Source organism: Oryx dammah, unplaced genomic scaffold (assembly GCF_014754425.2).
Source record: "Oryx dammah isolate SB20612 unplaced genomic scaffold, SCBI_Odam_1.1 HiC_scaffold_26, whole genome shotgun sequence".
NCBI lineage: Eukaryota > Metazoa > Chordata > Mammalia > Artiodactyla > Bovidae > Oryx > Oryx dammah.
The window spans coordinates 33,171,000-33,315,178 of record NW_024070210.1 but is presented as its reverse complement, the minus strand read 5'-3'; the positions used below and the strand labels follow the sequence as shown (position 1 = coordinate 33,315,178).

At 37.2% G+C, this 144,179-nt stretch overlaps 2 protein-coding genes and 1 non-coding gene across 6 annotated transcripts; 1 reads left to right on the top strand and 2 right to left on the bottom strand.

The window, feature by feature from the left end:
* Positions 1 to 41,869: 41,869 nt before the first annotated feature.
* On the bottom strand, positions 41,870 to 99,554 carry EXOC5 (exocyst complex component 5). Its single transcript, XM_040226375.1, has 18 exons — positions 99,266 to 99,554; positions 82,995 to 83,089; positions 82,217 to 82,364; positions 81,035 to 81,229; positions 76,547 to 76,611; positions 74,021 to 74,049; positions 72,882 to 72,991; positions 72,165 to 72,209; positions 71,921 to 72,061; positions 70,832 to 70,914; positions 69,660 to 69,869; positions 68,244 to 68,391; positions 60,529 to 60,637; positions 55,417 to 55,537; positions 52,862 to 52,948; positions 50,940 to 51,048; positions 50,529 to 50,744; positions 41,870 to 49,921 (listed from the first exon to the last, which is right to left on the bottom strand). The coding sequence occupies exons 1-18, from the start codon at positions 99,290 to 99,292 to the stop codon at positions 49,733 to 49,735; spliced, it is 2,127 nt and encodes a 708-aa protein (XP_040082309.1). The 5' UTR covers positions 99,293 to 99,554; the 3' UTR covers positions 41,870 to 49,732.
* Positions 99,555 to 99,572: 18 nt separating this feature from the next.
* On the top strand, positions 99,573 to 123,067 carry AP5M1 (adaptor related protein complex 5 subunit mu 1). Of its 4 annotated transcripts, XM_040226377.1 has the most exons (9): positions 99,593 to 100,011; positions 105,704 to 106,349; positions 109,667 to 109,894; positions 110,462 to 110,601; positions 111,313 to 111,398; positions 111,491 to 111,609; positions 114,587 to 114,683; positions 117,729 to 117,807; positions 119,820 to 123,067. In XM_040226377.1, exons 1-9 carry the CDS (start codon positions 99,938 to 99,940, stop codon positions 119,836 to 119,838), a joined length of 1,488 nt encoding a protein of 495 aa, XP_040082311.1. In that variant the 5' UTR covers positions 99,593 to 99,937; the 3' UTR covers positions 119,839 to 123,067. The 4 variants fall into 4 exon arrangements, 3 of the variants coding, with proteins under 3 accessions (XP_040082312.1, XP_040082311.1, XP_040082313.1); XM_040226378.1 differs by having other exon boundaries at positions 99,573 to 100,011; positions 117,729 to 123,067; XR_005718682.1 differs by lacking the exon at positions 114,587 to 114,683.
* A 456-nt stretch (positions 123,068 to 123,523) lies between these two features.
* On the bottom strand, positions 123,524 to 123,655 carry LOC120853778. Its single transcript, XR_005718835.1, has one exon. It is a non-coding gene; the product is annotated as a small nucleolar RNA SNORA72 (small nucleolar RNA).
* Between the last annotated feature and the right edge of the window lie 20,524 nt (positions 123,656 to 144,179).

Below are 144,179 nucleotides of genomic sequence, written 5' to 3'. Positions count from 1 at the left end.
TCTCCTTGTCCATTGCTAATGAACAGGGCAGTGAATATTTGGAAAGTTCTTAAAACCACTGACCCTTTGGCAAGAACAGAACTCTGTATCCTGTAAGTATGCAGTAAATACTTGTTGACTAAATTTTTAAAAGGAAGTTCTTATATAAATTCGTGATCAATTAGTGATTCATGATCAATGAATGGATTTATTTAGGTGCGTTTGGGGAAAGCTCTACTTGAGGCAGAGGGAAGGTAATGAGTGCTTAGGTTTCTCTGTAATATTCTCCTGTCTCTTCCTTCCTAAACTCCTTCCTCACTTTCAGTCAACCTCAGATATTGGCACATAGGTAGATGATGATTAATAATGGATGACCAAAGTGTGACCGAATGGTCCCTTTGTTCCAAGTTTCTAGAGCTTAAGTCTTAGCATCCCCATCAATAATTATTTATTCTCATATTAATATAGAAACTATAAATCCCAGAAATGTATATCTACTCCTTATCATATTGAGATGATAAAGTGGCAAAAGGAAAGATACAAAAGTACCATATCAGGCTGTCAAATTGAAGTTTAGGAGGCCTCTGATGGTTTCTAACCATGGGATTAGTGTAGGGAAGGTTTTTTAAAAATCTCATGATGCTGGGGGCTGTCCTCACCCCAAAATCTGATTAAGTGATCATGAGACCTGGGAATCTAAATTTTTTTTAACTTCCTTTCTTGGTTTCAGCCATGTCTACAATTTCTTCACATCACAACAGTACAGTCTCTAAGAAGTATTCAAGCACATGTAGCATTTAGATGACAAACAAGAATGCAGGAGATATGAGTGTATTTGGTTTCCTGTGAAGCAGAGACTTAGCTGACTAACACATTAATATTAGATTCTAGATTATATTCACTTGATGTTGATTGCTCTACAATGGCCTGGAAAACAACTGAGTTGTTTTGAAATAAGCACCTTTCTACTCCATCAAGGTCAAACCTTCTACTTGATGTACTTAACTAACCATGTAAAATATTACATCAGCAAGCCTACAAGGCACTTAGAGATATATTCACATTTGCATAATGTCCTCTGTAAGTTAGTCTTTGGTCCTTAAGGGTGTTTAGAATAACTGCATGCAAGAATATACTTAATCCAATCTCATTTTAGCTTTTGCTCTTTTAAGATTTCAAAATTAATAAATCCTCCTGATACTCCAAATTACCATGAGCTTTTATAAGCATAACTTTGTAACTTTAACCCATTTATGAACATACCCCACAGGCAAATGTACTAATGAATAAGAAATAACATTCGAAGTTTAAAAGATGGTCTCTTTGTGAAGTAATGTCAGAAAATCCTGTTAGCTGGATCAAGTACAAAAGTGTGATTTCTTAAAAAATAGAAAATCCGTCACAAAATTACATGTAATTACAATAACCAAAGGATAGAAAGTAAGAATAGTTGAAGTACCATGCATTATTTAACTTAGTACATGTTATCACTTGCTTGCATATGGATGAAAGCGGGAAGAAAGGAGCCGACACTCTCTGCCTGTGGCTAAAGAAATTGTGGTATTTTGTACCTGACTTCCTGGTATGTGAATTCTTGACCAAAGCTATCAACACACCTGACAGGTAGACTGTGCTTCAAGTTCCTTGTCATTACCTGCCCGTCCCCCGGCTTCTTTCACACTCTCTTCACTGCCTACCTTATTACATGGTTCACCACAGAGTAAAGGCAGTACCAGCAGCAGTCTCCTTCAGAGCCCTGAGAAATGCTAAAATCAGCTTCATTAACACATGGGACCCCTCCTTTGAAACGGCAACAAAATTACAAACTATCTATTGTCATTACAGACATGCATGCATGCATGTGAATTTCTACCTTCCTAACCATTTTGTAGTAATCTCATTCACTACAAAAAAAAATGCCATAAACACCAGATTGCAAAAAGACATTTTATACACACCTCCAATTCACTGATTGGGACACTGAGACACAGAGGGGATAAATCACTTCCCAATGTCACACAGCTAGTCCCTGGCCAAGCAGAAAATATAATTTAGATTTGCTGAGAATCTAATCTTCTATGGTTCACTGAAGTGATATCCAAAAAGAGGATGAAGTGTTCCATAAAGAATTTGAAAGGAAGATTATGAAGAGCAAGAAATGATGTTAGATAAGCCCTGAATACAGAGCAAGAGTCCAGCACAGGGACCGTCAGAGCCTTAATGACAAAATAGAATATCTAGTGTGCTATCTGTGGCTGAGATGGCCAGGCTCGGTCTGGCCCTGGGAGAGGTGAACCAGTGGATGCTTCCAGACTGGAAAAGTGGAGGCTGACTTCTGAAGGCCATTCCTGGAACAGGCACTCTCTGATGTTGCTAAGAACCTTCCTGGAAACACCTTGGCAATCAAAAGTTTGTACACTTCATGTTTTAAGTAAAACTGAAATGTGGGCAAAAACTTATCTTCAAAAGTTAACTATAGACTTATATGGTGAAAAATTAATATTAAGGAATAACTTAAATATCCAACAAATGGAGAACAATTAGGTAAATGATGATATAGTTATGAGACAAAATATTATGTCATGAGCAAGTGCATTCTCTATAATGTGTATTGAGTCAAAACAAAATACATAAACTTATCTGATAAAATGATTCCCAATAAAAGGACATTAAAATGTTAGTGACTTTATCTCTGATTGGAAGGGCTTTGACGTTTTTGATGGTTTCCAAATTCTCCTAAAAGATGATGCTGTTAAAGTGTTGCACTCAATATGCCAGCAAATTTGGAAAACTCAGCAGTGGCCGCAGGACTGGAAAGGGTCAGTATTCATTTCAATTCCAAAGAAGGGCAATGCCAAAGAATGTTCAAACTACCACACAATTGCACTCATTTCACATGCTAGTAAGGTCATGCTCAAAATCCTTCAAGCTAGGTTTCAACAGTATGTGAACTGAGAACTTCCAGATGTACAAGCTGGATTTAGAAGAGGCAGAGGAACCAGAGATCAAATTGCCAACATCCATTGGAGCATAGAAAAAGCAAGAGAATTCCAGAAAAACATCTACTTCTTCTTCATTGACTACACTAAAGCCTTTGACTGTGTGGATCACAACAAACTGTGGAAAATTCTTAAGAGATGGGAATACCAGGCCACGTTACCTGTCTCCTAAGAAATCTGTATGTAGGTCAAGAAGCAACAGTTAGAACCAGACATGAAACAACGGACTGATTAAAAATTGGGAAAGGAGTGCGTCAAAATTGGCAAAGTTCAAAATTGGGAATATTGGGAAAGGCTGTATATTGTCATCCTGATTATTTAACTTATATGCCAAATACATCATGCGAAATGCCAGGCTGGATGAAGTATAAGCTGGAATCAAGATTGCCAGGAAAAATATCAATAACCTCAGATACCCAGATGATACCACCCTTATGGCAGAAAGTGAAGAAGAACTGAAGAGCTTCTTGATGAATGTGAAAGAGGAGAGTGAAAAAGCTGACTTAAAACTCAACATTCAAAAAACTGAGATCATGGCATCCCTTCCCATCACTTCCTGGCGTATAATGGGGAAACAACGGAAACGGTGACAGACTTGATTTTCTTGCGCTCCAAAATCACTGCAGATGGTGACTGTAGCCATGAAATTATAAGACGCTTGCACCTTGGAAGAAAGGTTATGACAAACCTATACAATATGTTGAAAAGCAGACATTACTTTGCCTACAAAGGTCTATCTAGTCAAAGCTATGGCTTTTTCAGTAGACATGTATGTATGTGAGAGTTGGACCATAAAGAGGGCTGAGCACCAAAGAATTGATGCTTTTGAACTGTGTTGTTGGAGAAGACTCTTGAGTGTCCCTTGGACTGCAAGGAGATTAAACCGGTCAATCCTAAAGGAAATCAGTCCTGAATATTCGTTGGAAGGAGTGGTGCTGAAGCTGAAGCTCCAATACTTCGGCCCCCTGATGCAAAGAGCCGACTCATTGGAAAAGATCGCGATGCTGGGAAAGATAGAAGGCAGGAGGCGAAGGAGATGACAAAGGATGAGATGGTTGGATGGCATCACCGAGTCAATGGACATGAGTTTGAACAAGTTCTGGGAGACCGTGAAGGACAGGGAAGCCTGGCAAGCTGCAGTCCATGGGGTCACAGTGTTGAACAGGACTGAATGACTGAACAACAACAAAAAAAGTCTCTGCAAGGAGCATGTGTTTGTTACCTTTATAATCAGAAATAAAACAAACATTTAAAAATTGCCATACTGGATTCTTATCTTCTGTTGATGAAAAGATGAATTAGCAGTGTTTAGTGTGCAGGGGTATATGTAAGGATGTTCACTGAGAAATTATTTGCAAGAGTAAAAAAATCAGAAGAAACAAAAGTCTTTCAGCAGAAAATGGACAAATCATTATTACAATACAAATCAGTATTAAATTATTTAATATAAATTATTAAATTATTTAATACCAATCAGTATTAAATCATTTTTATTATTAAACAGGTAACATGTATTTACCCCTATCATGTGCTAGACACAGTTCAAAGTACTTCAAATGTCTTAACATTTTAAATCCCCACCACAACTCTTTGAAAGACATACTACTTTTATCCTTATTACAGCTGGGATTTTATATCCATATAATATTCATTATATGCAGCTTTTAAAGAATGAGATAGTCGATGTTCTGGCATGCAAAGTTATCCATGATACAGTGTTATGCAAATAAAGACATCATGAAAGAATATTTAAGATGATTGGGGCTTCCCTGGTGGCTCAGATGGTACAGAATCTGCCTGCAATGCAGGAGACCTAGGTTTGATCACTGGGGCAAGGAAGATCTCCTGCAGGAGGGAATGGCAACCCACTTCCATATTCTTGCCTGGAGAATTCCATGGACAAAGAGACCCAGCGGACTACAGTCCACGGGGTTGCAAAGAGTCGGACACAACTGAGTGACTAATACACACACATACCTTCTTTGCTTTGAAAAAAGTGAAAGTGAAGTTGCTCAATCGTGTCCAACTTTTTGCGACCCCATGGACTGAAGCCTACCAAGCTCCTCTGTCCATGGGATTCTCCAGGCAAGCATACTAGAGTGGGTTGCCATTTCCTTCTCCAGGGGATCTTCCCTACCCAGGGATCGAACCCAGGTCTCTGGCATTTTAGGCAGACACTTTACCGTCTGAGCCGCTGGGGAAGTCGCTTTTAAAATATTTATACACAAAAATGCATGTAAGCATTTGTACATGAAGCAGTCTGCAATAACAAACTAAACTATTGATAGGGCTTTCTTCTGGTGAATGAGAGTGGAATGCTGAAGAGTGACATTTTCTTTCACATACTCCTAAATTTGTATTTAAAACATAAATACTTACTTTTGTAATAGAAATATGATTACAGTCTTAAAAGAACAAAAAATAAAATAAAATTACCCTACTTTCATACAACAAATACTTAGGAAGACAAAATATAGTAAAGCTGGAAAAAATCCACAAATCACCTAACAGAAGCTGATGGATATAAGCCAAAAGATAGTTACTATTATCTTAGCCAAGAGGGAATGCTTATGAGCAAATTACTTAAAGAATGACAACTACAAGTTTAGTGTGAGTCAGGAGAGCAAAGGGTTAAGCAAAGGATATTTATCAGTAAACAGAGAAAATAAACTGATGAGGTGAGATAGTATTATTTAGCAGTGAATCCAGCAGGCATCAGGGTTTCCCTGGTGGCTCAGATACCATCCGGCAACTACTGTAACTTCTACAGCAAGAAATGACATGGCAGGTCACAGAATTTAAGAAAAATTCATCTTATAGATGATTCAGATGACTTGGCAGAAGAAAGATGCATAGGTGGCTAGAGCTATTTCAGTATCAGTATACAAGACAACTCGAAGCAGGACTAAGAAATGGAGAGGAAGAGACATATCAGGACAGTTCCGTCCTTACAGCCAGGCAAGAGAGTTGGGATCCCAAGCTTTAGAGGGCTCTGTGTACCGCAAAGTTCAAAAAAATTAAAGTTAGTAAAAAGCACATGAATGGGTTTCCCTGGTGGTCCAGTGGTTAAGAGTCTGCCCTGTAATGCAGGGGACATGGGTTCGATCACTGGTCCAAGAAGATCCCACATGCCTAAGGGCAACTAAGCCTGAGTATCACAACTACTGAGCCCATTGTCCCACATCTACTGAAGCCCAAAGGTCATAAAGCCCATGCTTCACAACAAGATAAGCCACTGCAATGAGAAGCCCATGCCCCACAACAAAGAGTAGCCCCCACTTGTCTCAACTAGAGGAGGCCCTTGCACAGCAACAAAGACCCAGCACATCAAAAACAACTAGATAAATAAATAAAAATTTTTAAAAAGCACATAGACAAGTCTTTCTGGACCCAATGTTCTGCACCAGCATGGCACAACCAATATCTCTAAACATTCACTCTGCCAACTAACACCTCTCAGTTCAGTTCAGTTCAGTTCAGTCACTCAGTTGTGTCTGACTCTGTGACCCCATGAATCGCAGCACGCCAGGCCTCCCTGTCCATCACCATCTCCCAGAGTTCACTCAAACTTACGTCCATCGAGTCGGTAATGCCATCCAGCCATCTCATCCTCTGTTGTCCCCTTCTACTCCTGCCCCCAATCCCTCCCAGCATCAGAGTCTTTTCCAATGAGTCAACTCTTCGCATGAGGTGGCCAAAGTACTGGAGTTTCAGCTTTAGCATCATTCTTTCCAAAGAACACCCAGGGGGGCTGATCTCCTTTAGAATGAACTGGTTGGATCTCCTTGCAGTCCAAGGGACTCTCCACAGTCTTCTCCAACACCACAGTTCAAAAGCATCAATTCTTCGGCGTTCAGCTTTCTTCACAGTCCAACTCTTGCATCCATACATGACCACTGGAAAAACCATAGCCTTGACTAGACGGACATTTGTTGGCAAAATAATGTCTCTGCTTTTGAATATGCTATCTAGGTTGGTCTTAACTTTTCTTCCAAGGAGTAAGCGGCTTTTAATTTCATGGCTGCAATCACCACCTGCAGTGATTTTGGAGCCCAAAAAACTGACCTAAATCAAATCCCTTATGATTATACAGTGGGAGTGAGAAATAGATTTAAGGGACTAGATCTGATAGATAGAGTGCCTGATGAACTATGGACTGAGGTTCGTGACATTGCACAGGAGACAGAGATCAAGACCATCCCCATGGAAAAGAAATGCAAAAAAGCAAAATGGCTGTCTGGGGAGGCCTTTCAAATAGCTGTGAAAAGAAGAGAAGTGAAAAGCAAAGGAGAAAAGGAAAGATATAAGCATCTGAATGCAGATTTCCAAAGAATAGCAAGAAGAGATAAGAAAGCCTTCCTCAGCCATCAATGCAAAGAAATAGAGGAAAACAACAGAATGGGAAAGACTAGAGATCTCTTCAAGAAAATTAGAGATACCAAGGGAACACTTCATGCAAAGATGGGCTCGATAAAGGACAGAGATGGTATGGACCTAACACCTCTCAGGCCTGAGGGAAATGCTTTTCCACCTTCCTTGCCCTATACCCTTAAAACAGAATGCAGTGCTGTTCAGGCACCTGTGTCCAGTACCATGAAGGTGTGGGCTGCACTGCTGCTTGCATTGGAGGCAGACACCGCATTGGAGTACAGGAGGGCTTCAGCCACAGCAGTGCTTAGATTCAAGAAAAGATAATACTTTATAAAGCCTTCCTCCCAGCATGAATGCAATAGATTCTTGCATAAAGAATATAATTTCCTAGTAGAGTTGAGCTTCCATTTTCTTGCTTCTCTTTGTGTCCCAGTTTGTGGTTTCAGAGTCCTCATAAATAAGGGAATATTTAAAACAATTTCACATGGAAGCTGAAGAACATTTTGCTATATTAAACAATTCATTTACTGTTAAATTTGAGTATCTAAATACAACATGTACATTAAAAAAATCTTTCACTGTTGCTTATAGTTCCATTTTTGATAAAAACAGTTAATGAAATTGAATTCATTTTTAAAAATTAAATTAAAAAGATTTCCTTTATCTAAATAATTATGCTTTAAAACATTGAAATTCATTATTATTTGTATTTTACCTTTTAAACTTTCATACGTAAATTTAAATATTTTAGAAGAAAATAACTTTTTGGAAAGCCTATTAAAATAATTTTAATTTTTCATATGAATGTTTCAACAATTATTTTTACTTTATATTTTTGGTGAAAATATATTCAAAATTTGTACACTTGAATTGTTTTGTTTTTTAAGCCTTTACATCATCCCAATTAATAGAAGACAAATTATGTGAAAATTTCCTTATAAAAACATAATTGGTGATTTTGCTGAAAAGAAGACAAAAATTTTAATAATACATGCACAGTAACTTATGAAATATGTATATCTTTTTTTATCACTCATTTAAACATTATCAGACCATCAACAATATACCCAGACATGTGCAATTATATTTAAATTCAGTTGTTTTTGACATTTTGCCAAATTTCAGTCGCATATAAACCATAGCTTCACTCACACTTTTCTTTTGTGTCATTATGAAGGTATTATTTGTCCAGACAAAAGAGAACATTTCGGTCGTTAGTTGTGAGCTTGATTTTTTATCACTCTCAAGTATCTAGGCACAGGGCACATGGGCCACTATTATTTTACTCTTGTTCTGGGTCCCTCAAATAACAGAGGCAGTCCTGGATTCCAGAGACATCAAAAAGAAAGATACAGGAATTTGTAGGATATAGGTTATAGGGAGCAAAGGAAATAAAGATGTTAAAGATGAAAAATATTATGAATCTGGTGGTCCCACTGACAAGAAAAGGGAAGCTGAAAAGGGTAATTTGTATCTATCTGTCCTTTCATGAAGCTTGGTGAGAATGAGTAATTGCAATCAGTCATAAATGTGCAATTGTAAACTGAGGCACTACAAATTCAGAATCAGTAGCATTAGCCAGGATAACTTCAGAAGCATACCCTCATGACATCAGCTCCATCAGGACACCTCTTGTACAGCAGCCCCTGATGGGCAATGACTAAATGAACAGAGTCTGTTGGGTGAAATTAGATTTAGGTATTTCTCTTATGGATAATTTCAGAGTAGCTATTTAATTAGAATTCCAGAAAAGTAGGCATTATGTCAGAATTTCTGAATCATGCCATGGGGTTTTTAGAAGCAAATTTTACTAAATAAAACATATAGAACTTTCTTGTTACTGTACTCTGGGTACAGTCTAGTACTTTTTCTCTTAAGTAGCCTATGCATCTAAACATTGACTGATAGTATGTGGGCTCCAATGCTCTCATCTTCATGTTTCTCCATCTTACACCAATCTCTTAGACTGTTGAACACTTTAGAAAAAGGAACTAACCACCCTCTGCTTGGCCTCAGGTCTAGGACTTGACTGGTCACTTTTTTTTTTCTCATAACACTCACCACCCAGGTGGTCACAGCCAATGGCGGTTCCACTCAGATTTCAGTGGAGGAAAAAAAGAGGATCTCTGCAAAGAACCATGAGGAAGACTATCCCCACCCAAACACAGAACTTAGCCTTTTCCTTCCTTTCTCCCCATCCCACCCCTAACTATCATCTCCCAGGTCTTCAGGAATCTCCAGGATCAAAGAAGTGCTTTTGGCAGCTCTGACTCACAGAAGGCAGTCTTCCAACACTTTTAACGCTTTAATAGACTGTCCTACTCATTTTTTGAGGTTAAGATGTAGCATCCCTAACCTCTACCCACATTCAATTTATGTTGTTTTATTTTTTTTAATCAGTTCAAGTCAATTAATCATTTCTGGGATAAGCCTTATTAATATGAGTATTCTCACTCTCTCACCCACTCACACACATACATTCCCCCCTTACCAGCTAAGAGAATGGTGCCCACACTGCCCACTCCCTCATACTCTAAGCATGTTAGGCATTTGCCAAACCAGTCTGGGCTCTTCTCGAGAGAATTTGAGGAATGAGTAGACAGAAAAAGGGCCTGGAAGAAAGAAAAATGGGGGAAGATTCTTGCTAGTAGGGCCTCTTTAATTGCTCTCCTTTGTTGTAAAAAATCTAGGAGATGGGAAAAACACAAAGGATTTCAAAAAAGGAATATAAACAGTTTAATTGGTCTACACAATTAAGAACAGAGGAAAAAAGGAGGTACAGAGAAAGAAAATACTACAGGATGGGGTGTTGTTTCTGGGGTTGGTTTCTAAGAAACTGCCACAGGATATGGGAGAAGGGGAGAGTGGATTTCTTGTCACCATGAGATATGAAATATGCCTCCTAAAATGTTTTTAAGTGATTTAGGTAAGAATTGGACTTCTTTTAGTTTCCTGTGGTTGCTGGGCTTCTCAGAATATAATGCCTCACAGAGACTAGGTTACTTGTGCCTAAGTTAACATTTAAGTTACATAATTATAAGCCTCTGGCTAGAAAGGAATTATTGACTCCTTTTTACAATCCATGGGGTGAAGGCTCTCCACACAGCAGGAAGAGAAGGGGCAAAGGCATAGAAATATGAGAAATGTTCAAGCAACAGGAAAGTTCTAGCTGGCATGGAGATGAACTCAGCATTTCCCATTGACATACTTTCCTTTGTTTCCCCCCTTAGGAATCTTTCAAAAATCAGCTTCAAATGTTTATTTTATTATTTTCCTAGGAAGAAGAAAGAGTTTAAAAATGATGGCCTTTTTCTACCTGAGAACATTTGCTATAGGTGGTCTTGCCACACTCTATTCCTTGGCCTGGTAGTAGATCCACAAACATTGTGACAGGTCACTGGGCTACACATTATCTACTTTTGCAACTTTCTTATGTGTGTGTGTGTATTTAACAACGAAAAGGCTAAAAATTATCAAAAGCATTTCTTACTACTGTGTTGGTCACTAATACTTGAGATAACTCAAAATGCTGGGAGAAAAGTGAAAGTACACTTTGATAATCTGAGAGTTGAGAGAATTACTCCTAAATTGGGAAACACTTAGATTTTCACTTTCACTGTTCTTCCCTCACCCAGCTGAAAACATCAGAAGAAGATGGATTCATTTTAGAACTACTCTTCACAGGCTTCCCTGGTGGGTCAGCAGTGAATAAACTGCCTGTCAATGCACGGGATGTGGGTTTGATCCCCGATGCAGGAAGGTATCACATGCCGGGGAGCAACTAAGCCTGTCACCACAACTGTTCGAGCCTGTTCTCTGGAAGCCCACACATCACAACCAGAGAGAAGCCACCATTTGCTGCAACCGAAGAAAAGCCTACAGCAACGAAGACCCAGCATAGCCAAAACTAAATTAATCAATGCCGCCGCTGCTGCTAAGTCGCTTCAGTCGTGTCTGACTCTGTGCGACCCCATAGGCGGCAGCCCACCAGGCTCCCCCATCCCTGGGATTCTCTAGGCAAGAATACTGGAGTGGGTAAATAAATCAATAAAAATCACCAAAAAAAAAAAAAATCCTACTTTTTACATATTTAAAATAGAAGAAAATCCTGGAAATCCTTTACCAGAATACTGCACAGTCTCATTATTGTCACTTCACTACTGAAATGCAGACTTTTTTTTAACTTAACAAGGTTATCTAGATTTTTGCTTATAACTCTGCCATGTGTATTACTTCAAGAAGCGTGGATTTTCACCTGTCAGAGTCTGAAATCGGATTTCAAAAACAGGCCCAATTTCTGAACAAGAACCTGTAGAAATTAAGACCCATTTCCATGAGGACATAATCCAGCTCTAGAAGCAGCCACAGTCTAAGTATGCCAGATTTGAGGACAAAATCCCTTTTGGTCTGTGAAGAGGGTTGAAATTTTAATCAACTATTTTCTAGCTCGCAGGATCCCATATGGCATTGGGTCATTTTGAACACGGGGAACACTTTGACACTGCATGGCACTTTGGTTTCTCCCCCTACAGGAAAGCTGCAGCACTGTCCTCTATGTGAGGAGCTGCACTGGGTGGAAGCTCCTTCCTATCTGCTGGCAAAGTCACTAGAGCAAGTCATGCATCAGTGGTTTCCTTGCTAATGTTTTGGCTTGCCATGCTTATGCACTGCTAAGTCTTTGTCAGCAATGGACCTGTTGCCCATGTTTGTTGTTCATCCCTGTTGTTATTGACTTTCTTTCTTGCCCTCCCCTACAGCAATCACACTCCGTTGTAAATGGGAAGAATCAATAAGGAAGCTGACCTTCCATTGGCTTGCAAGAGCAAAAGGAGAAGAGATGTATTGCAAGAGAGAGGAAAGAGGAGTGTATCAAACAACCTCAAGAAAGGAAGTTCACTGGTATGAATTCCTATGTCTAAAGCAGTTGTACTCTACTTTGGCTGCATATTGTAATCACTGAGGGAGACCTGAAAAGACGTCTGCACCCCTTCCCCATGATTTAATGTGTCTGGGGATAGACCTAAGTACTAGCAGTTTATTTTATTTATTTATTTTTTTAAGTTCATGAGATGATGCTGATGTGAAGTCAAGATTGAGATCCACTCTTTTAGACTCAGTGAGTCATCACAATGATGATTATTCTTGAACCCCTTCTATCCTCTACTCAGGCTCACTGACTTGTACCCTCTCCATCATCATGGAACCATTATGTGAGAGCCACCCAGGACCTGCAAGATCAGCTAGGCATGCCCTCTTTCGAGGCCGTTATGATGTAACAGGAAGAGCACTGGATCTAGGCTCAGGTGTTAGACTCTTCTGTTCATAGTTTAACTACAGAAATCTTGAAGAACAAGTCATGGCATCTCTCTGGTTTCCCTTTTCTAAGCTGCTGGACTCTGGGAAATCCAGTGACCATTAGGAATATGCCTGACTCAGTTTCAGACATATGGTAATGTACAGCTTGGAGAAGGAAATGGCAACCCACTCCAGTATTGTTGCCTGGGACATCCCATGGAGCCTGGCAGGCTGAAGTCTGTGGAGTCACAGAGCAGCTGGATTTAGCGACAGAACAACAACAACAACAATGTACCACTGCCCGGTAAATATTTTGTCTTTGTTTCTGTTTTTATACAGGAGGGCAAATTGAAGCCCAAATAGGTGAAGTAACTGCTCAGAGATCTTTCTATTATATTTAAGGCCATCAACAGTTTTCTTGTTTGAGTGTATTATTTTTTTTTTTAATAATCAAACCAATTGAAAGCATGTCATTTAACTCAATGCACGGGTCACCCCTCACCCTCTTCCTCTATCAACATACAAACACATATACTCACAAATATGGTTCAGGAGGATCTACAGTTCAGGAGCAAACAGATATTTAAAGCTACCTCAGGATTTCTAGGGCTTGGACTGCTAACCAAATCCCAGCTCTGAAAACATTCCACTTTGAAGTCCCAGACAATCTATCTATATCTCCTCTGCTATCTCCTCCATCTACAAAATGGAAAAATTCCACCAGAGATTAATTCTTGCCTGCATAGCACTTTAAAGATTAAAATGCACTTCATAAAAAAAGCAAAGCATTAACCATAGGGCGGAATAGGAAAATCACCAAGGGAAGAGGTAATGGCAAGTGAATCAACCAGAAGGAAAGCTATTGCTGACAGTGAGCTACGCAATTGATTTGAACTTAAATTTCCTGTCTTGATCTTTGGAGTATCTGAGGTATTCCTGATTGAGACATAACTAAAATCACATTTCTGGGCAAAGCTTCTGTGTTTATACAAAGTGCAAGCCCATTTTTTAAATTAGAAAAAATTCAGGGTAAGTTAATTCTTAGATGAGCATTTGGACACTTTTTCTGTTTTCCTCCATCTCTCTTTCTCCCATGTGTTATCTTTACATTCAAACCTGTCACAGATGATGGTGTTTAAAGCAATGCATTGGCACAGCTAAATATCTATCTGTAAAAAAGTCCTTTTCTCTAGTGCCAAAAGTGCTTAGAGGTCATCAAATATTTTGAAAACAGCAAGCACCATCAGGTACCGATACAGACTCTTGTCCCTTACTATGACCTCAAAAGATCCCAAAGTTCCCTCAGTGTATCTTATTTAGTCAAATACATACTAAATCAGATCATGTTTCCCAGAAAACTGCAAAATAAGCTTAGGAGAATATTCTCTACTTGATATTGTAAAGCTTGTCTTTTCTGACATACTATATTTTACATTTCAAGAGATCTTTGCTGCTACAATATACATTGGAATAACTACTCTCCAGGTTTGTAAAATGAAAGAATAACAAAAGATGTTTAAAAGACAGTAAAAGGTAAATTTGAATCTGACAAAATTAATGATTGGCTGCCATTGCCTGCCAGCCCTGTTCTCAAAGATGTTAGTGGATGGGAAGACAAGCAACTTGGAAGGGAAAGAGGAACCTTTGCAGGTAAACCCATCAGAAAGCAGGGAAACCAAGGGTGGTCTCCATGTCCCCAGTTTCCCTGGATTGAGCTAATGAAATAGGTGCCAACTTTCTGGGAGATTCCTGGAATCGCTGCCTCTTTGCTGGAAGTCCTGTCAACCACAGGGCCCAGAATCTTTCCAGGTACATTTAAGCTGGAGTGGACAATTGCCACCAGGTGGGACCAAACTGAGGCCAGGACCAGGGCAGATTTAGATGGCAAAGACCCCTGAACTCCCAGATGGCTTGTTGGACAACCTCACTCTGCTCATTTCATTAATCTTGCAATATGATGCCAGGTTTTAAGCAAATGAATTTGTTGGAGCATGCTTCTCTTGTCACGAAGAGAGTTCTACTCAACTTATTGTACTCAGTCTTATTATCCAGTTATCTCTGAGTTTGTGTATTTGAACCCCCAGGCAAATCGCAAGCTCACTGAGAAAAAGAATCATGTTTTCTATCACTCTTAAATACACCACAACATCTCGCATGGTATGGATGAGAGGTAGACAGTCAGCAACTGACAATGTTATTACATTGCTGAAGCTTTAGTACAGCATGAAAGGTCTCCATATAGATTTCTTTCACTGCCTGGATATAAACTTATCCACCATAGATACTCCTCCTGAAAATACATCTCCCCCACACAAGAGGCCCTGGCACTTGACTCTATCATTAGCCAGACTTTCAGGATATAAGCAGTTTATCCCTTTCTCAGGGAAGTTAACAAAGGAATGAAACATCTTTATTCAAAATATCTTTGGATTCCATTGCTCATTTATAAGCACAACTTTCTACTTTTTCTGGTTTTGCACAGAGCTACTTATCAGATGGCTATTTATTTTTTCCTATCTATGCTGAGTGATCAAGGAAAACAGAAAACACACACACAGAGACACACAGAATGTCCTTCTCAGAAGGAGTCACCAGCACAAAAGTCTGGAATGTGCTTGGCTTTGCACCCATCACAGCAAGGCATTAGAAAGATTGGATTTAGTGTTGTGTGTCCACAGATATAAAATTAGGCCGACAGAAGTCTGGATCTGGGCCTCACTCCACACCACTAACTTGTAGAGCTCTGGTCGCCAAAAGGGTTTGGAACGGTTGTCTCTCTACAGATGCTGCCACTCATTTCTGTGGGAACAGACCACTTACATCTAATTACAGTTTCTGCTTAAATTAACAGGACAGATATGACAGCGAAAACTTCTTCAGACTAACTGGTGGGGAGACCTTTAGCTGACACAGCTTATGAAGTAGTTGGCTTGCAGCAAAGTAATGTCAATTTAAAAAAGTAATTTAGAATTCATATGATTCCATCCAGCAATTTGCAGCAGCCCGAGAAAAATATGTGGGGTGGGGTGGGGGAGAGGACGGGGCAGCATAGGAGGCAGGCAGGAGCTCACATCATTTCAGAAAGAAAAATAGATTATCTTACAGAGTCAACAATTTTAGACAGATTAGGTTATTTTACACAGCACCATTACTAACTAATAAGTGGTGAAGCTGATGTTTGAAACCTGACAGTTGAACTTCAGAGCCCTCGTTTTTAACCTTGACTGCCTGTGATGATATCTAAAGCTCTAACTCATGTTGAAAACGCCACTAACAGACAATGAAAGCGGATTCTGTGCCTAACGCTATTTGATGACAGTTTTACTGGTCTTCTTTCTGACTAGTCAACTTTATGCTGTGAGAGTCAAGGTGAACTGACCCTTCAGGACTCTACAAATCCCTTAGAATGGGTCACTAAGTAGCCTACAGAGTTCATTCACTGTTAAAATTGGCCTCCAGCCAGCAAAAGGTGCCAGGCTGCCCTTGAGAAGGGACATCTCTGTCCCAGGGTTCAGAGAATTTGCCTCCAAACTGCTTTCTTACTTATTTGACACCATCTCTTTCAATGCTCTAAACCTATCCTGTCTACCTAACCTGCCAATTCCTGCCTTTGAGACCTGGGATATGATTACCATCCTTCTTTACCTTAATCAAAGCTGACCAACAGTGGCTTTGGCACAGGGCAGCCAGAGAGCCACAGATTCCCACGTGCTGCCCCTTGGGCAGTTCTCACCTAGAATAGAACAACCCTGGAACTACTGACAAACATATGATGGATCGGGAGGCTTGTTTCCCTTGGAGTCTAGCCAGAAGGAACCCAATCTTGTTCTTTGTGAAAGCAACTACTAAAAAAAAGTTTGAAAAAGATGTTGCAGAGTTTCACAGCATGCTAGATATATGTATAGATATATTAGATATGTAGTACAATATATGAATACATATGCAGACATGCACATTTAGATTTTCTCTTTTTATATTTATTTTTAGGTATTTATTTATTTGGCTGGATCTTTAGCTGTGGCATGTGAGATTTAGTTTTCTGACCAGGGATTGAACCCAGGCCCCCTGCATTGGGAGTGTGAAGTCTTAGCCACTGGACCACCAGGGAAGTCCTGCACATATATATTTTCATGGGGAATATGCCTTATTTAAAAGTTGTGTTTTAAAAGGAAGCACTTAAATTCTCTTAATTGTTCACCCTAATTCCTGACGTGAGGACTGGAAATCCCTCACTTAAAGGTACAGTTCTGGAGTCTAAATCATAGGAGTCAGAATCATAAAGATTCTTGCCTACTACTAACTGATCCTTTTATTTTTTATCTGGTTTAATTGTCTACAGTTTAAAATAGCAAATTTATTCCAAGAAGCCCCCAGATCAGAGGTTAGCAAACCAGAGTCCATGGGCCAAATTCTGGCCCACTACCTATTTTTGTAAATAAAGTTTTATTGGAACACAGCCACACCCATTTGCTTACATATTGTCCACATCTACTCCCACTTTACAATGACTGAGTTAAGTACTTGTGACAGAAATCATGACCCACTAAAGGAAAAAGTATTTCCCTTTTCTATTACTAACACTCTGACACTAAACAATGTGTGGGTATTCCCCCCAACACCAACCAATTCTCCAACTCTGCAAACACCAACTGGGTATCCCACAATTCAGTTCTATAACTCACTACCCAGAGTTAGTACAAGCCCCCAGATTAAGGGCACAGTCTCATGAGACTTCCCTCACTTCAGATACCAATCGCACATCTCGGGTTGCTACCTGTGCTTCTGACCAACAGGTTATAAATTGGGGGTTCCTGCAAAGCCTTCCTCAACCTCAACAACTTGCTATAATGGCTCATATGAACTCAGAAACACTTAGATCTACTAGTTTATATATAATAAAGATACAGATAGCAGCCAGATGAAGAGGTACACAGGGTGAGGTCTGAAGGGTCTAATGCACAGGAGCTTCTGTCCTCATGAAGTTGAGGTACACCACCCTCCCAGCATGTGGGTGTGCTTACCAACACACAAACTCTCCAAACACTGCAATTTAGAGATCATTATGGAGTTTTCATCGTGTAGGCATGACTAACTCTATTTCCAGCCCCAGAGGTATGGGGTGTGGCTAAAGGTGTGGCTGAAGTTCCAAGCTTCTAATCATGGCTTGATCTTTCTGGTGATAACTCCCATCCTGAAGCTATCAAGAGGCCCCCAGTCACTGGCCCTCTCATTAGCATACAAAAAGACACTCACTCCCAGGAATCCAAGGTTCTTGGAAGCTCTGGTATCAGGAACTTGAACCAAAGACCAAATATTCAAACAAAGGCTGCTCCTAGCACCCCTATCATTCAGGAAATTACAAAGATTTTAGGAGCTCTCTAGCAGAGAGCTGGTACAAAGATAAAATATATTTCTTATTATACGGCATGGCAAGACCTGAGATATTTACTATCTGACCCTTTACAGAAAGTTTGATGACCCCCTGACCTAGATGAATAACTCAGGACAGCTTTTATGAATAGCTTTTGCAACAACTAAAATGAAGCGTCTTGATAGGCCTACTCTAAGACTAACAATAATATCATATCTGATGTCTGAATTCAGAACAGACTGCTCCAAAGGGCTGATTTTTTAATTCATATGCTTCACACTCAAATCGCTAAAAACCCACACTTGAATACCAAGACATTTTTGCCAGCTACTTTCTCCAGGAGGTACTCAAGTTATAAAATCAAATCATCATTCTTTATTCACATCATCTCAGACTAGTAAGAGTACATATTTGCCTGGTTGATTAAAATAATGAAGAATAACTGAAACAACAACAAAAAAAGCAGTTTACAGGGTTAATACAAGATTTCCATTTATTTGGAGGTAAAGAAAAAAGTTGGGGCAACGGTGATAAAACTTTATTTCTTGTTAGAGGCAGGGAAAATACTGCTTGCAAGTAATTTAAATAATTATTTAAGTAGCATTTGATCGCATAACGGGCTTCCCTGATAGCTCAGTTGGTAAAGAATCCTCCTGCAATGCAGGAGACCTCAGTTGGATTCCCGAGTGGGGAAGATCCCCTGGAGAAGGTATGGTCTACCCACTCCAGTATTCTGACCTGGAGAATTCCATGGACTGTATAGTCGGACGCAACTTCCACTTTCACTTTGACTGCATAATAATGAGATTGATCTATAAGTCTCTGGTTTCTGATGTTCTAAAATCTCTCCTAAACACAGAAAATAATTCTAAAACATCCACAATGAGCCAAAAACACACTTTCACCTGTGAACTTCAGAAGGATGTGAAGGGAGCTTCCCAAGTCCACATTGCACCAGAGTCAAAGGAACAGAGCATGGGAAGTTAGGAAAGCACGCGCTGGGTTCAGGACTATGAATGAAACCATCTCCGAAACCTTGGGCAAGTGTATTAAAACTGTCCTCTTTTGAGGAAAAAAAAAAAAAAGTCGTTCTATTTTGAGTCTGATTCTCATTTTGCTCATTTTAGTCTCTTTTCAAAAGATGTTTCTGTTTAACTGATGCTAAACTATTGTGCATTTTACTCTTTTGGTTGAGGGGAAGGAGAACAAAGTTTGCAGTATCTGTGGTATATAATTGCCTCACTAACACTTATTGTTCAAGGGAGGTAGAAAAGGGTTTGGGCTGAATACCCAATCATGGATTTGGGTCTCAGCCCATTTCTGTTCAGCTGTGTGATTTTAGATCATTTTCCTTGCAATGGATTCCTATCTTCTTCCAGCTGTCGTTCTCAGTTGAGGCTGGTTAAAATTCTAACCTTTTGAGGGGAGAGGGTGAGGCTTCAGGGAAAAACACTGCGAAGCTGTGAAGCAGAGACCTCACAATGCTGTATCCTCCCACCTATGTCCCACTACTGGGAGGATGCAAAGAAAGGCAATTATCTGGGAGATTTTTGGAATTGTCATTACAGTCTGTCACTTTCAGAGAGCTCTAAGACCTGGAATGATGTCCATTGATATGTAAGCCAGAGTGAAATATCACCACATACAGTGCCAACAAAAGTTGAGAAAGGGATGGATTTGGATGGTTCATTTTTACCCAGAACCCAGAAGCTAGTTGAGCAGGCTTGTCCTGGCCACTGGACAATTGGTAATAATCTGGTAATACTGTGATTCACATTTCAGCCAGCTGATTTTTTCAGTCCTCACTGTGACCTTAGGATGAGTAATGATAACAAAAATTAGCTTACTCAAACGGGAGTGAAAGTTGAAGATCACTAGCTCTCCCGTGAAGTATTTGGTGGTCAGAATATGAGCTAATCTAACGTACTGGCTTTAATGGTAAAGTTTTGGTGAAGTGTTCATTGTCACACAGTAGAATCTTGAATTTGTGGTCAACTGAAGAGGAGAGTGAGAGTGTTAATTGCTCAGTCGTGTCCAACTCTTTGCAGTCCCATGGAATGTAGCCCACAAGCCTCTTCTGTCCGTGAAACTCTCCAGGCAAGAATATTGGAGTGGATTGCCATTCCCTTCTCCATGGGACCTTCCCGACCCAGGGGCTGAACCTGCATCTCCCGCAAGATTCTTTACCATCTGAATTGCAAGGAAAGCCAACTGAAGAGGGGATCTTATTGAATATGGAACCTATTTCAGTGAATCCTAGAGCTGAATAACAGTAAGAAACTACCATTAAAATTGTAGGTCCTAATAGGCCTTTTCAATTAGAACCTTCTGAGAAACAAACTTTTAGGGCTCAAAACCCCAAAGAAGGCAAGGAAAATACTTTTTGTTTATATTTACCTAATATTACTATTCAGATATTAACATCATGGAGGTGATCATATGCAAAACAAGAAAATATATGATACTAGCTATTGGTTTAAAATTTACTCAGATCTCCAGCACATTTTGAAAGTGAAAATTGACACAGAACCCTACTTGAGAGTATGACCAACAGTCCCTCAGATAGCCACTCCAGTGGGTAAAGAAAAAGCGATAGAAATGGAAATTTTAGCCTTTAGCACACTGGTACTATCCTCCTTCAGGCCATCAATATGTGTTATGATCAAAGGAAAGGCAATTTAAATGTGTTGGGCAGAATTTTTTTTCCCCCAGCCTATGGGCAAGCCTGTTTTATTTGCTTGACCCTCTCTAGTCCTAAAACTATTTATGGTCAGATATTACCAAACGTGTGAAGAGCCACAGAACAAAATTACATTTCTTTTAACCAAGGGTAGGGGAAATAAGTTAATTTCATGCTATTTCTTGAGGTCAGATAACAAAACGCACATTTACCCAGGAAGAGAAATCATATGCTTTTCTTCCCAAAATTGTTAAGCCTAAAAGTAAAGGCAGCTGAATTCAGGAAGTTGATGAAGCAAAGCTCTGAGAGAGCGGTTAGCTGGATGGAGAATCCAATGCCAGCCAGCCAGGCTGCTTTCAGAGCACAGGGCCACTGATAATGGCTTCTTCACTGGGTGACTACAATAGGGTACCTAAGACAAGCACCCAAGGATTGGCATTTCTACTTTCAATGAACCCAGGAGAGAACACAGGTGGTCACAGTTTCCTACATCAGTAGTTCTCACACTTTAATGAATCAAAATCATCTGGAGGGCTTTTAATAACAGATTGTGGGGCCCCACTCCCAGAGTTTCTAATTCAGAAGCTCTGGGGGGGTGGAGCTGATGCATTATTTGCATTTTTAACAAGTTCCCTTGGTGATGCTGCTTCTGGGGAATCACACTTTGAGAACCACTGTCCTAAATCAAGACAAAGATAGCCTAATACAGAAATGGACAAACAAGCCCCAGTATTTCCTATTGAATCATATTTGCATAGCAGATTCTACCGTACAATACTGATGAAGAACCACAAGTCCTATCAATAAAGCTCTTACTCAGAGAGTGTCTTGGGTTGATGTTATGGGAAACTCTCACATCCCTGAGGAATTGCAAACCACAAAGGGGCCCTTTAAGAGCTTAGAGATTGATGGACCCAAAGCTAAGATGGTGATCTTCAGAGGAAACTGTTTCTGTATCTTCAAAGTTGCCTGGCTCACTCTTGAGTATCACAAACTGAAGAGCCCTGGCTAAGGTTAGATCTGCCAACCCTCCCAGTCCACACAAATCTCTCTCACATCAGATTTTGGGGCAGAGCACCCAATGAGTGATGTGCTCAGAGGCTGGTGATTGTGACTCTTGAACTGTGGCTACAGGAAGGCCACAGAATGATCAGCAGATTTGTTCTGAAATGATGCATAGACCAAGAGCAAATATCTTTAAAATATCCCCAAATAATCCAGTCCCTTTCATCCTATCCTGGTGGGCCTCCCTGGTGGCTCAGATGGTGAAGAATCTGCCTACAATTCAGGAGACCCAGGTTTGATCCCTAGGTTGGGAAGATCCCCTGGAGAAGGGAATGGCTACCCGTTCCAGTATTCTTGCCTGGAGAATCCCATGGACGGTGAAGCCTGGCAGGCTACAGTCCATGGGGTCGCAAAAAGTTGTACACGACTGAGTGACTAACACTTTCACTTTCAACACTTTCACTTTCATCCTATCCTGAAGAGCTTTAGTAGGCTTTCCCTGTGGGAAAGCCATAGAAGGGGGAAAAAATCCTTTGCACAGCATGTTACATAGTTTATAAAGCAATTTTCACATATATTGTCATTCAATTCTCACAATTTGGCAGTGTATTAGCAGCATTCCCATTTTGCAGATGAGGAAACAGAAATCAACCAGGTTTGTCCAAGGACAAAGACTTGAGATTCAAATCTAGGAAACACAAGCTCAGTGCATGATGCCACACTGCCTCTCAGAGGCTGTGGATCAGATGTGCCACAGAAGCCCTGGAAAGTGTTCTAAACAAAAGTTAGGACAACCAACAAAACCAATTAATATTCTTCATGCCAAGTAACGTGACAAGTGAACAGGGCAAGGGGCAAGCTGTTTAGCTAGCAAATGATGAAGAAGCTAACTAAAGCAAGATAAAATTGGATTGGTGGTTTTTTTTTAAAGATATTTACACAGTGAATTCACAATAAAAAATATGACTTATTTGTCTAAGAGCACACTTCAAGGTTCTTACAGAAACTGTCCTAAGGGATCCTTAAGCAAACACCTCACTCACCACTACTTCTATAGACATTTTAATACTAAAATCTGCACTAATTTTTACTTTATGATTTTCCAGGAAGAATCAGTACTACAGGAATTAAAAGTGCTTTGTTAGAGGTGGTCAGTTTCCGAAGCCCAGTGGTGTTGAGAATGCTTGTTGAGACAGTTTTTAAATATGTATTCATGAAGATGCACTTCTCTCATAAGCTCATTCTCCTCCTCGCCTCTTATCTCTCTTATGTCCTGGGTCAGAGCCAGCCCTAGGCAAAACTGACAAATAGAAGTTTATTTTCAGCACTACCTCCTTATTCCTAATCTCCACTCTCCCCATCTTCCTTTAAAAACCCCAGGTACTTCTTCCTACCTCCCTCTGCCCAAGGATTCAGTTTTCTTTCCTTTCCAATCAAAATCTGCCCTCCAGAAAGGATATGATCAAATTTTTCACACTCTAGACCAGTGAGTCCCAACTTTGGCTGCACGTTAAAATCACCTTTCATTTTTTACAATGTATACTAATGCCAAGGCCCTACCCTTGACCAACTGAATCAGAATCTCCGACAATGAAGCTCTGACTTCAGTATTTTAAAAACAAAACAAAAATCCCTCCAAGTGATTCTAACATGTAGCCAGGGGTTGAGAATCACTGTAAAAGACATTAATGGGAAGGCTTGTTACCCTCTATGGAAATAGTAGTTGTATTTTATATCAAATAACAAAGCCTAAATGATGAGATTTGCAGGCAGACCACAAGATTGATGCAGAGTAGAGGGAGAATCAGAAAGAGAAGATCTCTGTGTTGAAATTGCCCCCCAGCATCCTATGGTTCCCATCTCCACTAGTGAACCTCAGGGAACTGGACATTGGAGGGTCCTTTAAACACGTGCCTTTGGCCTAGGATTGCTCTATCTCATGCTCTACATCTTGAGACACTGCCCTTTGAGTGGTGTTCATGCCTGCACTGAGACCCTCCAGCTATCTTTATTTTGTCAGACATTTTCCTTCTTAGGTCTAAGTCAAATACCTGTCCATGATTTCCAGCACTCAGCTAAGGGAGCAAGAAGCTCCAATTTATTTAACATGGTAAATCCTGTCAGACGGTCCCTGGGTCTTCCTATAAAGAGATGGATTTAAAAAGAAAGAGATGTTTCTTTCCGCACAAGTCTCATGGGGTGGCAGTTTGTTACAATCATCAAGAAAGCTGGATCTGGGTCTCAGCTTGGTGCGCTCTGCACCAATTCTATCATTGTACCTGACAGTGAACAGGCCTTCATGAGGTGGCTCATACACAAGGCGTAATACCAACATATTCATTTTTATTGGGATCTTTGGTTGCCAAATGGACTATTCCTGTTGGTTGGTGTACACCTTAACTTAGGAAGTTTAATTAAAGTCAAGAGCTTTCTCAGGGAGAATAAAGGTAGAGCAAAATACATAACAAAAAAGTGCCTCTACAAAATGCTTCCTGAGATCCCGAAATTCTAGAAAACTACAGATTCCTATGTTTTAGCCATACTCATTTCCCCTCCTTCTCCTTGCCTTTGAAACAGAGACCTGCTTTCTGAGATTTAGGCGTTGGGAGTGGCAAAAGTATCATTCCATGAGAATATCTTATTTTAGAGATATTGTAAAGAGTCAATTATCCAATATCCAATGTAGTCTCCTCAACTAGACCAGTGGTTCCCAAGCCCTTCTGCATACTAGAATTACCTGTTGGCTTTAAAAAATCCTGATACTATATCAACCTCCAGACAAGTTAGATCAGGGCCCCTACAGAGAGGGGGGAAGTCCATGGCATCTGTATATTAGGTGTTCAAAAAATACCACAGAAATGTGTTGCTAGTGAACTCAGGTTATTTTTTGAAACTACCCCCAGGTGAATCCAAAGAAGTTAACTTTGTGAACCAATGAACTGTACCTGTTAATTCAATTAACATATCCGCAGTCAGGGCTTCTCCTTAGACAGGGCTGGAAATAAATCCTTACTCCCTTTTTGTCTGTTAGGAGGGTTCAGGTTAAGGAAAGTTTATATTTTTATGACAAAGTCTTTATGTACTTTGTTCCATCATTTCTGGACATGGGTTGCACGTCCCAGTCCATAGTGCTGAGCTTCCTGAAATCACCTAAGTCAACCACAACTCTCCCTGGGTCTCTTTAAACAGAAACTCTGAGACTGGGTGCTAGGAAACTGAAGATTTTTAAAATTCCGCAAATGAATTGATTCAAAAGTAGGGCTGAGAATTGTTGAGCCATGGAGATCACCTGGAACTTGTGATATCTGTGGGCACTTTTCATAATGATATCCCTCTTTATGCAGAGCCAGATTATACAGTGGACCCAACCAGACCAACTGGTAGTACCAATATATTAGAAGTGCTAAAAATACCACAAAATGTGTTGCAGTACATGCCTCCTAACATAAAGGGCAAAATGGAACATGGTCCCATTCTACTGAAGTACCTACACTTTTGGAGAAGGAAATGGCAACCCATTCCAGTGTTCTTGCCTGGAGAATCCCAGGGACAGGAGAGCCTGGTGGGCTGCCATCTATGGGGTCACACAGAGTTGGACACAACTGAAGCGACTTAGCAGAAGCAGCACATACACTTTTAGAAGAAACTGAAAGGGAGAAAAGAAAGCATTCTTGCCAGTGTTGACCCGTTCCCACTAAACAAATGTTGAACAAGTATATTCGACATTCACGGTATTCACACTAGCCCTAATTTCAAGTCAGGCTTTCGTTGATGCCATTTGTGTTGTTCTCTTCCAGATAGAACAGATGATTAAATAAAGCCAGTGGCACTGCCATTTCTTACACCTTACTATATGACTGATGATGCTGTCTTACTTCAGCTTCTTATGCTTCTTACCAAAAGTTCTCACATATAGGGAGAGTACACATTCACTTATTCATTGATTCATTCAACAAGTATTGACTGCCTTCTGCAGGAAAAGGTAGTGTTGGATATTTGTAAGTAAACAGGCTTTGGAAAGAGACAGCATGAATTTGAGTCCCTTCCCTGTGAGCTATTTGTTGTATGCCTTTTGATAAGTGATTTATTCCTTCTAAGACTCAAGAGTTTCCTTCTGTGTGTGTGTGTTAGTCACTCAGTCGTGTCTGACTCTTTGCAACCCCATGGACTGTAGCCCACCAGACTCTCTGTCCATGGAATTCTCTAGGCAGGAATACTGGAGTGGATTGCCATTCCCTTCTCCAGGGGATCTTCCCAACCCAGGGTTTGAACCCAGGTCTCCAGTATTGCACGTGGATTCTTTACCATCTGTACCGCCGGGAAGCCCTTCAGTCTCTGTAGGATAGGGTTAATAATATTACTGTAAAAGAGTAATTCATTAAAGCACTAGACACAGTATCTAGTAACTATTCAGTAAGAGTCATAGCTTCAGAAACCATTATCACCACGATGCATGCTAACTAACTGTGCTGCTAGGCTGGGTGCTAGACACCTTTATCATAAGAGTAAATTCACTCATCTGTTTGTTTATTCATCTATTTAGTAAGTCAATCAGTCAACAAATCATTTTTTAATGCTGTGCTAGGCTGTGGATGCGCACAAGTAAGGAGGAGACAGATAGTAAATAAATGGTGGAAACCAGAGTTGATGAGAGCCGCAGAGGAGATGTGTGTGTGTGTGTGTGTGTGTGCAAAGAACCCTGGAATTGTGGAGGGAGGCGTCAGAAACCTTGCCAGGGGCAGGAGGCAAAGGTTTCATGGCACGGGAGCATCTCCAAGGAAGAGCACAGCCAGTGACGTGAGGGTGTGAGGGAGGGAGGCGAAGAGCACACCAGGGAGAGGGAAAACCACGGGACAGGAATAGGTTTCTGGGATGATGTCCATCGCTGACTGGAGAGGAAGGTCCTTGACTTTTCCCCGGATTTGGCATTCTGAGGACCTGGGATTTAATCTTTGAGCCTGTAGACTTAGGTCTACCTTCTCAGAAAATTCTCATAAAGATTTGATGAGTTAACCTATGCAATTCTTACGAATAAATTGAGCAAAGCTGTAGGCAAGTAGTGTTTTCATTTTTGCAATCACTCAATTACTTACTGGCAAGAAACTGAAGGTCCAAAGGCAAAAAGGAAATTTGGGTTTAATAACTGTTTGCAATGGATATTCTAATATGATTTTCATACTATTTTTCTATCACTTGGATTTATTTTATTAGCCTTTAAATATCAAACACATGATTCTGCTGCAAAAATGTGCTTTTGAAATGTTAACAGAAAGTATTATCAACATTCACTTATTAGGTTAGAATATATTTTAAACACAAAGGTTCCCATCACTGGGGTTTCTATGGGAAGAAAGCTCTGCTACTGCAGTACAAAACACAGACCAAACCTATAGCACTTTGTGTCACTTACCCTGGCTCCTGGCTGCCCGGGACCCTTTCTGAACACTTCTGCACACTCCCAGCAGCCAGAATGTCTCCTGGGAGGTATATTTTAGCCCTTAAATCTGGATTAAAGCAAGATAAGGGGAAAAAAATTGGGATTGAGGGTAATATTTGTTTTCTGTTTATACTTTTCTGTATTTTCCAAATTTTTCTATAATGAATGTGTTTTACTTCTTACAAGTTTCCCCCAAATTACATAATTAAAAACATCATAATAATGGGAACACAGGTTAAACACTAAATCACTTGGGTTTCACATAATAGCTTTCTTTCCCTTCTCATAAGCCCATCTTGTTTTGTTTAATGCATTGTGACAGAGACATTAACGGTAGTGATTAAACCTCAATGGAAACCACATTTGTTGTTACTATTGTCAAATTCATCTGTTAAATTTCATGTCTGTGAATTTCCTTTTCTTAGCTATATCACGTTTTAGAATTTGTAACTTAATTCTATTTTAATACAGTGTTTTTAAATCAATTTATTGTCACAAATGATAAAACAATAGGAATACAATGGCTGAACATTGATCTTTTTCTTATAAAAACTTCCCTAGAAACCTTGTAATAGGAGCAGGAGAATTGGAGGTAATTCTCTAAATTTTCCCCAAGGACTTAGTAACAAACCACACGAAGCCAATAATGAAAACATTTTAATCATCTGGAAATACCAATGGCTAATATTATATTTTAAGAATCAAATCAGGATTATAATATAACCTTATAGACTGCTTCTTTTCTGAAGAAATTAAATCATAGGGAAAAAACGGCATCTCCTGGTCATAGTCTAACACAGCAAGACACATTTTAATTGTAAATGTGTCTTTTAGAGCCTTTAAATTTCAAAAAGATGATGAGGAGGACGGATCCTGTGTACTTACTAATCTGTAAATAGAGTACCAGGCCAGGAATCAATTCTGAAATGCGGCATCAATTGCACAGGCTTCCACTTAGTTTTAGTTGAATAAAAGCCCTACTAGATACGCAAATAACATCAAACTTGCCAGATTAAAGAGAGGCCCCTCATACTCTAAATCATGATTGTCAATCATCACCCAGGATTAAGGGATATATTTTAAAAACCTAAAAGCAAGCGCTTCCTTTTAACTTCTGCCTACTGCGCATTTTGGATTATCGCCCAGAAATAGTATTACTTGAAACAAGACTGCCTCCCTCCTACCATCTATGAGAAGTGCATTGTTACCATCTGCTGTTGTCTATTTGGAATAAAACTCAGCAAGGCATGCAGCTTAATGTTCAGAGCCCTTCAGCAGACTCTGCTTGTGTTTAGAACGCAGCTTCACATTTAAATGGAGCTGATTTTTGGTTTAGTCAGTGTTTTCTCAACATTGCTATCCTCCCCACCAGAAAGAAGCAAATTAGTCTAAGGACTAAGACGACCACAACATATTCATGTTGTAAAGTGGAAACTTCCTTTAAACCCTGCAGTGGCCAGTGAAGCCTTACTTGTAAACTCTCCAAGTTTTTTCAAGTGAATAATTTTTCCCATTTTGTATTTTCTCATTAGCATTACCCTCTCCAGACATCCATATTACTTTCACTATTACAAAATATTTTCTTGTAAAAGGCATGTGTTCTTAGTAAATAATACCCCAAAGATGTGATTATCAAAGGGCCTTGAATATAAATAGGGAACTTATAAAAAGAGTTATAATCAATCTAACAGAAAACAGATTTTGTGAATTTGTATGAAAGAGATGTGCAAATAATATCTTTAAAGTATACACAGGAAACTAATGACAGAGATCTTTAGTTAGGGGTGGAGGGATACAGAATCTAAAGTGGGAAAGATTTACTTGTCTATATTATTTTATGTTTTTTATTTTTAACATGTAAATATATTATTTTTATAAATAACCAATAATTTTAAATTGTGAAAAATAAAGAAATACATACTGATTCTTTAAATTTAAAACAAAATCATATTTTAGAAACTTATCAAGAAACAACCTTTTAATAAGGTTAGTAAAACAAAGTGTTAATTTATGAAAAGTTCAGCATTCTATTAAATTGCTAACAAAACACTGAATTACAACCCAACAGGTTGCTTCATTGAATTCATTCATCCACTCCTGGCAAAGACATTCCGAATTTGAAGTTAATTAATATTCCTTCTTCTGGTTTCCATAGTTTCTTTTTAAACATGAGTACCAGTAGAAACTGGCAGTAACTTCACCCATATTCTCAATAATAACCCCCTCTGGCTGTCAATATGTATGAAAAGGACATTTTTTTTCCATACTCAGAAGAGCTGGCATTTTCATGTCTATTGTTTAAAAATATGCTGGTAACATTTCTTTCTCCCTCTTTTTTCACTTTGTGTATGTAGTTTGACATACTTAACTCTTTCCCTGCCTGTGGTTCTCACAATGCTCAGTTGAAAAGGGAATGCTCCAGAGTAGTGTCGCCATTCTGGATCTAAATAATCAGTCTTCCAGTCTACTTTCCCAGAACCTCAAAAGAGCAGTGGCTGAGGAACTGGGGCCTGACAAGTGTTCTGATAGAAACCAGTATCATGGCTGAAAATTTACGTGGGTGCAAGATTCTTTTGTTTCTCTTCTAACACCTGAATGAAGATCTCTCTTGGTCACTGTAAATTAATGAGTTGGCTCCTTACCAATTCCTCCCCCCTCCTTTTTTTTTTTTTGGCAGCCACTCAAAGCAGGTGGAACTTCCCCAACCTGGGATGGGACCTGCGCAACCACTGAACCACCAGGGAAGTCCCTGTCCCCAGTTCCTTATTGGTAAGAAAATACATCCATATGAGTAAATGACATGGGGGTCCACTGAAATGCTTCATTTGGGTACAACTAATTTGTTACATTCCACACATTTATCCTAAGGCTAGGCATTTTCCCATGGCCCACAGCAGAGAGAAGCTGTCTCGGACTGGTGTTACCTCTTCTCTCTGCCTCATTTCCTCTTGGATCCATGTTTGTCGTGTGGGGCTGATGCCCTCTGGGAGTCAGTGTCTCCAGCAGTATGCTCCTGGGTTGTAACCGCCTACCAAAACATCTCTGTGTCCACTCAATTTTAGTCTAGAATGTTCACCTGTTTCTGCCATATCACTGTTGCTACTTTTCAGATTTTGCTCTTCTTTTTCATCCGTTTCCATCTCTGTGCATTTGCACATCCACCACTGCTAGTGAAAATATTTCTGCTGACTAAATATGTCCATTGGCGTTTACGATAACATTTACAGACTTCTTGATCTGGAATGAGCTTCATTTTCCTAGGTTTGCACAAATCAGGCCTGGGCCACACATCCCATCAGCTCCTGTGGTCTCTGCTTGTGCTGCTCTTCACATTCAGTCCTTAGTGGCCACTGGTGTCAAAGGTACATACATGGACCCCACCCAAAGGCATGTGGTCAGTCACTTCTCTGGCTACTTCCCTTTGGCCTTGCTGACAGCCACGGTTACCCCAACAGGTAACCATACAGAGCAGTCTGCTCTCACGGCTTTGTCTTATCCACGTCTCTGCGATTCACTGATTCCTGTGTGTTTTTCCCCTGAGAGGGATTATTTATCCAATTCCAATGGGTCTGAATGAGAAGAATAAACCTGTAAACAAAGGATGGCCAGAAATACAACATGCCAGGGAACAAAAGACTATTTTTTTCCTAGTTGTATGTTTTTCCAGAACTTTCTCCCTTCTCCTATGATTTTAAGTCAAAAGACAAAATGCTAATTTTTAATATGAAAAAGATGTCCCTTGCATTGAAACTGCTGTTTCCCCAGAAAAGTCCTAGGAATAAATTAAAATAGAATTTAAATTTAAATAAATTAGAAATGTGCTGACCCTATATAGAAAACATCTATATAATATCACCAGAGGACATTAAAACAGATAGAAAAGCACACCACTTTCTTCATTTGGAAGAACTTAATAATCTAAAAATGCCAATTTCCCCCAAATTAATATACCAATGTAATGCAGTCTCAGTTGGAATCTCAACAGACATGGCAGGCATGCACATTGTACATACAGTATCTCCTCTGCTTATACACATATTCCATTGTCCCATCAAGCCTCACTTAAAAAAAGTTAAGTGCAAAGATAAAATTATTAAGAATTTCAAGATGATGTGAACAGAACCTCAAACCTTCTGAGCCTGGGCCTTGTGTAACTACACAGGTGGCACACATATAAACCTGACCCTGCCATATTTAAAAGAGAAACTCTTCCCTACCAACTCTTCTTTCTCTTTATACTCTATTTTTTTCCCCAAAGCACTTATTACCTTCTAATGTACTGTAGAATTTACTTATTAATTGTATTGATTGGTTTCTGCTGCTAGAAGCTCAACAACATCTGGGACCTTGTTCACTGATAAATCCCATGTACCTAGACCAACGCCTAGCACATAGGTGTTCAGTAAATATTGAATTGAATGAATGAAAAATAAGCCATTGAGTGCAGATAGAGCCTTTATCCTAGGCTAGTAAGACTCTATGAGGTAGAGCTGTGTGGTGATTCATTACTGGAAATATGTCACATTCACTACTGAACATTGGGCACCCTTCCATGAAAACCAAAGGAGACACTGAGGCCTCTCCATTCACATCTCATATTGCTGCTCTTTTGCAGGATTGTCAATTGGGTCAGAATCTTAAAATTAGTTCAAGTCATCTTTATTGACCATCTTTAAACCTGGAGCAGGCTTTGGGTCTGGCCTAGCCAAACACTGGACATGAACTTGGGCAAACTCTGGGAGATAGGGAGGGATAGGGAGGCCTGGCATGCTGCACTCCATGGGATCGCAAAGAGTCAGACATGACTTAGTGACTGAACAACAATTACCAACTGGCCTATGAATTCTTACCCACTGGTTCTAAATAACAAAGGAAAGGCTCACTCCTTAAACTCTTCAGTGGTTTGGGTATTTTCAGAGAAGGCAATGGCACCCCACTCCAGTACTCTTGCCTGGAAAATCCCATGGACGGAGGAGCCTGGTAGGCTGCAGTCCATGGGGTCGCTAAGTCGGACATGACTGAGCAACTTCCCTTTCACTTTTCACTTTCATGCATTGGAGAAGGAAATGGCAACCCACTCCAGTGTTTTTGCCTGGAGAATCCCAGGGATGGGGGAGCCTGGTGGGCTGCCGTCTATGGGGTCGCACAGAGTCGGACACGACTGAAGTGACTTAGCAGCAATAGCAGCAGGTATTTTCATCCTCTGCCCATGCTCTGTTCAGGGTCACATCAATGCTTAACTTGCATATTTAAGGTGAAAAGTATAGATTTCTTTAAGAGGAAAAACAAGTGTGAGAAGCTACCCCAGTCAAAATTCATGACATGACTACTAACAGAGTTGAGTGCTGAGCAGGATTCTTAGAATTTTTCACTTTTTCAATGTACTAGTTTTGTGACATGATATGGGCTTTGAGGGTTGCTGGATAGTTTGGGTTTCTGATAGTAGATAAATCCATTATATTCTGAGATATACCCTTTATCGGGGAAAATTATCCAGGGTAGTCTCTTGTTACAAGAAAGTAATAGTTTTTCAGATGATCTTGGAGAAACATGTGAAGCCATCAGAAGTCCAAATCCAGATGATATTATCTGAGCAGCTTATTTTCCAAGAAACGAAACACAGTGGTTAGGAATACATGTACTAATGGCTGATTACCCATGTTCAATCCTGGTTCTACCTTCCCCTACCTGAGTGAACTTGCTTTGGGTTTCTCCACATCTCTTTTATCCATAAGATAATAATGACAATATCAGTATCTACCTCATGGAGCTTTTATGTAGACTTAATTTAAACTCACTAAAACAACATCTGGCATAAAGTAAATGTTCCATGAGCATGAGCTATTATGAGGAGTTCTGTTTAGCAACCAGATACGGTGTTGCTGGTGCCGAGCACTTGAAGCATTGGAGAGATGCTTTCCTATATGTATATTTAGATAAGACTCTCAGTGTTCCTCTGTGGTGTTATTAAAATGAACCTACTTGGGCTTTGAGAAATCCACTCTACTGTGACTGACCATCTAGTCCCTCTGTCAATCATTTTAAAGCAGAAAAATGAACGGGCCTCGGACCAGGAGTGTGGGGGTGGGGCAGAAAGAGATTCTTTGAATCTGGATTTGGAGCCTGAAAGCTCTTGGGGTTTTTTGATGGGCGTTAAATTAGCCTCAACATCTGGGAGCCAGAGAGAAACTCCACAGGGTCCCTGATACTGAATTACGGACACATGAACCTGAGAAAAATCACTGCCAATGGCAGAGTAAAATCACTTTTGGAGCTGTTCTTTGGTTACCCCCCAAGCATGCAGTGAAGCTTTATTAACCACTACAACCTTAGGTTTGAAGGAATTCAAGGTGTTGGATTTACATCTTCAAATTTTAACATTTAAAAAAAAATTGACCTTTTGTAATCCAAGTCAATAAAGCAAGGGTACACCGCCTATATATTTCCGGTTATATTACACTGTGTATTTCTGTAATGTCTCGGGTATTTGTAATGTGTATATATTACTTTATAAAAGAGGAAAGAGAAAAAATATTATATATATATGCATGTGTTTTAATCCACCTACACAGGTGGATTAAATCCATCTACTAGTAGGTACATCTACTAGGTGTAGCAGATTAACCCATCTATTACTCTAGTAAGTCTTATCCTCTGAGGTCATATAAATTATTCAACAAACAGCACAAGCAAGGAGCTGTATTATATACAGAAAGTTCTAGAAAATATGCCTCTAGATTTTATATTATTTTTAATAGCACCATTAATGGCTATTAATACAAAACCAGAGTAGTTCTATTTCAATTATTTAAGTAACCTCTTAAATAGAATATATCTTAAATTCATAAAAGTGTACACTCTGTAAATGTACTTCTCTGTGAATTATTATAAAGTGAACACACTCACGTAACTGTGCCCTGGATCAAGAAATAAAACAACACTCTAGAACCTAAGCTCTTGAACTACCTCCTCAGATACTACCTATCCTTCCCCTCAAAGGAAACAGTGGAGTTTCTGGGTATGTACATTCAGTTCAGTTCAGTTCAGTCGCTCAGTCGTGTCTGACTCTTCGCGACCCCATGAATCACAGCACGCCAGGCCTCCCTGTCCATCACCAACTCCCGGAGTTCACTCAAACTCACATACATTGAGTCGGTGATGCCATCCAGCCATCTCATCCTGTGTCGTCCCCTTCTCCTCCTTTCCCCAATCCCTCCCAGCATCAGAGTCTTTCCCAATGAGTCAACTCTTCCCATGAGGTGGCCAAAGTACTGGAGTTTCAGCTTTACCATCATTCCTTCCAAAGAACACCCAGGGCTGATTTCCTTCAGAATGGACTGGTTGGATCTCCTTGCAGTCCAAGGGACTCTCAAGAGTCTTCTCCAACACCACAGTTCAAAAGCATCAGTTCTTCAGTGCTCAGCTTTCTTCACAGTCCAACTCTCACATCCATACATGACCACAGGAAAAACCATAGCCTGACTACATTCAGTAGAACATAGCAAAGTGAAAGTGAAAGTGAAATCGCTCAGTCGTGTCCGACTCTTCGCAACCCCATGGACTGTAGCCTACCAGACTCCTCCCTCCATGGGATTCTCCAGGCAAGAGTATTGGAGTGGGTTAGCCACCCAAATAGCAATACATCTGTTCCTACCAGAAACAAATACTAATCCCTCTTGCTTTGCATTTGCCAATACTTGGAATTCTCAAGTCCTCTTAATTTGTACCATTCTGGGGAATGCATTAATAGTACTTCAATGTGGTTTTAATTTGCAATTTCCTGATAACCACTGAGGCTGAGTATCTTTTTATCTATCTGTTGGGCACTGAATATCCAACTTTGTAGACTGTGATTCAAAATCTTTTGCCAATTTTTCTACTGAAATATCCTTAATGATATATAGAAGTTTATTCATGATTTGAATACTAATCTTTTTTCAATTATGCATACTTCAAATATTTTCCTTACTCTTAGAGTTCCTAATTTAAATGTAACATAGAGGTAATTCTTTTTGTTACCTGCAGTGGAAACAGTGTCAGACTTTACTTTTTTGGGCTCCAAAATCACTGCAGATGGTGACTGCAGCCATGAAATTAAAAGATGCTTACTCCTTGGAAGAAAAGCTATGATCAACCTAGACAGCATATTCAAAAGCAGAGATGTTACTTTGCTGACTAAGGTCCGTCTAGTCCAGGCTATGGTTTTTCCAGTAGTCCTGTATGGATGTGAGAGTTGGACTATGAAGAAGGCTGAGCGCCAAAGAATTGATGCTTTTGAACTGTGGTGTTGGAGAAGACGCTTGAGAGTCCCTTGGACTGCAAGGACATCCAACCAGTTCATTCTGAAGGAGATCAGCCCTGGGATTTCTTTGGAAGGAATGATGGTAAAGCTGAAACTCCAGTACTCTGGCCACCTCATGCGAAGAGTTGACTCAGTGGAAAAGACTTTGATGCTGGGAGGGATTGGAGTCAAGAGGAAAAGGGGACAACAGAGGATGAGATGGCTTGATGGTATCACTGACTCGATGGACGTGAATCTGAGTGAACTCCGGGAGATGGTGATGGACAGGGAGGCCTGGCGTGTTGCGATTCATGGGGTCGCAAAGAGTCAGACACAACTGAGCGACTGAACTGAACTGAACTGAAGATTTTTTTTCCTATACCACCACACAGATATTTGCCTGGTATCTTCTAGAAGATTTATTATCTTTCACCCTTGGGTGCATAAACCACCAAGAATTCCTTTTTGTGTGTGGTATTAAGCAGGGAAGAGGGATCAAAATTCATAAATATACCACCCCTCAGCACCGACTCCATCATAATTGGAAGTATCCATGTATCAGTCCAATCTATTCCTGTGCCCTTTATTTTGCTCTGCTGCTCTATTTTTTGTCAATATCACACTGTCTTAACTACTGTAACTTTTTAATGTGCTGAAAGTTCTCCAAGTTTTTCTTCTCTAAGAAATTTTGGTTATTGTTGGATCTTTGCATTTTCATATGAATTTTGTTGTTCAGTCACTAGGTTGTGTCCAACTCTTTGTGAGTCCATGAACTGCAGCACACCAGGCTTCCCTGTCCTTCACTATCTCCCAGAATTTGCTCAAACCTATGTCAATTGAATGGGTGATGTCATCCAACCATCTTATCCTCTGTCGCCCCCTTCTTCTTATGCCTTCAATCTTTCCCAGCATCAGGGTCTTTTCCAATGAGTTAGCTGTTTGCATCAGATGGCCAAAATATTGGAGCTTCAGCTTCAGTTCTTCCAATGAATGTTCAGGGTTGATTTCCCTTAGGATTGATTGGTTTGATCTCCATGCTGTCCAAGGAACTCTCAAGAGCCTTTTCCAGCACCACAATTCGAAAGCATCAGTTCTTCAGTGCTCAGCCTTCTTTATGGTCTAACTCTTACATCCACACATGACTACTGGAAAAACCACAGTTTTGACTATATTGACTTTTAGCAGCAAAGTAAGGTCTCTGCTTTTCTTTAAGGTGGTCCCATCTCTTCAAGAATGTCCCACAGTTTGTCGTGATTAGAGTCAGTCAATTTTTACAACAAATGAGCTGAAACTTTGATTAGGATTAAATCTACAGATCACTTTGTGGAGGACTGATTTATAATGCTGAGTCTCCTGAGCTATAAATATGGCTTTTCAACCCCTTTAAATTCTGTTTTATAATGTTATGCATAGAGGTCTTACATGTCTTTCACTAGTTTCATTCTTAGATATTTGATGTTTTTGTAATTAAAAAAAATTTTTTTTAATTGTTTATTGGCTTAAAGAATAATTTGTAATCTGTAGTATACAGTTTGTAACCTTGCTAATTTCACTTATAACTTATTTGTAGACCTTCTATGTACATAATCACAATATCTGCAAATAATGAGTTTTCTTTCTGCTTTTTTTTTTTGCATTATTGTATTGGCTAGGATCTCCATTATGATATTAAACCTAAGTGGTGGTACCAAGCATCTACTGATCTCAGGGAGATAGTTTCCATTCTTACCATTACTAACCAAGGAAGTCATCTGAGCCTAAGTTTCCTTCACAGCAAAGTTTTTAACGAAGTAACTATTTTTAATAGATATAGAATTGTTAATATTTTCTAATTTATATCAGCATAAAGTTTTAAAAAGTTTTTGAAGCATAACCTTTATCTATTTTTTAAAGTTTATTGGCAAAGAGTTAATTAATCTTTTGTTTACTTTTTATTGTCTGCAGAATATGTACAGAACTTCTTTCCTCAGATAAATTTGTGCTTTTTCACTTGTTCAATCTTGCAGAGGTTTATCAGTTTCATTAGTCTTTACAAAACACTTCAGATTTTGTTTTTACTGATCCTCTCTTCTATGTGTTTTAATATTTTGTTATTTTCTTTCCTTCTTTCCTATGTGTTTAATCTGATGCTTTATTCTAACTTTTTGAAATAGATTTAAATGTTTTCTTCTTCTCTAATATAGTCACATTAAGGGCTTCAAATGTTTCTCTATGCACTGCTTTAGCTGCATCCCACAAGTTTTGGTAAGTTCTATTTCTACCACTCAGTTCAAATATTTTTTAATTTCCAGCGTAATCTTTCTGACTCCTGAGTATTCAGAAATTTTATTTTTTTCCAAATTGATTCATTTCTAACTTTATCCCACCATAGTCACAGAACATACTCTGAATATCAAATTTTTGAAATTGTTAGGACATTATAGCCCTAGCACAGTCAATTCTGTAAATTTCCATGTGCACTTAAAATGAATATGCATTCTGTAGTTATATGTGACTATCATTTACTTTATAATCAATCTCCTTTACAGAAAAATCAAAATATTAAAATCTACTTTAAAAACACATTTCTCTTTACTAATGAAAGTTAAATATGTATATTAAAATATTTACTAAATTACAAAATTTTAAAGTATATCCATAATTTTCTTAGGCAATAAAAATAATATTCTGTATATCTCTTCTGATCAAAGCCATTAGTAATCACAATGAAAATAATTTTACTTCATTGTGTTAATAAAATTGCTAAAGCAGACATAAAGGCATCTGAAGGAACTTCCCAGGCAGTCCAGTGGTTAAGACTTCACCTTGCAATGCTGAGGGGTGCGGGTTTGGTCCCTGGACAGGGAGCTAAGATCTTACATGTCTCATGGCCAGAAAACCAAAACATTAAACAGAAACAATATTGTAACAAATTCAGTCAAGACTTTAAAAATGATCGTCAAAAAAAAAAAACATAAAAAAGAAAGGCATCTGTAGTATAAGAATGACAATGTGTGTGTTTTTTAATCAAATTCAGAAATAAACTTCTAGATTTTGCTAATCCTTTGGTTAACTAGTAGCCTGCTTCAGACAACTCAGTTATGTAAAACTTCTAAAAGATCCAAAAATATACCTTCAAAATGTGTCTGAAATCCATCAAATACAATTAAATTGTGATATATCTGTAATTTGTATTCATGCTTTGCACATACTATTTCTAAGGAGTATTGTTAACGTTATTGAGATAAACATACAGTCTTTGGGATTACAGTTAAATATGATGGCTGAGAACTGTTACAGATCTGCAGTGTCTTCCCAGAAGACACTTGATATCCCCCAGGTTAAAGATTAAAATTCTGAATTGGGAAGTCGGTCCTGAATATTCATTGGAAGGACTGATGCTAAAGCTGAAACTCCAATACTTTGGCCACCTGATGTGAAGAGCCTGATGCTGGGAAAGATTAAAGGCAGGAGGAGAACAGGATGACAGAGGAAGAGATGGTTGGATGGCATCACTGACTCAATGGACATGAGTTTGAGTAGGCTCAGGGGGTTGGTGATGGACAGGGAAGCCTGGCATGCTGTAGTCCATGGGGTCACAAAGTCGGACACAACTGAGTGACTGAACTTACAGTCCAACTGTAGGAAGTCATACTTCCCAACTTAAAATTTTCTAGGACTGGTGTCATTTGAGGCTACCAATTATATCCATATACTGAAATGCTATAAAGCTTTAAAAAAAAAATTCAACTACTATACATTTATCAAATAAAATATTATTCAAATTTCAAAATCATTCCTGTTTCAAAACCATAAAAAAATAGATGTTTTTGTTACCACAATTTCTAGTATTTTTGAAAAAATGATTAAAAAAGCATACTTTTGCTAATGTATGTAATGTAAGTCAGTAATGTTAGTCTTCAACAAGTTATTTAAGAATCCTGGAATCATTTTGATTCCTTCTTCCTTGCCCTCCATATTCAATAATCAATAATATATGTCCCATTGGTTTAATCTTCCTAGTGATTCCTGAATCCACCACTTCCTCTGCATTCCTGTGCTACTCCCCTAGTTCAGGCCTTCACCATCCAGATTAACGCAGTAGCCTAGCTTCAGCTCTCTTTTGCCCCCTCAATCATGTCACATATTCCTATCAGCCATCTTTTCAGTGTTCATGTTTTTCACCTACGTAATCATTAATGGTCGGTTCTTTATTATTTTTATGTAAAGCCTAAACAATTTGCATTGCACTTAAGATTCTTAAGAAACTAAACTTGATCCAAATATTCCAGCTTTACTTGCTTTTTTGATAGACCACATACCCTAAGATCTGCTCAGTGAATACAACAGGGACTCATGCACCACACTTCTGCAAGTGTAAGTCACCTTTACATGGAATGCCCTCTGCTGCTGCTAAGTCACTTCAGTCGTGTCCGACTCTGTGCGACCCCATAGACGGCAACCCACCAGGCTCCCCTGTCCCTGGGATTCTCCAGGAAAGAACACTGGAGTGGGTTGCCATTTCCTTCCACCTGTTCCATTTTCTGAAATACTCTGTCTTTTAAAAGCCTAACTGAAATCTAACCTTCTTTTGTGAAATCTTTTTGGAGTTAGAGGTAATAGAACAAAGTGGTTAAAGCACTGCTCTGGCAACCCATGGTTATAGTTTGAATTCTGACTCTTCCTTTTTAGAAATGTAACCTCAGTCAAGTTAGCTATCTTCACTGTGCCACATTTACTTCATTTTTAAAATGGGGGTAACAACAGTACTTAGCCCCCATTGTATTAAGTGCAATAACAAATGTATTATTAGTAAGGTATCTGACATATAATAGTGAGTCACTGTCGTGTCCAACTCTTTGTGACCCCATGGACTGTAGACCACCAGATCCTCTGTCCATGGAATTCTCCAGACCAGAATATTGGAATGGGTAGCCATTTCCTTCTGCAGGGGATCTTCCCAACCCAGGGATCGAACCCAGGTCTCCTGGATTACAGGCAGATTCTTTATCATCTGAGCCACCAGCGAAGTCTGCCGGACACATAATAAGTGTTTAATAAAAGGCATTCTGTTAAGAGCCTATAGTGATGTCAGAAATAAATTAAGATGTCTTAACCCAAATTAAGGATATCTGAGAGCTAGATCCTCTTACAATACTACTAGCTTGCAGTGATCATATACCACTTTGATTAAGAGCTAAGGCTTTTAAATCAGCCCAACAAGATGTGCATCGTAACTTTGTCACTAAATATGTGACCTTGTGCAAGTGTTACAAAGTGCAGAGAAAAGACACTTGTGATTGTTTTTCATCATCTCTTCTGTCAGCTTTTTAAAGGTATTTCTAGTCCTATGTGGGATCATCTCATTCAGTTATTTTTCATCTAACAAATATTTATTGAAATGCTGTCCTTTGTTCAGTACAGTATTAGAAGTTAGGGATATTAAGTAAAAAGATCCTGCCCTCAAAAGTCTAGCCTACTGAGAAAAAGTATGCAGCTAATAATAAGCCAGTAATGTGTTATAATGGTAGCATGAAACTAGGTGCTGTGGAAGCCCACAGCAAGCTGTTATTACATTCGTTAGCTGGTGGGGATGGTACGTAATTAAAACTATTAAAGTTATCTTTTATTAAACACGTCACAAGTGTCTTTTCTCCACACTTTATAACATTTGCACAAGGTCACATAATTAGTAAGTGACAAGGTCACGCATGATGCACATCTGCCATTGAGCTGATTTAAAAGCTTTAGCTCTTAATCAACGTGGTACATGGTCACTGCGAGCAGTAGTATTGTAGGAGGATCTAGTTCTCAGATATCCTCATTTGGGTTCAGACATGACTTCTTAAGCTAATCTATTTCTGATATCACTATAGGCTCTTAACAGTATGCCTACATTTGGAATTACAGAATTTAAGCTTGCTATAGCAGTGATCACAGAGCACTAAGAAGGAAACTGAGATGTATGGCAAAACCAATACAGAATTGTAAAGTAAAAAAAAATATATATATATATATATATATATAAATAAATAAAAAAGGAAACTGTGGGCTGAACAATTTGCCCAGATACAGACTCCTATTTCAAATGAAATTTAACATGTATTAAATCCAGTCTAGATAGACTTTCTCATATAAAATTGATCTTACTTAAATGTATTTTTATCAGCCTACACAATAATTTTATAATCATTTTCTTTTTAATTTTATTAGTAAAAATATCCTATTGGTATTTAGTCCTTAACGGTCAGATTTCCATTCTCAGAATTGGTTTCACTGATGTACTTTATCATTAATTAACAACTGCTCACAATAGCAAGGACATGTATTATAGAAAAACATATGACATGATTTCAGTTCAATTCCTTCAAAATAAATACAAGTCTCATGTTTTTGGCATAAACACTTTACCTTTCTCAATTCAGTGTTACTAATTTGATCACTACAATAAAAGAAAATACACCAAAAATTTGTTTCTGAATAAAACGATTATGAGCAATTTTTATTTAGAATTTTTAAATCTTTACATGTTTTCTGTAATGACTGTTTTCATTCCCCCTACCTTGTTCTATGGGCAAAGCCTCAGAGGCTGAGTGAAGTGAGGAAGCCCCCCTCTTGCATGGGGGAGGAAACACAACACGGGTACTGGAGCTCAAATGAGGTAAAAAGGGTATCACATAGGAGAGTGTATGTGTATGTAAATTTAAAACATACGTGTATATACACACACAAAACCTCATAGCACCATCCACTGAGGAGTGGTGGCACAGACATCTCAATTAAAAGCATATCTCATGTACAAATTGTAGTTTCTAAATACCAATTTCCACTAAAAAGATGAAGAAACAGCTGATTCAAACTATGGGGCAGGCAAATACAAGATGAGTTTGGAGAAAGCTGTGTGCCCAATGTAAGAAAGCACTTAAAAAATGATGACATGTCTAAAGGAGATAGGAGCCAACTTGAAGGGGATCCCATTAACCAAATGTGAGACAATTTGAGATTCAAAATAAGCAACATGTTATAATCTTTTGACCAGAAAACCATTAACTCACACTGAAATTTTGATTAGGAGCAGGATATATACATAGTTTCAAACTACCTTCTCACAAAATTATTACAAAGGGAAAAAGTAACTTTATAGTAGAGAACCCTGATAGGTAGCAACATAAGCAAGTGATTAAAATGAGTATTATCAGAAATGGTGCACTGAGATTGTGCACTACCTCGTAGGCTGCAATTAGAACATGGACTTGCTTTTGTAATATCCCTGCCAAAAAAGCACAACTGGAATTTATTCATGAGGAAATAAATTCAAATTTAGGAACATTTTACATAACTGGCTGATAATCTACAGAAGTGTCAAGGGTAGCAAAAGTCAAGGAAAGACTAAGAAACCATTCCAGAGTGGAAGAAAGTAGAGATATTACAACCTAAAACACCACATGATTTTAAAGTGGATCCTTATAAATCATTATTGGGACAATCAGTGAAACTTGAAAGGGGTCTTAGGATTAGATGGGAGTAATATATCAATGTTAATTTCCTGATTTTGATAATTGTATTATGACTATATAGGAGAATTTCTTCTTGTTGGAAATAAAAAAGTATTACAGGGTAATGGGGCATCATGACAGCAACTTACTCTCAAAGTGGAAAAATTTTATTTGTACAATATTTAAAATCTTTCTGTAAGTCAGAGATTGTTTCAAATTTTTTTCCTTAAAAACCAAAAAACTAATCAATAGATTCCTATTAAGGAGTTGACAAAGGAATTCTATGAGATATATAACCCTAAAAAACAATTTTAATTCTTCTGTCCAGCTCCTGGGTCCACTGTGAACATACATGTTCTTCAAAACTGTTTAGTTTTATGTCATTAATTCACTCAGATAATTCTTTTCACACAGGATTTTCAGAATCTACAGACACACACATACTCACACCCTCTTCCTGTTAGGATAGTGACATGTTCATAGGTGTTGTGAGAGAGAGAAGCTATGTGAATTCTGTTTTTTAATGGAACAAAATGCTTGTATTACTATAAAAATAACTCCTCCCCCTTGTGGCAAAAACTGAAAATACATTCTACTGAAGAATCCTAATATAGAGGCACTTAGTATTATTCCTTATAAAGTATTTTCACATATTTTTATGTGAATCCTCTAAATAGCACACAGCACTTGCAAACAATATACTTAAGAGGTAGTGTCACAGTTTTCTTCAGTTCAGCACTGCCCAGATTCTATTCGGCTAATTACTCTATAGCAAAAAGCTGAAGGTTTGATAGATTGCCACACAAAAAGCCAGAGTTCAAACAAACCAAATTTTTATCCGCAGTATAAAGATTAAAATGACACGTAGGTAAAAAGAGGTGGCCCCATTCCAAGGCACCTAAGATTACAGGGGAATCAAGAAGGCTTCCTACCTCTCAAAATTTAATCTAAAAAATCTGAAAGCCTACCGCTGAAGATTAATTCCTTGGAGTTGGTTCCATCCAATCTTCAGACTTAGTTTATTAATGTGAAGATGCTCTGGGAAAAAGACATTTTCCTTCATTTAAGATTACCAATGGTGAAAACAAAAGGAGGTAACTCATTTGAGCTATAAATGAAATTTAACTTATTCCAGATTCTTATCCTTATTCTTAACTTTCTATACTTCTTCCTATAAAGTGACCAGTCACTGATAATTTTATGTTTTATTGACCTTCCAGTGATTATAAAGTAATTTAAGTGGTTTTTGAAAGTAAACTTAATTCCAGTTTTAGACTTTTAAATTAAAAGTGGCTCAGTTGGATACTGTCTCTTCAACACTGTAATACAAATATTAGTATCTCGGCTAAAATGAATTATTGACAATTTTAATACATGTTGCACAGTACATATTAATATAGAAAAATACATGTTATCAGCAGCATAATGTTGACCATGTTCTAATCCATTCCACCTGCTCAAATATTAGTGAAAATAATTATATATTTGTAATGCATCACTGCTGTCTAGCACAAATCTATGCCTTCTGAATAAATGACTCTCCTCTGAGCTTGTTTGCTGTTTGGAGTATGACTGTGATATATTCATATTTCAATTGGCTTCGTATGTACGGTGAAGCAGATAGCAACCTTCTAAACCACTTAGGAAATGAGCAAGTATGGTTAATTACTTGTCTCTCCCCCACAAAAGTGTTATTAATCCTACGAACTGAAGTTTAGCATTACCTCCCAGATAACAATGTTCAAGTATACAAAGAAAAAAGCGTTCGTCGCTTGGTCATGTCTGACTCTTTGAGATCCCATTGACTGCAACCTGTCAGGGCCCTCTGTCCATGGGATTCTCTAGGCAAGAATATTGGAGTGGGTTGCCATTTCCTTCTCCAGGGGATCTTCCTGAACCGGGGATCAAACCCAGGTCTTCTACATTACAGGCAGTTTCTTCACTGTCTGAGCCACCAGGGTAAGCCCAAAAGTATACAGTGAAAGTGAAAGTCACTCAGTCAAGTCCAACTCTTTGCAACCCCATGGACTACACAGTCCATGGAATTCTCCAGGCCAGGATACTGGAGTGGGTTATCTTTCCCTTCTCCAGAGGATATTCCCAAGCCAGGGATAGAACCCAGGTATCCCACATTGCAGGCAGATTCTTTACCAGATGAGCCACAACGGAAGCCCCGAAAGTACGCAGGGCCTTGTTTAAAAATATCAGTCTTGTCACCTAGCTGCTTCAAATCACCAATTAAAATTCTTATTTTCTAATGTGTCAGATTTCTCTTCTACACTGAGGGTTGTTTCTCCCCTTAAATTAGGAAAGAGAAAGACTGCTCAGTAGTAAGAATAAAAGTTAAGAGTTAAGGCAATTTTAAAAAGATTAAATATGCAATATTTGATTACATGAAAATGATAGCCTATTGCTAATACACTGAGTACTTTTTTCTCTTATGCTTTCACTCTAGCATTAGCTATTTTAAAACTACCAATGCACTAAATGATCAACAGAATTGGCAAACTCATGACGTTAAAATAGTTTGTTTCTGAAGGTAGAAATACTGATTTCTTATCTTTAAAGGTGGAATTGTCGTTTACTCCTATGGTACAAAATATGGCACAAAATATCTGAATTCTTTCTATTGCAAAAATTATAACTCAAGTAGCACTATGACTACACAAAATAATACTAAAGAACTTTCTGAAGGAAAGATTTCTAGTAGGCACAAACTTAATATTCAATTAAATTGCATGACCACTTATAAAATTTTAAAACCAAATTTAAAAAGTATGACTACACAATGGACACATAAAAAAAAAGTCTAACAGTAAATTAATTAGCTCTGTATCTCAACTTCATAATCTAAACACTACAGTGAGAACCAAATATTGGATGAAAGGAAAGATTAAGCAAAACTAATGAGCCCATCAAACTAAAGGACCTATTTAATGTTACATAAGGAGAAAAGTGCATAAAACACAAATAGCGAGAATGATTCAGGTTTCAATCTGAGCCTTTTACTTAGCTGCAGACCTTAAGCAGATCTACTTACAACTTTCTAGGCAATGGGTATCTTCAAATGGAGATAACAGTACTCTGCTCTTAGGGCTGCTTTGAAACCAAATGAAATAACGTATGCAAAGGGCTTAGTACAGTGCACAGGACTTAAGTCAATAAATATAGCTATAATTATCTTTATTATGCATCAAAATTTTTAAAGGCCATTTTTACTTTATGTAGAATTACTTAAAGTAACAATATGGACTGGTTCTTTTCCTCCAAAGTACACAATGTATTTCACGACAGACTTTCTCAAGCAAAGTGAAGTACCAGAGAACTGAATATAGCTAAACTAAATGGATGAAAGCGCACAATGCTTTGTATGTCAAATTCTCCGCTAGAAATTATGCTTCTAAAAAACATCTCACACTTCTGAGTCAAAGGGCAAATAAGAGTAATACACAGAATATCTCTGCATTAAAAAAAAGCTAAACTCCAAGATATGAGGTTTTGAAGTCACTAACAAATTACACACCCAGGATACCTGACTCTCACATGCAGTTCAAGCATGCCTTACTGCTGCTGCTGCCAAGTCGTTTCTGCTGCTAACCCGCTTCAGTCGTGCCCGACTCTGTGCAACCCCATAGACGGCAGCCCACCAGGCTCCCCCATCCCTGGGATTCTCTAGGAAAGAATACTGGAGTGGATTGCCATTTCCTTCTCCAATGCATGAAAGTGAAAAGTGAAAGTGAAGTCGCTCAGTCGTGTCCGACTCTTAGCAACCCCATGGACTGCAGCCTACCAGGCTCCTCCATCTATGGGATGCCTTAGGTAATATATAAACATGACCACCTTAACAGGTTTTCTGGAATTTCAGGAACAAAAATCTCTTTATCTAACTAGATGTAAATATTCATCATCATAGATGAGCAAAAGGCATTTTAAGGAAGCAGCACATTCTCCACTTTGAATCTATCTACTGGGTATAATTAAATTATTTTATGATGTGAAATATTTCAAGTGAAAGAGAAAAGAGATAGTCTAAACTATACCATAAATTAACTTACTTAGAAGCTCTTTTTAAAAGAAGAAAGGTGCTAGGGATTTACAACAATGGTGGTACTCAAAATGAGGTTACTAATAATTGTCTTAGAATAGTCAGATAGCCAACTGTCTAAGGATGCATCCAGCCATTATGTAATAATTCCTCATCAGAAGTATTCATCTACTTTGGTTAGCTGTTGTTTTCAATATCACCTGCATTCTATATTTCACTTTCTGTATCATTTTATGAAAACATAATACACTCAAGCTTTTTCTTGAGTGTTTCTGCAATTCTAAAAATGCAGTGTTTAAGGGCATATTTTTAATTTCAAAATATTATCTAAACATTGCATGTTAGCTCATGTGAAACTGGAAAATTATGAAGATTCTCCTTATTCAAATGTTGGCTAAAGTTACTAATGTATAAAGCTCCTTTATCACTACCTAAAATTTTACCATATGCCTATGTTTACTTATCTATCATCTCTTTTGAGTCATATATATTTGGGACAAAATTTCATACTGTCCACTAATATGAAAACTACTTTAAAAATCAAATATAACAAATCCAAAGAATGCACACTGTTTTATACAATAAATTTTTTTTCTTAAGAGAAATTTTTTGTTCCTAATTTTGATTATATAGTCAAGTATTTTTCTGCTTAAAAAGGAAGTGAGAAGACCTATGCCATGAAAAATAAGGAACATCTTAAAAATTCAATAAAAAATAATTTATAAAATTCAGTATGATGTCTTCAAAATGTAAAAATGGAGTGAAATAAAAAAACAACTGCAGGGAATTTGTTTATTGAGCAATAATGTTAACACTTCTAAATTAAGTATTCACTTATGAGTTTTCTTTGTTAGTGTCCTGTCAGTGGTCATAATGGAAAATATTGCACATAACTCAAGTATAAAAATAAAAATTAACAAAATAGGTAAGCAACAAATATATGCTTTACATTTTAAAAATTAATCCAAACAAAATAATCTGAAACACTTCTCTGATGTGGAAGTCTTATAATGTTCTCTCATGTTTTATTTGATATTTTTTCCCTTTTTTTTTTTTTAAAACAAATTGACACTGTGTACAAAGTTCAAATGGCCAGTAAAACTACTGCTTTAAAACTGTTGGCTTTAAGTAACAGAGGTATAATTTGAATTCACATCAGAGCTTTCTAAAATGGCAATAGTACAAGCATATGACTTTCTCTAATATCCAAAACCTGTTCTGGCTTTCCTTTGGCTAAGGAATAGAAAACTAGACAGCCTTCCAAAGCTGCCACAATTTCCTAAAATGCTTTGATAAATGTTGGCATACTTTATTTCTCTTGCTTACCTAGGTAACACTGGGCTAAACAGAAAATGAAGAAAATTCAGTTAAAAGTAACTTAAACAGTAGCTAGCTCACTTTGGACCTGGAAGTTTTGGTAAAGTTGAACATTCAGAAACATATTCTTAAATGTAGTTTTCCAAAATTAGGCCCAAAAGCCTATATTAGAGGAAAAAGAAAAGCCAAAAATGAGTCAAACATTGAAGTTTATCTCTTCCTGTAAGACTATGAATAATACAATGGAAGCCGAAACACTACATACAGCTAAGAATGCATTCTTGCAGAGAAAGTTTATAGTTAATAATTTTTTCTAATTTCCACTTGATATTTAAAATTTTATAAGTGATTTATTATGTCACCATATTAAGCCAATTCAATTAACTACACTCAGTAGGAATCACTTCAGAAATGCCTGGGAAAAGATAATGACAGACACTATATATTTAAAAACTACTAGTCCTTACAAAGTTCATCTCTGGACTAGAATATAATGCTGACTATCAATTCCCAATTCCTCTTAAAATAGAAGACTACCTGCATGTTTAGCCATTCCATCTTATTTCAGTTTAGCATAAGGATAAAAATCTTAAAGGACTGCATTGCTGCTAAACACTGCCAATAATTCTCATATGCACCATTTAGTCTATACCTCACTTTTTTACTTCCCTTATAATATTAAAATAATGAATAAATATGGTCCTTTAGTTAACATCCTCTACTTTATCTTAAGTGAAATATAAAATAAGGTAGCTTTATTAACTTCTTGCTAGCATTGGCTTAAAATCTGTTTACCAAATAAGAAATTGTAAACTTTTTTTTTTTCCTTTTACCCAGAAAGCAGATGTATTTTGATCCACACTGCTAATACCTACATAAAATGTATTTCATTTTAGTTTTCTTTATAACATGTTTTTGGAATAGTATTACTGTTGTACCTCAGAAAAAATTCAATGAACCAACTACAGAAATTATGCCCAATTTTCAACCTTTGAAATAGGTAAAAAGTTCTCCAGGAAAACTTAAAAATAATCTGATTAACAATTACCACTGCTGAAAAGGTCATTGAAAATTGATAAATAATAAATGAGTCTTGCTGTATTTTACCCATCATTAGTGCAAAACAGGAAGCTGAAATTTCCCAATGGACTATGTTAAAGAACATGAACTGGAATACTGGTAACAATCTCATTTACCTTCTGACATCAACATTTTCCAGGATGAAAAAAATGACATATAGCTTCACAGAGTTTGAGATTTATATAAGTTCAGAAATGGAATTAAAATTTTTAAGGAAAAACCAAAATATTCTTAGTATTGTCCAAATTTCAAATAAATCCTCAAGGGTAAGTATGGCTGCTGTTTTTCTAAACAGTCATTTTTCAATAAAATGTTGGCTGTGTCATAAGAAACCTTCTGTGCTTTCTATCAACCAAGGCTTGCTGGAGTACAACACATTTCCCTTGTAAATTCAACCTCAGCTGAAATGTCGAGCAAGGCGGGCAGATCTATAGTCAGCACGAAGTTGTACGAAGGAGTGAAGAATGTTCTTGTCCAGATTAGCAAGTTGTTCTCCTGAGCAGACTTGCTTTAAATTATCTGGGTTTACTACCAGAAGATTGCAAAGTGCATGCAGAGTATCAAAAAGCTGTAATACCAGAGGAATCTGAATTGAGATAAGAGAAGGAAAAAAATATTTCTAGTTTTATAATCAGTTTGTAAATTCTTCTCACTTATGTACTGTCAGGAATTAACTGTTAGAATATTAGAATTTTTAAAAGCTACCAAAGTGTTAAAAAACTCAAATATTTCAGACATTATATAAACTCAACATAATCTTTTTGAAAAGATTCATATTGTGCCAGTTTACTCAAACAGTAATAATCATTTATACTTTTGTGCAGTAGAACTAGTTATCATTAATTTACAGCTATTTTAAATAATTTAAACATTGGATGGAAACTAATTTCAGAGAGATATACATGAAGAAAGAACATATTTTCTTGATATATGATATACAGCGTTAGTTATGGGCATTAATAAGGTCATCTGGACTATGGAACTAAAATACGGCATTTTCTAAAAGCTCAAAGCAAAAATGCGTTAATACTGACTGGAATAATACTTTTTCTTTTAGGAAATGTCAGATCTGTCTCATTACAGTATCAACAAAAGTTATAAACTTTCCGCTAATGGTTATGTCAGTATACATTTTTATGATCTGACTTATGTTCTTGATCTTATTTACAAGTTTGATATTTGTGAATACATACCTTGAAGTCTTTGGCACACCTCCTATACTCAGCTACGTCACAAATTGCTAACATGCCACCCATACAGCTATAGGAATATTGTTGAAGATGCTCATAAATAAGTCGATGAAAACGTACTCCAAGTTCCATCAAAACTGTATCCACATTCTTCCCATCCATGGAATTTTTAATCTTCTCCACTTGTTTTCTTACGTAAGCACAGACTTTAACACAGGCCTGTAAAATTTTTTCTACACTTATTACACAGAAATATGTATCAGCTTAGCTAAGGAAAAAATACATATAATTTCTCATTAATCTCTAAGAATAAAAAAAAAACACTTGGAGCATAATAAGATACATCAATGAAATGTTAATAAGAGTACGAATAAAGCAGATATTCTTACTAGCATATTAAATCATTTTACTCACATTAGTATACTGAATCAAAACATTGTTTTCATCTTCTGGCTTAAAATCTGTTTTCTTTTGTTCTGCAGCCAAGATATGCTTCATTTGTCCAATCATACAATTTAATGTCCTACAGAATTGAGAATACCATGTATTTGATCCATTTAATTTATATTATTTATACTAAATTAAATTTAAATTATTTAATTTCATGTCAACATAAAACTATTTTACTGTTGGTATACTTCAGATTTTAAAACAAGTAAATTCTAGATCTTATAGCAAAGAGATCTTAATTTTATTAGCTTCCTGCTCAAAGCATAGGACAAAGATTCATTTGTCCATTACTTTATTTAAGGAAATCTTAAAGATCTTAGAAGACTGTCACTAATTCATTTCCTTCACAAGTATATTTGGAGAATGCTTAGAAAGGGAGTAAGAAAGAAGAACTTATAAGGAATGGCCAAAGTTTGGAAGAACAGGTGAGAAGAACCCGAGTTTCACAGTCTAAGGATAAGCAGGAGGATGAATAAGTGGTACTGAAGGCCCAGTTGAGAAATGAAGTATGAGTTTGTAATGGCACGAACAATGTCTGAGTTTTGCGACATTCTCCAACAGCAATGAGCCATCCAGTTATCAGAATAACAGAATCTGCATTAATCCAGAGTTTAGGATCTGTAAGATAGTTATGACCAAAGGAAATAAATTTTAGGGTAATTACGAGGGAGTAATTAAAGATATGGAACAAGCAATCTAAGCGTTAACAGTGAATAAAACAAAGCTGGGAAAGGACAGATTGGCAAGAAACAAACAAAGCTGGAAAGGATAGATAGATTGGCAAAAGACAAAGATATTTAGAGCTAGAGTTCCTATAAGTAACTTATATTCGTATATGTCTTCTTGAATGGAAGAGAAAAAAAGAATTACAAGAAGTAAAAATATGCCCAAACCTGGTAGCATGGGCTTTAGAATTTGAGTTCCAGTTCTACCAGCATTAACTGTATGATCTCTAGCAAACTACTTCATTTCTTTAAGCCTTCACTTCCTCATCTGTAAAATGGAAATGGTATTTCTCACTTAAATGAAATTATACAGGTAAAGATCCTTGTACTGTGCCAGTGAAACTAATAATCACCCAGTTGTGTCTAACTCTTTGCAAACCATGGACTGCAGCTCTCCAGGCTCCTCTGTCCATGGGATTTCTCAGGCAACAATATTGGAGTGGTTTGCCATTTCCTTCTCCAGGGGATCTTCCTAACCCAGGGACCAAACCTGGGTTTCCTGCATTGCAGGCAAATGAAATTATACAGGTAAAGATCCTTGTATTGTGCCAAGCATATAGCAAATGCCTGATAAATGCTTGATAAACAGATGATTATCATCAGTAACATATGTCCACTATCATCTCAAAAGCCAGAATCCACCGCTCCATATTATGAACAGGTAATTAACTAAAATAAACATCAAAAAAATTTTTCGAATGTAGGGTTTTCACTCAATGGAAGTTACTTTAAAAAATTGGTATATTAATTTAATGCATTTCAGATATAAGCCTGAAATCTTCCAGGTTACATACCATTTTTAAGGAGTCTGGAGAGAGGAAGAGGAAGAGGGAAACGGAAGGGAGGGAGGCAGGGAGAGAGGAGGAGAGGGACAGAGAGAGACAGAGTGTCTACAGCAGCATTTACCAAAAAAAAAAAAAAAAATTTCAAATAGAATTGGTCTAAAGTTAATCTAAACCTGCTGACTTCCATAAATAATAAATCTGGAATCCAATAAAATTATTAGGATGAAATAAATATGTACAAATAAAATCAAACATTATAGCAGGATAGTGGAATTCAAATAGACTTTTTTCTTGTTTGAAAATAATTTTCATGTTCTTATAATGGTGTTTTTACAAATAAAAAAATGCAAGAGAAATAGTAAAACTAAAAACTTGCCTATCAATGCCGGTATCCAATTTCATCTCCATCTGTTCAATTATTTCTTTTTTTTTCTGAAGGCATTCAGATAATTTAGGAGAGGAGCTATTCAATGTTTAAAGGGGGAATAAAAATCATATTAGTAACCTTAGAATTCTAAAAGTTTTCACAATTCCTGCTTATTGTTACATACTAGACACACACACACACACATAATTCTAATTTGCTTCCAAATCCAAGAAGGATATAAACAGTGATTATTTAGCATTCACTACGCTCAATTCATTACAATAGTCATGATAGGAAAAATTTATCATTTAAAACAGGAGGATTTAGATTTATTATTTTCATCTCTGAGGAGCTATCCCTTTAGAATATAAACATGATTTTGGAATTCTTTGGTTTCCTTTTTAATTAAATTTCTGGGGTAACAGTAAGAAAAAAAACAGCTTCTTGAAACTATAGTAAATTATATTAATTAAAATTTGTAGACTAACAATCCAGTTGTATTTAGCTTTCTTATATTAAAAAACAAAACCCAACATCTTGGTAGTCATATTCACCTTCTGAATTTTACCTAGATGTCAAATAACACTCAAAATACTAAAGAATATGCACTCTTAATAGTTATATGTGAATTCTTCGCTATGCGCCATTCAGTTCAGTTCGGTTCAGTCGCTCAGTCGTGTCCGACTCTTTGTGACCCCATGAATCGCAGCACGTCAGGTCTCCCTTCCATCACCAACTCCCAGAGTTCACTCAAACTCATGTCCATCCATCAAGTCGGTGATGCCATCCAGCCATCTCATCCTCTGTCGTCCCCTTCTCCCCCTGCCCCCAATCCCTCCCAGCATCAGAGTCTTTTCCAATGAGTCAACTCTTTGCATGAGGTGGCCAAAGTATTACAGTTTCAGCTTTAGCATCAGTCCTTCCAATGAACACTCAGGACTGATCTCCTTCAGAATGGACTGGTTGGATCTCCTTGCAGTTCAAGGGACTCTCAAGAGTCTTCAACACCACAGTTCAAAAGCATCAATTCTTCGGCACTCAGCTTTCTTCACAGTCCAACTCTCACATCCATACATGACCACTGGAAAAACCATAGCCTTGATTAGACGGACCTCTGTTGGCAAAGTAAAGTCTCTGCTTTTCAATATGCTATCTAGGTTGGTCATAACTTTCCTTCCAAGGAGTAAGCGTCTTTTAATTTCATGGCTGCAATCACCATCTGCAGTGATTTTGGAGCCCCCAAAAATAATGTCTGACACTGTTTGCACTGTTTCCCCAACTATTTCCCATGAAGTGATGGGACCGGATGCCATGATCTTCGTTTTCTGAATGTTGAGCTTTAAGCCAACTTTTTCACTCTCCTCTTTCACTTTCATCAAGAGGCTCTTTAGCTCCTCTTCGCTTTCTGCCATAAGGGTGGTGTCATCTGCATATCTAAGGTTATTGATATTTCTCCCGGCAATCTTGATTCCAGCTTGTGCTTCTTCCAGCCCAGTGTTTCTCATGATGTACTCTGCATAGAAGTTAAATAAGCAGGGTGACAATATACAGCCTTAACGAACTCCTTTTCCTATTTGGAACCAGTCTGTTGTTCCATGTCCAGTTCTAACTGTTGCTTCCTGACCTGCATGTAGGTTTCTCAAGAGGCAGGTCAGGTGGTCTGGTATTCCTATCTCTTTCAGAATTTTCCACAGTTTATTATGATCCACACAGTCAAAGGCTTTGGCATAGTCAATAAAGGAGAAATAGATGTTTTTCTGGAACTCTCTTACTTTTTCGATGATCTAGTGGATGTTGGCATTAGAGCTTGTTAAAAAGTAAATTTCCTTTCAAAATGTGATTCAGAGATCACAAGTAATCTATATATTTGAGATCATTCCTAGATTAATAATTTCTTGGTATTATCAATGTTTATAAAAAATGTCTAGAATTTTCTTTTATATGAATATTTTTCCTCTTTAATGACAGTACTACACATACAATTTTATAAAACATGCTCACATATACACTATTTTACATAATTCTCATATGCTTCAAAAGTTCACAAAAATCTTATTTAATATCTCATCAAAACTTGTCCTACTGATGGCATGAAATTGTTACTGTACATCTTTTCATTATAACAAGTGGGAACAAGCTAGAAGTCACCTTTCATACAGATTTAGGTTTATGACACAGTATTTTCAAATAAAACAAAATTAATACCACAGAAGGAAGAGAATATAGAAGGCAAGGAAGAAGAGTTTGTTACTTTTTAAAAATTTTCTTTAAACTTCACATCTTTGAGCTAGATATTATTTCCATACAAATTACATTTCATTATTTGCAAATGGTAAATGTTAAATACTTGATGTCAAATTTCTGCTGTGAAAGAGGAAGGGGAAGGAAGAAGCAGGTTACAAATGCTTACATACACCCTGAGAGCAACTAGGTTGCTTATTTCACACCTTCCTGCCCTGTTTGATGTTTCAGTGAACAGCTATTATTTACCTTTAAATTTAACATAAAGTAGAATATTATAATATTCTTTGAAATACCAATGAAAATCAGACAATTTGACTAACCTTATTAGTGGCATAAGGTGATCATTAAACTGCTTGTCAAAAAGATGAAAAATAGTATTGGCCTGGTGCACAACATCCAAAAAATAGAGATTTGCATTCTTAGAATCTGAAGAAGGAATTCCTAAAGTTGGAAGGCATGTATATGTTAGAATAATATTAAAGAAATTCATCTAGGCAACAGAAAAAAAAGAATGTGGTTATATAACGTGCATAAAAAAGAACTGCTGTTTCAATAAGTCAGCAATAATTTTTGTGGACAAAAAGAGTAAAATTAAGCAATTAATAACAAAGTTTTAATGCCAAATTTTCACCATATACTTGTCTTCATTGTTTGCTGAGATAAATCAAAAACTAAACTTGTAACTGAATCATCTTGGACTATACCTTCTCCTTCCCCACCTTCTTGTGCCTAAAGATTCACATGAACCATGAACACACTTCTATTAATACCATTTTTCTTATAACCAGGCCTCATTACCTCTGCTAACAGTTAAAATAATTTTCTTATTAGTTCAAATTTCCTTATCTTTTATGCTATACCTTGTTGCCAGAGTAAGGTACTTGCCATATTTCACTATGTTTTCTATCTACCATTTCCTCAAAAATATTCAAAGACTCCTCACTGTCAACAAAATAAATTCCTGATTTTCAGCATTGTATTCAAGCCGCTTCACATTCTGACCGCAAAGCAAACAGCTGACCTCTTCAGATTTCAGTTTCCTCTTTTGCAAAAGACTAATAGTTAAATTCCAAGGTGCCTACTAACCATAGACATTTATGTTCCTAGCTAAAATTAAAAGGTATAAAGGGCCAGGAGAAATATTCAGAGAAAATGAGAATTAAAAGTTTAATACCTAGAGTTCTTTACAGAAGGATGATTTTTTTCCCCGAAGTTTTAAAACAAGTTTTTATTTTCCCACAAATGACAAAATCACAACTGGCAAGAAAACTAAAGCCTCCAATACAAACTTACAAGAGAAAAAAGTAGTCAACACACCCAATGAAAGACATGAAAGGCAATAGTTATGTATGTCTTTATATTACTAAATTATTACAGTTCTTATAGAAAATTCAGTGAGTGTAGAAAAATGGGTATAAGCATATGCCAGTAGCAGTATAGATTAGTGGGGAAAAAAATCCTTAGGAAAACAGTTTATTTATATGCACAGAAATTTTAAAAATTTGCAACACACTTTGATCTGGTAATTTTAGTTCCAAAATTTTATCCAGAGAAAATAATTCAAAAGAAAGAAAACACAGTAAGTTCTACAGAGTTCACTACAGCCGCATAGAAAATGCATAGGAATAGAAGGCATATTCTCATCCTACTAGAAAATTTCCTAAGCCCTTCCAAATTATGAATATTGCCATTAAAATGAAGATGCTAGGTTTCCATACCTAAGAACAAATCCTTCATACCATATGGAATCAAATTTGTTACTTTTTTGTTATCTTCATTAATCTTCATATCTTTGAGGTATATATTGTCTCAATATAAATGACCACATTAGGTTATTTGCAAATTACAAATGTTAAATACTTGATGTCAGTTTCTGCTGTAAGGGGGAAGGGGAGGCAAGCAGGCTACAAATGTTTATGCACATCCTGAGAGCAACTAGGTTAAAATAATAAAAAAGCGGGGCAGGGGGAATATAAACCACAAGATTATTGAATTATAGGTAATTTTGCTTCAACCTTAGAAACTTTAAAGAAAGATGTTACACACAAATATTTTTGAGCATGTGCTATGTGCTTTCTAGTAGCTTCAGTTCAATTCAATGCAGTCGCCCAGTCATGTCCAACTCTTTGTGACCCCATGGACTGCAGCACGCCAGGATTCCCTATCCATCACCAACTCCTGGAGCTTGCTCAAACTCATGTCCATCAAGTCGGTATTGCCATCCAACCATCTCATCCTCTGTCATCCCCTTCTCCTCCTGGCTTCAATCTTTCCCACCATCAAGGACATTTTCGATGAGTCAGTTCTTTGCATCTGGTGGCCAAGTATTGAAACTTCGGCTACAGCATGGTCCTTCCAATGAATACTCAGAATTGATTTCCTTTAGGACTGACTGGTTGGATCTCCTTGCAGTCCAAGGGACTCTCAAGAGTCTTCTCCAACACCACAGTTCAAAAGCATCAATTCTTTAGTGCTCAGCTTTCTTTACAGTCCAACTCTCATGTTCATACATGACTACTGAAAAAACCATAGTTTTGACTAGATGGATCTTTGTCGGTAAAGCAACATCTCTGCTTTTTAATATGCTGTCTAGGTTGGTCATAGCTTTTCTTCCAAGGAACAAGTGTCCTTTAATTTCATGGCTGCAGTCACCATCTGCAGTGATTCTGGAGCCCAAGAAAATAAAGTCTGTCACTGTTTCCACTGTTTCCCCATCTATGTGCCATGAAGTGATGGGACCGGATGCCATGATCTTAGTTTTTTGAATGTTAAGTTTTAAGCTAGCTTTTTCACTCTTTCATTTTCATCATGAGGCTCTTTAGTTTCTCTTCGTTTTCTGCCATAAGGGTGGTGTCATCTGTATATCTGAGGTTATTGATATTCCTCTTTGCAATCTTGATTTCAGCTTCTGTTTCATCCAGCCCGTCATTTTACATAATGTACTCTGTATGTAAGATAAATAAGCAAGGTGACAACATACAGCCTTGACACACTCCTTTCCCAATTTTGAACCAGTCCGTTGTTCCATGTCCAGTTCTAACTGTTGCTGCTTGACCTGCATACAGATTCCTCAGGAGGCAGGTAAGGTGGTCTGGTATTCCCATCTCTTTCAGAATTTTCCAGTTTGTTGTGATCCATACAGTAAAAAGGCTTTAATGTAGTGAATGAAGGAGAAGTAGATGTTTTTCTGGAATTCTCTTGCTTTTTCTATGATCCAACAGATGTTGGCAATTTGATTTCTGGTTCCTCTGCCTTTTCTAAATCCAGCTTGTACATCTGGAAGTTCTCAGTTCACATACTGTTAATGCCTCCCTTGGAGAATTTTGAGCATTACTTTGCTAGCATGTGAGATGAGTGTGACTGTGTAGTAGTTTACATTCTTTGGCATTGCCTTTCTTTGGGATTGGGATGAAAACTGACCTTTTCCAGTCCTATGGCCTGAACTTTCAAAAATTGCTGAATTTTCCAGATTTGCTGGCATATTGAGTATAGCACTTTAACAGCATCATCTCTTAGGATCTGAACTAGCTCAGCTGGAATTCCATCACCTCCACTAGCTTTCTAGGTGCTAGACTATAATGCAATTAAGACAAATAAGATTCCTATCCACATGAACTTACATGCTGTTCTTTGTGCTTAAAATACTCTTTCTCCAAATATTCAATTTATTCCTTCACTTCATTCAGCTGATTCATGTCTCCTCAGAGGCCTTCTCTGACCATCCTTTCTAAAAAAGCCCTCTTCCCCCTGAATTGCCCATTCTAACTCCCATTACTATTTCTATTTCTTACTCAATTTTATTTTTATTCACTGTACTTACTAGTCATTTGTCAATCTTTTCCATAAGAATGTAAGTTCATAAGAATAAGCACTTAAGTATATGTTCAATGAGTGAGGCAAATACCAATGGATGAAAATTTTATTGTGACAAGTGCTACGAAAAAAGTTAATTCAATAATGAAATAATGAGTAACTAGACTGGGAGAAGTGGGTCACTTTAGCTAGGTCCATCTGCAAAAGACTCTCTAAAAATGTGGCACCTTAGTTGAGATCAAAAGGCTGAAAAGCCAGACATGAGAAGAGCTGAAGAAAAAGAAGTGGGAGTCAGGAGGGGGGGACACCAACTGCAAAGAACCTGAGTAAGGAAAAAGAATAAAGGCCAGAGTGGCTGGGGTAGTGAAGGGAAATGCAGATGAGAAGAGGATGAATATATAAGAGGCGGCCAGATCAAAACTATGCTTTTGTAAAGAGTTTGTTGCTGTTTTCCCCCTAAGTGTAATAGGAAACCACTAAAATGTCTTAAACAAAAAAAAAATTAAGACCCTTAAATTTATACCATGACTGTTACATGGAGTCAGTTATTTGGAAAGCTAAGAACGTACAGAGAGACCAGTTAGGAGCAGATGGAGATCATGATGTTTAAATTAGGCTGGCATCAATGGAGATGGAGAAAAGTAGGAGAATTTGAGTTATGTTTGACAGTATATAGACAGGATTCACTGACAGACTGGTTTTCAGGTCTGATGAAAAGAATAATTATGGCAACTCCTGGGTTTGGGGCTTCAGCAAATAGTAAATAGCAATGCCTTCTAAAAACATGAGAAATAACGGGAAAGGAAGAAGTTTAGATGGAAGACAAAGAGTTTCATTTTGGATACATTAAATTTGAGATGTACACAGAACAGATGAGAGAAGTCAAGGAGGTAACTGAACTAATGGGACTAGAATTTAGGGAAGAGGTCATTATTATCTTATTAATATCAGTAAACCCAAAAGGCCAAAAACAAAAGAAAAAATTTCATATGAATCTATTCCTTTCCAGGCTTATTGATAAGGCTTATTTTCTTTTCCAAACTTTACATTACTCAACTGTCTCAAGCAGAATTGCTGTCATTTCCATTTCTGCCCCCTTGGCATTTAATTACTTACAGCAAAGGCAATGGCCACCCACTCCAGTACTCTTGCCTGGAAAATCCCAAGGGCAGAAGAGCCTGGTAGGCTGCAGTCCATGGGGTCGAGAAGAATCAGACACGACTGAGCGACTTCACTTTCTCTTTTCACTTTTCATACATTGGAAAAGGAAATGGCAACCCACTCCAGTGTTCTTGCCTGGAGAATCCCAGGGACGGCGGAGCCTGGTGGGCTGCCGTCTATGGGGTTGCACAGAGTCATATGAGACTGAAGGGACTTAGCAGCAGCAGCAGCAACATTGTATTACAGTCTGCCACAGCCCTGCTCAATGTAAGCAACATTAGAACTGTGTCTTTATATAGCTTTTAGCATCTGACAAATCCTTGCACTACAGGAAGTTCAAAAAGCATTTCACTGCATTGACTGAGATGAATATATATAAAACAACAGTATGCATACAGTTTAACCAAACAGGATCAAAGGAATTTAAGATGAAGTATAATACAAATAAATATACTTACCAGCAAGTCCTGTTTCCAAGGCATAATCAATATGTTCAATACATAAAAATTCCACAAGAATGGTAAAAATTCTAAAGGCATTCCTTGGTAAATCAGAAGGATCAGAGAGCTTTAAAAAGAAAAACCAAATATATCACTCCTCAGGTTTACCTTTAAAAAACAAGGCAACTTTTCTTTTTTTTAAAGCAATCTACTTTGTATAAGACATAGTGTTCTGGTGTCAAATGGTAACTTAAATACCTTCCACCCACCCAAAATGCCTTTCTCATATACATATAGTTACAGTGCTCCGTATTTGTCTACAATTCTCCCAGCTTAAATAAGATTACTATTTTCTGACCTGGATTGCAATCCATGTTAACTGTGACAGGAAAGAAAGAAAAGGAGAGAGAACCAATAGAAAAGAAAGTCTAAGGTACACATTAAAGCCAAGTACACACAAACAAAACATACACATAAGTACATATAATAAAGTACACTCAACTGCCATGTAGAATGCCTTTCTTAATGTCATAGTAAAAGAAGTCTGAGAGTCACCTACTGAATAAAAGCTATTCTAGTAAAACTCAGAATCAGAAAGGATTCTTCATTTTATTGGAGGGTGGGGACAGGGAAATCAATAACAGACACTATAAAATAGGTCAGGCTCAATCCCACCTTCATCACTTCCCATTGAGTGAACCCTTGAGATGTTATTTAAACCCACCAAATCTCAATTTCTTCATCTGTAAGGTAGTATTATTGATACTTATATCCTACCCTTGAGATGAAAATAAAGTATGAAAATACATTCAAGATATTTTGAGCTTAGTGTCTGGCACATAAGTTCACAACAATAAATGTTCATTTTGATGTTGATGTTGCTGCTGATTAACTACTTAGTAAAAGAATTATTAGCAGTTATGCTGAGAAAATTAAATCCCTTTTAAAATGTTGGAAAATAACCTCTCAACTTCTTCTAACTGCTGCCTACATTATTAATCAATTGATTGTTGCCTATTTGTTGTCTCTATTCATGCTCCCTCTGAGAATAATGCTTGTTATCTGATATATACAGCTGGGTGTTATAAAGTGTATAACCCACTTTAAATTCTCTAAATCTCTACAGCTTATAATTATTAGTTTGGTATTACTTGATTCCCTTGCTGGTCTTAATACCACCCCAACCTTTACCCTTCTCTACCACAACTCTCACCTCCCTTCTTTGTTCAATGATGCTTTACAAATGCCATTAGCAAGCCATTTTCCACATCCCTCCTCTCTACATCCATATATTCATGCATAATTGAAAGAAGAAGTAGACTGAAAAAGTTGTAAGGATATACAAGACAAAAATAACTGTTAACCAATTGGACCTAAATGACATTCATAGAACATTCAACATTAGGATATACATTTTCTTTCAGATTCAGAAAACATTTACCAAGATGGATCATATTCTAGGCTAAAAAACAAGTCTCAATAAATTTAAAATGGATTCACATCACACAAAATATGTTCTCTAACCACAACAGAATTAAACTGAAATCATTAACAGAAAGATATCTAAAAAATCCTCTAATATCTGGAAATGATATAACACACTTCTAAGCTACTCTTCAGCCAACAGAAATCAAAAGGGAAATTTTTTTTTTAATTTATTTATTTTTTATTTTACTTTACAATTCTGTATTGGTTTTGCCATACTGAATTTTAAACACAACAAATAAAAATTTATTGTACGAAGCTAAAGCAGTATCTTAAAGAGAAAGTTATAAGATTAAATCCTTGTATCAGAAACTAAGAAGGGTCTCTAATCACTGATCTCACCTTCCACCTTAAAAACTAGATAAAGACGATCAAATGAAGCCCAGGTAAGCAGAAGGAAAAGAAATAATAAAGAGTGGACATCCATGAAATGCAAAACAGGAAAATCAATGATACCAAAGCTGATTCTCCAGGGAAACCAATAAACTGATAAACCTATATCACACACACAAGACACAAATCATCAAAAATGAATAGGTGACATCACTATAGATTCAACAGGTTTTAAAAAGATAATAAGCTACTATATATGTAATAAACAAGAAAGTCATAGTGTAAAGTACAGCAAACTATATTCAATACTTTATAATGACCTATAATGAAAAAGAATATACATATTATATATATTATATACATAACTGGGTCATTTTGCTATACATCAGAAATTAACACAAAACTTTAAACAATTTTTTTCAATTAAAACACACACACACACAAATCAACTGAACATTAAAAAAAGGATACAGCAATAACATGAACAACTTAATCCCCCAAGATTCAACAATCTGTGTGAAATATACAAATCTTAAAGGACACAAACTACTAAAGCTCACTTTAAAAGAAATAGGTAACTAAAATAGTTCCATATCTACTAAGAAGTTGAATTTGTAGCGAAAAATACTCACAAATTTAAAAACTACAGGCACAAAAGACTTCACTAAGTTCTACCAAATATTTAAGGAAGATATAACACTAATTTTATACAAACTCTTCTAGAAAATTAAAGAGGAAAGAATATTTTCCAACTCATTCTATGAGGCCAAGATTACCTTGATACCAAAGCTACAAAGACATTATGAGAAAAAAATATGTATAAATCAATATCCTTTGTGAACACAAACACAAAACTTCTTAACAAAAGTTTAGTAAACCTAATCCAACAATACATAAATAGAACAATACATGATGACCAGGGGGGGTTTATTAAAAGAATGCAAGGTTAACATCTGGAAATCTATCAATGTAATTCACAACAGAATAACAACAAAAAAGCATTTGACAAAGCCTAATATCCATCCTTATAAAAACACCTAGAAAATTATAATAAAAGAATTTCCTTAATCTGATAAAGAGCATCTGTGAAAAACAAATGGGTCCTAATCAAACAGGGTTTCTCTGGTGGCTAAGTGGTAAAGACTCTGCCTGCAATGCAAGAGACTCAGGTTCCATCTCTGGTCAGGAAGATCCCCTGGAGAAGGAAATGGCAACCCACTCCAGTATTCTTGCCTGGAAAATTCCATGGACAGGGGAGCCTGGTAGGCTACAGTCCATGGGGCTGCAAAGAATTGGACCCAACTAAGCACATGCACACACACATACATATGAGTGTGTGTATATTTATATGTGTATGGACCTAGAGGTTACCATACTAAGTGAAGTGCAGATAAAGACAAATATCATGCAATATAGCTTATCTGCAGAATCTAAAAGAAAAAGAAGACACAAATGAACTTATTCTCAAAACAGAAAGAGACTCACAGACACAGAAAACAAACTTATGGTTACCAAAGGGAAAAAGGGGATGGGGGAGGGATAAATTGTGAGGCTGGGATTAACATATACACACAACTATGTATAAAACAGACAACCAACAATGACCTACTGTATAGCACAGGGAACTATACTCAATATTGTATAACAATCTGTAAGGGAAAATATATATATACACACATAAACATACACACAGCTGAACTGCTATGCTGAACACCTAAAACTTAGGCTTCCCTGGTTGCTCAGACAGTAAAGTCTGCCTGCAATACAGGGGACCTGGGTTCAATCCCTGGGTTGGAAAGATACCCGAGAAGGAAATGGCTAGCCACTCCAGTATTTGTGCCTGGAAAATCCCATGAACAGAGGAGCCTGGTAGGCCACAGTCCATGGGGTTGCAAAGAGTTGGACACGACTGAGCAACTTCACTTTCAACTTTAAAAAAAATGAGTCTTAACTACATATACAACTGTCAAGAAATAAGAACCCAATTTTTAAAAATGTTACTAAGGAGAAATGAAAGCGTATGTCTGCATAAAGATATATAAATGAATATTCGCAGCTTCATTTTTAACAACCAAACAGTGGAGCCAATCTAAACTGCCATCAATAGGTAAGTGGATAAGCAAAACAGTGAAGAACCTGCCTTTAATGCAGGGGACCATGGTTCAATCCCTGGGTCAGGAAGATCCCCGAGCGAAGAAAACAGCTACCCACTCTACAACTCTTGCCCGGAGAATTCCATGGATAGAGAAGTCCATGGGTCACAAAGAGTCGGACATGACTGAGAAACTAACACTTTCACTTCTTTTCCATGCAATAAAATACTATTCAGCAATAAAAGAAAATACTAATACACACAACATGAATGAATTTCAAAACATTTATGCTGAGTTAAAGAATCCAGAAACACATGTATATACTAAATTATAATCCCATTTATTAAAAATTCTAGAAAATTAATCAACTTCTTGAAAAGTCCTATTTAGTTTTCAAGACTCAGTCCTGAGTCTTGACAACTTCTTTTTGACAACTAATCTACAGTGAAGGAGGTCATGGTTGCCTGAGGACAGAAACAGAGGGAGGAGAAAAGGAGAATTTACAAGTAGAAAAGGAAACTTTGCGGGGGGGGGGGGGGGGGGGGGGTGATCTGTTCATTACTTTGATTGCACTATAGCTTCATAAATGTACACATAACTTACCAAAGTTACCAAACTGTACAGTTCAAATACAAGCAGTCTACTGAATGTCAATTATATCTCGACATTACTAAGCTTTTTAAAAAAGAAAAATACACCCAATCTTCTCATTACACTGCCCTGTTTTATATCCTTTAATATTTCCATCAACATCTAACAAGGTCAAGTCCAAATTTCTAAGTATGGTATATAAAGAGTTTTTGTCTACATTTTCAAATTCCTGTCTCATTGCTCTCCCCATATCCTTTTTCAGTTCAAGCATTTCATGCTGCATGACTATTCTCTGTATATGTTTTTGTGCATGTAATATTCTCTTTTCCTGAAATCGCCTGCCATTATCTTGAAGATACCCTATTTATCTTTCAAGACACCCTATTTATCTTTCAAGACCCAGACCTCAAATGTCCTCTCCTTTTTGAAATCTCCCCTGAAAAATACTCATCCTCAATTCCTTAACCAGTCAGAGCTGGCTGCTTCCTCTTTAGGTCTCAACAGTGTCTATCTGTTGTTGTGCTGTTCAGTCACCCAGTCCTGTTTGACTCTGCAACCCCATGGACTGCAGCACGCCAGACCTCCCTGTCCCTCACCATCTCCTGAAGTTTGCCCAAGTTCATGTCCATCACATCGATGATGCCATCCAGCCATTTCATCCTCTGATGCTCTCTTTTCCTTCTGCCCTTAATCTTTTCCAGTAACAGGGACTTTTCCAATGAGTCAGCTGTTCACATCAGATGACCAAAATACTGGAGCTTCAGCTTTAGCATCAGTTCTTCCAAAGAGTATTCAGGGTTGATTTCCCTTAAGACTGACTGGTTTGATATCCTTTCTGTCCAAGGTATTCCAGGAGTCTTCCCCAGCACCACAGTTTGAAGGCATAAATTCATGGTGCTCTGCCTTCTTTACAGTCCAGCTCTCCCAACGGTACATGGACCAATGGGAAGACCAGAGCCTTGACTATATGGACCTTTGTCAGCAGAGTATATACAGTCTAGGTCTGTCCAGGTTTCCTGCCAAGAAGCAATTGTCTTCTGATTTCATGGCTGCAGTCACCATCCGCAGTGATTTTAGAGCCCAAGAAGAGGAAATCTGTTACTATATACATAGTGTATATCTACTTGCACTAATTCTTTATATATCTACCTCTTTTCTCACTATTCAAAAGTAATGTGCATGTTTTGTACTTATAACCTTAATGCCTAACATGGCAGGTGGTACAAAGTAAACACAAAATAATGTTTGTTATATCAGACTGCAATGAATTAAACTAATTTTCGATTTTGTCTTTATCCAGAGAGAAGGTCATGATTTAGATCTAGTTACTGAGTGTGACTCAAGCGCTTCCCAGGTGGCGCTAGTGGTAAAGAACTTGCCTGCCAATGCTGGAGATATAAGAGACCAAGCTTCAATCCCTGGGTTGGGAAGATCCCCTGGAGAAGGGCATGGCAACCCACTCCAGTATTCTTGCCTAGAGAATCCCTTGGACAGAGGAGCCTGGTGGGCTACACCCCACAGGGTTGCACAGAGTTGGACACGACTAAAGTGACTAAGCACACACTGTGACTCAAAACAATAAATATGTTGACAGCTTCAGGTTTGATGATCTGCTGCTGCTGCTGCTGCTGCTAAGTCGCTTCAGTCGTGTCCGACTGTGCAAGCCCATAGACGGCAGCCCACCAGGCTCCCCCGTCCCTGGGATTCTCCAGGCAAGAACACTGGAGTGGGTGGCCATTTCCTTCTCCAATACATGAAAGTGAAAAGTGAAAGTGAAGTCACGAAGTCGTGTCCGACTCTTAGCGACCCCATGGACTGCAGCCTACCAGGCTCCTCCATCCATGGGATTTTTGATGATCTGATGGTACAGAAATATTTTAACATATTTCCAGTATTCAGAAGAGTAGAGCTATTACTGTATCAAATACAGCCATCACATACCCTGAGGTGTCATATCTTAACATTTTTCCAAATGTACTTCAGATTTTTTTCTTCTGTGGTGGCAGGGGCAGTCCAACATTATAAAGTGCCTGAGGTATTCCTCCTAAGACAACCACTACTCTGAAACTGTTTATCACACCCATGTTGTGTATGCTCCTGAACAAAATATTTTTACTTTTTAAAACTTTATATTGTGATATAATGAATATATCTTTCCCCATCTTGCTCTTTCCACTAAACATTATATTTTTGAGATTTACTCATGCTGATACATGTAACTCTAGTTTAGTCATTTTAATTGGTATATTAGCTTTCCAGTATATGAACAATGTCATTTTATCAATTCTTTCTACAGCACACTTAGTTTGCTTCTAATTTTTCACCATGACAAACAGTGTAGCTTATGATGTTAGACATGTCCTGTGAACCTACAAATTCTCTAAGAAATTAACAAATTACTCTCCAAAGTATACCGATTATTACTTCCATAGGCAGTGTATAAGAACTTCTACTGCTCCACATCCTTACCAAGAGTATCAACAAAATTTTTGCCAACCTATTGAGAATTAGTATTTTCCCTGTCTTAAGTTTCATTTCCCACCAGTGAGACTAAATATCTTATTGATAACTCACATTTTATATTTCTATTTACAGTCTACATACATCATACAAATAAAAATTATGACTACTTCAACTCTCAATTTCATACTTAAGAAATATGTAGCTCAGTTTCTTCCTCTGTAAAAGAGATAACAACCTCACAGAAATGTTACAATGACTAAATGAGTTAATGCATACCTAAAGTGCTTGGAATAGTGCCTGGAACATAGTATGTGCTGTATAATTACTAACGAGTATTATTTGTTTTATAAATCTTCTGCTAGTAAAACTGGTTAAAGCCTTCTTTTCACACCCTGGCTTAATTGTTTACTTTGTTAAAGTGTGTTTGTTGAAGGCATTCTAAATTTTTAATGGAGTCAATTTTTCCTTTCCTTTGATATCTGTTCTTAAAACATCCTTCTCTCCCTAATGCAGTATTTCTTTATGATCTGGTTCTAACCCTCACTTTCATATCTTGATTTAATATCTCACTGAAGAAAATTTGGTATCTTTGTTTAAAATCATATTAAAATATACTTCTAAACAATTTAAAAATAATTGTTCCCTAAACAAAAATCCTACTTTTTTATTACGATAAACAGGTGTTCATAACCAGAGAGTAGAGTGTTTATACAAGCAAAACTTAAAATGCACAGCTATATATAAATTATATAAATGTACAATTCTTACCCTATGACATCTTTCAAAGGCTTGTTTGGTTTCTTGCAAAAGATTAACCACCACTTCCTGGGACAGGAAAGTCTCTCCATGAGTATCGATACTTGGCCCCAGAGGTAAGTTGGTACGTTGTCTAATTCTCTCTTTCAGATCTTGAATACTAGTGCATAATAGAAACAAATGAAAAAATAAGACTACTATACATAGATTTCAATTTCAAGTACTCTCAAACTTAGTATACATGAACTAATAAAAAGAAGAAAAATGGACCAATAGCAGGAGATCTAAAACTTCTAATTTCAGTAAGTAATTCTGTAAAGTGAAGCAAGCATTAATCTCTAAATAGAAGACTATCATATGAAAAGTGAGTAGATTTGCAGTTATTATCTCTAATGTCTCTTTTAGGTCTACAATTCTGACTCAATATTTAGCTCTACAATTCAGACTCAATAGCTAAAAACTCCTTGTTTGGTTTCCTTAGGAAGTAGGCTTTTCGAAGTAAGCTAATATTTCAGATAATTAAATGGCCCTGCTTAAAACAAACTTTAAAATTTTAAAGCTTTTTAAATATACTAACTACTTAAGCATACTGTACATTTATTACTATTAAACATAATTTAGCTTTTCTAAATGACTGAGGGTTATTAAGAACATTTATTATATTTATGGAAGGCTAGATTACTTTTGTTCCTATTTATAGAATATATAGCTCCAGATTGTGAACTTTAAAACAAAATTCTTATGGTTGTTTTTTAGCTTTTCTCTTTTACTTGCTACTGCCTTTCAGATGTCACTTCTTATTTCTAATTATAATCTCTCCATGATCATTATTTAATATATAACAAGCTGGGAAATAAGAAGCTGATTTAGCTGTATGAATATTATATGAACCATCAACTCTGATGGTTCACAAAAGTCATTTTGATTCATCCTAGAATCAACTAAATTCCAGATAGGTAAGATCTAGATTACTGAGCTGCCACCAATTCTTACAGAAAATCATTTTATTTTCTTCTAGGATATGAGTAAATTCAAGTTTTAATGTATTACTTAAATAAGTTCATGCCCAAGTCATTTAAAAAGCTCAGGGTATCAATTTGCAGGGGTTTTTGTTCTTTTTAAGCACACCTGCAACAGCAGCAATAAAACAATTTACTTCCTAATTAATAGCCTAGAATAATTAACTCAATCTAAAAAAGGAAAGGAGGGAGGATGGGAGAACTTATGGCACTGGTATTCTGTTTTACATTTTAATAATGTTAAAATATTTCAACATGTGGCTCAAAAGACAGGATTTGATGAATGGTATAAAAAAACTGATAATTCACAGAAAATTCTAATGACTATCAATATTTCTCAAGTTGTCCAAATATAAAAATGTTTTTAATATCTTTAGTTTTAACTATAACATTTAACAAAAACACTTACCCTCCTGTGCCAATGGATCTCTTTTGATGGTTTTTTGAATCATAATAGCGCTGTAGGATCATAGCACTTCTGCTTTTCAAATAGCCAGTCTCTATTTCAATGTAGCTCTCCAAATAGGAAATGAAAATGGACTTGATAAGCTTAGACAAGAAAGTCTGTTTATCAGTACCTAAGTTAAACTCCATCAACTTGTTGGAAAGATTTGTGGTTCTTTTCATGGAAAAGAGGGGGAAAAGATAAATGTATATTTTAGATATAGAAATAATATTAAGAAATACATATTTTTACAATGTGACTTTTGAAAAACTTATGTTAAACCACCATTTCTTAAACCCTGGGACGTTACTTAGTATGCAGAGAGCAACTGTATAAGGTTATATAAATATATTAAGTAGAATGTATATTACAAATAATATGATGGTTTGGAAACTGCCATAAACTCCTAGAGACAACTCAACAAAAGGAAACTAAGGCAACCAACCAGTCCAGAAATGGCAACGATGGCAGAATGACTTCAAGTATGCCATTCATGACATGGTACCAAGTCAAAATACTTCCTCTGTCCATTCTCTTCTCTGGACTTGCCTCTAATTTTCTGTTTCTCACTGCTGAAGTTAGACTCAGAATAGTGCTGCTGTTCAAACAGACCTCCTGATTATAGTTACTTTTGAAAACCCTCTTCTCAAAATCACAGTGAAGAAAAGCAACTGCACATGAAGCTTCTACAAAGTGCAACACTGCCATTTACAAAACACAAGACAAATTTTCACATCAGACTTAAGTCTGAAACTGTCATTGTTAAGAATTTGTCACTCCTTTTCTCAACTTCTAAAGCTTTAATGAAAATAAATGTAGTTATTACTCATTCTTAAAAAAAATTAAATAATGAACTAGTTTACAATTAAGATCAAAAACATAATTCTCAAGTCTTAGTTTAAACAAGGTTTTATACTTCATTAAAGTATATTAACATAAAGCATAATATCTAATAGTTAACCTGCTAAGAAAGATACTCTTATACAATACTAGTCTATACAGCCAAGTATTTAACGCTAAAAGCTATATTGCTATCTGACAAACCGTTATTCAAAAATACCTGAATACTTCCCAATTTTCTATTTGAAGAAAAAAAAAGGTGAGATATTACTATTTTCTAATAATTAAAAATATACCTTGTGTATAAATCATAGAGACTTTTGAGATACTGCTCTGCATCAGACTTCCAACATTCTTGTAACTGGTCTTTCACAAAGCTCTAAAAAGAAAAGTCAACATTCTGTTAATTAAATAAATATTAAATTATATAGTCAATATTTTTTTCCTCTAGAATTACTCCACATTCTTGAACTGTTCTGACTTAAAATCCAGTGGCAAAGGCAATGCATAGGAAATAGACCAATATAAAAAAAATTTAAAAACAGGTTTTTAGTTTACTGCTTCTCGTATTTACTTGTACATTTATATCAGTGTTGCGATTAAGCATTAAGAATCTCAAATATCTATCTTTAGAAAAAAATCCCAAAAAACAACACTTGAAGCTATATCAATATGGTCAATTCTTTAAAGCAGCATTTCCCAAACTGTAGTCTAAGTAACACTAGTGTCCTTTGAGACACTAAGAGACCTTACTATAAAACTAGGAAAGGCAGTACATTACATTTCCACTTCTAGAGGATCACAATATATATTAGTACCTCTAAAGGATATTAAAAGTCGTGTTTTTAAAACGACATTTATTTAACACTGCTGAATCCATTGGTAAACAGTTTAGGAAATGTTGCCTTAAAGTACAGAGCTATGGAAGTAAAGGCTGTAAACGAAACAGTCAGAGTTTTTTCTTTTCATGTCAGTGCCGTATGATAAAAAATTTTACAGATCTTGTAATCTTGTTCAAATTTACTAAGGTAAAATAAGGTAAGCAATGTCAATGCTAAGTATCATTCTTAGCATTTCAAAATGCTATCGATTGGTCAAGGTGAGAGGCCAGTGAATATTAAAATCTGAGGCTAATCTATCACACCTGTTACTACTACTACTGATACACATGTAATTTCTAACACATGCTCTGATGACCGTGAGTGGCCACCTTTTAACATTTTGTTTTAAAGCTTGACACTGTCTCTCCTTTACCCTATACTTAATAAGTGAATTGCTGTTCCTAAGGATATTACACAAATAAACTCAATTTTTAAAAACTTTTAAAAGAGAGGAAAAAAAACACATATTGTCTCAAGAACTACTTAGTCACTGTTTAAAATTACCTGTAGTTTGATTTCAAATACATTTTGAATAAGTTTAGCCAGTACTGTTTCTGGATTACTAAAGATATCTCCAACTTGTTTGTTTACCCGTTGACAGAGTATTGCTGCATCTTCAAATATATCGTTTCTCAAGTAAGCACCCTAAAGAGCAGAGGAATTTTATATAATGAACATATAATTTAAATGCTTTTTAAAACACAAATTAGCATAAAATAAAATCAAATGAAGTGTACTGTTATGTTACCTCCTGGCACTGCTTTATATAAACATCAACACAATGAGAATAACCCTAAGAAGAAGAGAGAAATACACATCACTGTTTTGGTTAAGTTATAACAACGTCAATAAAAGAGGTATTATATATAATAAAGCTATCTCTATGCCTCAATAAATGGTCAGCAGTAACAGCTACTCTCTGGTTTCTCTATTCCAACGGACACTTAAGGTCAAGCCTTCTTGCAAAAAAACAATAAACAGCCTGAAGGGAAACAATTTTCTACATCAAATGATATAAAAATTCAGTGATAGTTTATTATTAATAGTATTAATATAATAGTACTGAATATAAGATCCTTAAGACCTAGGATTTAATATCATTTCTGGAGAAACATAAAAAATATACATTCAAATTATTCCAAACAATGAAAATTAACACTGTGATACACTAAAACAACAGGGCAAAATCACAGACTGTAATACACCATGGTGGCTCAGTGGTAAAAATCTGCCTGCCAGTGCAGGAGACATGGGTTCAATCCCTGGGTAGGGAAGATCCTCCAGAGAAAGAAACAGCAACCCTCTAATATTCTTGGCCTGGGAAATTCCATGGATAGAGGAGCCTGGTAGGTTACAGTCCAAGGGGTCACAAAGAATCACAACTTAGTGACAAAACAACATACAGAATTCACATCATCTCTACATTCTTTAAGACTAATCTGCACTTTAAATTTTTTCTATGTACCTTAAAATGAAGTAAAACAGCTGCTACTTCTCTCATTCTGGAGATTTCGCCTCTTCTTTGAGCACCAGTAAACTCCTGAATCAACTGGCATTCTAAATCATGGTATTTACCTAAAAATAGAAAGTCATTCAGCTACAATGAGACAAAGTACACAGGTTATTTGTAAGTATATGGTTTCTTTATAAATATAATGACTATGAGTCTAGCTTTCTTTTAAAAGAATTGTAAAAACCATGAGATTATAGGTAGTGGATCAAAACTCTTATTATAATATACTAAGGCATATAAATCTATATTTTCAACACACACAAAAAATCTTCCCAACTGGCAAAACAGATCAGCTCCTATAGTCTGACTTCCATTTACGACTATGAGAAAAAACTGGATGTCATTTCTGAAAGCAAGAGATAGGAAAAGTCTTAAACCTGACTTTAGAGAAAGAGTAAAGAGAACTATCAAACTCTTTACTAGAGTTCAAATGCTTTTACCATGAACAAAGGCAGATTCAATACCAGATTATAAGACAACATATGGTATTTATTCACTACATTCTTGGGGCTATTACCGTACACTTTTGGCAAAACAGGTGATTTTTGAACTTTAGTGAGTTCCTGAATAGTGACTTAGAGCCTAGAAATATAGTGGCTATTAAAGAAATCTGGAATGATCTGCCTAAAATACAATCTAAAGAACAAGTTTCAAACTACCATGTACAGAGTTAAATAGGTACTGAAATGGTCATATGAGCTTTATTTAAAAAAAAAAAGAGAGAGAGAGAGACAGGTATGTATGGATACAAAAACAATGTCTTAAGATATGTTGTTAAAAACACAAGGTACCAAGCTATTTGTATAGGATGCCACCAATTTTAAAATACATGGGGACCATAGAAAACAATTCTACATATTATAGACATGATTTATGTTCTATGCTTATATCAAGATATCCATAGAATACCATGGAAGAATACACAAGAAACAGATAATATTTAATAGCTGTTTCAAGGAAGAGGAATCAAATTCACGGATTGGGTGGGAGGATGACATTGTTCCCACTCTCTTCTTTTACGATTTTCTTTCTTTTATAAAAATAGTTTGATCACCTATCCAAAACAATTAAATAAATAGAACCCCACTTACTTGCAATTTTAGATTTAACTTCTGAAAATCTGAAAGATAAAAACCAATGATGAAGTTCATTATTTGCGACAAATGTACACAGTAATGTAAGATATTAATAAAAAGGAGAATGAGGATACATAGAAACTCTCCATACTAAATGTCTTCATAAAGGAAGGGAGGGAGGGGAGGGAGGAAGGGAGGTAAGAGGGAGGGTGTGACCAAGGAAGGAGGGCAAAGACAAGGCCAGAGGGGAGAGAGTACTGACAGGAAGCATGCCATTTAACAAACTGAAACCAGGCAATTCAGATGGAGTATCTAGGTCTCACTGAGGAAATTCACACTGAATAACCAAATCCCTTTTAAAGAGGGAGGAATTCTGAACATTAATTAACTGAGCCAGTCCCAACAACTGAGTTACTGACCCTACTCATATTCATTGGCATTTTAAATTCACTTGATATTTGTCTCTTTTCCCTTCTGTTAGGATTTCCTCATATGAAGTTACATTACTGTCACTTAAAAGAAAATAAACAATAAGTATATATAAATGATGCTGAAGCTGAAACTCCAGTATTTTGGCCACCTCATGCGAAGAGTTGACTCATTGGAAAAGACTCTGATGCTGGGAGGGATTGGGGGCAGGAGGAGAAGGGGACGACAGAGGATGAGATGGCTGGATGGCATCACCGACTTGATGGACATGAGTCTGAGTGAACTCCGGGAGTTGGTGATGGACAGGGAGGCCTGGCGTACTGTGATTCACAGGGTCGCAAAGAGTCGGACACGACTGAGGGACTGAACTGAACTGATATATAAATGAGTTATTTTAAAAGTGGAAAAATAAAATAGAAGCCATAAAAAGGACCCTGCGTGTGCCTAGCATTCAACCTCTGCAAATTCTGAAATTAAAATATCAATTAAAATACACTAGAACTTTTTCAAATCATAAATATCAAAGGGGAATGCACAACATGGGAAATTAACGCTGAAAGATCTCACATAATTAAAGTGATAGGTGAGGGGATGGCAAAAAAGATGCCAAAGATAGATAAAGAGGGTAGTAATTCAAAGAGCTATACAAAATTGGTATGGGCTTCCCAGGTGGCTCACTGTGGTAAAGAATCTGCCTGTCAAGCAGGAGACGTGGGTTTGAATGAATCCTGGGTTGGTAAAATCCCCTGGAGATGAAAATGGTAACTCGCTCCAGTATTTGTGCCTAGGAAATCCTATGGACAGAGGAGCCTGGCGGGCTATAGTCCTCGGAGTCACAAAGAGTCAAACATGACTTAGCAACTGAGCACACAGACAACAAAATTGATATATCAAAGTTATGGTGGATCACAGAGTACAGAATACATGTTAGGTTACATTGATCTCTGTGAGAAAATTAAATTTGATTAGGATGTAAATTCAATTCTAAGGCTTGGGAGAGAGGTTAAAAAAATATATAAGAGAAGTATGTAACTGAGAAGTGGGAGAAGATGAGTTTATATATTTGATGTTTGTATGGGTGGGAGAAAATGATCATGTACCCATTGTGAGCCATACATTTTATCCATTTAAGTAAATGGTTTAACTCTGAAATAAAAGCTTTTTTGTGGGTGACATTAAAAATCATTGCTTATAATGTTGGACAAGCATAAGAGTATCAATAATAGCTAAATGATTATTACTGCTAACTCTTTATGATGACACAAAGTTCAAAGTAAAATAAAATATATTTATGGGTAGGGAATATTGGGACATAATGGGCAAACTTTAAGTACAGTAATACATTTACATTCTACTTGTAACTGAGGATCTTCAAGTACCACAAAAGGAATAAGATATATTATCTGTTTTAAGAGAAGATATGTTTTTCCAGATATTTAAATGGGAGAACCACTATTAATAAAAATTAATTAAAGAGTCTGACACCATGGAGTAAAGGAAATCATGAAAGAATTTTCTTCTCAGTGAAACCTCTTTAAGGATGAAACCATTAATACCTGACTTAGCAATGGTCCTAAAGCCTGGCATCTAAAACAGGACTTTGTAACCATAAGGTCCCTAGGAAGGAGCCTTCAGATAGGTTAAATGGTCTAAAACTCCAAGAAATTGTATACAACAGTCTGTTTATCTGAACTTTTTAAAGGCAATTTCATAGCTTTTACCAGCTTTGCAGAGGTGTCCAAGACTCCCAAAAGCTTAAGAACTCTCATCTAGAGGAAAAAGCAGCTCAAGAAACCATGTTTAATCTTTCTCTGCCCTTCTACACTGTTATCAAAGTCCAAAAAAAACAGAAAATTCAAAATGTTACTTGTCAATCTCAAAATTCTCCATCAATTTTTTTCAAAAGAAAAAGGATTGAGAAACATACATCATTTAATTTAGTTGCTAAGAGACCATATTTTTTCAATCAATTATTGCATACTGTATCTTTTAAAGGCAGTCCTCAGTAAGTTCTTGTTGAATTAATGAGTAAACTAATACAGGTAAAAGTACAATTTTATTCCATACATTACACACTATAAAGCCAAATTAACTCTTGAGAAATAAACTTGCCTATCAAAAGGTAACTCTTGGGCGATTAGGTGCAACTTCTGAATGATGTCTGCTGCCTCCTTTATCTATTAAAAAATAAAAGCAATAGTTAAAAAAAAAAAACCTTTATACGTATCAAAAAATAATTTTGTATTTAAAAATAGTAATATTCTCATATGTATGTCCACAGACTCTCACCCAAACAATTTTCTTTTAAAATACACAATAAAATCTTGTGAGCAAGAGGAATACATCTGGGGTATCACCAATAATGAGTCATTGAAACATAAACATTTGTCATTATGGTATTGAAATCTTGTGATTTTATAATGCCACAATCCCTTCCCAATGAAACCTGCAGTTCAAGTCTACTCTGAAAAATTTCAAATAATTGACTGCCGAAAGCAAGTTTAAGTATCTTCTGAGTTTATGAACAAAGAAACAAGATTTATGAAAATAATTCAGACCATACTGGTGCATATACCCCACTGTAGGTGAGGAAAATAACAAAATGCTTGTCATTTAATAAACATATCAAGTTTTAAAACTTGTTAACATGAAGTCTTCTGAATAGAATATGACACAAAAATGTTTGTACTTATTCAAACTGTGTAACTAAAGGATTTAGACAAGGAGTCTAAAATTTTTTAAATGCAGAAATTTGTGCTTATTCATACTAATGTATAGAGAGTTATATACGCTAACTTTTGAAATAAGCATTGAGTTTAATTTTGGCACACCTTTAGTAACTGATTTGATCATTCACTTTTTTAACACTAAGAAAAAAAAAGAAAAAAAGACAGAAAGAGACTCCTACAAATGTTGACAGAAGAGCTGAGAACCTTCAAACAGACCTTTCTGAGTACTCATGTGAAGTCTGGCAAACAACAGTGGAAAAAAAGAGCAGGGCCAAATGATACTGCTGATGTCAAACAAGAGTGAATATAGACAGCATTTCTGCTTCAGCTACTTCTCTCCTAGTCAGCATGTCACTGCCATTTTCAGTTACCAGACGCTCAGTCTAATTCTGCTGCACATGAGCATAGATTAACACTGCAAGACCACTTTTCAACATGCCATTTAGTGGTACTAGCAAGGTCCACCATTTTCTCCTTACCAATACTCCCTTCAGAAGGAACCTGCCAGGTACACGCTTTATGTTTACATCAGGAGTTTGTTCTTGTTAAGAGATGGAAGTCCCCCTTATGCAGTGTTTACAAACTTCACTTAATATAGGAAGAAGTACAGCAGAGTAAATAACATATTATTTTATTGAATTACCAAATTATTTTACAAAAACTATTTCAAGCACAAGTAGTTCTTAAAGTCATCTGTTAAAATATACTCTAGGCACAGAAGTTTTCAAAACCACAATCTAATAACCTGCTTACATCTGCTACTGATGTCAGCGTGAGGTGTCAGACCACCCAATGCTAACATGTTAAAGACAATCAGGGCCACCAGGCATTATCTACATGCAGAACATTAAGCTGTGATTCTAAGAAGAAAAACAACTAACATACTTTGTAAACATGGAGGTAAGAGGGAATATATACTATGGACATAAAATGGTTTTTTTTCCCCCCAAGAAAAAAATTAGAAGATTCTGAAAAGCAAAGATTAAAAAAAAAACCAGCAAAAATGACTATGGAGCAGGAAGAAAAAGGACTGAGATGTGTTATCCTTTCCCATTCTAGTTCCTTCCACAATCACACACCAACATGGGTGATATTCCTTTTCTTTCCACTGGGAAGGTGGCTGGTACACAGTGCAGAAACTGAAACAGCGAGAAGTTTACCTAATAATTAGCAATCTAGTACCATATATAAGGTTCCTAAGTGTAGTTAACTGTGACAGTACCAGGCCAAAAATAATGACTCAACAGTAACCCAAAATCTATGGGAGACATGAGAGAAAAACAAGACAATTGTGAAAAGAGGACTAAAGTATAAGAAAAAAAGAAACAAGATGAAAGAAAATGAGATATGGGAGAGAGTGACACAAAGGAAAGAAAATAAGCGGACTTAGCTTAAACACTGTTAAGTCTGTACTTTTTCCTCAAAAATTAGACAGCTAGTGACCAAGTGAATGAGGTAGCAAGGATATGAAGATTTGTTCATCTTTCATTAAGAATCTTAAAAATTAAGAGACAATAGTAACATCATGAACTACACAAATACTTGAGGATAATTAAAATGTTTAAAGTGTAAAGAGATAATGTAAAGAAGATAATTTCATTATATAAAAAACATAAGCAATACAAATCAGGTTAAAATATGTGTGCAATCACTATCAACATCATCACTACTGTATCAAGTTTTAAGGATCTACTTATTTGTAACCTAATATGTATGCATAACAAGCGTGAACTTTTGATGTCTTTCTAGAATGCCATAATATTCATCATCGAATTCAGCTGAAAGTAAATTTCTTGAAAACCAGGGCCAACGTTATTTGATTTTGCATAGTTTTGGTGGCTCAGACAGTAAAGAATCTGCCTGTAATGCACAAAACCTGAGTTTGATCCCTGGGCGGGGAAAATCACCTGGAGAAGGGAATGGTTGCCCAGTTCAGTATTCTTGCCAGGAAAATTTAATGGACAGAGGAGGCTGGTGGGCTACAGTACCTGGGATCACAAAGAGTCAGACATGACTGAGGGATTAACCTTTAGCATGATATGGAGAGTACTAAATCCTCAGTGATGTTATTTAGAGATGAAAAAACTAAAAACAGATGGATGTGTGAGTGATTGAAACATTCCATACTTAACTACTTTCAACTTGTGCCCCACAAGATCTTCCATACAAAGAAACAATACTCTGCAATAAATAGTAAAATCATTCTTTTTCATTTAAAAAAAGTGTATGTGGCACTAGTGGTAAAGAATCTGCCTGCCCATGCAGGAAATGCAAGAGATGAAGATGTGATCCTTGGGGTGGGAAGATTGCCTGGCGAAGGAAGGCAACCCATTCCAGCATTCTTATCTGCGAAATCCCATGGACAGAGGAGTCTGGTGGGCTACAGTCCATAGCGGAAGAGTAGGATACAACTGAACACACAGACACACACAGACACACAGACACACACACACATAGCGGAAGAGTAGGATACAACTGAACACACACACACACACACACACAGAGTCAATTTTAAAATATTTACTTTTCTCTAGATTCCAAATGGCTGCCTTGAGCTGCATGAAATAAACAGACCAACTCACACTGGGTAAAATATCTGCATTTTGTTGATAACAAAGCATAAATATACTCTACAATCCAACAGGTATAATCCAAGGTAACCCAAGGTATAAGACTTGAATTACATACAGTTTTATATATATATAAAACAATTAAAAAATATATATATTAATATATACTTTTATAATACATTAGAAATATATATGTTTCATGTAGGAAACAAAACAAAAACATTCCAACAAAACAAAACTGTACCCTGAAAAACAGTTTGGTGTTCAAGCCCTATGTGTTGTGTGTGTGTGAGAATCACATGAATGTATAAAAGTTAGATATTGCCAGTGTTTTACAAGTGTTTAGGTATGATTCTGTTCTTGATATTAATCTTATCAGCTCTACTTTATATTATAAATATAATTCCTGGAACTCATTATTTAAAATACTGTCTTTTCTATAGAGGAATTTTCTCTACACATATAAGCATTTCTTTCAAAGATCTCTAAAACTTATAGACTCTATAAACCTATATATTTCCTGCTCACAAAACAATGTGTTGCTTAATTCAAAGTGAACTTCAATACAACTTAGCTTTTAACATTCCACTACCTGAGATATCCCAAGGAGTAAACCTGGAAAATAGTCTGGAAGACTGTATTCAACATATTAATAGACAATGTTATTACTATGTGCATATACTAACCATAAGAATGTCTATTTTTTCATGCACTCTTAATTTTTCTCCCCCCGAGGGGAAGAAAATGAGCTGAATAACCTTCTCCCAAGATTGCAGAGTAACCAATATCACACAACCTTAGACGAGGATTAAGTGACTAGTGTTATGAAAAAGATTAACATGAATAATTAATTCAGATTTTTCAATTCTTTTTGATCCAAACTATGCTTTAACTTTTATAAAAGAACTTTATTCAAGTAACAAAAACTAGAAGCTCTGAATTTCTTGCACAGAAATATACTTCAGTTTGTAAATGATTTAGGGTCACACCACCCCCCCACCCAGGGGAATATGACTATTAAATTCTTTTAATATTAAAAGTCAATTATGAAAAAGAAATATTTATTAACATAGTTAACTCAATATTTCTAAACCATACACATTTCATAAACAAAATGCCAGGCAATCCAACTAAAAATTTGAATATAAATTTTGTTGGCAAGTGTATTTTTCAAAATAAAGACTTTTAATAAGTCAGCTACTCAGTGTTGAAGTCTGACTCTGGAAAGCAGCAATTTAGTTCATAATTAGAGCACTGTTAGCAATGTTATTACATGCTTTTATTCTTCTGACAGTGCTCACCTTTTCAGAATTTGTAAAAACATCAGATTTCAGTTCTCCATCTAGAAACTCATTGAAGTATTTCATCAACTTCTGAGCCTCTACTGCCCGTTGTCTGGGTGTGTTTACCCCCTCCAACTGGTCTCCAAGGTGACAGACTTTGGTTGCTACATAGCTGATGTGCTCATCTAGTTCTTGGAAATGTTGGAAGGCAACCTAGGAGAAACATGCACAAGCATAAAATACAATCAGAGAACCCAGATTAACTATTAATACTATTGTTATTACCAAGGGGAATTTGCATTAGAAGTATTTTGAATCTATTACTTTAACTACTTAAAAATATACTATCTTATGTAAATTACTGACTTTATTAAATATTTTCTAACAGTTATACAGGCTTAAGTGAAGGAATCTAAACATATGAAAACCGAGTAGAAATCAGCTTGCTAATCCCTAATACTGAAGAACAACCAACCCCTACAAGGCAGCAATGCTAAACATGCTCTTCTAACTACACTTCTAACTAAAGGTCAGTCAAGTTCCAGATCAGGCTCAGGGTGTGAAAGAGGTTCAGAGTTTCCTGATTAAGTCTAGGGCCTAAGAAGTAAGGATGGGTAAGAAGCTTGGCCTATGTACCCCAGAGTCACCCTAATAGTCTAGTTGTACTCCAAAATGGACTGAGGAAGAGTTCTGCATCTGCTTTTCCCAGTTACACCAGTATTCTCATTAGGGTATCTGTCTCATGACTTCTGTGAAACTTTCCAGACCAGGTTTCCTCTAGGGAAAAATCTAATCCAGGCAATAGTTGGTCTGGTATTATTATTTCGCTTTATGATTAAATGAGAATGCAAATAAATACCTAAATATCCAAGCTAGTCATGACTCCCTAAAAATACAGGTCTGCTGAGGAATCATTCTTAAAAATTTGCATTGTTAAGAGAGGAAACAAGGACCACACTGTACTGAATACCATCCCATCCTAAGAAGAGAGTACTCTGACCCCAAACCATCACTCAGTAGCAAATAAGTACACCAAGAGTACCTGGTAACAATTCATTAACATTTTATGACATGAGATGGGAGCAGTATTAAGAAACCTCAACAATTACTATTTGACTAGACTTTTTTTTAAAAAACTTAAAACTGAAAGGATATAAACATATTAAAGTCTGTATATTCATTATTCAATTAACAGTTTACCTGATTGCTTTTCTGGAGTTCTTGTACCTTCCTGGCAAATTCCTTAGCTTCTTTCTGACACTGTTGCTCTAGTTTCTCTACTTTCCTTTGAATCCTTTCATCCATTATCTGGAGCTCCTGAATATGATTTACAAATTCTTCTAATAATCTAACAAAAGAAAATTAGAATATGTATCAATCCATCTATAACTGATCACTGGGAACTGATCAATTCACTTATAATTGTAAATAAAGCATTAGTGAGCATTCCTTGAGGTAGAGATGAACATGTTAATTTTCTCTCTAGCATCATGTTAGGGATTATCTCTGATATAAATGAAAACCTCATAGGGGATCTCCAGATTAACCCCCAGAAATGAAACCAATTTTATAGAAATAGTCAAAAGGGTAAAATGTACTATATAAACATAATACTGTGCATTCCAGGGTATGGTGAGTTTTGTTCCCCCAATTTACAACAATACTTAAAACGGCATACTCAACATGTTTTATTTTAGAGATATAACCAATAATTTCTAATTTATTATTAATTGGAGAAAAGATTAAATTCTCATAATGCAATAAAATCCCTTTCCCCGTGTCATTTAAAGTCCTTCTTTAAAATAAAAGAAACATAAAAGGAAAAAAAAATAAATCTCAAGCTTCTAATGCTTCTTCCTTTTATTGGCCAGTTGTTAACTCCCTTTTCATGAATATTGAAAGGAATTCCAACAGTCACCTCTGTTCCAGACACAAACTTGTACTAGATTGGATCTATGAAAAAACAATTTTACTTCACCTTTTAGGATCAAAAGCTTCAGGTCCCCCTCTAGAGCCTCCTCCAGGGGTTCTCCATACAAGACGTTCAATATACTCATCTGCCACAAAAGGCTCCTAGTTTACAAAATAAATGTTCTTTTAAAAATTTCATACAACCCAGAGGGATGGTAAGGGGAGGGATGTGGGAGCGGGGTTCAGGATTGGGAACACGTGGCAGATTCATGTTGATGTATGGCAAAACCAATACAATATTGTAGAGTGAAAAAAATAATAATAAAATTAAAAATAATAATAATAAAATAAAAAGAAAAAAGTTTCATACATAACTTACTACTTACAAAAATGAAATAGGTTATACTATGTGAGAACTGAAATTAAACTACTAATTAAATATATCTAATTATTAAAATGTACAGGCTTTTTCTACTTAAAAAGTCTTCAATAAACAAATCATTTAATGAAAATTAGGATATTAAAGAGTTTGATAAGCAGGAACAAACTAATGAAAAAGTGAGCAAAGAAAACAATGTATAGAAGAAATAAAAATGGCCAAGAAACATGAAACATAAAGCTTCACTAGTAAGCAAGTAAGATCAAGTTATTACTTTTTGAGGGGCCTCATACTGACAACATTGTTTCTTTTTCCTTAATTACAATATTTAAATACAATATTTCTTTAATTACAATATGCAATACAGGAGCAGGTAGGCTGAATTCACACTCTCATTATTGTTAGAAAATTTAAAATGTACAATATTTTTGGAGGGCGATAAGCAACATTTTGGTAACATCAATAGGTTTACAAATCCTCACACCATTTAACCCAGTAATTCTACTTTTAAAATTCTAAGGGAAAAAGTAAGTATGAATGCAAAATTTCTGTAATATGTATAATGCTGAAAAGTTACTTACAGAAATATCAAGAGAATCATTATTGAAAAATTATAGTCAATTTATAGGAAAAAAATTATGTTCCTATTAAAATCATGTTGTAAAAAAATTTAATGAAATGAGAAAAAATGCTCACATGTAATATCTAATATTAAAATAGCAAGACAAAATTTTCTAAACTTTATAGAAAAAAGAATTAAAAAAAGAATATCAGAATAGAGGGTCCAATTAAGAAAATCATTCAAATGTTCACCATCAGCTGATACTGTGTTTTTCAGACACATAATATTAACACATGAATTTACATATTTTCCATATTACCCTATTTCATATAAATAGGTATCATATATATTGCCTCACACTTAGCATATAACTTAAACTGATAGCATTTGTTGGTGATTTCAGTTTGAGTTCTTGTATCTGTAAAACTTTCCATTCTTAATCATACTTTAAAAACATATTTTCACTGATGAACATATAAAATTTCACTGAACAATAAAATTTCCACTGCCAAGTAGTCTGTCAGACTTTGGAATAAAAAGATGTATATAACACAAATGGCACCCTTCAGAAACTTACAACATGAACAGGGAAAAAGTATAAAGAATACAATAATAGTATGTAACAAGTAAAATTTAAAATTTGTGCACAAACTTCAGTACTAACATTGCTGAGTGAGTTGTTAACTCAATAGGTAGTTGAGTGATGGAAATAGAATATTTCTTAATTCAGCAAATGTTTAGTAAACAACTACTCTTGTGTTGAGCACTGTGGCAGGCACTAAGAACACAGATGTGAATTCAATACACAAGTCTCTGCAAGTTCTCACAGAAATGATCTTCTACTAAGGATACAAACCTTAAACAGTAATTACAGAAATAACTAATCACAATTGTGACAAATGTAGGGGAAAGAAATTCCTGAAGGCTCTAAAAACAGCAACAGAGATGATGGGAAGATGGAAACAAAAGAAGACTGGTAAAAAGTGAGTATTGCAACAGTTTTACTTTCTCGCTGAGACCAGAGGAAAGAAGAAAAGTCAGCCAGAAAAAAAATGGAACAAACAGTTTTCCAGACCATTAGGGAAAGAGAAGATAGAGCTTAACCCATTAGAGGAAAATGGACTAGATCACAAATACCACATATGGAAGGATGTAGAGAGAAGTGACAGTTAAAATCCATAGATGATAACCTGTCCTTTTATTATCATCATCATCACATTGGAATTTGAGAGAATGGCTTACCAGTCTGATATGAGAGGAGGACTGAGAAGATAAGCTTCAGTCAGAACAATAACCATCAGAAAAAGAGGAACACCAACAAGAATAACAGCTCACATAATCATTTAACATTCACTGTGTGCAGTTAAGACCAGAGGTCCTATTTTATCCCCAGTTTATAATGAGGAAGCTGAGATTTAGAGAGGATACTTACTTGCCCAAGATAACACAAGCTGTATATGGCAGACTTGAGATTTAAATTGCTATTTCCACTGCTATATAACACTTAATAGCAACTTTGGGAAACTACAAATAGCTCCTTGTGCCTAAAGTTTAGGTGGTGAGAATAAGAGGTGAAGCTAAAAAGGTGAAAACTGCCACATGAAGGCCCATGCGCATCACTAATTCCGTCTTTTAACATTTCTCCTTATAGTCATATGGCATCAAAAATACAAGCCGATAATTTTATCAGACAATTGATAAACTGTCACACGCTTTGTGTACATAAAATCCATGATCAACTTTCAAACTGTACATATTTTAAAAGAAAACCATATAGTTTTTATTACTGTTAATATGTTATTGCTAAAAAATAAAATTATGTAGCAAGAACACATAACAATATAAATAGGTTTAAAAAAATTTTTAAGACTCTTTTTAAAAGGTTCTTTTACAGTGGTCAAAATAACTGAAAAATAGCAGCCATAGTAATACAGTTCTAGGAAATATAAACATCTGATATGATCAAGGCATGAAAAGCAAACAAAACTGCTAGCTACTTTCAAAAAATTCAGTTCAAACCAGATTTTAAAATGGGCAGAGAAATGAACAGCCATTTTTCCAAAGAAGACATATAGATGGCCAAAAGGCACATGAAAAGATGCTCAACATGGCTAATCTATCATCAAAAAGAACACAAGTAACAAATGATGGCCAGGATGTGGAGAAAGGGAACCCTTGTACACTGTTGGTGGGAATAAAAATTGGTGCAGCCCCTGGGGAAAACAGTATGGAGATCTCTCAAAAAACAAAAAATAGAACTACCATGTATGTTAGCTGCTCAGTCATGTCTGACTCTTTGCAACCCCATGGACTGTAGCCCACCAGGCTCCTCTGTCCATGGAATTCTCCAGGCAAGAATACTGGAGTGGGTTGCCATTTCCTTCTCCAGGGGAACTTCCCAACCCAGGGATCGAACTCAGGTCTCCCTCACTGCAGGCAGATTCTTTACCATTTGAGCCACCAGGGAAGTCCAGGACTACCATATGACCCAGAAATTCCATACTTGAGTATATATCTGAAAAGACAACAACAACAACAGTAATTTGTGAAGATACATGCTCACAGATAAAGAGAACAAACTGCTGTTGCTGCTGCTAAGTCACTTCAGTCATGTCCGACTCTGTGTGACCCCACAGACGGCAGCCCACCAGGCTCCCCCGTTCCTGGGATTCTCCAGGAAAGAACACTGGAGTGGGTTGCCATTTCCTTCTCCAAAGAGAACAAACTAGTGGTTACCAATGGTAGGGAAGAGGACAATATTAGGGTGGGGTAACGGGAAGTTTCTTCATTTTCAACAGTAGGATCTACTCGAGCCGTTTTCTCGAAAGGAGGCTGAGGGGCCTCACTGGTGCTGCCACCATCTCCATTTCCACGTGTCTTCTGTTTGTGCTTTTTTGTCTTCACTTCAACATTTTTCTGCTGCAGCCCAGCAGTCTTCTTTCCAGGGGCAGCCCCTCGCATCTTCCCCTCTGCATATTGCTCCTGATTGGCTTTCTGAAGTTCTCTTTGTTTCTGCAAATTGGTTTCCACATACTCGAGTACTCTGCTTTCTGGAACCCATTCATCCCAATTTTTATTCCAACCACTGTAACGGATGAAGTATTTGACTTGTTTATCCTTTATGGCACTTTTACACACTGCTTCATAAAGAAGAGGCCCATGAAAGCACAGCACTCTCTCACCCTCCTGGAATTTAGGCTTCGGGTCCTGCTTCGGCACCATCTATTTCTGCTTTATTGACTATGCCAAAGCCTTTGACTATGTGGATCACAATAAACTGTGGAGAATTCTGAAAGAGATGGGAATACCAGACCACCTGACCTGCCTCTTGAGAAATCTGTATGCAGGGCAGGAAGCAACAGTTAGAACTGGACATGGAACAACAGACTGGTTTCAAATAGGAAAAAGAGTACGTCAAGGCTGTATACTGTCACCCTGCTTATTTAACTTATATGCAGAGTACATCATGAGAAACGCTGGACTGGAAGAAACACAAGCGGGAATCAAGATTGCTGGGAGAAATATCAATCACCTCAGATATGCAGATGACACAACCCTTATGGCAGAAAGTGAAGAGGAACTAAAGAGCCTCTTGAAGAAAGTGAAAGAGGAGAGTGAAAAAGTTGGCTTAAAGCTCAACATTCAGAAAACAAAGATCATGGCATCTGGTCCCATCACTTCCTGGGAAATAGATGGGGAAACAGTGGAAACAGTGGCTGACTTTATTTTGGGGGGCTCCAAAATCACTGCAGATGGTGACTGCAGCCATGAAATTAAAAGACGCTTACTCCTTGGAAGAAAAGTTATGACCAACCTAGATAGCATATTCAAAAGCAGAGACATTACTTTGCCAACTAAGGTCCGTCTAGTCAAGGCTATGGTTTTTCCTATGGTCATGTATGGAGAGTTGGACTGTGAAGAAGGCTGAGCGCCAAAGAACTGATGCTTTTGAACTGTGGTGTTGGAGAAGACTCTTGAGAGTCCCTTGGACTGCAAGGAGATCCAACCAGTCCATTCTGAAGGAGATCAGCCCTGGGATTTCTTTGGAAGGAATGATGCTAAAGCTGAAACTCCAGTACTTTGGCCACCTCATGCGAAGAGTTGACTCATTGGAAAAGACTCTGATGCTGGGAGGGATTGAGGGCAGGAGGAGAAGAGGACGACAGAGGATGAGATGGCTGGATGGCATCACTGACTCGATGGACGTGAGTCTGAGTGAACTCCAGGAGTTGGTGATGGACAGGGAGGCCTGGCGTGCTGCGATTCGTGGGGTCGCAAAGAGTTGGACAGGACTGAGTGACTGAACTGAACAGAAAGTACAAACTATTGGATGTAAGATATGTTACAAGGATGTATTATATAACATGGGGAATATGCCAATATTTTGGAATAACTGCAAATAAATAAATAAATTCAGTTTACCCAGGTGCTGACATGATTGATGATTAAATCTTAAGGATGAGCTAGATATTCTGCAAAGTAAACATTCTGACCCTCTAAAATACAATTTACTCATTTAGCTGCTGTTGCTGCTGCTAAGTCACTTCAGTCATGTCCGACTCTGTGTGACCCCATAGACAGCAGCCCACCAGGCTCCCTTGTCCTTGGGATTCTCCAGGCAAGAACACTAGAGTGGGGTGCCATTTCCTTCTCCAATCCATGAAAGTGAAAAGTGAAAGTGAAGTCGCTCAGTCATGTCCGACTCTTTGCGACCCCATGGACTGCAGTCTACCAGGTCCTCTGCCCATGGGATTTTCCAGGCAAGAGTACTGGAGTGGGGTGCCATTGCCTTCTCAGACTCATTCAGCAAACATATTTATATAATCATACCTGAGTCTACCTCACTTGAGACAAAAGAGTTGACATGTCTAACAAATCTTAATTTACAAGCACAAATTGAGAAACAATGACTCAAAGGAATTTATGCTTAGAGCTACTCAGAACTTTAGAAAGTCTGACAAACACATGAAAGACTTCTAAATAAGACGGTAATGACAGCTAATTTTTAAAAGTGTTTACTATGTAATATGTGCCTAGCACTTACAATCTTATTTAATAGATACTTAACAAGTCTATGAGGTAGGTTCTATTAATATAGCCTAGTTTTACACCTGAGAAATTGTGATATATGGGGGTATTTAATCCAAGGCCACACTGGTGAGCTACAATCCAATGGGTCACAAGATTTCGTTGGAGGTCTGGGTTCCAACGGACTCAACAAATCATGATGTCAAGTAGATCCAGGAACTATTCATCATAAGATGGAAGTAGTAACCCCAGGATCAAACATGAACAGAAACAGAAAGCAAACTGCATAAGCAGGTAGCCCATGTTTTTCACTACTATTGCACTAGTATGCTTCCCTTAATTCATATGTATGGCCTTATCGGAATCACTTAAAACCAGATGATAGAGAAGGAAAAGCATGAGCTTGCTTCATCAAGAGTTGGCTAAGCATGCTGGTGTCAAATAAAAATGAACAGCAGCTACAATCACAACTTCCCTCAGCTGCTAAGTCGCTTCAGTCGTGTCCTACTCTGTGCGACCCCAGAGACGGCAGCCCACAGGCTCCCCCATTCCTGGTATTCTCCAGGCAAGAACACTGGAGTGGTTTACCATTTCCTTCTCCAATGCATGAAAGCGAAAAGTGAAAGTGAAGTCACTCAGTGGTGTCCAACTGTTCACGACCCCATGGACTGCAGCCTACCAGGCTCCCCTGTCCATGGGATTTCCCAGGCAAGAGTACTGGAGTTGGGTGCCACTGCCTTTGCAGTGGCCTTGAAACTCGGTGACAAGAAAAATATCCTCCCAAAAGGCAAAGTCTGGTAATCCTCATGGGTGGTCAGAAAACTGACCTAGTTACAATACACATGGACTCATGGACAGTGGCCAAGGACCTAGCTATCAGAGGAGAAAGACTGGAAGAAAGAGAACAGGGAAATCTGGGGTTGACGCACATGAATGGACACATGAAACTGGGCATGAAGTATGAAGATCTTAGTATCACATGTTAACATCCACAAGGAGACATTTACTATGGAAGAAGAATAAATAACCAGGTAGACAAGATGACTCTGCTACTCATCCCACTTCTAATTTTCCTCCAGGGTAAGAACCCCAAATGGAGTGCTAGAAGAGCTACCTGCCTCCTCCCCCACCAATGTATATGAAAACATGGAGCTTAGTGGCACAGGAGTGTTCTGCAGTGAACACGGACGTGTAGTCCAGATATCCCTTCAAGAGTCTTGCGCTAGGTGCTAGCAGTGCTGTCAGCAGAGCATTCATTCACCTGACAGTATTTTCAGGGATCCTTCAGCTGCACAGAGCTGCTTCACTCAATACCATACTTTTCCCAATGTTGTCTGTGTGTGCTCAGTTGCGTCCAACTCTTTGTGACCCCATGGACTGTCTCCTCTCTCCATGGAATTTTCCAGGCAAGAATACTGGGGCAGATTGTTATTTCCCACTTAAGGGGATCTTTCCGACAAAGGGATCAAACATGGGTCTCTTGGTCTCCTGCACTGGCAGGCAGATTCTTTACCACGTCACTACCTGGGAAAGCCAATGTGGTCTCTATCTAATTACTAATGAAGACGGGGATATAAAGGCCTGACCACTTGAGTAAAAATCAGGGCAACTCTGAGAGGTAATTTTAGTTTCAGAACTTCCCACAGGAATCATCACCACTCTGACTGGGTCAGCACTGCACTGCTATTTCTCCTAAGACCCAATTTTGCTTACCTACCCTGTCCTTTCACATATACTCACCCCAAGGGTACATTCTAATAAATATTCTGCACATGGCTGCTGCTAAGTCATTTCGGTTGTATCCGATTCTGTGCGACCCCACAGATGGCAGCCCACCAGGCTCCCCCGTCCCTGGGATTCTTCAGGCAAGAACACTGGAGTGGGTTGCCATTTCCTTCTCCAAAGCATGAAAGTGAAAAGTGAAACTGAAGTCACTCAGTTGTGTCCGACTCTTAGCGACCCCATGGACTGCAGCCTACCAGGCTCCTCCGTCCATGGAACTAAACTGTCTTAAAGTCAGCTTCTCTGAGAAAACCTGCAACATTGTAGTAGTCTAGTCAAGAGATGCTAATGACTCAAAGTAGCAATGTAAGGGATATTGTCATATCGCCAGGTACATGACCTTTTAAAGGATCTCTTCATATGGATGTGAGAGTTGGACTATAAAGAAAGCTGAGTGCCAAAGAATTGATGCTTTCGAACTGTGTTGTTGGAGAAGACTCTTGAGAGATCCTTGGAATACAAGGAGATCAAACCAGTCTATCCTAAAGCAAATCAGTCCTGAATAGTCATTGGAAGGACTGATTCTGAAGTTGAAACTCCAATACTTTGGCCACCTGATGCGAATAACTGACTCAATGGAAAAGACCCTGATGCTGGGAAAGATTGAAGGCAGGAGGAGAAGGGGACAACAGAGGATGAGATGGTTGGACAGCATCACCGACTCGATGGATGTGAGTTTGAGCAAGCTCCGGGAGTTGGTGATGGACAGGGAAGCCTGGCGTGCTGCAGTCCATGGGGTTGCAAAGAGTTGGACACAACTGAGTAACTGAACTGATACAGTGAGTGAACTGAATGCTGATAAACTGATGTGGCAAGAAATTTTAAAAGGGAATCATGATGACTCGTAGAGGCTGCAACCAGAACAACTGTATGAACAGTGAGTGGTACCATTTACTGAGACTGGGATGGAGATGGAAAAGGGAGTGGGGAAACAAGAGCACTATTCTGCATATTATATGCAGAAGATGCCAATCTGATATACATGTGAAAATGTAAAGCACATAGTCAGAAAAATAAGCTGTATTACAGGGAAGAAACTGGTGCTAGATAATTTTAAAGTTATTTAAAACCTCAGAACTGGATTAGATCATCCAGGAAGAAGGGCACAGCAACATATGGAAATAGGAAGAGGAAAGGAAACCATCAAGAGACAAAATAAGAGGGACCAGTAAAGGAGGAAGAACTACTAGGAGAGAACAGTATCCTGGAAGTGAAGTGCGGGTTTTATCTTCAGAGGCAATCAAATTATTACAAGAGTTAAAGATAAATTAGTTGCTGATTTTTAAAAAAATGCAAGTTTTGGAAAAAACAAAAAACCCAAAATCTTTTCTGCTTATAAAACTAAATAAAACCCAGTAACTTGTTAATACTTAGCACTGCAAAGGCATTTACAATGAGAAAAAGATAGGCAAATTAATAAATTCTTCAAGACCTCTAAATGACCAATTCTTCCTGAGGATTCTCAAAGATACCTGTAAACAATTCCCCCAAAATCTTCTAGAATTTCATGAATCTAACAAAGGTATATCTTAATCTCTATTTTTCTATAGTAATTAAAAGCAAAATCAGCCAAAACGATCTAAGTATGTACTGCTGCTGCTACTGCTAAGTCGCTTCAGTCGTGTCCGACTCTGCGAACCCATGGATGGCAGCCCACCAGGCTCCCCCATCCCTGGGATTCTCCAGGCAAGAACACTGGAGTGGGTTGCCATTTCCTTCTGAATGCATGAAAGTGAAAAGTGAAAGTGAAGTCGCTCAGTCTGTGTCCAACTCTTAGCGACCCCATGGACTGCAGCCTACCAGGCTCCTCTGCCCATGGGATTTTCCAGGCAAGAGTACCGGAGTGGGTTGCCATTGCCTTCTCCAAGTACGTACTACAAAGATACTATCATGTTAAATTCAACTTTGCATGCATGCTCAGTCACTTAAATTGTGACTGATTCTTTGCCACCCCATACATCGTAGCTCGCTAGGCTCCTATGTCCATGGGATTTCCCAGGCAAGAAAAAAGGAATGGGTTGCCATTTCCTCTCCAAAGGACCTTTGGATCCAGCGATCAAACCAGCATCTCCTGCACTGGCAGGTGGGTTCTTTACCACTAAGCCACCAGGGAAGACAAACTTTACATAATGTATTAGTATGTTTATCTGTTAAACTGATTTCATATTCTTATAAGTTTCATATTCTTTATTACCAAGTGTAATAAAAACATGGGGTTTATAGTCATTTCTATTAAAAATTAAGACCTCAAGCCCTTGAACAGGAACATAAATCCCTAATTTAACATTTTCTCCTTGAGAAAACCCAACTAAACTTTCTCAAAAAGAGTCAATAAAATATGTTACAGCCACCTACAAACTCAAAGAACCTATAATATTTTCGCTTACCAAGGTAAAAAAAAATAAGGCTCAGAGGATTTCAGGAAGAAGCATTTCTGGGTCCTATTAAAGCAACTAACAGGTTCATGTACTTCCTGTAGAAAGTACTTTTCTTAAACTCACTATGTAACAGACCACTGTCAAACTAATCTTCAAAACACTATTCACTTTTAGTCAGAAACTTCCCTATGCAATTTCAAAACCATGATGTTCACGCTCTTAAATCTACCCTTTTAAGTTCTTATTTTACACTACCTAATTTCTTTGCACCCCAAAATGGACAGACACACTACCACGAGCCTACTCTCATCTTCTCTTCAAACTCATGTTACTTCTGCTTCCTTACCTGTGACCAAGTTACTCAATCCACAAGGATACTTGTGGGGAAAGGGTTCTTTCCCTAGATTATCTCAGCTGATTTCTTCACTCTTAAACAATCCCCATGAAGCTGAAAGGGCTCCTCTGGTGGCCCACTTCATAAAGAATCTGCCTGCAACACAGGAGTGCAGGGTTCAATTCCTGGGTCAGGAAAATCCCCTGGAGAAAGAAATGGCAACTCACTCCAGTATTCTTGCCTAGAAACTCCTATGGACTGCAAGAGCCTGGCAGGGTAGAGTCCATGGGGTTGCAAAGAGTTGGATACAACTAAGCACATGCACACACGTGCACACGAGGCTTAAAAATTCAAATCCCAACACAGAATAATATTTAATACCAGTAACACTTCCATTTTGTCATTTATTGTTTTATACTAACATCTGTGGAAGAAGGCAATGGCAACCCACTCCAGTACTCTTGCCTGGAAAATCCCATGGATGGAGGAGCCCGGTAGGATGCAGTCCAAGGGGTCGCTAAGAGTCGGACATGACTGAGCGACTTCCCTTTCCCTTTTCACTTTTTTATGCATTGGAGAAGGAAATGGCAACCCACTCCAGTGTTCTTACCTGGAGAATCCCAGGGACGGGGGAGCCCACTGAGCTGCTGTCTGTGGGGTCGCAGAGAGTCGGACACGACTGAAGCGACTCAGCACCAGCAGCGGTAACATCTTTAAGTTTCTCTCTTCTTACAGTTAAATTGAAAACAAGGGCAGGTTTTGTCATCTATTTCTCTTACTTTCCAGCTGTGGTCAACAGAATAATGTTGAGCACATTGCAGATGCACAATAATTCAGACACTTGCTTGCCCATAGCCAAATCCCCTGCTGAGGACCTTGAAAATCAAGATTTGCCCCTTATATCCAAAACCAAAAAAAGGCAGGATCACCATGCTCCACTCCAGAAATAAAAAATAGGCATTCTATGGTGCTGTAAATGCAAGACTCTACTAGAAACCAAACATGAGCTTTATGCAATTCCAGCACTGGAACTAAATGAATTTTACCCATTTGGCTTCTCCTTTTAACCACATTTGATTTTTTATTTTCATGAGACTATGTGTTTTGTGGTGGATTGAAATGAATTACATTTATGGAATACTAATTCTTTTAAAAAGCACTACAAATGTTTTGTTTCAGGCTAGCAAAATGGGATTCATCCTACCCAAGGAAAGGCTGAAAGAAAGCACACACAAGACAACTAAGAGGCTAAGTGATAAGCATGGCAGGAGAACTTTTGTTCCAGTGGTCTTCGATCCTGGTTCCTGGCACAATCCTCCTAAAACTCTTCTAATCTGCTGAGTGACAAAGTTGATAGGAGTGGTTTACACAGAACTCCTAAATCTCTTGGAATCTCCTAGAAGCACCTTTGGCTCTACTGAAGCAACTCTTGGTGGGTTCCTGGATGGCGGCTGGTCACCAGAAAGATAAAGCATGATTAGAAGCCCAGAACTTTCAGCCTCATCCTCTATACTCTGTGAAGAGGAGAAGGGTTAGAGATTGAGTGAATAACTGATTTTCTACATGATGAAATCTCCATAAAAATCCCTAAAGTGTGGGGTTCAGGGAAATTCCTGGTTGTGGAGCACATCACGTTGCCAGAAGGGTGGCACCACCCAAGGAGAGAATGGCAGTGTGGTACTCCTTCACCATACTCTGCCTTATGCGCCTCTTCCTTCTGGTTGTTCCTGAGCTTTTTAATAAACCAGTAATCTAGTTACTAAACTGTTCTCCTGAGTTCTGTTAGCCATTCTAGCAAACTACTGAACCCAAAGAGGAGGTCATGAGAACCTCCAGTTTATGGCTGGCCAATCAGAAATAGAGATGACAACATTGGTATCCAGAGTGGGGGCATTTTTGTGAGACTGAGCCCTTAACTTCGAGCCCTTTGTGGGACTTAAGCTAACTCTAGGTAAACAGTATCAGAATTAGAGTGAACTGCAGAAAACCCAGTCAGTGTCTGCTGGAAAACTGAACTGTTGTGGGAAAAAAATCCCCATCCCCATACATCTGGTGTCAGAAGTGAAGCAATATTGAGTATTGATAAAGTGTTGAGAGAAGAAAGGTTGTTTTTTATTTCTTTCACTCCCTCAACTAGATTTTTAACTCAAACCATCTTTTAATTCCAGTACCTGGAAGGATTTCTGGCCTAGGGTAGGTAAGGTAAGGAAAGCTAAATGTTTACTGAACGAATCCATTTTATATACATGATACTATAATCGGTGACCAAGTTCCATAAATATGTATTTAATAGCTATTATGGCTAAAACAAGTAGCATATCAACATCTTGAAAGTAAAGGAGTGGTCCTTACTTGTATATTTCCTGTTCATTACTAACTAGTTACTTGAACAACAGAATAAGTCTTTTTGAGTAAGTCTTCAGTCTGTGTAACTTAATTTGTAAATCTAAGAGACATAAATATGTTTTTACACAAATGTGTTCTTCACTGTTCAAATTCTAATCTGGAAGTCAAAGAGCCATTGTCACCACAGTCAAATTACCTGACTTCAAACACTATTATTAATGCATCCACATTTACAAAAAAAAATAATAATAATCAAATTCCTAATCCTCAACAGTTAAAAACTCTTACGTTACATGCCAATCCTTGTCTTCATGCATGCTATACTTCATGAACTAAGATGAACTCTTCCCTTGTTTGGGGAGTCTACACTTGTATGGTCTGCTTTATTGGAATGTCCCTCCACCCAGTTCCACAAACTCAAATTTAATTTAACCTTTGTATTTCATTCAAATGTCACTTTCTAATCCTTTCCCACTTCTGGAGGTAATCTTCCTATCCTTTCAACTTCTATAGCACTTTACCTAGACCCCTTACACCATTTATAACTTTATTTCAAGAGTATGTAGCTATATATCTATCTTCTCTCCCCCTATTTAATATTAAGGGCAAGTTCTGTTTATAATTCAACTTCTAATGTTCCATGGAATTCACAAAATTAACAGTAGAAAATAAAACATTCTCATGGTCAAAGAAGTTTGGGAAATGAACTTCTTAAAATCTTTAACATACCAAAGAATATTGTAAATCTCTAATGAAATAAAGAATGCCCACATCCAAAACTTCTTTGGGCTCTGAACCAGTTGTGTTTTTTCTTCACATCTCATAGGATTAATACGTCTATACGTCTTTGAGACATGAAGCCTCATTAACTTAGTAGGTACTCAACAGACTCTGCTTAACAAAGAATCCTCCCATAAAGGTAACTTGCCCAAACAGAAGAATGACAGGAGAGAAAGACAGCAAGTGAGAAGGGAGTACAAAGTTCTCAGCAGTGCAGTGAAAAGAGAAGAATACTTATGACAACAGAGAAAAAATTTACTATCCCAGCCACTTTTTATATGTAGAAGACATAACACAAACCACATATGAACTCTTTTTAGAATGTCCATCCTGAGGTGATCATTTAGAAACACTGCAGCCAGAACTTTTAAATCATTTCTGTCAACTGAGGAAATACCGTGTAGTTCGCTTGTGTTGTATAAAAGTGTTTATGTTAAAAAGGAAGTCTCACAGGATCAACAAGATTTTAAAAGAAACAGGGTTAACACTTAAGACATTTCACAGATTCAAAGCATAATTTTGCTTTAACTTCTTTTTCAGTGTGAAAAAATTAAGGCACAATTCAATTTATTGGTGCATTAAAACCAGGATGCATAAAAACTAAATATCCTTGACTACATCCTAACCTGTTTTCCATAGTTCTCCAGCTGTGACTAAGGAAGGAAAATAAGAGAAAAAAAGGCACTCCCTGACTTGTCCTACAAGCTATCTTCTAAAGGCAATAGCAACAGGAAATGGCAGTGATAGCTAAAGTTTGGTTCTTTTTTTCCTTCTCCCTGTAAAGCAAAGAGACCAACTTTTTACTTGGCGGTGAAAACTTATTCAAGGATAGAATCCACTGTAGGGCTGAAAAGATAAATACACTTATCATTCCTATTAACATTTAATTGTAACTATTAATGTAATATGCTTTTAATTTTGATGAAGCAACAAGTTACACATGGTCAGCAAAGAGAAAGCCACATGTGTTAAGATCCATAAGCATGTTGAATCAAGGGCACTCTATAAACCCTGTGGACACAGGACTAGTTGTCTGTATTATCACTGTTAAGTATTACCTGCTCTCATAACTGATGTCATTGCATTAACTCAGACCCTAATTTAGTTTAACTACCTTAGTAAATGGCAAGACATGAGAAAGCAAAATAAACTACATGTATTTCTCTACTTCCTCTCCTTCCCCCATGTGGAACAGAAATCAAATACATTTTCAAGGAAGTATATGTGGACTCATATGATCAAGCATTTAAAGAAAAAAAGACAACTGGGAATTCATAAGCCCAAGAACGGTATGACAAAGTTAACAGTTTTCTGTATATTAACAGCTGGCTGGTTCCCTATTTCATGAAAGATTTCAACTTCATAAATTAGTATTGGCTCAGGAACACACAGTAAAAGCTTTTAGCAAAAAGGTCTCCATGCTCCTGTCAATCAATAAACAAATGGCACAATTTTGGAGTTAGAGAAATTAATGCAATAAATATATGTCCCTACACTTATATCTGAGGAAATATAATTAATATTTCCCAATTCTTTCTAATAATTATACACCTTCACTCACAAATTACTATTTTATTACAATTTTTTATAACAATAGCATACACTATTCCTCAACAAATGCATTATCTATCCAAAAGCTGACAGAAATCCAAAACAGAGTTAAATTAACACTAACAAATGAAAAGTTCCCAGTTGTTACAAAAGCTGTGGCATTCAAATTTTAAGCCAAAAAAAAAAAAAAAAAAAAAAAAACCCCAAAATAACAAAACAAAGCCTGCTGAATCTTACACAGAAAAAAGAATCCAATTTTCACCTATGGAGAAATTTATTGTCAACTTAATTATTGACTTAAATATAGTCTTCTTAATTATTACCTACACTTTTATTACTCAGTATGAAACATAAGCACACACAAAAAGGGCCCATCCTTTTCTCTCCTTCACATCTCAGCTTTCATTTCTTTCACAAAAGGATATACCCTGTTGTTAGGTGGTCCAATTAGAATCTTCCTCTTCTATTATCTCAAGCATCACAGCTTCTCACACTGGATTCCCCTTAGCTCAATTTTAAGTTTTAGAGACTGAAAACGGTCCAGGAAACATATTAGAATGTCAATGTCTCACGCGTTAAGGATTCTCTAACTAGCAGTCGAGAGGGGTTATGTTACACTTCAACTCCTCAAGACACAAACACAAATGTTAGTTTTAGTTTTGACTTTCTCCAATGGGAAGGGTTTAGTAGGCCTCTATTGTCCTAAAAAGAGACTACAGCCTTCTCAAATGAAAGAGTAAACTGGTAAAGTGCTTCCAACACTGGCTAACGGAGTCATCACTCAATCACGAGAAGCCCCCTGTCGTCCCAATCTCAAGGGGCGCCCCCTAGAATATCAGGCGGGGATCCAGGCGACAAGACGGAACCCGCCGGACTCGGGTCAGCCTTCTCTTTCCGCGCCCTAAGTCAGCCCGTCCCATCCCGAGCTCATCTTCCAAAGCCCAAAGCCCGAGGCTCCCTTCCAGCCGACGCTGCCCTGCTAGGACTCCTGGCTCGCACCCCTGCCCACCTCCCCACCCGGGGCCCCAAGCCACCCCTCCCCCCTTTCACGCTCCGCCTGCGCCGACACCCGAGCCGCCACCCCACTCGTTCGCCTTCGCACCTTCCTTCCGTCCGGCTGCTCTCGGGCAGCGGCGGACGCCCACTCCTCTGCCCGCACCCCGGGCCTGCCACTCCCTGAAGAGCCGCGGGGACCCACCTCGAACAGCTCGGCCGTCGTGGCCATTCCGGCCGGCTGAGAGGCTCGCCTCGCACTGGATGCCGTCTCCGCTTCACATGCTGCGCCTCAGCGGCGCGGTACACAGGTCCCCGCTCGGCTCGCCAGCTCCGGCTCCCGGCCGCTGCGGGCCGCCCCGCTCCCCACAGAGCCCAGGCGGGGCGGGAGAACGGCCATGAAGCGAAGCCGCAGACGCCTGTCAGCTGCCTCCCGGCGCCGCCCGCGCCGCTCCCATTGTCACCGCCTCGTACGCCGGAAGTGGAGCTGCGCGCGCCCGGGTGGCTGTTGGGAGGGGCCGGCGAGGAGGCGAGCAGCGGGCGAACTGCAGAAAGGCTCCCCGCGCGAGCGAGTGAGGAATTATGATCCTTGCGGGCCACCGTCCCGGAAATGGACTCGGGAGAAAGAAGGTAGTTAGGCTGATGGAGATAAGTTTATGAGGACTTAAAGTGCGGATTCACGGAACTTTTTGTGGCGTGCGTTGTCCCGGACAGACTCAAAGGTTTTAGTCACTTCACCTGAAGGAGTTAGCTTCTCTGCTGAGCCCGATCTGTTTGCGGTGGAGCAGAAGGTGGCTCTGAAGACGCCTGAGAAAGCCCGTCTGCGCTCTGCCTCGGTGGCCACCTCAGTGATAAGCTGATGCCTTAGTGGCTTATCATGGCCCAGCGGGCAGTGTGGCTTATAAGCCACGAACCAGGAACTCCACTTTGTGGCATTGTCAAATTCTCCAGGTAAATGCAAATCTGTATCCTTAGGCGTGATAGATAAGATGGATGGATAGTGTAGCATAATTTTGTGATGCTGTGCATCCCTGGTCCAACACCCGGGCAAGTTACTTAACCCTTGTAACATCTGTTACTAATAACTGGAGACTGGGATACTACCTCATAGTGTTGTGAAAATTAAATGAGTTGATGACTGGCACATTTTCTTCTGAGTAAAGTGAAGTGAAAATCGCTCACTCGTGTCCGAGTCTTTGGGACCCCATGGACTGTGGCCCGCCAGGCCCCTCTGTCCGTGGGAGTCTCCAGGCAAGAATACTGGAGTGGTTAGCCCATTCCCTTGTCCAGGGGATCTTCCCAACCCAGGGGTCAGACCCAGGTCTTCCGCCTTGCGGGCGGATTCTTTACCAGCTGAGCTACCAGCGAAGCCCTACCATCTTACCAGCCTTACCACCTGCGTAAGATTGGTACAGAGGTGACAAAAGGAAAGGGAACTTTCTGAGCAGTAAGTGTTTCAGATTTTTCTACTTTTGTTAATAAAAATCGTGCAAGGACATTTTACTTCGTTCTTCTGGAAAGTCCTTGCTGAGCAGTATCAGACTGTCACTTTCAGGTTCTTATGTTTAATTCCTAGAAATTCTGTTTACTTCTAAAGTTCCTAATTGTTGAAAATGGAAAAAATACCCCCAAAATTAAACTTAATTCACTTTTTTAAAATGGTGTAAGCTCATCTAGTGCCACTTATATAAAATTTGCCACGTTTTATCAAAATAACTCTGTGAAGAGAGTTACACATACAGTAACTCATTGCAAAACATGGGCGGCAATTGTAACTTGTTTCACTTTTTATTCTCCGTGGTGGGCGGTTCTTGTAAACATTCATTCTTCCCTGAGAAAAGCTCTATAGTGAAGTATTAATAGGTAGCTCTGAATCTAGGTTGAGGCTGATAAAGATGAGTGTATTTTAAGTGAAAAGTGGTAGGCAACGTGAATATGAATAATTCCCTCTTTCTTACCTAAACAATTTCTGTTATTGGAATCATAAAGACTTGAAGATTACCATTTTCTCAGGGATACTTGGCTTACATTTGTTGTTGTAGTACCTCAGGAAGTTATTTATAATCTTTAATATGGTTCATCAACCTTTTTGGTCCATCCTTCCCAGATACTCCTGCTTTATTTATATATTCCCCTTGGTATCTTTATTTCTGCCATTTCCCTACCTCATATGATTGGTGTTATGCTTTTGTTTGTGTGTTCATATATATATATTTTAAATTATATAATTTAACGATACAGATGTCATTACAATTTCTTAACATTGTCAGATTTCTCAGCATAATTTTTTTTTGGCTGCACAGCGTCTTCCTTGCTGTGTCGACTTCTTTAGTCACAGTGACTGGTAACTCTAGTTGTGGTGCACAGGCTTCTCGTTCTGGTAGCTTCTCTTGTTACAGAGCATAGGCTTTAGTAGTTGAGGCTTGCAGGTTCTAGGGTGCAGTAGTTGTGGCACATGGGCTTACTTGCTCCACCGCATGTGGGATCTTCCTAGACCAGGGATCGAACCTGTGTCCCCTGCATTGGCAGGCAGATTCCTAACCACTGGACCAGCAGGGAAGTCCTCTCAGCCCTATTTTTAAGAAATATCCAGGTTACTTTGTGTTCATCTTGGGCATCACTGTCCACCACTTCAGTGATGGAAATGGGAAATGTTCTAAATCTCTGCTGTCAAAATTGTAACCACTGGCCACATGTAGTTGTTGAATTTTTGAAATGTGGTTATTGTAACTAAGGAACTCAGTTTTTAATTTTGTTTCATTTTAAGTTTAAAAAGCCATGTAAGGCTGGCAGCTACTATACTGGATACTGCAGATCTAGGCCATTGTTTCTACTTGCTCTGTAGTACTCCCCAGTTTCCATCTGCCACATTTTACATATCCCCTTCTCCTGCTGCTGATCTCCCAAATTGCCTCCAACCCAGCTATCAAAACCATGCTGCAGTAAGTAACCTCAAACAGTTACATGAGACCTGTCTACACTGATTTTGACTACTACCAAATAATTAGCTCCTCAGAGTACTTGGACCAGTCTACACTCTCACCGTCACTATCTCTATTCTTTTCTAACACTTACTGCACTTTTTGCCAGTATTGGTGTAAAGAATATCTTACTTTCATTTGCATTTCTCTGTGGTAGCAATGATGTTAGCCCTTGGGCTTTCCTTTTCTGTGAATTGCCTATACATATTCTTTGTTTTTTCTTTGAGATTTGCTGGCTTTTTCCTGGTAACTTGTGGGAGTTTGTTCTGTAATCTTGATATTAGTCCTATGTCATTTTTAGCTATTACAGATACTTGATCTTAACTTATTATCATTGTCAATGAACTTTTCATTACTTTGGTTAAACAGAAACCCTTCGTTTTGTTACATAGTAGTTAGCCCTTTTGGGGATTTGTTGTAGTCTTTCCCTACCCTTATTGCCCAAAGATGTCTTCCTACATTATTTTCTCTTGACTTTGTCATTTTATTTATTATATTTAGGCCTTTAATCCATCTATAGTCCATCTTTGAATGTGACATTAAGTAGGAATCTTACTTTGTTTTTCTCTGTACTATGGGCCAGTTTTTCTGAATCATCTTCCAAACAGTATGTATTTTCTTCGTTGATTTGTTGGCTGTTTTGATAGTTTTTTATGTCTTCCATTGGTTTGTCTCAGTTCTATCACTTTGTCTGTTCTTCTGCCAGCACCATACTGTTTTTATATCTGGCTTTGTAGCTTATTTCTATATCTTATAGAGATAAGATTTTTGTGCTACATACAATAACTAGTTTCTTGAAGAAGTTGTACTTGTTTCAGAGTTTTTTCCCACCATTCTCAGAATATTTCAGAACAAAAATTAAGATATGTTTGGGTGGACTTTTCAGCATCTCTATGAAGGCAGCAAGTTGGGTTCAGATAATTCATCTGTCACTTGTTTATTTTGTATCATTGAACAAATTAATTAGGTTTTATTTTTTTCTGTTTTCTGACCTCTTGGGCCTAGAGTTAGAGTGAAACGGGTATATGTATTATCCACATATTTGCCAAAGGATAAAGGCCGTCACTTAAGATTTGAGAATCCAAATGATCTTTCCTCTAACTACTTTTTTCCCCCACACCAAAACTTGATTTAGATTCTGGTTTAGAGATTTGCTGTCTGGATAGATAGTAACAGTACCACTCAAGTCTAGCTTAGGTTGGTATTTTTCCCTATAGTTGTGAGGCCATTTAAAGTTAAAGTCCTACTTTACAAAACGCCTAGAATAAATCTGAAAAGACAGATTGAGTCATCGAACAAAGTATTTATTGAGCACATATTGCGGTATCATATAAGGACCCAGGGGGCTTCCCAGGAAGCACTAGTGGTAAAAGAACCCACCTGCCAATGCAGGAGACCTGGGTTCAGTCCCTGGGTGGGGAAGATCCCCTGGAAGAGGGTATGGCAGTCCACTACAGTATTCTTGTCTAGAGAATCCCATGGACAAAGGAACCTGGCAGCTGCAGTCCATAGGGTTGCAAAGAGTCGGACACAACTGAAGCGATTTAGCACTATACATAAGGTCCCAGGTTGACTTATTTTTACAATTTCAGTCATGAAATTCTTGCAGTTTGAATTTTAAGAGAACACTTAAGAGCTAAAATTTCCCTTTCCTCAATCAAGAAAGCACATCAAAATGTAAATGAGTGAGGTTCACTAATACATGAATAACTTTAAATACATTCTCATTTTTCTTTTTTAAAATTAAACAGCAATTTGTCTCATTTCTGTTACTTTATCTGTTCTTGTGCCAACAACATATTATATTTACATCTGTGGCTTTGTAGCTTATTTTAATATCTTGTAGAGGTAAGGTTTTTATACTGTGTACAATAATTAGTTTCTTGAAGAAGTTGTTCTTGTTTTCAGAGTTTTTTCCCACCATGCTCAGAATATTTCAAAACAAAACTTCAAATATGTTTGGGTGGACATTTCAACATCTCTATGAAGGCCATAAGTTGGATTCAGATAATTCATCTGTTACTTATTTATCCTATACTAATAAAATATTAGTAGTATTAGAGAATTAGTAGAAAAACATTTTGGCTAGGTGTGTTCTTGATCCTTGATCAGAATTGCCTGTATGTTCTTTAGCCATACCTTATTTTACAAATACGAAAATAGACTTTGAGAAGTTAGGCAATATATACAAAAGCTGTGCTGTGCTTAGTCTCTCAGTCATGTCCGACTCTGCGACCCCATGGACTGTAGCCTGCCAAGCTTCTTTCTTCATGGGGATTCTCCAGACAAGAACACTAGAGTGGGTTGCCATGTCTCCTCCAGGGGATCTTTCTAACTCAGGGATTGAACCAGGTCTCTCACTTTGAGTCTTTACCGTCTGAGCCACCAAGGAAGCCCTATGCAGAAACCAATAGCAAATAATTGATTTTGTTGTGGACTTTGGAGTGGAGAAATAAGGAATAGGGGAAAGTACTTTTTTTTTAATTAAGAAAATGTGATCTAACATTTTTGTACATGAGCAAAAAGTATCTCCTATTTCTCCCAAAAAGGGACGAATTAGTAACTTATTGTTCAGCATAGAGCTTGTAAACCATAAAAGGTTATTCTTATTTTATTCTTGTCGTTACCTCATAGTATCTTCCAAGGCCATATAGATAAACCACTATTACTAAAATGCCCTTACATATTTTTGTATGGCTTGGCAAGAAGACTTAGGGTACTAGTGAATTCCTAATGCGGAGGATTAAATTAAACTACTTTTTTCGATCCTGCTCTACTAAGATGGAATCAGAAAAAATATCCTGTGGTGGGGTGGGAACAATTTATGAAGGGAATCAAAAGGTACAAACATGGCTATAAAATAAGTAAGTCATAGGGTTTTAATGTACAGCGTGGTGACTATAGCTGAATTAGACTGAGTTGCATATTTGGAAGTTGCTAAGATAAATCTTATAAGTTTTCATTATAAGAAAAAAATGTGTAACTATATAAGGTGACAGATGTTAACTAGACTTAATGCAGTGATTATTTTGCAACATATACAGATATCAAATCATTGTGTTGCTTCCCTGAAACTAATATTATATGTAAATTATACCTCAATTGGAAAAAGAAGGAGGGAGGAAGGAAAGAAAGGGAAGGAAAAACAAGACAAGAAAATCTTTGCAGTCTTATCTGTAACAACGGAAGTGATGTTTCTACCAATGGGAATCCAGATAGATTGTAGTTCTTTAACCCAACGGAATACTATGCAGCTGTAGCTTCATGAATACTAACTTGGAAAAAAGTAAGTTTCACTGCAAAATGTATCATTGTTTTTTAAAAATGACAGTGTGTTTATGTTTTAAACATACACATGCCTTGCTTACCAAGTGGGAATCTGAATAGCCAAGAGTCTAGGATTTTGAATTAGAAACAAGTATCCTACCTATTTAAAAAATGAACTAAATTCAATTTTTAAAAATAAAAGAAAACAGTGTTTATCATTTGAGATATATCAAGGACATAAGAGTTTAACATTAATATAACATTTTTTTGGTTGTGATTTTCATGTGCCTGTGTATGTATTTGTTTATTATTGTGTGTTTTGTTAGTATTTGCCTTGTATTGGTTTTGGACTTCCAGTTTTTGCAGGAATTATGTTTTTATTTCCATTGATGCAGACGGTATCCAACTGTTGAAAAAAGAGCTAAAGTCTTCAATGGAGCAAGTTATGTGCCTGTTCCTGAAGATGGTCCCTTCCTGAAAGCACTGCTTTTTGAACTGAGATTGTTGGATGACGAGAAGGACTTTTTGGAGAGTCGTGATAGCTGCTCACACATCAATAAAACATCCACTTACGGACTCACAGTAGGAAGTGAAGAACTCTGGCCAGTTGTTGCTTTTCTGAAGAATGGCATGATATATGCTTGTGTTCCACTGGTTGAACAAACGTTATCCCCTCGTCCACCATTAATTAGCATTAGTGGAATTTCACAAGGCTTTGAACTTCTTTTTGGGGTACACAATTTTCTTTCCTCAGGTCAAAAAACTGACAGTGAGCTAAATACCAAATTGAGCCAGTTGTCTGACTTGCTTTTACAAACTTGTCCTTTTGGCACTTTGTTAGATGCCAACTTACATAATTCATTGGACAGTATTAATTTTGCTTCTGTTACTCACCTACAAAAACAGCCAGCCTGGAGAACTGGAACATACAAAGGAAAACCACAAGTTTCTATTTCTATCACTGAAAAGGTAAACTCCATGCAATATGATAAACAGGAGATAGCAGATACATGGCAGGTCGTTGGAGTTGTCACTTGCAAGGTGAGATTTTCTCTAATACTTGTTTTATCATACCACTTAATATTTATGGAGAAAAGTAAATTTTGCTGACTTTATTTTACATCATAATGTGACATTCTTGATTCTTACCATAAACAGCAGTCATTTGATATTATATTCAAGTGAAATTTTATAATGTTATCTTTTTGCATTCTTTACTAAATATACTAGCTATATGCAGTTGACCCTTGAACAACATGAGATTGAACTGCTTGGGTCCACTTATATAAAGATTTTTTTCTTTGAATACGTACTACATTCAGTCCCATACTATCTATGATTGGCTGAATGTACAGTTAAATCCATAGATGCAGAACCTGCCATACAGACTGCTGACTGTAAAGTTATACATGGATTTTGGACTACACAGAGGGTCAGCTGCATTGCTGTGTAATGAATTAACCTGTCATCACAACCAGTAAACGTCTATTATACTTGTAGTTTTTGTAGGTCAGGACTTAAGGAGCAACTTATCTGGGAACTTCTAATGTGGATGTCTGTCACAGTCAGTATTTCAGCTGGGGCTGCAGTCACCTGAAGGTTTGAGTGGGACTGGAAGTTCTGCTTGTGAGGTGACTCAGTCACATGGCTAGCAAGCTGGCTCTTATTGGTAGGAAACCTCAGTTCGTTTCCACATGGACTTCTCAACAGGCTGCTTAAGAACATTCTCACAACTTAGTGACTTCCCTTTGATCAAACAGACAATTGAACAGGCAGCCAGACAGCCACCTGAGGCCCAAGTGAAAGCTGTTCTTCTTGTTACCTAGACTGAAAGGTCACATAGCATCACTTCTACCACTTTCTGTTCACCAGAAGCAGATTACTTTGTCAGTCCACATTCAAGGGAAATGGAATTAGGCTCCATCTTTTGAAACAGTAATATGAAAGAACTTGTGAAAATATTTTAAAGTCACTATACTTACTTTCCTTTTTTTTTAGAGAGGGTGAAGTTGACAAATCTTTGACTTAATATCTGAAATCATTTTCAGGGACTCATGTTTTATGTAAACAAGTCACTAGGTAAATATAGGGTTCTCTGGTTTAAGGTTAAATAATAGGAAAAGTCAATGAAAATAACAATACAGTTAGCAGTGATAATTGCCACATTCAGTAATGATCAAAAATAGAAACCCTCCAAAAAAGGATGCTTATACATGTATATTAATATTCTGAGGTGTCTTTTCTGTTTTCTTCCTTTATTTTCTGCACTAATAAACTTCTTATATATCATATTAATGTTGAGTGAGTGAAAGTCACTCAGTCATATCTGACTCTTTGCGACCCCATGGACTAAACAGGCCATGAAATTTTCCAAGCCAGAATACTGGAGTGGGTAGCCTTTTCCTTCTCCAGGGGATCTTCCCAACCCAGGCAATGAACCCAGGTCTCCTGCATTGCAAGCAGATTCTTTACCAGCTGAATCACAAGGGAAGCCCAAGGATACTGGAGTGGGGAGCCTATCCCCTCCCTCTCCAGTGGCTCTCCTCAACCCAGGAATCGGACCAGGGACTCCTGCATTGCAGGCAGATTCTCTACCAACTAACTATCTAGGAAGCCCGTATTAATGTTGAGTAGCTATGTAAAAATCTAATAGATTAAAAGTAGATTTCAAGAACAGAGAATTAAAATGGTCCTGGCAGACAAATTGAGTCTTTATTTTTCTTTTTAACCTTGTATGCAAGCAAAGTCATTTCAGTTGTGTCCAACTCTGACTCTTCGAGATCCTATGGACCGTGGCCCACCAGGCTCCTCTGTCCATGGGATTCTCCAAACAAGAATACTGGGATGGGTTTCCATGCCCTCTTTCAGGGGATCTTCCCGACCCAGGGATTGAACCCGTGTCTCTTACTTTCCCTGCATTGACAAATGAGTTCTTTACCACTAGCACCACGTTGGAAGCCTCTTTTAACCTTAAAGTGACCTAAAAATGTATGTGTTTGCTTTACACTCTCTTCCATTATGGTCAAAAATACATTCCAGTTACTACTTTTAATGGAAATAATTATCGTAAATGTCTCCAACTTAAGGTGTTTGCAGATTACGTCATTCACACCTCTTAAAGTTGTTGAGGCTCTCTTAAGTTCTGTAAAATAAAAGTAGGGAAATTCACTATGTGTTTTTTCATTCTGTGGTAATGAACAGGGAATATGTTATATATAATTTAATATTTATGCATATCATGGTATTTAAATAGATCTTTGGTAGACTGACCCTAGTTTTTGGCTTCTGGGAATTTTGAATTGGCTTCTATTCTTGGTCTAATACAGATAGATGATCATGCTGTTTAGTATAGGAATGAGGGTTTGTTTACTCAAGTATAAGAGGAACTGAGAGAGTAAGTCTCTGATCCTCTGACAGTCACTAATGACTCTAGCCTAGAGACTAGGATACACAGAGAAGCCAGAGTTAACAGAAAAGCAGTCACATCTGTGTTACAACCCCAAAGCAGGATGTTACAACCCCAGAGCAGGAGTTCATGGAAAAGTCTGAGAAAGTGCTATGTCTGGCCACCACTGCCTTGGTTTCCATGACTTTCCTACTATAATGACTTCCCTTTCCCTCCTATCTCCTAAATCTCTCATGAGTACCTCTCATTAGCAAACTAACCCAGACCACATAGGGAAGAAGATCCTGGGCTCCTCTACATAACAAAGGTAGGCCACGGAGGTGACAATACAGAATATAAGGCTTCACAGAACACGTGTAATGAATTGACTAAGAAGAAAAGAGCATTGTTACTGGAAGGAATAGCACAGTACAAAAGCGTAGATGTAAGATATGGTTTATTCAGGTAAATTCAAGAATCCAGTAAGTCTAGAGCATTACTTGTGGGGTAGAAAATGGCTAAAGAAATAGGTGGGAACCAAACAGCAAAGGCTTTAAAAGTAATATAAAATTGAGGGGCAAGTATTGAGAGGTTTTGACATGGGTACAATAGAATTAGGATTATTTGATTAAGATAGCTCTGGCATTGATGAAGAATCTATTGATTAGAGGAAAGTGAGTCTAGATACACTTGGAGGGCTGTGACAAATATTTTTTTGTAACAGGAATAGAGAAAAGTAGTTTTTTAAGGATTTTAAATGTAAGCAGAGGGTTCTAGGAAGGCTCTCCTGGTTTCTGGCTTGGGTTTCTGAGAGCCATAATAGAATCATTATCCAGAACACAGAAAGCAATGAGAATAATTCCTTGAAAGAAAAGTGAGTTAAGTTGTGAAAAGTGCCTCAGATAAATTAAGAAAAGCCTCATCCAGAAGATGACTTCTTCAAAGCTCTCGGTGATATCTGTTTGTGTTGCAGTGTGATCTAGAGGGAAGCATGCCAAATGTTACCATTAGCTTGAGTCTCCCTACCAATGGATCTCCACTTCAGGATATTCTGGTTCATCCTTGTGTGACATCTCTGGACTCTGCCATTCTGACCTCTAGTAGCATTGATGCAATGGATGATTCTGCATTTAGTGGACCGTACAAATTTCCACTCACTCCACCATTAGAGTCATTCAACTTATGCTACTACACTTCCCAGGTAAGCAACCTTGGAGAAGTTGGCACTTTGCTAATCTTTATATCTATGAATTGTGTTGTTAGGAAATCACCATACTTTTGGTCCAAACAAAACCTTTTCATGAGTTACTTACCAGAAGATTCAGATTGTTTCCCCTTCATCAGCTTTGTCATGACCAATTTAAGTGACTGCTGACCTGGGAGCGTGGGGGAGTGAAGATACAAGCAGAGCAGCAGGAACTGTGGGCGTGTGTCAGGGATCAGTTTGTCTAGTGCATGTTCTGTGTTGTGCATCATAGAGAACCTGGAGGAGGAGAATCTGGACAAGCAAGAGTAGGAAAAAGAATGTATTACACACCTTTGTAAGGTGCCTTTCTGGAAATGGAAAGAGATGGAAGAATCCCTGTCCTTAAAAGGACTGTAGCTCCATCATCTGTTGTCAGAATGACTTAGAGTAACCTAATAGTCATTCAACACGTATGCGTATATAATAACTATATTACTACACAGCTCTTTCCTCAGTCACCATTGGCATTTTAGACCCATTAACTTGAGAATCATGTAAAAAATGTGTTTGTTTTGTTTCCAGGTCCCTGTTCCACCAATTTTGGGTTTTTATCAAGTGAAAGAGGAAGAAGTACAACTAAAAATAACAGTTAATTTAAAACTTCATGAAAGTGTGAAAAATAGTTTTGAATTCTGTGAAGCTCATATACCTTTTTACAATAGGTAGGAATAAAATTACGTGATGCCATGATTTCTGCCTTCCTCAGTACATTGGCACTGCCCTATAATAAAGTTGTCTTGGTTTTTACCTTATTTTTAAGATCTAAAAATTTTGTGTTATTCAAATGTATGTTGATTCTGAACCAAACATAGTCGTAAAAATAATCTCTTTGTTTTTAAATGTCACCATTTTTCTGGTTAAATTTGCTAGTAAATTATAAGCTTCAGCCAGTATAGCTTCCTCGGGGATTATTTTTTACTGGCTTTATTTCTAGCAATTTCTCTGCACTGTACCTATATTAATAAGTTAAGCCAATGATAAAACCTGGTGAATTAAGTCAATTATAAGATTTTTCCTTACAAGTTCTACTTTTAAATTTGTTCTACAGCACAGTTCTTTTCAAAGGCTACATACTATATAGTAAAAATCATAGTTTTAACGTTATATAATTCATGTGCCTATATTAATACATTCTGTATGATTTTGTGGTCCTCTTTAGAATTAATAATGAAATGTATAGCATCACCAAAAAGGTTTATTGTGTTTCTGTGTTTTTTGAGATATGATACTCATTATTTATTCTGCTCTATTCTGCAAACTTAAATGCAGATCTGCTTTATGTATTAAGTGGCAGTAGCAAGATTTGACATATATCTCTTCAAACTTAAATCTGTGATTTTTTTTTTTCTATTATCTCCATTTCTTTTTTAAAGAGGTCCCATCACACATGTGGAGTACAAAGCTAGTTTTGGCCAGCTTGAAGTATTTCGAGAGAAAAGCTTATTGGTCTGGATTATTGGTAAACTAGGTTTTGTTTTTTTTTTTCTTTCATTCATTTGCTATAGAACCTATTTAATTTATAATAGTTGATTGGTATATTTCTGTTTCTAGGACAGAAGTTTCCCAAATCAATGGAAATTAGTCTTTCTGGAACTATAACTTTTGGAGCCAAGAACCATGAAAAGCAGTCATTTGACCAGCTTTGCATCGGAGGTACAGCATATTTAAAGGTAACTATATTTATATGGCTCACTACATTAGAGATCTTTCCTTTGTTTCTGAAATACATGTATCTAATTGATTTTTGATGTTTTCTAATCCTTTTGGGGGGTAGGAATTCTTTTTGTCTAAGTCCTCTTCTAGATTTTAGTAAAATTCTATTTATTAATCACTTTCTATTTCATGTAATACTTAAATATTTTAAGAGGAAAGAATTATGTAAAATTTAAAACACTTCAATTTAACCTCTTTCTACCCAGCTCTTAAGATACTGCATTTGAGACTTGTGTACAAAGAATATAAGATACAGTCTTTGCACTCTATGGATTTTTCAGTGATGCTTGTCAGTAATTAATCAGGACTACCTGCTTTTGGACTTTCAAAAAAAGACTAAGCTCTTCCAACCAAAGTGGTCAAGGAAGGCTTTGTAGTAGTGATGAACTTTAAGGAAAAGTCTGAGGCCCAGTTAAGCATGAATATGAAGCCTTGAAGATGGAACTAACATTTGTATAGGTAAAGTCATGGTTTAATCATGGGAATGAAGGATAACTAGGCATATTTAGGAACCTGTGCTAGAAACAGTAGTTACACAGAAGGCTAGATAAGTGATTTAGGTCTGGACTGTAGAGGGTTTGAATCTGGCTTTCACTGCTTGTTAGAAAATGTTATACTTTTTTTGATTATGGGAGTGGTCCTTCAGAAAGTGGTACTTTATGAGGATCAGCCGACATGGATGAGAAGAAGATGAGAGAGGAAAAAAGCTGGAGACAAAGAAACTTTTTTAGTATTTCAGATGAAAGATGATAAATAAATGATGCTGAGCTAGTATAGTGTCACAGAAAGAGAAAGAAAGGGGAAAAAAAAGAATAGAGCTGTGATAAGGGTAAATCCTTTAGTCTCACTAATTAAGTAGAAAGATAAGAAATAGTTTTAAGTCAAAGATGGTGTCATTAAAAACAATTATGACTTAAACCAGGGGCTTCCCAAGTGGCTCAAAGGTAAAGGATCTGTCTGGCTAGTGCAGGAGACACAAGAGACATGCATTTGATCCCTGGGTCAAGAACCACCCCTGGAGGAGGAAATGGCAACATACCCCAGTATTCTTGCCTGGGAAATCCCATGGACAAAGGAGCCTGGCAGGCTACAGTGCATGAGGTCACTAAAGAGTCGGACACAACAGACTAAACAACAACAAACCAGACTTGAAGCTCCTGGAGAGCAGAGACCACGTGAATCTCATTCATTATTTTATTCTGAGCATCTAGTTCAGTACCTCACACATAAATATTTGAAGAATGGATAAACATACTTAGAAGAAAGTTCTATTTATTAGAAGAAATACAGAGAAAGTTGCAACAATATCACATTGTTGCAGGTAATAGCAACTTATACCAAGGTGGTGTCTGAGAAAGCTCAGCTGTTCATAGAATCTAGGAGTTATCCATGGAAAAGAAATAGTTAAGGCAGTAGAAACGAATAAGGTCAGAAAAAGATAAGAGAAAATAGGAAGATTCAGGAGAATTAGCAAAGGAAAGTGAAAAGGTGATGAGAAAGGTAGCAGGAAAATTTAAATAAAATAGTATCAAAGAAATCAAAGAAGATAGATTGAAATCTATACATAAAAGCGACTTGGGAAAATAGTAGTGAAATCAGAAGTACCCTGATGGTATTTCTTCTGTATTGACTTCAACTGTGTCCACAAGGTTTGTTTCAATGATTATTAAAAAAAATTAACCACTTCTGTATATTTTTCAGAAAAAAAATGGAATGTTTACTATGTTATATGTTTTTTTAAAGGTAGGGACTATAACTTTTCTATTCATTTTCATCACCTAACCAGTGACAGTGTCATAGAAAGCATGTAATAGATATTTGTGTTCACTGAATAGATTTATTTTTATAATATCTAGTTTTGTGGAAATCTGCATTGTCATAACTTCCAGCATCCAGAATTATGCCAAACAAAGAAGCCATAGCTCTTTACTGTTAGATAATTTGAGTGGCAATAGGGAAAAAAATTGCTGAGGAGACCTGAAAATTATATCTATGCATGTGATCAGTTACTTTGACAATCAAAAGAAGAAAGACAGGAAATGAGAGAAATGTTCAGGAAAAGAAGAAAGAAAAAAGTATGGAAAAACTATCAGGCTATTGCAAATTCAAAAGATTTTAGCAGCAAAGATGAGAATCACAACAAAAGGAGGCTGGTCTGTTGTAGACCTTTCCTAGTTTATGTGGCTATCACTATGCCTTCAGTGAAGGTACTAATGGCCCTCTCTGTTATAGCATAATATATTAACTGGCATTTATACTAATGACACTACATGATCAATTAAATTCAGGAACTTACATTCATTCATTACATTCGTTGATTACATTTTAGAAAAGTTTTACATAAGTTAAATTTTAGTTTTCTGAAAAATTAACTAGAGCATTTTATTCCCTCCAAAACCAGATAAACTAGTGTTCCCTTTTTAGTAATTACATGCTTGTGTTTTGCTAAAAGGTGTGTAAAAGTATTATGATCTGAACTATATCACAGTCACCTAGTCTTAGAGACAGAAGAGAACGTACAGAACAGCAGACCACAGGGAAGGGCCAGCAGCATCTGTAATCAGTCAGCTCTGAGCTCCAATGCCCATTCTACTACCTGCTTCCACCTCTGAACCTCGGTTCCCTTGTTTGCAAAATACAGATAACTTGCCGTGTAGATTAGACTGTACATTGGTGACGGGCCTGATATATGTTAAGCACTTCGTAATGGCAGCCTTACAAAGAAGTGACTCTAATGCAAAAGGGAAAGATTAGTGTATATGCGTCCATGTGTACACTTGTGTACACATGCACACATAAACAATATTATTTGTGATTTTTATTTTGTGAATTGTGTGAAATAAATTCCTAAAATTGTGTCAAGGGAAAAAAAATGTGACCATCATTTTTAACAACTAATCACCTTAACTTGGTACATTTCTCTTCTGGTTCTAGCTTCATTTTAGGATCTTAGATTACACACTCACTGGATGTTATGTTGATCAGCATTCAGTTCAAGTTTTTGCATCAGGAAAACCAAAAATAAGTACACGTAAGTTGCAAAGATTCAAGCCAACTTGAGGGAATTAAAGTGGTGTTATATTATTATTAACTAAGATAAAATTAAAATGTGAAAGAAAAAGATAAGAAAATAATCCCAATTTATAAAAATTCTGGCCTAATCCATCCTGTGTTAATAGGTTATGTACATTGCCCTCTGCCTTCTCCTATTGATAAAGTGGTCTGAATGAGCAAGGATTGACATAGAGGTAGGCTCTAGTCTAAAGTTGAATTTGCTTTGCTCAGTTTATACTATACTCTTTGATGCTTGAGCAAGTTAGTGAACTTCTTGAAGTTTTAATTTCCTCATGTATAAATTGGAATTAGTAGTATTATTTATCTCAGGATTGTTATGAGGTTTAAATCAAATTTATATTGATCAAGCACTCAACATAATATTTAGCATGTAGCATGGATTCAATAAATGTTAAGTATGAGTATTAAAATTTTAAATATTTTTAGCCAGTGTCATAGTCTGTGACCATTACTTTGTACCCTGCTTTACCAAAAGGAGAACAATAGAAAGTTTCCTGCCTTTAATGAGTTTGTTAGTGTTTCATATATATATGTATGTTTCATATGTATATAGTGTTATATATATATATATGTAAACACAGATGTGAAAATATAGGTAGAGGAAACAGCAATTTAATTAAAATTATTGAATTAAAACTTTAATTCAGATCAAATACAGACATATGGCATAAAACAAACAAGTAGTTAGAATGAGGGTGGAGTTAGCTGAACAAAAGTAGAAGCCTTTTTGTCTCATATGTTAAGAATAAAACTATCATATTTAGATAAGTATATCTAAATCATCAGGGCTTCTCTGGTGATTCAGTGGTAAAGAATCTACCTGCCAATGCAGGAGATGTGGGTTCAATCCCTGGGTTCGAAAGATAGCCTGGAGAAGGGAATGGCATCCCACTCTAGCATTCTTGTCTGGAAAACCACATGCACAGAGGAACCTCGTGGGCTACAGTCCATGGGGTCACAAAGAGTTGGACTCAACTTAGCAGCTGAAAAACAACAATCTTAAACTAAGGGTTAGGGTCCTTAAAGTAGGAAAGATAGGATAAGACTTTGTAATTTGAAAGTTTCAAAAGATTATAGAACTCAGAACTACTGAATTCTAGGTAATTACTTGTGAATGGCAGTAATAAATTCTATGAGGTATAACCAGAATAAGCCATATTCTTTACTGCCATAGGTTTTCCCTATGCTTTCTCCTATATCCTTTTTTGGGTTTTTTTTTTTTTTTTAAGAAATTCATACGTATAAAAGAATCTTCATAATGTTTTTAAAAAATTTTTTTATGAAGGCACAGTATAGTTGTTAGCTTGGACAAACCAGAAGTATTGTCTAAATGTAAATAGACCAGTGTTTCTGTGGGAAATATGTTGTCTCTTTAGATAAAATCTAAAATATTGTTAGTATATTGTTAATATTACTAAACATTGTAATTTTCAGAGAGCACAATACAGAATGGAACACTTTAGTAATATACCTGCTTCTTAATATATGAATGAAAGAGGTCATTTTAAATGGATAATTGTAACTAATCTCTTATTTCCTTCTTCTTTTAGTTTCAAAATATAGCCATCACTTTGTGCAACTATGTGAAAAACTTTATTTTGCCATCATCTTGACAAGAAAATTTATATTCATAATATACAACTTAGTTCTGATAATAGTTCAATAATGCTCATGATGGTAATTTAAATAATAATAACTAATCTTTATTGCTTACTGTGTGCCAGGCATAGTTTTGAGTACAGGCTAACTCATTAATCTTTAGAATGCCCTATGTAAGTGTTATCTCCATTTGATGGATGAGGATGCTGATGGAACAGAGAGATTAGGATCACATAGCTAGTAAGTTGTGGAACTGGGACTCAAATCCAAACAGTTGGTCACTGGAGCCTGACCACCTAACCAATATGCTGTTGCCTCTCAGTGTTACTAGATTCTCAAACTGAAGTAACAATGATAAAAGGCAACAAGGTAATGTATCATTGTTGTTCAGTCACCCAGTTGTATCCAACTCTTTGTGACCCCATGGACAGCAGCAGGCCAGTATTGTACACTATCCTTTTCATTATGAAGAAGATGCATGAAGAGGTATTGTAGAAAAGGCAGGACTGGATAAATAGAGATGTATGGAATAAGAATTTACATGTGTCTAGCTCCAAACAAACATTATCGTCTCAGTTTCACATGTCAAAAAACTTAATTCAAAGAAGTTGTCAGTTGTTCAAAACTATTAAAACAGAAACCTTAGATCTGATCAGAACTATAAGAAACCACTAAAGCAAACATTACTAGAAAGTTAAGTCGGAGAAGGCGATGGCACCCCACTCCAGTACTCTTGCCTGGAAAATCCCATGGGTGGAGGAGCCTGGTAGGCTGCAGTCCATGGGGTCGCTAAGAGTCAGACACGACTGAGTGACTTCACTTTCACTTTTCACTTTAATGCATTGGAGAAGGAAGTGGCAACCCACTCCAGTGTTCTTGCCTGGAGAATCCCAGGGACGGGGCAGCCTGGCGGGCTGCCGTCTGTGGGGTCACACAGAGTCGGACATGACTGCAGTGACTTAGCAGCAGCAGCAGAAAGTTAAGTATGTATTTCTATGAAACTTTGAATGCATAAAGAATAGCAAGAATAGAATCAGAACTGTGATGAAGAGGTTACAGAAGGGAAACCAATAAACATATTTTTAATGTTTTTGTAGCTGAAGTAATGGTCTATAAGAAACAGAATTTAGGGAAGATGTGAGAAAAAAATTAGCAGGTTTAGCATGAAGGATATCGGCATAAATTTGAAATATATAGGCTAAAAGATGGATTATTCATGTATTTAATAAACCCATAGTTTTAAAGTGGTAAAAGTTATAATAATGCCTTGATGAAAACTGAATTGAAATGACTATCTCAAAGAATTTCCTTCCTTGAAATAATTGTGTTCCAAAATTTTAAATACCATGACTTTGCTTTCTCATTGAATTTTTGTTAATATAATCTTTTTTTTTTTTTTTAGACCGGAAGCTAATTTCTTCTGACTATTACATCTGGAATTCTAAGGCTCCTGCTCCAGTAACATATGGATCATTATTACTGTAATTGTCTCATGTTTAAATGGGATTTATACACTAGTAACAATTTAAATCTTAGTCTTTTATTTTTAATGTATATACACATAAACTGTAATTGAAAATCATTTAATGATAAAATATTCTTGTTCAATGTTTTTAGTCTGATTTAGTTTGAAAGAACATTTTAAAAACTAATGTATCTAGTTTTTGTACCCTTGATTTTACTTAAGTATGATTCAGAGCATAAAATCTAGTGATTCACTTTCAACTTATTTTAGACTAGTCTTAACTTCTTGCCATACGTGCTTCTTCCTGCCCCTGTGGCAGGCATGGCTAATCAGTCATAGCCCTCTTTCTCCATTGGGCATTCCTGGATTTGGAATCAAGCTCCTTCTCAATCCAGAGCTGCAGGCTACCACTCCCAGTGGATTGTAGGTGACATGTAAGATAAAAAAAAACTATTTGCTCTTGCAAACCTGAGTACTAAGTGCTAGTACAATGCTTTGTTACAGAATACCAGAGACCACATTAGAAACAACTGTAAATCTCTTGAGAAAATAGCCAGTGAAGATGAAGGAAAATCGTTTAAACAGTAACATGTTGTTAATAAGAACTATCCTACTGACTAATTAGAATCTGCATAATTCTATTTACAGTGCTTATCTCTGTTCTAGAGTTACTTTCAGGCAAACTTATTAAGCTGCAACAGTAACATTTTGTTTAGGATGTCAGTAAGCATATTAAGAGGGGTGAGATACCTTCTGAAGCTGAGCATAGTATTTCGTGATTACTGAATATCTGCAGCCAAATTTTTAAAGGTAAATTAGATATAGTATTGCTTTTTCTCTGTTTTATTGTAATTCATTAATGGATGAATTCAGGTTAAAATTCAAAAGCTATTTTATGGGTATAGAGTATCACTTAATCTTATTTCAGTTTCATGTAGCACATTATCTTTACATTTGTCACTCTTGTTTCCTTATTGGCATGCTCTGGGTTTCTTTAAGAACCATCCAGTCATACTCTATTCTCTACCTGTTTTTACAATTATATATCACATTCTATTTTCGTAGTAGCTCATTGTCAAGTTGGACTTTAAAGGAAAGATGAAAGGCAAGAAAAGATGAAATCTTAAGATTCCCAAAACTTACTCCATGAGTCTCTTAAGGAAAAGCTTAGAAAAAGCTGCAAACTTCATGAAAGAGAGCTATGATACTTTAAAATGAGATGGCATATTAATTTAGGATTTGAAATATGATTTTTAAAATTAAGGTCAGTCCTACTCATTATAAATTCCTTTTCTGCAAAGCATTATGGCATAATGTTCTATGTTCAAAATCATCCCAAGTAATGAAAATAGAGTAAAATCCAGACCAGGACTTTAGCTTGTTATTCTAGGCTCATCACAGATAATCAGTAGTAAAAAACTTTCCTTTTGAAAGAAGAAATCATTCCCCTTAAGTTTTTTTTAATCTCTTAAACTCAAGCAAAGTTTAACATTTCACTTATATTAATGGAGCTTTTTGTACATCTTGATTGTATAAATGTTTATCTAAGTACACTAAAACAGGGAAGAGGCATTTCTCTAGTGAGTGGGCTGAGATTCCATATAATAAACCCCTAGGTAAAACTTTATAAGCAGTCAGAAAAACCAGTGAATCTTTGCTCTGACATTTCTAGAAACCTGAGGAAAATCTAAGAAGTACTGGAGAAGTATAGGGACGATGGGGAACCTGATGCCATCTGTTGCCATTCCATTCTAACATACCGCTACAGAACTTAAACTAACTCATGTTTTCATCCTGTTGCGATCAGCTGGGCACACTGTGATGCTTTTGATTTTGTCTAGAAACCTGTCACTTCAGGATAATTTCTGAAGACAAAGTCTGTTTCCCGTTTGGTAGGTGACCTGTTTAATGTTTTCTCTGTGTCTGGGAACTCCTTAGTGTAATTAGCGACCTTTGAACTCCACAACTAATCCTGAGCTATTTTGTATTCCTTACTCATCTTTAAGGCTGGACCTTTCTTTTCTTCAGAGTCCGCTGCCACAATTAAAGAAGAAACAGCTGCATTTCAAAGGGATTCCGATTCCAGAAGCTTAATCGTGATTGACATGTTCTTATTCTAAGCTATAAGACATTCTAAGAGTCCTTTCTTGGGTTAAAACTTCAATCATTTTCTAAAAAATTATCCCACTATGGATTTTATTCATTTTCTTTGATAACTATTCTTTGCATTTTTTAACTTGAAAGATGCTGTGCATTTGCACTGAATATGAGCACCTACTTCCAGTTAAAGATTTGGATGGTGTCAGACCTACTCCAGAGGCAGAATTGCTAAATTCCCTTTTAGTGCCAAAATATGATTATGAAATCTGATGTCTATCATATGCGTGATTATTCTTCAGTAGACCCAGAATGTACAAAAAGTGTTAAATTTCTGAAAATATACTCCAGAAAAGATAGTTCATGATTTTGATAAAACTCTTCATTTCTTTAGTTTTTACAAACCGTATTTTTTAAACTTTTTTAAGTCAGCAGTACCCTTACAATGTAAGTCAGTCCCCTTCCAGTGGTGGGCAATTTTTACCTTTTACTTTTTAAATAATTAATTCAAATGTCAGGTTTGAAGAAAATAACCTGTCAGGAATTCTTAAATTATTTGTTTAAAAATTTTTTAATAAAACATTAGTCTTATAAAATTAATTTATTCACACTAACAGTATTTCTAGTGAGTTAAAACTAGTTTTATACGTCATATGGTTTAAGGTGTTTCAAAGCACAGTTTTATACATAGAATAACTGCTAGTATTTTTCTTCTAGTTTTTATTGTAGTATTTCAGAATTCTTTTTAGACATTCATGGACTCTGCACCACCCCTGGGAGGTAGGTAGGTCGAGTTATCATCCAGAGTCTCTGCTGGGACCGCTGCCACAGCACAGTGGTTGTTTCTAAGACAAAGGTCAGAAAAGGGATGTTAATAAACAGTCCTCAGGTTTAAGGGACTTTTTTAGGATTACATCTTAAATTCCAACAAATCAGATTTAGGAGTTACTGAAAGTGAAATTGATCCATCCCTCATCCAAACTTTGCAAAACTTTCCTGTTCTGACATCATTTAGATAGTTAGCTGTATTATCAGATTAGAAACCATTGTACCAGCCCGCTGAAAGGAAAAGGAGGCAAAAAGCTAAACATGGGATGAATTCTGAACCTTTTAACCTGGCTGAAGCACGTTGGTCCCTGTTATGCAAATACCTTCAATCCTCTGCTAAGTTCAGTGGAAATAATTTTCTTGAATGACAGGTTTATTCAGCAAGGATTCAGTTGGTGATTAATCCCCCTTTGATCTAGGGTATTTCACTTAACTACCAGTTACCTCGTTCTGACAAAGTGCAACTGAGATTAGGGAGATCACTAGAACACTACCAGGGTGTGCATTTATTCTCCATAACCTTTTAAAGCAAGGGCCAAGAATGCAATTTATTTTCAGTATTTGAAGATGTAAAAGTCCTGCCTGCTAAGTTAGAAAGTCAATTGAATACCAAATGAAGTTTATTTCTTACGTAATAGAACAAACGTTTCTTTTTACTTTGCCCAACAATGATTTTAGGAAACTTAGGCTTTGAAGTAACAAAGACTACATTCTAAGTATATCTTCTAGTTTTGTTCATATACTAGAGTGGGCCCCGAGATAACCCAAAAATCAAAGCTGCAGTTTAGGCCGAGAGAAATGCTTCTATTTTATGAAACTGCACAGTTTCTCCCCATCCGCCCCCATTAAAAACTGTCATAGAATGTGGTAAATCCAATTGGGGAAAACACGTCACAATATACAATTATTCATCTAAAGACTTCTGATTTCAGAGCTTTATTTAACTTTGTCCTTTCTTGAGGAAAAAGCTTATTATGTTCCCATCATGAATCCGATCTTTTTCATAAAGATACCATTACAAAAATACTTCAAACTCATTGTTTTAAATTTATCAAAATAACTGTTTTCCACAGTATTGTTTACTATTTTACTAATTTTTCTGCCTTTTTCTTGCTTAACTGGGTACCCTTCTCCCATAACTCTAATCTTGAAATATTCTATGAAAATGTGTACAATATTTGAAGGATAAACTTGTAAGATGTTTCATGCTAGATTTCTCAAGGAATTCACTTTATAAAATTATTATCAGTATCAGTGTCAATGTTTACCTTGCCAGATGTCAAATTTGGAGATTTAGTTCTCAAGTATATTTTGAGAACCTTAAAAGTAGAAACAATGATGTATAACAAAATTTGTTTTTAAATAGTGAATTCTTGATGACTAGTGTTATTACTATAGACAAAGCTTTTTTTAAACGCTTTATAGTTCATTATTCTAGTATCAATTTGTAGGTTATATATTTGGATAATTTTCTTATACATCTTTTTGGCTCAGACTTTTTTGATCCAATTTCTAAATAGAAACAGTGACTCAAATAAGGGCATATCTAACTTATGTTGGTGCCAAATGAGCATCTCTAATTTGAATTTAATAACTAAACTTTCTGAATATCTTAATAGCAAGTTACTTAATCATGGTAAAACTGAGGATCATAAAAAATGTAAGATAAAAGGAAGGATCCCTGACCATGTTGCCAAGAAACTACAATAGTATTTTTAATAATTATACAGTAAATTTTTAGTTAACATTGCAATATATTTTGAAATATGCTATCAGGGAAAGAATATATATAAAACATAAATGTTTTTGTGCACGTGTTTCTAAATTATATGTTAGTGTGTCCAACTTGGGAGGTTTCCCTATGAAATATTTCATTAACATGTCAGGAAGAAGAATATTCGAAGTCAAATATTCAAATATCTTCCATCTAACCACACTTAGTAGTAATGAAGAGAAGCATAAAATGAGAATTGCCAAAGAAACTCTTGAGGTTACTCTTATAAAATGGTTAAAACTAGTATGAGTTGAAAGTTTCTCAACCATTATTATCAACAGCTGTTTTGTGGATATGATAACATTATTGTCTATATATAGCTTGGAGCGGTGGAATGCCTTATCTGTGTTACTAGTTTACTGCTTTGAAAGCAGATTATTCTTAGGTCCAGGTTGACTTTTCTCAGGCATGGCCAATCTGTGTAATTGATGGCAGTATAGTGTTTAATATTTGATGCACAGCATTTATAGATGGACAGATGCTCTGGAATGGAAACCACCTGCTAAATTGTTTTTCCAGTAGGACATGTGAAAATTTGTATATCTTAATATTCCATTAAACATTTAAGATGAAGCTATGTTTTGTTTAAATGTCTTCTTTTTAAATGATGGTTTCTGTAGGGAAAAAAAACAGATTGTTTAGTTAACACACTACTAATAAATAAAAATGAAAACTCTTAAAATTTTTTACTTTTTCTTTCAAGGGACTTGAGTGCCCTCTACAGGTTATAGAGATAACCAATGACTATAATTTAAAAAAAAAAACAAAAAGCTCCAACCAGTTTTATTAAAGGAAAACTTTACATGATTTACTTTTCACCAGTTTGTTCCAATCTTCTAATGATATCAGAATCACCTAGAAAATAAAGCACAATAATTTTTCAATTCATTTAATGGTAACTGGTAATCATCAAACTAGCAATGGTTATCTTCAAAAGTTATCACACTAGCTGTGCTGCCATTTCTCAAGGTTGATCAGATACCTAGAGTCACAGACACTTCTCATACAAGATGCAACATATAAATTGGGCTTGGTTTATCACCAGCATTTATAAAACCAGACCTAGGTAAAGAACTAGATCTGGGGACACATGTACAGTCTTAACATAGTGAACATTTGGTCTGCCCTAATTATTACAGAATCAGAACAGTGAGAATATTCACAGTGACTGTATTTTTAAACTCTGTGGGTTTTCCCTCTTAGAGGCAAAGCCTATGTGATCTATTTTATTCATATTGTTAACTTTGTTAATTTGCCAGTGATTGAAGTAAGGGGTTTTTTGTGGGTTTTTTTTTTTTTTTTTTGGCCAGTTTTATAGTTCAGTGTGAAGAATATAATGTTAATACCATTGAATTTTCCAAATCACTTAGCTGGGTTTTTTTTTGTGTGGTGGAACCCTTTAAATGTTAGAACTATAATAATACACATTCTCTTACAGAAAGCAGATTGGGAAAATATTCAGCTATTTTGAAATTTATTGAAAATGTGGAGAAAAACTTGATTATTTCCAGTTAAATTTTTAGAATATTATACATTGAAATAAGCCTTTTCAAATATGCATCATGTAAATTTATTAAATTACATGAGTTTTATTTTTTAATCTTGTTATTGAGTGGTGATTGTGTTCAAGCTTAAAACATAAGGCCAAGTTAGAATTTCTTTATTTAAAAAAAGTTAAGATTGAACAGATAATGCTTTGGTATTATTGCATAGATCTACTAACTAGAAAGAGTATTTTTACTTGAACAAAATGCAGAGGTTTCATATCTGAGTCACTCATTTCAAAGTACCCATACTTTCTCAACAAGTGTAACATTTATTTCAAAAGGATATAGAAATTCATTTATTATATGAAACTATAGAACTGGAATACTGGTGGCACTTCTGATTCACTTAAAACTGCCAGGGAAACTAAATATGATGAGAACTAGAGGAATGACTGGATCAAGTTAATAGAAATAGATCCTTTTGCCAGCCACATAATGATCCTGATCATCAACCTTGAAAAGTAAATTAGAACAAGCAAATTGCTGTTGAAAAATTCTTTCAGCACTGTGCTGTTGCTACTCAGCTAGTCATGGTTCAGCCGGAGGCAAGGAAAAAATGCACTCGGTTTTGCATTAACAAAGGAAACATTATTAAAGTGAATGTTTACATTCTGTTTATTGAAGTGTTCAAAGAATGTTGCATCTTCAAGCAACCTGCTGTTCTCTATTACAGTGCATGAGTGATAATAAAAATGAGTCATTTGTACATTTTAGAAAAATAAGTAACATTTAACTGAAGTGTTCCTGAGCCATCTTACTTCAAAATACTCAAGTATCAAAAAAAAAAAAAAAGTATCAATACTTTCTCTTTTAAAGATTTGTCACTAGGAAAAGTATCCTATTTTTTAAAAAAAATCATTCACTGTAATACACATTCAAATTATTTCCAAATGCTTTATGTAACTTTCCTCCCAGACTCTGCAATGCATGAGACATAATAAAATAACAAAAGTTATGAAATTACTTAAGTGAGTGTATTACTGGATATATGTGTATTGGAGAAATAGCTTGATAATTGTAAGAGCTTTTTTGAACTACCTCATAAAGACTAAGTTGAGAATTAAACAAGACATCAGTGAAAAGCAGGAATGCCAATCTCACATTAAAAAATTTAGTATTATATGTATTTTTAAAATTGAGGAAAGCAATAACTAAAAATTCAAAATTTTAGCTTTCATTTATGGGAAATGAACAATGTGAATCACTTTTAGAAGTAAAAGTGTAGTATTTAATAGGGATCTAAGTACCATACTTAACTTGGTATCTTAGCAGATGTTATGGAATACAATTCACTGTTCTGTAATCTGATGGACTGACTAATTTTGGGGAACAATTTTCTTAGATTCACCAAGATAACAAGTTGTCAGTCTTCTGTATTTCAGCCTAAAAATCTTTCTGTTATACTTAGCAAAGGTTATTAACCCATGCTATAGGCTCTTGAGAACCTCTTTGCCAGATATTTTATTATTTACCATTTCCTATGGTATTTGCAGAGCAGCATATATTTTTTAAAGTCTAGAAATGATTAGAATTGCTTGAGTTAAACTGGATATTTTATATTTAAAATATTCTACAGAACTTCAATCTTTGTCCATAATCTTTAAAAAAAAAGTTTTGAATCTAAAATAAAGCAAATGTCAAGCTTCTAACTCTGCTTTTGCTAAAGAAATCACCAGGAGAAGTGGTTAGTAAATGCTTTCAGTTTCCTAAACTGGTAGCAGCAAGAGGACTTTTTAATATAAGTTGGCTTCAGGCCCATAATTAACATAGTTCCCTTATACTTAAAATAGTCATATAATTTAGTGTCAAATTTAATAAACATTAAATATTATAATTTAATGTTAAAGGCCTAAACAACAATAAAAAAAAGTTGCTGAGTGGGCTTCCCTGTTAGTCTAGTGGTTAAGAATCCTGCCAGTGCAGGGGACACGGATGCAATCTGTGGTCTGGGAAAATCCCACATACTGTGGAGCAACTAAGCCCATGAGCCACAACTATTGAGCCCGCACAACCTCTTACTCCGGATCTACAAGAGAAGCCACTGCAACTAGAGAGTAGCCCCTGCTCACCACAACTAGAGAAAGCCCATGCACAGCAACAAAGACCTAGCACAGCCAAAAGTAAAATAAATCTCAAAAAAAACTACCGAGTAATCCAGTTGAAATTGAGACATTAGTCAAGGAAAATGCATAATTAATATTAAACTTTTACTGTGTTCCTATTATATGCTGCTCCAGAACTAGACAACAAATAGTACCTGATTTTGAATGGTACATGATAACTCCTGCAATTTAGCACTGTAATATGAAGACTAGACATTGTACAGAAATTGTCCAAAGAGGTGAGATGGTTGAAGTTCACCAGGCATACAAAGGAAAGAAGGGCATCCCAGGGACAAGGTCATAAACCTGGATGTCTTGTTCTCTGAAAAGAGCATCCCAGAAACCTGAGCGTCTAATATAGTAAGTATGTACATGTGCATACAAGGGAATATTTTTTTCCTTCCAGATGTTCAATATTTGGATATTTAGATAGATATAAATTTCCAAGGAAAGTAATTACTATATTTAATTTCCACCTGAATATGCAGGCATATGAACACATTCCTAAAGACAAATATACACTTCCACACTCTGTCTCCCCTCTCTGCTTTCCTTCCTTGCTAATTATTGAATGCATGTGCTCATATGAGACTTAGCTCTGCAATAACAATGAAGAAAATATAAATGTATAAATAGGACTGTAGAGAAAATATATGTGAAGAACTGTTATATAATCTGTTGATACATTAATATACAGCATACTCAATTGATAAGCTAAATTTGTTAGTTCACATTCTGTAGAACTACCATGAAACATAGTCTTAACCATGTTTCATTTGGGTGTATACACATACACAGACACATGAATGTACATGTGTGTGAGTAAAACAAAAATGCAGGCTCCAGAGCACTGCTCTTACATACTAGTTTGCAAATTTTACCCCACCTCTCATGCTAGCATTTTGAACTTCTTGAGGACAATGACATTCATCTCTTTACAGCTGTTCAGTATAATATGACCTGATATGCTAAGAGTCCCCTCACCCCATAAAGCCACAGCTTTCAGTGAGTCCCGCGTACTGATGAAATAGAGTTGCCTGTATCCAAGAATTCCAAGTGATTATTTTGAAAATTTCCATCTATCATAAAGGCAGAATGGTAGAGAGGAAATATACAGTCTTTGAAGTCATACGGGCCTGATTTCAAATCCAAGCTCTGCCATTTACAAGCTGGGTGGTCCTGGATAAATTAATGTCTGAGGTCTTCACTTTTATCCAAGCTTCATAGGGCTATTGTAAGCATTGAATGATGCAAACTTCTAACTACGTAGGTATTCAATTAGTGTTCATTCCCTTCCATATCAAAGATTAAAAATGGCCTTTTCATGCAACTAGTTATTAGATAGTTATGCCTTCAGACTATGAAAATTATAGGTATTGTCCATTTGCCCTTGGTTTTAAATGTTCAGCTGTATATTACATTGCAGGAATGCCTACTCCATTGCTTGAATGGGTCTTTGGGATTTAATAAAATGGCTATAGAACTGAGTAGGTGTTTAAGTGTTTAAGTTTGCTAAAGTTTAACAATTTATCATTATTCATGGGAAGACAAAATTCACATATTAAAGATGACTGAACAGCCATATTCTGCCAAAAGTGGGATTGAACAAAAATAAAAGTAATCCACAGGAACAATAAATAAATGCAGTAATAACCCACAAAATATTAATGGAGCTCAATTAACTTCTGGAAGGCTTTTCTTTATATTGTCCAAGATATAATCTGTACCATTCATAACTAATTGCTACATGTGGAAGTCATTTCTTAAATTTTCTTGACCTTTTTTTCCTAAAAGTAGAAAAATTATTTGACAGTATAATTATTTTTTAAATGTCAGATTGATTGATTTATTGATTTAATGAAACATTTAAATTGTCAAATTTAGCTTCCTAGAAATCTGAAGTTTTAGAACATGGCACTTAAATCTTAGTAATGCTAAAAAGTTGAAAATAATTTGTTCTCGTCTCCCAGGATAGTAACATTTTGCTTTGTGTTATTGCACTAGCCCTTTCGCCCAAATTAGCTCTATGAATAAAGTACTCTGAGTTGCAGCTGCAGATTTCTCATACCAGTGGGCATACTCCTTCATCTTCCCTAGGCCTGAGTCTCTACCACCACCCCAAGCCTATCTTGATGTCTGAAAGTAGAAAAGTGAGTGCCTGGATGTGAGCCCCGGGAAATTCCCGCTGAGACACTGCCCACAGCCAAGCGGGGAGGAGCTTCCTAACTCCCTAGTCCTGCAAGGAGGCCACACTTTGGATTCTCTGTCGTCAGTGCCTGAGAGCTTCCTAGAGGCATCTAAACTCACATCTCTTAATGGTTATTTCTCTATGTTTTTGTTTCTAGCAAACATACTGGTTTTACATTTTTAATGGTAATAGAAACTTTCTTCCTTAAAGCTAAATTTAAAATGAACATGTATAAAGAAAAATATTGTGTAAATAAGAGTTCAGGTGTTAAATAACAACTGAAAGGTTGAAACTCAAATGAATGCACAAAAGTTGTCTTGGGGGGCTTTTAGAAAATGAAAGATTGGACGCTCAGGGAATCTGAAACTAGGAAAACTCTTCATTGTGCTGCTGCTGCTGCTGCTAAGTCACTTCAGTCGTGTCCGACTCTGCAACCCCATAGACGGCAGCCCACCAGGCTCCCCCGTTCCTCCTTCCCCAGGATTCTCCAGGCAAGAACACTGGAGTGGGTTGCCATTTCCTTCTCCAACGCATGAAAGTGAAAAGTGAAAGTGAAGTCGCTCAGTTGTGTCCAACTCTTATCGACCCCATGGACTGCAGCCTACCAGGTTCCTCCATCCATAGAATTTTCCAGGCAAGAGTACTGGAGTGGGCTGCCATTGCCTTCTCTGTTCATTGTGCTACTGAGCATGAAAAAAAAAAAGTGAAAGTGTTAGTTGTTCAATCCCGTCTGACTCTTGAGACCCCCTGAACTGTAGCCCACCAGGATACTCTGTCCATGGAATTCTCCAGGCAAGAATACTAGTGTGTGTGTGCTTAGTTACTCAGTCGTGTCCGACTCTGCAACCCAATGACTGTAGCCCACCAGGCTCCTTTGTCCATGGGGATTCTCCAGGCAAGAATATTGAAGTGGGTTGCCATGCCTTCCTCCAGGGGATCTTCCCAACCCAGGGATTGAACCCAGGTCTCCTCCATTGTAGGCAGATTCTTTACCATCTGAGCCACCAGTGTGTAGCTATTCCCTTCTCCAGGGGATCTTCCCAACCCAGGGATCAAACCAGGGACTCCTACATAGCAGGCAGATTCTTTACCATATGAGCCATCAGCATAGTTTCCTAGGAAAGCCCTTGGAGGGGTTAGTAAACAGCGTGGTCAGTGGAGTATATAGTGTGGCTTTCAGGTTAGGCATTCACAGTTCAAAAGCCATCTCTTTTTTAAGGAAACCTTGGTCCCAGCATCCTCATTTGTGAAATAGGAATCTTCATAAGAATTTTATATCAATAAAATGATACAGCTAGTATAAAGTGAATGGTACACAGGTGATGGCATACATTCCTTTGACTCTCCCTCCAGTAAAGATATCAACTGTTTTATTAATATCTTAGGAACTGGAAGTAGGTCACTATTATTTACAACTCAAGTATTTTTTTTTGTAATGTGATAGCACAATAGGGAAAAGTAAAATATTAAATTCCCACATTTACTATAGGACAGAGAAATTTAAAATTTGTGTTAATAGCAAAGTTAGATTTCCATGTAGTTAGACAACCAACCTCACTGCTTCTTCTTAAACACACACACACATACACACACACACACACGGGATCAGGGAGAGGGGGAAGTGGGGAGAGAGAGAATGAATTCATACACACATATATATATTATTGTTCTTGTAACAAATCATTTTCCTCTCTGGTAACTAGGAAGCTGAGAGCTGAAATCTTGACCTTTTTTTAAAGAGATGCAGAATTTTTCATATATATTTTCGTCATCTTTGTATTGAATCATTTTACTATTCTAACTTTACTTTCCCTTTGCCTCAGTTTCTCTTTTTATCCTATTGTACTACCCTAGCCTTTATATTGGTCTTTACTAATATACTTTATATCCTTTATTTTTAATTTCTTCAAATCATCTTTGGAATGAGACTGAGAATAATTATATATGCAAAAAGGTGTCATTGATCCACCACTGATAATGTTCCTGGCAAAATTTAACAGAAAAGGATTGGAGAAAATTTAATGTGATTCTGAAACTGATTATGTCAGACAGTTTCCTGGTGACTTCTAACATGAAGTATTTCACTTGCTCAAACACAGGTAACTTAGTTATGCCACTGTCATTGTTTTACATCAAAAGCCATTAGAATCCATTCGGCCATCTTTTAAAAATGAGACTTGCATCATCAACACCACCAGTTCCAAGTATTCAAATATATACATGTTGTCTTTTAGATTAGTCTTCTCTATCTGTGATTCTAGTGAAGCTATCAGAAACATATTTGGAGGAATTTCTTTGCAAAAGCCTTCAAAGCTAATTTAAAAGCTGCAGATGGAAAATGGACCTTATGATTGCTGCTTTGTATTAGATACAGAAACCATTTTATCTGGCTTAATCAACCATCTTATAGTCATGGGGCTTAAATTTAAGAAATCAAATATTTGGAAGAATATACCACATGGTTTAAAAGCTATTCATGAAAAAAAAAGGAATTCTCAGGAAAATTTGGCACAAAGACAGAATCATGGAGTAAGTGTGTAGTTAACCAAAGACTACTTTGAAGCTCAATTGCAAATTCTGGTGTGTTTGTTTTTAAATGAGTCTCAATAATAAGCATACCCTGTACAGTATAATCCTGTGTACTTCTAGCAAGCCAAAATATTTTCAGTATCAGGGTTTATTTGGGTTCTGTTTGTATAAAGCATAAAGATAAATTTTTTAAATAAAAATAATAATTTGAGGGTCTTTTATAGCAAAGTTCTATTTTGACAGGAAAATTATAGCAATTGTACCTGTAGTGTAAGGGACTGGGACTACTTAAAATGAAAGAAAAATTTTAAAAGAGTATTTGTGCATGTCTTTTCATATTCTAATGTGGCTACTCTATCAAGAGAAACTAAAAATTATGTTTGATAGGTCATTCTCATTTTTTATGATAACCTTTTGATTACTTGTATTTAAGGTTAAATATTTCTTGACATTTTTACTTCAATTATTTTTAGCTATTCACCCACAAATGCAGGAAGGCTGACATAATTACCCCCTTTTAATTCACAAAAGACGTGTATTTACCTATTTGCTATAAGGCTTTTCAAGCTACCATGCTGTTACTGTGTCAAGACTACTTTGAACACACAGTAGGTGAAATCATATCGTATATTGCACAGCAACCTCAATAGCTGAATGTTAATTTAACCAGTAAAGACAAAGTAATTACAATAATAAGAATTCTTACATTTTGATGGGGTTAAAAATGGAACTCAAATTGTTATATAGCCCATTGGCTTAGTAATCACTAGAAAAATTGACCAAAGAACAAAGTATTATTTGCAAAGTTACTATTTGTTACTAAAGATGCCAGTAGAAGATCTCAGTGTAATGTCAGATGTGAATATTTGTGGCATATCTGGAATATTTAATACATGGAGTGGATCATTTTTTAATACTTCTCACTACCAAATGACAAAATTATTTTCTGCAAGACCAAAGGGACAAGAATGATGGCCACAAAAGGGGTGCAGATAGTAAAAATTGTCTTTCATTAAATATATATGTACACATGTGTGTACTCGTATATGTACCTATATGCCATGTATATAATAATAATCATAAAAATACAAAATGAAATATTTATTACAGAACAAATTAAAATGTCCTTACTTTTAAATTTCATTAATGTATTTTTAAAGGGGGTCAAATTTATACATACATATCAGTCTGATACACAAATAACATTTCAGTAATTGATAAGTGAATTTTAATAAAACCAAAATATATAAAAAAAGGTACAGTTGAGACAACTAAATCATACCACTGATGTAACATTCTATTTTCTTGGTATTCTTATTAAAAATAAATATTAACATGAAAATATTATTCTAATTAGTAAAAGATTTGATGTTTGAAACAAAATTTACACTTCTCGAACATTATGCCATATCTCAGAGTTAGCATGCTGTTTTACTTTTGTAATAGAAGCTGCCCAGAAAGACTGAATCGAAGCAACCTCAGGTTCTATTTCTTCATCTTTCCAGTCACTGTGTGAAACTATTAATTTCAAAAAAATTACTGCTTAAACACAGGATTATGTAGTGCTGCAAAGCTTGGACAGAGAACTGCTTTTGAAGGAAGCTGCAACAATCCTCAATTGCTATTACTCTGGAAAGGAATGGCTGCAGCCAGCTCTGCATGTGGAGCCAACAGTGTAATCAAGAATTGTCCAAATTAATTTACATGCAGGGTACACTGTTTATTAAAACATAAGTTATCAAAATGTGTTCATTTAAAACTTTAATATATTCTATTTCAACTCAACCATAACCACAGCAATTTTTTGGTTTGAATTGACTGATTCAGCCTTCACCTGAGAATGCCAAAGCAGTCCACCTGAGGACCTTATTATGACATGCCCTGAGTCCTGCCACACTCTCTCTACCCACACCCTGACTCGACTTCTCATGGATTCTTCCAGGGGGTCTTAAGCCTCCCCCAGGACCTGTGAGTAATAAGCTTCTCTATTTCACTGGTGGTTTTCACTGAACCCCTTATGGCTCACCATCTGACACCTCAGGGCCCTGCTTAACAAATGTTAGCTAAGTCATAACAATAGGTAAAATATGGAGTCTGTTAGTAGTGATAAATTCTTTGAAATTAAAACAAGGAGGGTAGAGGGACTTCTTTGGTGGTCTAGTGGCTAAGACTTTGCACTCCCATTGCAGAGGGCCTGAGTTCAAGCCCTGGTCAGGGGACTAGATCCTTCATGCCGCAACTAAGAGTTCACATGCCGCAACTGAAGATGCCCCAAACGAAGATCAAAGATCCCTAAGTGCTGCAACTAAGACCCAGTGCAGTCAAACAAATTAATTAAAATAAATAATTTTTTTAAAGGGAAGGAAGGATGCAGAGGTCCAGGGCTATAATGTTTACAACATAATGCACAATGGCCACAGAAACTGAGGGTGCTGGTGGCGGGGACAAGAGTGAGCCTCCTGGTAACTGGGAAAAGAGCAGCAAGTGTTGTGAAAAGTAGCAGCCACACGATTCAGGAAAGGAAGTGATCACAGTGGTCACAAGGGCTGCTGAAGGTGTCATTGAGAAGTACTTTTTCTCAAACTCAGTACCTTGTTACAAACTAAATGATTTGAAAACAGTTGCAATAACTACACCAAACACCTTAAGCCTAATTGCAGTCACAAACTATCTTCTGAAACAGGAGCAAAGTCCACAGACACTAAGGATAGTAATGCTTGAAACACTCTCCTGGGCAATACTGTTTTTCAATAAGATACAGTCTGGTACAGGACTTGCCCTATTTCTTTTCAACTTTCTCTCAATAACTATTATTGAAAGTCAGAGGTTGGAAATTTGCTAAGCGACTTAGCAGCAGCAGCAGCAGGAAATTTTCAGTATTCATTACCGCACAAATATTTACTCTTACCATGCTGCTGCTAAGTCACTTCAGTTGTGTCCGACTCTGCGCGACCCCAGAGACGGCAGCCTACCAGGTTCCTCTCCCTGGGATTCTCCAGGCAAGAACTGGAGTGGGTTGCTATTTCCTTCTCCAAAGCGTCAGAGTGGAAAGTGAAAGTGAAGTCGCTCAGTTGTTTCCGACTCGCAATCCCATGGACTGTAGCCCACCAGGCTCCTCTGTCTATGGGATTTTCCAGGCACGAGTTCTGGAGTGGGGTGCCATTGCCTTCTCCAACTCTTACCACACCCAAATGCATCATGTTTAGGCTGATTTTGAACGTGTGTGTGTGTTAGTCACTCAGTCGTGTCCTACTGTCTGTGACCCCATGGACTGCAGCCTGCCAGGCTCCCCAGTCCATGGCATTCTCCAGGCAGGAACACTGGAGTGGGTTGCCATTTCCTTCTCCAATGTGAATTTTAGTAATAGTAGTTTAGTTGCTAAGTCATGTCTGACTCTTGCGACCCCACAGACAGTACCCTGCCAGGTTCCTCTGTCCATGAGATTCTCCAGGCAAGAATACTGGAGTGGGTTGCCATTTCCTTCTACAGATTTTGAACGTAGATGATAACAAATAACATTTGTTAAGCACTTGAAAGAAAGTGAAAGTCGCTCAGTCGTGTCCGACTCTTTGGGACCCCAGGTACTATACAGTCCATGGAATTCTCCAGGCCACAAACTAGAGTAGGGAGCCTTTCTATTCCCCTGGGGATCTTCTCAACCCAGGGATCGAACCCAAGTCTCCCGCATTGCAGGGGGATTTTTTACCAGCTGAGTCACAAAGGAAGCCCAAAAATGCTGGAGTGGGTAGCCTATCCCTTCTCCAGGGGATCTTCTTGACCCAGGAATCAAACCGGGGTCTCCTGCATTGCAGGTGGATTCTTTACCAACTGAGCTATCAGGGAAGCCTCTGTTAAGCACTTACTATTGATTAATTCCTAGGCATTTTCTCTCTTAATCCTCCCAATAACCTATGGAAATTTGGTAGCTTCATCTTGCAGAGCAGGGAAACTGGTGAGGTTAAGTGTGGACCAGAGTCAGAGTATAGGGCAGCCAGTCTTGGAAGCACTCTCCTCTCTCTCATACAATGCCTGCTAGGAGGCAGATCTGATTTCTTTGGCAGTTGTAATCAAAGACTTCATATCTCTTCCCTCCCCACCTCCACCACCCTCCACCCTTGTGGTCTTCTTAGCAGAGATAATAAGGAAGCTAAGTTATTCACATTGAAGCAATCCATCTTTTATCTAATTTGGTTGGTGTGAATGAATGTTTCCCTGCTCTGATCTCTCCTATCCTCCCCTTTTACAAAGGGCACCTTTCAGTTGAGTGTATTCCCCAGGAAGCCTGCCAATAATACTTGGTAGTCATCTCTGAACTAAACTTTCATCCTGACTCCATCTGTTTCCACAAGCAAAATGACTCACTCAGATTTCATAGGCAAGAGGTAAGAAAAATGTAAATATGATTCTTTAAATATCTCCTTTGGGTTCAGGGAATGCACTTTGTAGGAGCTAATTGTCAGAAAGTTTAATTGTTACCCTGCATCTCCAGCTTCCCTCGTGGAGCACCACAGGTGCTAATAGTGAGAAAATTTGACTGTGCCTCCGCTGTGCTCTCTTCATTAAGCTAATGGAACATTTTCCTCCCATTTTCTCCCTAGGGTAGCTGTAGGAGTACAACCTTATAACTGTTGCTCTTAACTATAATTGGGGGTAGTAGGAGTATATATAGTAAGAGTATATATAATCATATTGTCTTTCCTATGTGGTGGTAGTTTATTTATGACCTATTGATAATAGGTCCTAGCCAGCAGCATAAAACTGTATTACATTAGCATTCCCTCCTAGGAGAGTGACTGCTAAACAAAGACTATTATTAACCAGAAAGCGTACCTGCTAGGGATGGTCCATCGTACCAAATATGAACTTCATTACTGCAAAGATTGGCTCCTCTGGATGTCATTGGTGGGTTTTTTTTTTTTTTTTCCACTAAAATTAGTGGCGAGCTCACTTTACTTCTTTTTAGATATGTGACTAAGCTTCATTAGTCTTTCAGAGAGGTTCCGGAAGGCTACTGCCAACCTTCCTCAAAGTGATGAGGAGTTTTGTTTGGTCACTGAAGTCCTTGGAGTATCATGCACCTGGAGAAAAACTCAACATTTAGCAACCATGAACCCAATACAGTATTCTTGCCTGGAGAATCCCATGGATAGAGGAGCCTGGTGGGGTCACAAAGAGCCAGACACAACTAACGTGACTTAGCATGCACCCACCCACCCTGATTCAGTAGTACACTACACTGAGTATAGTTTGGGGCCATCAGGACCCTCCCCAAAAGAGGGATGCCGAAATGCCTCAGGAACTTGTTGATCCAAATACAAATGAGGAGTTCTGCTGAGGCACCGACTCTGTATTGCTACATCGTGACCTCTTACAACATACCTTGATGAAATAGCCTTTTGACTATCTTTTCCAAGTTGTAGCATTCTTCAGGACATTAGGTATTCTCTGAAAGTTCTCCACAATTTGTGTGCTGCATTTGGTCTTCCTTAAAGAGTAACTAAAGAGAACTTGCACGTTTACCATTTGCTGTTTAAAATAGTTCCATTCAAGGACTGCCCTTTACTTTTGAATAGAGAGTATTTTCTAAGGTCAGTACACAGCGCTCGTAAGTGTTTAAAATTAGGTTGGCATCCATGAGAACATAGCATTGTGTATTCTGCCTCTACAAAGATACTGAACATCTAAGAATTTTTTGCTGGACAGAATACATAGTCAAATATCTGAATTATTAAAATTTACAAACTGCCAATAGGCATTGGTCAAACATCTGTTATGTGGAAACACAATGCTAAGAATCATCACAGATATTGTTTCATTCTGTACTGCTATAGCAGGCAGAATAGTTACCTCCAAAGATGCCTTTATTCTAATCCCTGAATTCTGTAAGTGTGTTACCTTATATGGCAAAAGTGAAAGTGTTAGTCGCTCAGTCATGTCTGACTCTTTTCAATCCTATTGACTATAGTCTGCTAGGCCCCTCTGTCCATGGAATTCTCTAGGCAAGAATCCTGGAGTGGGTAGTTATTCCCTTCTCCAGGGGATCTTCTTGACCCAGGAATCGAATCTGGCAGGCATTGCAGGCAGATTCTTTATTTACCATCTGAGCCACCAGAGAAGCCTTATATGGCAAAAGGGAACTTACAGATGTGATTGCGTTAAGGATCATGATATGGGAAGATTATCCTGGATTATCCAGTGGGCCACTGTAATCACAAGGATCATTGTAAGAGGGAGGCAGGAGGGTCAGCATCAGAAAACAAAATATGAGCACAGAAGCAGAAGCTGGAGGGTTGTGGCCCTGAGCTAAGGAATGTGGGTAGCCTGTAGAAGGTAGAAAAGGCAGGAAAATGGATTGTCCCTCTAGAGACTCCAGAAAGAATACAGTCCTGTTGACTCATTTTGGACTCTGACTGCCAGAACTGCAGATAATAAGTTATTGTTGTTTTAAGCCACTAAGTTTGTAGTAATTTGTTATAGCAGTAATAGGGCACAAATACAATCTCCAATAGCTTTGCAAAACAAACTAATCTCCATTAAACAGATGAGGAAACTGACATTTAAAGGGCTTCAAGAGGCTTCGTTCATTCTGCTTCCTCTCACAAAGCAGAGTGTGTAGATATTTTTGAGTGTAGCAGCTTTCTTTCTTAAAGCAATGAACTCTCCTAATGAGCTGCAAAAGCTGCAAGATTCATGAGTCAGGTGACTCACTAACTGCACACCCACTCTTTGTCATCAATCATCGGGTTAGATGACTTCTTAATGAGCTTAGCTGAGTTTTTTAGTCTCTAAAATTATGGCAGTTATGAAGATTAATTCTGCAGTTATGGAGTCAGAGCTTCTTGCATTCCTCCTTCCTTTGGCAAACATCTTCCTTTGTCTCATCATTTAAGTTTGGACTTGGAAAACTATTTAGATCAGGAATGAATAAACAGCGAGTGAAGGGAAGGGACCTGATGTGTTTTCTAGTTTTGTTAGAACACCTTTAATCAGGTAGGGTCTTAGAGAAGGATATCATGTTATAGTTTAAAGTTCATAACCCACAGAAATGGAGACCAAACTTTTATATGACTGTCATTTTCCAAGTCTCTAGCATCTTGCGGCGGAGAAGGCAATGGCACCCCACTCCAGTACACTTGCCTGGAAAATCCCATGGATGGAGGAGCCTGGCGGGCCGCCGTCTCTGGAGTCGCAGAGTCGGACACGACTGAAGCGACTCAGCAGCAGCAGCAGCAGCATCTTGCAGATCCCTAAGTTCTGCATTAAGTCTAGATAGGAAGACTTGAGTCACAGGGATTTGGATTTATTTTGGTTTTAAGCATATTTGGCTCTTTAGTAAAGAATTTACCTGCAATGCAGAAGACACAAGAGACGTGGTTTGAATCCTGGGTCAGGAAGATCTCCTGGAGAAGGAAATGGCAACCCACTCCAGTATTCTTGCTTGAAAAATCCCAAGGACAGAGGCACCTGGCAGGCTTCAGTCCAAAGGATTGCAAAATGCTTTGAATCAGACACAAGTGAGCATACACACACTCTGGCTTTGACCATTATTACAACATTGGGTGAATATTCCTCCCCTTCCCACGTGGTACAAGTGAGAGCATCCTCACCTTCCCATATGTCCTGAGCCTGGGCTGTTGGAGTATTTTATTCCTGACCATAAGGACTGATTCAGGGATCAAGAAGGGTATGTAACCCAAGATAGTCTAGACTTCTCCGTCAGAGAAGGGAAGATGTTTTCTCTTCCTCTTTGGCAAGCTCTCAGAATAATATAAGCCTATGACTCAGGCGTCTTGTGGCCATTTTTCCTGAACCTTGAGGGTCAGACATCTACTGCAAGGGAGAATACAGCCAACACCCAGGAGCTGAGACCTGCAAGAGAACAACACCAAGAAAGTTCTGATTCCTCCAGCCATGTCTTACCCCTGTCCTCAGACTCTTCTAGTACATGAGCCGACAAAACACATTTTTTTTAAACTTAAGTTAGTAGAATATGGATTTGTGATCAAAAATAGAATATATTTTAACTTTCATTTGTCAGAAAGGTGATAGTCTACCTGAGGAGAAAGGTATATAACAAAAGCCTCCTTTTCAGATTGTCCCATCTGCCCCGTTTCCACTCTATACATTCACAATTGTTCTTAATTTTTAATGTAACCTTACAGATTTATTTCATGCTTATACAAGCAACTGTAAACATATCTCTCTGTTTTCCTCTATTTTAACACAAAAAGTATTATATTAGACATTGTTCTCTACTTTGCATTTCACCGAACAACGTATCTTGTCAGTCTTTTCCTATCAAAGGTGAGGGACTTTCTCCACTCCTTTATGAGCCTGCTGCTGCTGCTGCTGCTAAGTCACTTCAGTCATGTCCGACTCTGTGTGACCCCATAGACGGCAGCCCACCAGGCTCCCCCGTCCCTGGGATTCTCCAGGCAAGAATACTGGAGTGGGTTGCCATTTTCTTCTCCAATGCATGAAAGTGAAAGTAAAGTCGCTCAGTCGTGTCCAGCTCTTCGAGACCCCATGGACTGCAGCCTACCAGGCTCCTCCATCCATTGGATTTTCCAGGTAAGAGTACTGGAGTGGGGTGCCATTGCTTAGATAATACTATAGGATCCATTTTGATCAGAAGGACCATAGAAAAGCAGATTGGTTTTGAGGAGTGGGATCAACTCTATATGAGAAAATAGTGTAGCTCCTTGGCAAGTAGTGTACAGGATTTCTATGTCCATTTTTCTTATCTCCTTTTTTTCACATCTTAACAAGCTTACTATTCCCCAAAGATTAACCTCAAACTTCAGGGTTATCCTGGTGGCTCAGCTGGTAAAGAATCTGCCCACAATGAAGGGAGACCTGGGTTCAATCCCTGGGTTGGGAAGATCCCCTGGAGAAGGGAACAGCTGCCCACTCCAGAATTCTGGCCTGGAGAATTCCTGTATAGTCCATGGGGTTGCAAACAGTCAGACATGACTGAGTGACTTTCACTCAGGTTTACAGTTGCCATGAAAATTTTGAATGACCCTATATAATCTTGAAAAAATGAACCCAAAGCAAATAGACGACTGCAACTTAGTTTGGTTCACAAATATATTTTCTTTGAACAGTATTTCAAAAAGATTTTTAACTACCTAGTAATGTTTAAAAGTTTTTAATCGTGCTATTTCATAGTAATATTTTAGTATTTCATTTTTTATATTTCATTGTTCAATTGTGGATTCATGACTATTTTACACTGTGGGTCATACATCTAATACTACCTTATTTATTTGGTTGCCCACATTGTTCCAGGTTTGTCTGATAGTAAGTTCTTCCAGGTTGGCTTTTATTTCCCTTTAACTTGCCTCATTTTTTTTGTTTCTTTCTTTTTGTTTTTTGAGCACTTCCTCACTAGCTGGCACTACAGGATATTCCTGGTTCATCTTGAATATTTTCTGCCTCAGTCCTATAATTAGCCATTTTTCCAAGGAACCTGGTTCCTTTTACTAGAGAATGTCACATACCCCTAATTTATTGCTGTGCTCCACCCCACTGTCAACTTAAGAGCTATTTGAATACCAGGGAAAGAGAAAGATACTGATAATTTTCCTCAGGATTAATGTAAACTTTACTTTAACATCTGACTCTAGCTTCTTACAAGATGAAGACTGTATTAGTTGTCCCTTATCTTAGAAAAACAGTAGTAGAAATTGGAATTTTTCAGTCTTAACCTTGTACCCTTAGAAATATTATTTAACTTACATTTTACAATCCATCTGAAGAATGCTAAACAGGTATTCCAAGAATTAGATCCAGTGATATTAAGTATTTTAAGAGCAGGAGGCCCACAAATATATAAGATAGTTAACATTCTTAGTCTTTGCATTTTTATTAGGGATAGCTAACAGATTTTATAAATCCCATACTCTGAGTTATTCAGTGTGTGCATAGCTAGTGTCATTTTTTTCAACTTAAGGGGGGGAAAAAAAGATGTTCTTACCCTACACATAAAATGAATAACCAACACTACAGCTAAAAAAATTACTTCAGAAAGGGGCAGTTAAATTAGTTTGAAACCTATACTATATAAATGTGAATGCAAAGTTAATTATATTTTTTTCCAGAAAACTACATTTGTATTTACAGATACAAGGCTCAACTCAACTGTCTGTGTCAAATGACATAATCTGGTTATTAGACTTATGATGGGATTTAAACATTTTAATGAAAGGGGAAAAAATATTCTTTTGTTTAAGTTAAGTTTTGCAATTCAAAGGATTTGTTCCTTTGGGTCTCCAAGTTCCTCTTTTCAACATTAGAGAGCCTTGAAGGTAGTATCTTGGCTTCAAAGGCTTTTGCTTTTGAATCTAACTTTTACTTTGAAACTAACCAAAAAGAAACTAAATATATCAGAGCCATACTTAATCCCCTAGGAGTCAGCATTGCATCAAGTTTATTAAAATTAAAGACTTTTATTTTTCTCCCCCTGAAATAGGCATCTGGTAATAAAAGGCAAATCAGCTGGGTTAGGATAAAACAGGCAATGTTTTTCCTTCACTAGTTCATTTGGAAAAGTCGCTTTGCTAATTGAGAAAAATTTAATGAATTTTACTTGCATTAAAATAAAGGTGATTGCTTCATGGCAACAGTGTGCTCATTTGAGAAAGTCATTACATTTATGTATTGTGTTTTCATGTAAATACTTTTGCCAAAATGTATTAGCAAGGAATATAATATTATGGTTCATGGTTCATGTAGTATCTGAAAAGAATAATTGTATAACTAATCAGTGAAAACAAAGTAAATGTTCCTCTTGGGTTTGTATAATAAAAATGGAATTAAAATTATTCAGGCTCAAAAATGCAAATATAATGCATCTCTACTAGCAGGGAAATAAAAATTTAAAGGCAAAACCTGTATGTTAAGACCAGTGTTTCCATTCCTCTGAAACTCTTAGTTTGATTCTAGAACTGATCTCATCAAAATTCACTTTATGCAAAGTAATCAAATACTTCACTGTTTTTAAAACAATAAAATTATCATTCCTTCTCCTGAACAAGCTCACTGATATTCAGAACACATTCTGGGGAAAATTAATGCTAATCAGTGCAGTGGCAGAAACCAAAATACCACTTTAATGTATTAAACAGTAATATAAGATTAAATTCATAGTAAACTCAAGAGCAAATAACCAATATCAATTTAAACAGATTAAATCCTGGGAAAGGGCAAAGGTTAGCAATGATTTGAAGAGATAACCAAACTCTATTGAGAACAATAGGTCTTGTATTAGACAACAGCAACCCCTACCGGAAGCTTGAGGCTGCCTGGGCAGGCGCTCATAGGGATTACAAGAAGAATGGATTTGTGAAGATGCTCAGACCTCTACTTGGCAGGTAGAGGTGCCATGGAATTCATGTGCGTTAGTGTCCAGAGCAATCATTTCTTTCTAATATTGTGTAATCACAATCGTAATTTTATCACCTAGAATTTATAATGAAGGGCTTCCCTGGAATTTATAATGAGGAAGAAATTGACTCAGAATGTTTTACTTTAGAGTACCTTTTTTTTTAAGGTGAAGTTGCTCAGTCGTGTCCGACTCTTTGCGACCCCGTGGACTGTAACCTACTAGGCTTCTCCGTCCATGGGATTCTCCAGGCAAGAATACTGGAGTGGGTTGCCATTTCCTTCTCTAGGGAATCTTCCCGACCCAGGGATCAAACCCGGGTCTCCTGCATTGGAGGCAGACACTTTAACCTCTGAGCCACCAGGGAAGCCCAATTTCTGTGAAACTCTACATGAGAAATCAATGTCTGCTTAGGCAAAGATTTTTAATTTCCTTGGAATTCCCCCACTGTGCTCAGAATTGTTCCTGCCCTTGGTAGAGAATTTTTAGAGGGTGCTTTGATTTGACACCCCAACAAGCATGCACTGTGTATATATCTGTATACAAAATATACATACACACTCTCACACACACATACTCTCTTTCTTACACACACACCCACCCATATATACAAACAGTGTGTTATTTATGGTTCAAAGTGGAACTGAGAGAAGCCCGCCTAAGATAGAAAGTCTGATGGAAAGTTTGCACCATCAGCTTGACCTGTTTGGTTCAGGTTTATGACTTTTTAATGTTATTCTCTGAGTGAGTAAGCATTCTTAACAATCATTTAAAAGAAGGAATATGGGACTTCTCTGGTGGTCTAGTGGTTAGGAATCCGCCTGCCAACACAGTGGACATAGGTTCGATCCCTAGTCCGGGAAGATCCCACCTGCTGCGGAACAGCTAAGCCCATGCCCCACAGCTACAGAGCCCACGCTCTAGAGCCTGTGTGCTGCAACTACTGAAGCCCACAAGCCTACTGTCTGTGCTCTGCAATAAGAGAAGCCATCCCAATGAGAAGCCCATGCACTGCAAGGAAAAAATAGCCCTTCTCGCAGCAACTAGAGAAAGCCTGTGCACAGCAGCGTAGCCAAAAATAAAAACAAAAAGAAATTTAAAAATTTTTAAAGAATATGAAAACTTTTGAGAAATGGTACAAAGCAATAATTTGACAAACAGATTAGCCATCTGTAAAGCATACTGTTTAAAATTGCTGCAAAATGCCCAACAGTATTTTTTATTCAGCAATTCCAATAAATCAAAAGTTTAAATTGGGTTTTGTCATATAATTGAAAGAAATCCCCTCCAGGCTGACTTGCTAAACATGTCTAAATATCACAAGCAGTAAGTATAGTTATCAGAGAAATAAGCTGAAGAAAAGTCAAGAGTGATCATTTTAACAGATGGGGGCAGAGTCAGAGAGAGGATGGAAGAAAGAAGGAAGCAGAAGCAAGGGCTGAAACTAGGCCTGACTTGAAGCCTGAATTACTGTGGAAAACGAGCACAGAAACAAATCTCAGCTTTACTTGACTTTCTGAACACCCATCTCACGGTGGTGGTGAGATGGGTGTTCAGAAAATTGCTTTAGTTTCATGAAAGAAAAAAAAGAAAGTGAAGTAGCTCAGTCGTGTCCGACTCTTTGTGACCCCATGGAATGTAGCCTACCAGGCTCCTCCGTCCATGGGATTTTCCAGGCAAGAATACTGGAGTGGGTTGTCATTTCCTTCTTCAGGAGATCTTTCTGACCGAGGGATTGAACCAGGGTCTCCTGCATTATAGGCAGACACTTTACCATCTGGGCCACCAGGGAAGTTTCATGACTAACTTACAAATGCTTTTTATAAAAACCTACCAGGGAGGCCCAATACCCAACCAAGAAAATCCTATCCCAGAGTCCATGTTCATGATCCCGGTCAGAGAGGAGAAGCTGACTTTATTTCCCTGGAAAAAGATTT

Bases quoted from the DNA above. Each gene is read 5' to 3' on its own strand.
- EXOC5 (XM_040226375.1), bottom strand. From the start codon at position 99,292: ATGGCCACGACGGCCGAGCTGTTCGAG. The intron at 55,538-60,528 runs GTAAGTATATTT...TTCCAACTTTAG, and splicing joins CTTGGAAACAGGACTTGCTG to GAATTCCTTCTTCAGATTCT. The intron at 51,049-52,861 runs GCAAGTTTTTAG...TCAATTCTGTAG, and splicing joins TTGGATACCGGCATTGATAG to GACATTAAATTGTATGATTG.
- AP5M1 (XM_040226377.1), top strand. From the start codon at position 99,938: ATGGCCCAGCGGGCAGTGTGGCTTATAAGCCACGAACCAGGAACTCCA. The intron at 111,399-111,490 runs GTAAACTAGGTT...TTCTGTTTCTAG, and splicing joins CTTATTGGTCTGGATTATTG to GACAGAAGTTTCCCAAATCA. The intron at 114,684-117,728 runs GTAAGTTGCAAA...TTTTTTTTTTAG, and splicing joins AAAACCAAAAATAAGTACAC to ACCGGAAGCTAATTTCTTCT.